This window comes from Oncorhynchus keta, chromosome 17 (assembly GCF_023373465.1).
Source record: "Oncorhynchus keta strain PuntledgeMale-10-30-2019 chromosome 17, Oket_V2, whole genome shotgun sequence".
Lineage (NCBI taxonomy): Eukaryota > Metazoa > Chordata > Actinopteri > Salmoniformes > Salmonidae > Oncorhynchus > Oncorhynchus keta.
In genome coordinates, this window is record NC_068437.1 from 36,399,142 (window position 1) to 36,511,680 (window position 112,539).

General features: G+C 42.8%; 1 protein-coding gene across 1 annotated transcript; it reads right to left on the reverse strand.

The window, feature by feature from the left end:
• Nucleotides 1-26,782: 26,782 nt before the first annotated feature.
• Nucleotides 26,783-94,185, reverse strand: LOC118395782 (guanine nucleotide-binding protein G(i) subunit alpha-1). Its single transcript, XM_035789706.2, has 9 exons — nucleotides 93,718-94,185; nucleotides 61,237-61,279; nucleotides 59,281-59,422; nucleotides 55,776-55,933; nucleotides 41,437-41,565; nucleotides 41,079-41,208; nucleotides 32,568-32,721; nucleotides 32,122-32,313; nucleotides 26,783-27,827 (listed from the first exon to the last, which is right to left on the reverse strand). Exons 1-8 carry the CDS (start codon nucleotides 93,833-93,835, stop codon nucleotides 32,123-32,125), a joined length of 1,065 nt encoding a protein of 354 aa, XP_035645599.1. The 5' UTR covers nucleotides 93,836-94,185; the 3' UTR covers nucleotides 26,783-27,827; nucleotide 32,122.
• Nucleotides 94,186-112,539: the final 18,354 nt, after the last annotated feature.

A 112,539-nucleotide genomic window follows, 5' to 3' on the forward strand; every position in this document is an offset into this window, starting at 1 on the left:
CTGGGCAACACGTAGTTTCAACTCCCTTCAAAGATTTTCTATGGGGTTGAGATCTGGAGATTGGCTAGGCCACTTTAGGACCTTGAAATGCTTCTTACGAAGTCACTCCTTCATTGCCCGGGCAGTGTGTTTGGGATCATTGTCATGCTGAAAGACCCAGCCACGTTTCATCTTCAATGCCCTTGCTGATGGAAGGAGGTTTTCACTCAAAATCTCACGATACATGGCCCCATTCATTCTTTCCTCTACACGGATCAGTCGTCCTAGTCCCTTTGCAGAAAAACAGCCCCAATGCATGATGTTTCCACCCCTATGCTTCACAGTAGGTATGGTGTTCTTTGTCCTCCAAACACGACGAGTTGAGTTTATACCAAAAAGTTCTATTTTGGTTTCATCTGACCATATGACATTCTCCCAATCATCTTCTGGATCATCCAAATGCTCTCTAGCAAACTTCAGACGGGCTTGGACATGTACTGGCTTAAGCAGGGGGGCACGTCTGGCACTTGAGTCCCTGGCAGCGTAGTGTGTTACTGATGGTGGGCTTTGTTACTTTGGTCCCAGCTCTCTGCAGGTCATTCACTAGGTCCCTCCGTGTGGTTCTGGGATTTTTGCTCACCGTTCTTGTGATCATTTTGACCCCACGGGGTGAGATCTTGCGTGGAGCCCCAGATCGAGGAAGATTATCAGTGGTCTTGTATGTCTTCCATTTCCTAATAATTGCTCCCACAGTTGATTTCTTCAAACCAAGCTGCTTACCTATTGCAGATTCAGTCTTCCCAGCCTGGTGCAGGTCTACAATTTTGTTTCTGGTGTCCTTTGACAGCTCTTTGGTCTTGGCCATAGTGGAGTTTGGAGTGTGACTGTTTGAGGTTGTGGACAGGTGTCTTTCAAATCAAATCAAATCAAATTGTATTTGTCACATACACATGGTTAGCAGATGTTAATGCGAGTGTAGCGAAATGCTTGTGCTTCTAGTTCCGACAATGCAGTAATAACCAACAAGTAATCTAACTATCAATTCCAAAACTACTGTCTTATACACAGTGTAAGGGGATAAAGAATATGTACATAAGGATATATGAATGAGTGATGGTACAGAGCAGCATAGGCAAGATACAGTAGATGGTATCGAGTACAGTATATACATATGAGATGAGTATGTAAACAAAGTGGCATAGTTAAAGTGGCTAGTGATACATGTATTACATAAGGATGCAGTCGATGATATAGAGTACAGTATATACGTATGCATATGAGATGAATAATGTAGGGTAAGTAACATTATATAAGGTAGCATTGTTTAAAGTGGCTAGTGATATATTTACATCATTTCCCATCAATTCCCATTATTAAAGTGGCTGGAGTTGAGTCAGTGTCAGTGTCAGTGTGTTGGCAGCAGCCACTCAATGTTAGTGGTGGCTGTTTAACAGTCTAATGGCCTTGAGATAGAAGCTGTTTTTCAGTCTCTCGGTCCCAGCTTTGATGCACCTGTACTGACCTCGCCTTCTGGATGATAGCGGGGTGAACAGGCAGTGGCTCGGGTGGTTGATGTCCTTGATGATCTTTATGGTCTTCCTGTAACATCGGGTGGTGTAGGTGTCCTGGAGGGCAGGTAGTTTGCCCCCGGTGATGCGTTGTGCAGACCTCACTACCCTTTGGAGAGCCTTACGGCTGAGGGCGGAGCAGTTGCCGTACCAGGCGGTGATACAGCCCGCCAGGATGCTCTCGATTGTGCATCTGTAGAAGTTTGTGAGTGCTTTTGGTGACAAGCCGAATTTCTTCAGCCTCCTGAGGTTGAAGAGGCGCTGCTGAGCCTTCTTCACGATGCCGTCTGTGTGAGTGGACCAATTCAGTTTGTCTGTGATGTGTATGCCGAGGAACTTAAAACTTGCTACCCTCTCCACTACTGTTCCATTGATGTGGATAGGGGGTGTTCCCTCTGCTGTTTCCTGAAGTCCACAATCATCTCCTTCTTTTATACTGATAACAAGTTCAAACAGGTGCCATTAATACAGGTAACGAGTGGAGGACAGAGGAGCCTCTTAAAGAAGAAGTTACAGGTCTGTGAGAGCCAGAAATCTTGCTTGTTTGTAGGTGACCAAATACTTATTTTCCACCATAATTTCCAAATAAATTCATTAAAAATCCTACAATGTGATTTTCTGGAATTTCTTTCTTCTAATTTTGTCTGTCATAGTTGGTGTACCTAGGATGAAAATTACAGGCCTCTCATCTTTTTAAGTGGGAGAACTTGCACAATTGGTGGCTGACTAAATACTTTTTTGCCGCACTGTACAGGAGGTAACGGAACAGAGTCAATGTGCGGGGCACTGGTTAGTCGAGCTAATTGAAGTAATATATACATATGGGTAGAGTTACTAAAGTGACTTAGGCATAGATCATAACAGAGAGTAGCAGCAGCATAAAAGAGGGGGGCAATACTAATTGTCTGGGTAGCCATTTGATTAAATGTTCAGTAGTCTTATGGCATGGAGGTAGAAGCTGTTTAGAAGCCTCTTGGACCTAGACTTGGCGCTCCGGTACCGATTGCCGTGCGGTAGCAGAGAGAACGTTCTATGTCTAGGGTGGCTGGAGTCTTTGACAATCTTTAGGGCCTTCCTCTGACACCGCCTGGTATAGAGGTCCTGGATGGCAGAAAGCTTGGCCCCAGTGATGTACTGGGCCTTACGCACTACCCTCTGTAGTGCCTTGGAGGCAGAGCAGTTGCCATACCAGGCAGTGATGCAACCAGTCAGTCATGCTCTCGATGGTGCAGCTGTAGAACCTTTTGAGGATCTGAGGACCCATGCCGAATATTTTCAGTGTCCTGAGGGGGAATAGGTTTTGTCGTGCTCTCTTCACGACTGTCTTGGTGTGCTTGGACCATATTCGTTTGTTGTTGATGTGGACACCAAGGAACGTCAAGCTCTCAACCTGCTCCACTACAGCCCCGTCGATGAGAATGGGGGCATGCTCGGTCCTCCTTTTCCTGTAGTCCACAATCATCTCCTTTGTCTTGATCACATTGAGGGAGAGGTTGTTGGCTTGGCAGCACACGGCCAGGTCTCTGACCTCCTCCCTATATGCTGTCTCGTCGTTGTTGTGTCATCTGCAAAATGAATGATGGTGTTGGAGTCATGCCTGGCCATGCAGGCAGTCATGAGTGAACAGGGAGTACAGGAAAGGACTGAGCACTACCTTTACCACCTGGGGGTGGCCCATCAGGAAGTACAAGATCAAGTTGTAGAGGGGGGTGTTTAGTCCCAGGGTCCTTGGCTTAGTGATGAGCTTTGAGGGCAATATGGTGCTGAACACTAAGCTCTAGTCAATGAATAGCATTCTCACATAGGTGTTCCTTTTGTCCAGGTGGGAAAGGGCAGTGTGTAGTGCAATAGAGATTGCATTATCTGTGGATCTGTTGGGGCAGTATGCAAATTGGAGAGGCTCTAGGGTTTCTGGGATAATGGTGTTGATGTGAGCCATGACCATCCTTTCAAAGCACTTCATGTCTATAGATGTGAGTGCTACGGGTCGGTGTCATTTAGGCAGGTTACCTTAGTGTTCTTGGGCACAGGGACTATGGTGGTCTGCTTGAAACATGTTGGTATTACAGACTTAGACAGGGAGAGGTTGAAAATGTCAGTGAAGACACTTGCCAGTTGGTCAGCACATGCTCGGGGTACACTTCCTGGTAATCCATCTGGCCCTGAGGCCTTGTGAATGTTGAACTGTTTAAAGGTCTTACTCACATCGGCTGCGGAGAGCGTGATCACACAGTCATCCGGAACAGCTGATGCTCTCATGCATGTTTCAGTGTTAATTGCCTCGAAGCGAGCATAGAAGTAAGTTAGCTCGTCTGGTAGGCTCGTGTAACTCGGCAGCTCCCGGTTGGGCTTCCTTTTGTAGTCTGTAATAGTTTGCAAGCCCTGCCATATCCGACGAGTGTTGGAGCCGGTGTAGTACGATTCAATTGTAGTCCTGTATTGATGCTTTGCCTGTTTGGTGGTTCGTCGGAGGGCGTAGCAGGATTTCTTATAAGCACCCGGGTTCGAGCCCCGCTCCTTGAAAGCAGCAGCTCTACCCTTTAGCTCAGTGCAGATGTTGCCTGTAAACCATGGCTTCTGGTTGAGGTATGTACAGTCACTGTGGGGATGACGTCATCAATGCATTTATTGATGAAGCCAGTGACTGATGTGGTGTACACCTCAGTGCCATCGGAAGAATCCCGGAACATATTCCAGTCTGTGCTAGCAAAACAGTCCTTTAGCTTAGCATCTGCTTCATCTGACCACTTTTTTATTGACCGAGTCACTGGTGCTTCCTGCTTTAAGTGTTGCTTGTAAGCAAGAATCAGGAGGATAGAATTATGGTCAGATTTGCCAAATAGAGGGCGAGGGAGAGCTTTGTACGTGTCTCTGTATGTGGAGTAAAGGTGGTCTAGAGTTTTTCCCCCTCTGTTTGCACGTTTAACATGCTGGTAGAAATTAGGTCAAACGGATGCAAGTTTCCCTGCATTAAAGTCACCTTTGGATGAGCATTTTCCTGTTTGCTTATGGCGGTATACAGAGAACAAGAGAAAGGTAGTGAAAATAGGTATTTAATCAACATTTAATCAACATTTATATTAATGAAGGCCCCATCCCATATGTGCTCGGGGCGGACTTGGTGATTTGGAGGCCCCAGGTAGAGACCCCCCCCAATGTCAAGATGTATTACCTTTTAATGTCAGTCTGATCCCCCCTCCCCCAGAGCTGTTCGGAACTGCCACGGAGGATATTGAAACGCAGACTGAAAAGACTTGAAATACCCTTCACTAGTAAAAGTCTTTGCATCGCCATATAGAAGACGAGGCAGTACAATGGACAAGAGGAGACAGACTATTATTCTTTTGAATTAATTTGATTTGTTTCATATGATTAATACTATTAATACATATGATATTTATTGGCTGGTCCTCTCTTAGGATCATCTTAAGTGCTGCTTGGTGTGTGTGCTTTGCTGCCTGAGTGGTGATCTTCATCAGGTCTGTGTCCTGCAACCAATCAAGATAGAGAGGGCAGAAGGTACTTGACAAGTAAGAAACAGAGATTATTCCCTCCACTTCTGATATTTACCCCTTATACATATCTTCCCTCATATTTTTTTTTATTGAAGTTACTTTACTCTAAAGTTGAGAGATACAGACAGAGATATACAGAGTGCGATACAGGTGGCAGGTAACCTAGCGGTTAAATGCGTTGGCCCAGTTGGCAAAAGGCTCCTGGTTTGAATCCCTGAACTTACTAGGTGAAAACAAATCTGACATTGTGCCCTTGAGCAAGGGACTTAACCCTAATTGTGCCTGTAAGTCACTCTGGATAAGAGCGTATGTAAATTACAGAGAGAGAGATAAATGCACTCCTGCAATCAAATACTGTAGAAAATGGACTAGATTGTCCATAAGAACACAAGAATCCTTACACTTTTTTTTTACAATAGTTATTTTCCTTTACTCCTAAAGTTTTGAGTTTTATGGGTCCTAAGAGTTGAGAAGAGGGCAGAGGAGAAGGAGGGAGACAACAATTCAAAGACAGGATGAGGTGGGATGAATGAGTACTCACCCTGGTCAGTGAACAGATGCAGCAAGTCAGTGGAGTAGCTGAACTCTAGGAAAGCAGTGTGAGGGTCACCTTCACAGGCTGAAAGGTCATGGAGAGGCCCTGGACAAACTCGGCCATCAGGCTCTCCTCCACCAGGGTCATGTTGGCAGTGACCTCATCAGGGAGGAACACAACCATACTGACATCCTCCTGCATCTGAAAAATCTGCAGAGAGAAGGAGGAAAGGAGAAAGAGGCAGGGAGAAAATGGAGAAGGAGAGAGATCAATTGCAAAGTCTTTTCAACTTTTTATACCAGACTGAAAACAAATTTAATGTGTACTTACTGTGGAACCCTGGTCTGGGTAATGGTCCTGGGCCATAATGGCAATGCTGGTGAGTTCTTAGCTATCTAGCTGGATGTCCTCCATCCCTCTACTTTGACTGAACCAAGTTATCCATATATAAAAATATATATATGCATCATCACTCACGTAATCATCACTCACGTTCTGTAGTAGGTCCACGTGCCGATCTCTTTGTGACTCAAGCAGAGAATGGGTGGGCCTGAAGCGGAGATATTTTATTTTACATTTTTATGCCCAGCTTATGAGGCCCATTGATGATGTGAGGCCTGAGGAAGTTGCCTCTTCTGCCTAATGGTAAGTCCACCACTGCACTTGTGTGTTTGAATTTGCATCTATGTTTGGTACCTATCCAAACCTTGTGCTGTGAAGAGAACTTTGATGTAATTTATTTGGATGTATGATATTTCATATATCTGTGGTAATTTGTGTTTTTCTACAATGAACCTCTATGGTACTCAGGCTACCCCCGCAGGTTATCACACTAGGTCTTTGAGGAAGTTGGTTGGTTTGATATGATTGGATATATTGGTTGGTTTCGGTCTCTGTGGTTGGTCAGCTCTGGTTTCAATAAGTCACACCTCCGGATGGTTATAATAAAGATGAATTTATACTGCAGAGACGTAGGGATGATTGTCCCAGCTCTGACACCTCTAAAAATGTTCCCCACATGGCCGACACAAATTTTATACCGGTGCGATGGTCACTGACTTGAATTCTAAAGAATTTAGAATTTAAATACTTGTTTCCCAGGTAGCCTAACAAGTAAAGCATCACAAAAGGGATGCATTTCAATCAAATTAAATTCAAGTTCAATTGAATTAAAATCACTTTTATTTGCTGAGGGAACTTCATTTATGGAATTACATTTAATTGGAATTCAATATTTTTACATTTCCCAGTTAACGGAATTAATGCACTTAGTATCAACATGGACTGCAGGATTTGTTTTAAATAATTTCAACTTGTATTTCTTGTATTTCCAGTATAGCTAGGCTGTCTGAACAGTGACATGATCAGACTGAAAGCCTGAAAGCCTGAAGCCTGAAAGCCAGACAAACTGAATTGGTCCACTCACACTGACAGCGTCGTGAAGAAGGCGCAGCAGCGCCTCTTCAACCTCAGGAGGCTGAAGAAATTCGGCTTGTCACCAAAAGCACTCACAAACTTCTACAGATGCACAATCGAGAGCATCCTGGCGGGCTGTATCACTGCCTGGTACGGCAACTGCTCCGCCCTCAACCGTAAGGCTTTCCAGAGGGTAGTGAGGTCTGCACAACGCATCACCGGGGGCAAACTACCTGCCCTCCAGGACACCTACACCACCCGATGTTACAGGAAGGCCATAAAGATCATCAAGGACATCAACCACCCGAACCACTGCCTGTTCACCCCGCTATCATCCAAAAGGCGAGGTCAGTACAGGTGCATCAAAGCTGGGACCGAGAGACTGAAAAACAGCTTCTATCTCAAGGCCATCAGACTGTTAAACAGCCACCACTAACATTGAGTGGCTGCTGCCAACACACTGTCATTGACACTGACCCAACTCCAGCCACTTTAATAATGGGAATTGATGGGAAATTATGTAAATATATCACTAGCCACTTTAAACAATGCTACCTTATATAATGTTACTTACCCTACATTATTCATCTCATATGCATATGTATATACTGTACTCTACATCATCGACTGCATCCTTATGTAATACATGTATCACTAGCCACTTTAACTATGGCACTTTGTTTACTTTGTCTACATACTCATCTCATATGTATATACTGTACTCGATACCATCTACTGTATGCTGCTCTGTACCATCACTCATTCATATATCCTTATGTACACATTCCTTATCCCCTTACACTGTGTATAAGACAGTAGTTTTGGAATTGTTAGTTAGATTACTTGTTAGTTATCACTGCATTGTCGGAACTAGAAGCACAAGCATTTCGCTACACTCGCATTAACATCTGCTAACCATGTGTATGTGACAAATAAAATTTGATTTGAGCCTGAGGAAATTTAATTCAAATTGGAATTTGTGGAATTGTTTGGTATAATATTGAATTCGGAATTTACCTAACGTTGCAATTTAAAGGAATTTAATTATCTCTGACCTGGAACTCACTCTCAAACGTGTGATCTGTGTCATTGCACACAGGAAGTTGATAGGAGGCTATAAAATAGACCCACATTAATTTTATACAGTCAACTACAGACCCAGCAAAATGGAGTGCACTTCATATGGTGCTCTACTCTGTGAGTACCATATAGTTTAAGATTTCTGGTATATCCTTTGCATATGTATGTACACTATTTTGTTGAGTGCTGAGTATCCTGGTACACTCTAGACTAGCTAAATGTGGTTAGTATATTTCTATACAATAATTTGAGTTTACAGTATATCCATTAATTATGCTTAATTTTCACCCCTCATCTTCTCCAAATTTCCTTTATGCTTCTTATCCACATGTATTATTGCCTCCATCTTTTTCCTTTCAGATAAAATCTATTAGAAACTCTTTACAGTAAGGATACATTAATCAACATGTGTTCATGAAGTAGTTAACATGAATCAATGAATCAATTTACAAAGCATTAATCAATGTTTACTGCACTATTAACAGACACTCTCACAAACTACCCGTGTTAATTTAAAGTGTCACCTTTTTCTTCTCACTTTACTAATGGCTTATTGATATATGCATTCATTAATGGTATTTCAGAATTAAATCATTAACTTTTTGGACCCTATAGTAAAGTTGGACACATTCATGCTATATAAAGCTCTTATCTAAAACAAAGGGGCAGTGCAGTCAAAAATGTGGTTTCCTTTTGTTTTATTTTCTAAACAATAGAATGACATGTTTGGAGTTGAACTATGTTACCTCCAAATAAATGAAGTCAATAGTTCATTATTAAACAGAAAATACATACCAACCCCAATCAGAGTAAACACACATATTTAGTAAGAATATAGGCCTAATGGAATATAACAAAATACAAATAATATTTTCCCCACACTTGTGTCACGGGAACGTGTGGAAACGCTGTCATATAAAAAAAGTTAGATTTTGAAACAGACCGCAAGCCTATGCTTTATTTTTTTTACCCCCGTTATCTCCCAAATTGCGATCCAATTTTGATCTCGTCTCATCGCTGCAACTCCCTAACGGGATCGAGAGAGAGGCGAAGGTCGAGTCATGCATCCTCCGAAACACGACCTGTCTAACCTCGCTTCTTAGATCAAATCAAATTTATTTATATAGCCCTTCGTACATCAGCTGAAATCTCAAAGTGCTGTAGAGAAACCCAGCCTAAAACCCCAAACAGCAAGCAATGCAGGTGTTGATGCACGTTGGCTAGGAAAAACTCCCAAGAAAGGCCGAAACCTAGAGAGGAACCAGGCTATGAGAGGTGGCCAGTCCTCTTCTGGCTGTGCCGGGTGGAGATTATAACAGAACATGGCCAAGATGTTCAAATGTTCATAAATGACCAGCATGGTCAAATAATAGGTCTGGGACAGGTAGCACGTCCGGCGAACAGGTCAGGATTCCATAGCCGCAGGCAGAACAGTTGAAACTGGAGCAGCAGCACGGCCAGGTTGACTGGGGACAGCAAGGAGTCATCATGCCAGGTTGTCCTGAGGCATGGTCCTAGGGCTCAGGTCCTCCGAGAGAGAGAAAGAAAGAGAATTAGAGAGCATACTTAAAATTCACACAGGACACCGGAAAAGACAGGAGAAGTACTCCAGATATAACAAACTGACCCTAGCCCCCCGACACATAAACTACTGCAGCATAAATACTGGAGGCTGAGACAGGAGACACTGTGGCCCCATCCGAGGACACCCCCGGACAGGGCCAAACAGGAAGGATATAACCCCACCCACTTTGCCAAAGCACAGCCCCCACACCACGAGAGGGTTATCTTCAACCATCAAACTTACCATCCTGAGACAAGGTCGAGTATAGCCCACAAAGATCTCTGCCACGGCACAACCCAAGAGGGGGGGGCCAACCCAGACAGGAAGATCACATCAGTGACTCAACCCACTAAAGTAACGCACCCCTCCTAGGGACGGCATGGAAGAGCACCAGTAAGCCAGTGACTCAGCCCCTGTAATAGGGTTAGAGACAGAGAATCCCAGTGGAAAGAGGGGAACCGGCCAGGCAGACAGCAAGGGCGGTTCTTTGCTCCAGAGCTTTTCCGTTCACCTTCTCACTCCTGGGCCAGACTACACTCAATCATATGACCCACTGAAGAGATGAGTCTTCAGTAAAGACGTAAAGGTTGAGACCGAGTTTGCGGCTCTCACATGGGTAGGCAGACCATTCCATAAAAATGGAGCTCTATAGGAGAAAGCCCTGCCTCCAGCTGTTTGCTTAGAAATTCTGGGGACAATTAGGAGGCCTGCGTCTTGTGACCGTAGTGTATGTGTAGGCACGTACGGCAGAACCAAATCAGAGAGCTAGGTAGGAGCAAGCCCATGTAATGCTTTGTAGATTAGCAGTAAAACCTTGAAATCAGCCCGTGCCTTGACAAGAAGCCAGTGTAGGGAGGATAGCACTGGAGTAATATGATCAAATGTTTTAGTTCTAGTCAGGATACTAGCAGCCATATTTAGCACTAACTGAAGTTCATTTAGTGGTTTATCCGGGTAGCCGGAAGTAGAGCATTGCAGTAGTCTAACATAGAAGTAACAAAAGCATGGATACATTTTTCTGCATCATTTTTGGACAGAAAGTTTCTGATTTTTGCAACGTTACGTAGATGGAAAAAAGCTGTCCTTGAAAGAGTCTTGATAGGTTTGTCAAAAGAGAGATCAGGGTCCAGAGTAACACCGAGGTCCTTCACAGTTTTATTTGAGACGACTGTACAACCAAGATTAATTGATTCAGATTCAACAGAAGATCTTTGTTTCTTGGGACCTAGAACTAGCATCTCTGTTTTGTCCGAGTTTAAAAGCAGAACATTTGCCGCCGTCCACTTCCTTATGTCTGAAACACAGGCTTCTAGGGAGGGCAATGTTGGGGCTTCACAATGTCTCATCGAAATGTACAGCTGTGTGTTGTCCGCACAGCAGTGACTGTTAACACCGTTTACGAATGACATCACCAAGAGGTAAAATATATAGTGAAAACAATAGTGGTCCTAAAATGGAGCCTTGAGGAACATCGAAATTTACAGTTGATTTGTCAGAGGACAAACCATACACAGAGAAAAACTGATAACTTTCCGACAGATAAGATCTAAAACAGGCCAGCACTTGTCTGTGTAGACCAATTTGGGTTTCCAATCTCTCCAAAAGAATGTGGTGATCAATGGTATAAAAAGCAGCACTAAGGTCAAGGAGCACGAGGACAGATGCAGAGCCTCGGTCTGACGCCATTAAAAGGTCAATTTACCACCTTCACAAGTGCAGTCTCAGTGCTATGAAGGGGTCTAAAGCCAGACTGAAGCATTTCGTATGCATTGTTTGTCTTAAGGCAGTGAGCTGCTGCGCAACAGCGTTTCAAACATTGGAGAGGAATGGGAGACTTGATATAGACCGATAGATCTTTAAAATATTTTCTGCGTCACGTTTTGGCTTTTTCAAGAGAGGCTTAATCACTGCCAGTTTTAGTGAGTTTGGTACACGTCCGGTGGATAGAGAGCCGTTTATTATGTTCAAGATAGTAGGGACAAGCACAGGAAGCAGCTCTTTCAGTAGTTTAGTTGGAATAGGGTCCAGTACGCAACTTGAAGGTTTAGAGGCATGATTATTTCCATCATTGTGTCAAGAGATATAGTACTAAAATACTTCAGTGTCTCCCTTTATCCTAGGTCCTGGCAGAGTTGTGCAGACTCAGGACAACTGAGTTTGAGGAAAACGCAGATTTAAAGAAGAGTTAGAAATTTGCTTTCTAATGATCATGATATTTTCCTCAAAGAAGTTCATGAATTTATCACTGCTGAAGTGAATGCCATCCTCTCTTGGGGAATGCTGCTTTCTAGTTAGCTTTGCGACAGTATCAAAAATACATTTCGGATTGTTCTTATTTTCCTCAATTAAGTTGGATTTTTTTTATTTTTTAAATAAAATCTGATGATCGAGCAGCAGTGAGGGCTCTTCAATACTGCATGGTACGGTCTTTCCAAGCTAGTCAGAAATCATCCAGTTTGGTGCAACGCCATTGCCGTTATAATTTTCTTCAGAGCTCGGGTATTTTCTGTATACCAGGGAGCTAGTTTCTTATGACAAATGTTTTTTTGTTTTTAAGGGTGTTACGTTCCCCAGTTTATGTGTTGTAGTTTGTGTATTTGCATGTGTTTATTTCAGGAAATGGCTTCCTGAAATCCCTCAAGCAGCTGATTGGTCGACTCCATGGCTAATTGTAGAGCTGACCCCGCCCCCTCGTCAAGACACAACTGTCTCCAATTACCCATTCATTCTGAAGCTATATAAATGCCAGTGTTCTGTTCAGGAGGGAGAGATTTTGCTGGAGGTAGATTTGCTGGGAAGTCATTGCAGAGATTTTGCTAGAGATTTTGCTGAGAGTTGGTATGTTTTGTGAGCTTGTTGCGCAGATAGAGCTTATTTGATGTCCTTTGTTTCTTAATTTGTTTGAAATGGTTTAATATTCTGTTTCATTTGTTCCCAGGGGGGAAGGTGAAGGCACCTAGGGAGTGTTTAGGCAAGAGGCCCGCGGGCATACATATACCCGTAGCATATTCTCTGTCTAGGCACACTAGGTAAGACCTGGGCGGACCACCCCCTGTATTTTGGTTAGGGCACCAGGTGGTGCTAAATTAGGTAAGTAGTGGGTAGGCAGGTAAGATAGGAGAGGGGGGGGCTTTGAGATTTACTTTCTTTGCTTTGGTTCTGTCCAGCCCCTTTTCCCCATATTACAGTGTAAAGGAATAAAGTCCTTGTAAACGGTACCACATTCTGCCTGTTGTCATTCTTACTTGCATCTACAGTCCATACCTTTTTCTCTTCACGGAGAGTTTAGTTGTAGCAGGGTGTGGTGTTCCCTCTTCATAGAGGCGTGCGTAACAAAGGGTGCAACTGCATCTAGGGTATTACTCAAGGTTAAATTGAGTTCCTCAGTTAGGTGGTTAACTGATTTTTGTACTTCGATGTCCTTGGGTAGGTGGAGGGAGTCTGGAAGGACATCTAGGAATCTTTGGGTTGTCGATAATTTATAGCACAGCTTTTGATGAGCCTTGGTTGAAATCTGAGCAGATTATTTGTTGCGATTGCAAATGTAATAACATGGTGGTCCGATAGTCCAGGATTATGAGGAAAAACATTAAGATCCACAACCTTTATTCCATGGGACAAAACTAGGTCCAGAGTATGACCGTGGCAGTGAGTAGGTCCGGAGACTTTTTTTTTTTTTTTTTTTTTTGTAAATTGAAATTTGCTGTCAAATGTTAGCGTCACCTCCGCCTTTGCGGGATGGGCGGGGGATTTGGTCACTATTGTAACCAGGAGGTGAGGCCTCATTTAACACAGTAAATTCTTCAGGCTTAAGCCATGTTTCAGTCAGGCCAATCACATCAAGATTATGATCAGTTCATTGACTATCATTGCCTTGGAAGTGAGGGATCTAACAATAAGTAGCCCTATTTTGAGATGTGAGGTATCATGATCTCTTTCAATAATGACAGGAATTGAAGAGGTCTTTATTCCAGTGAGATTGCTAAAGCGAACACCGCCATGTTTAGTTTTACCCAACCTAGATTGAGGCACAGACCGTCTCAATGGGGATAGCTGAGCTGACGACACTGACTGTGCTAGTGGCAGACTCCCCTAAGCTGGCAGACTGGCAAACAGCCTGCTGCCTGGCCTGCACCCTCTCTCATTGTGGAGCTTGGGGATTTAGAGCCCTGTCTATGTTCGTAGATAAGATGAGAGCACCCCTCCAGGTACTCATCAGCAGGCCTGGTCCGGTTTGTGAGTGAATCCCAAAAGAGGGTCAATTAACAATTATCTACAAATTATATCTTTTGGGAGGGGCAGAAAGCAGTTTTCAACCAGCGATTGAGTTGTGAGACTGCTGTAGAACTCATCACTCCCCCTAACTGAGAGGGCGCCAATTACTTGATGCCTACACATCTGTCTAGCTGATTTACACGCTGAAGCCATGTTGCGCTTGGTGACCACTGACTGTTTCATCCTACGGAACCCAAGCGCTATCGTGCATACATTTTGCCCCCCCCCCCCACACCAAACGCGATCATGACACATAGGTTAAAAATATCAAAACAACCTCTGAACCAATGACATTAATTTGGGGACAGGTCGAAAAGCATTAAACATGTATGGCAATTTAGCTAGCTAGCTTGCTGTTGCTAGCTAATTTGTCCTGGGATATAAACATTGAGTTATTTTACCTGAAAAGCACAAGGTCCTCTACTCCGCCAATTAATCCACACATTAAACGACCAACTGAATATTTTCTAGTCATCTCTCTTCCTTCCACGCCTTTTCTTCTCTTGACTTTATGTTGCGGTTGGCAACTTTCATAAATTAGGGGCATTTACCGCCACTGACCTCATTCGTCTTTCAGTCACCCACGTGGTTATAACCAATGAGGAGATGGCACGTGGGTACCTGCTTCTATAAACCAATGAGGAGATGGGAGAGGCAGGACTTGCAGCAAGATCTGCGTCAGAAATGGAACTGATTCTATTTTAGCCCTTGGCAACGCAGACCCTCCTTGACTCAATAATTTAATAACATAGATTTCACTGCGTAGTCAGTCTGTAACATCGTTGGTGCCGCCGTGGATAACAATATCCCTATACTCGCCATTTTTAGCTTTAGCCAGCACCGTCTTCAGATGAGCCTTAACGTCTTTACCCCTGCCCCATGGTAAACAGTGTATGATCGCTGGATGATTTGTTTTAACTCTAATACTGCGGGTAATGGAGTCGCCAATGACTATGGTTGGTTTTCAATTTGTCAGAGCTAATGGTGGGATGCTTCGGTGTCTCAGACCTCGTAATGGGAGGATTAGAGACCAGAGAAGAATCGGCCTCTGACCGTTGCTTAATGGGGAGAACCGGTCGTAAATTTCTGTCGGCTGAATGAGCGACACCGGCTGAGAATTCCTACAGCATTTCCTTCCAAAAGCCATGAGAAAATTGTCTTGCTGCGGGGACTGTGCGAGGGGATTTATACTACTATCTGTACATATTGGTGGCACAGACGCTGTTTCATCCCTTCCTACACTTAAATTACCCTTGCCTAACGATTGCGTCTGAAGCTGGGTTTGCAGCAAAGCTATCATCGCTATAAGGTGATCGTTCTCCTGTATATTATGAGCACAGAAACTGCAATTAGAAGGCATAATGTTAATGCTACTACTTAGCTGCGGCTGGTGGAGGTCCTGACGAACCCCGTCCGGGGTGAAAAAGTTGAATGAAAAAAGTCAAGTGAGGGAAAAATATAAAACGGTAATTAAAAAGTAAAAAAACAAAGTTGGCAGGTAGCAAAGTAAGGTTAGCAACAAACCGCACTGCAGCACGTAAAGAAGTCTACAAGTTGTGACCGGAAACTATGTCAAGCCAATAAAGTTAAATAAAGGTTCAAGTAAAACAACAAAAACATCCCAAATTCATACAAGCAGTACACACACCTACGCTACTTATCACAGTCTGGTTTGACCCCTCTTTGAGGGAACTTGGTTGTGGTTTAATCTGATTGGATATATGGTTGGTTACTGTCTGTGGTTGGTCAAGTCTGGTTTGAAAAAGTCTAACCTTTAGATGGGTAAAGATGCAATGAAAGTCTTTATTGCTCTTCTTGTTTTCCTGTTCAATTTTGAGGTAGTAATGCTACGAGGCATGGTCTACGGACCATGGATCCTCTCTCTTCCCCTTCTTCCCTCTAGATACTTAGTTCATCGCCATCTGGACCAGATAAGGATAAACTTGCCGGGAGGTAAAGATTGGTGCAAACTACAGGTGACAACCTGGAGGCAGTTGATTTAACACATTCAGAAACCACCCTTCCCTTCCCTCTAACACTGACTGCATTCAAGGCACTCTGTGGCCATGTAATACCACTTCTCAATGTCCAGATTCCTCCACACGATCTTATACAGCCCACAATCTGAGAACAGGTGGCCTTGGCACTGGAGCATAACAGCTTCAATTGCCACATGTGTTGGGGCATCCACAAGAAAAACATGTTGCAAAGAAGGGGGCAGGTGAGGTTAGTGGCAGTTCTTGGTTGGTCTCAGAATGAACTCGATGTTTCCAGAACTGTCCCTCTGAAACAGGGCCCGGCTCACCAACTCCTGTTGCTCAGGCAGTAGGGATGTCTGCCACCTTCCAGGAAGAAGAATCTGCAAAAGACAGACCGACAGACAATGGGAATGTTACTCTCTTTGCTTCCCTCATCAGACCATGATATTGTGACCATAACCATGAACACCAAGGTTCCAAAGACACCCCCTAGGATTGTGGTCAAGATACATTTTAAAACATTTAACCATGAGCTATTTCTAAATTATTTGGCTGCTGTACCCTGGGATGCTGATTTATCTAGAGGATGAACTAAATCACACTACAGAATGTTTTATTGATTTGCCCACTGAGGTAATGGACCATCATGCCTCTATAAGAAAGAGTACAGTTGGTGCTCGTCTATCTCCATGGATTGATGATGAACTGGGTGAGGCTTTTTCTCAAAGAAATATGGCAAAAGTCTTAGCAGCCAAGTCAAAATTAGAAATTGATGAACAGAATTATAGAACATTACGTAATTATGCTGTTAAATTTAATCAAAAGAAAAAAAGTTATTTTACAACAATGCTTTTATTGATTGTAAAAAAAAATCTAAAAAGGTATGGAACACAGTTAAGGGCTTACTTGGTACATCTATCTCATCATGCCCATCTAGTGTGGAGGTTGATGGGAGAATAGTAACAAAACAAGTTGATATTGCCAATCATTTTGCAGATTTAATTTACAAAGAAAATTTATTTACTGAGCAACAATGTAAACATACATTCTTCCAAAAAAGCTATTTTGGAGGAGGTGTTAAACCTATTGAAGTCATTACCTGATAGTAAATCTACAGGTTAGGGTCTTATGGACAATTTTTTTGCTTCGCTGTGCTGCTCCCCAGATTGCAGTTTCACTGAGATACATATTTAGTTGGACACTGGAAAAGGGGATGTTTGCAAATGTATGGAAGAATGCAAAACTGTGTCCTATTCCGAAAGACAGCAAAGAACGCATTACTCCTGCCAATAGTCGATCAATTAGTTTTCACCCTACACTCAGTAAGATATTGGAGGGTATTGTGAGTAGACAAATATGGGAGTACATGGAACATAATTATTTGATTACAGCCAATCAGCATGCTTATTGCAAAAAACATTCCCACTTCAACTGCATTGGTTGACATGACGGACCAGTGGCTCAATGCTATGGATAATGGCAAGTTTGTGGGTGTACTATTTTTAGATTTCAGTCCAGTATTTGATTTAGTGGATCATGAAATAACTTTGAATTGGGTACAGTCATATCCAACTGAAAACAGTTCACCTATATCAATGGTTCATTTTCTACCCCTAGTGTTAAACTGTGGAATACCGCAGGGCAGCTGCCTTGGGCCACTCCTTCATTTAAGATATACCAATGACTTTCCCTATGCCTTAGCTGAAACTCAAGCTACTATATTTGCAGAAGATACTACAATTTATGCAGCAAGACAATCGGTTCAACAGCTACAGCAAGCTTTACAAGGAGATTTGGAGAATATCAGGGAGTGGGTTTACCAGAACAAACTTGTTTTAAACACCAAGAAAACCAAAGTTATGTTGATCTGTTCCACTAGGAAAAGGGGATACAATTAAGTATGGGAGGAGTACAAATTGAAGAAGTGGCAGAAACCAAACTATTGGGAGTGCAGCTAGACAACTGCTTATCATGGTTGTCTCAAATAACTAATCTATGTAAAAACAAATCTTAATAAGGCATGCATAATCAGAAGGATAGCTAAATATTTACCAGGAAAAATTCTTAAGCAAATAACACAAGCATTAATTGAGAGTCAGGTGAACTACTGTTCTGTGGTCTGTGGAGATGCATCATCAAGTGAAGTTAGGCTGCAGAATACACAGAACAAAGCAGCAAGGATTGTTTTAAGGTGGAGATATGGTTCTTCTGTTGCAGTCATGCTCAATGTTCTTGGTTGGTCATCAATCGACAAGATAATTGAAAAAAAATGCTTATTTTTTTCATAATATACATAATTTAAAAAGGCCAAGTTCTATTCACAACGGTATTCAGTTGGTAAGAGACAGACATTACGTAAATACTAAGAATAGATTGTCCACCATCTATGCGTTATCCAGACAGAAAAGAGAAATAGGCAAAATAACATTTTGATTTAGAGCAATAAAGAAATGGAATAAATTAACTGAGCAAACCAGAAACCTTTCAATATATAAATTTAACATTATTTTAAAACCATTTAAATATAATACATAGAAATGTTCTGGGACTATAGTAGATGAAGAATCAATATTTTTTAGATTGAGTATTTATTAGGTCATTATGTTAGTATATTATGTATGTTTGTAATAGTGTGTTTTTTGTGAAAATGTGTGTGTATTATAAATTGTATTTTAATGTTTAAGGACTCTTGAAAGATTATTCCAAATGGGGACTAAAAGAGATCCAAATAAAATCTAATCAAACATAACAATCTGTACCAAGGCATAAAGACGGGCCACTCACCTCTGCAACAGGCAGGTACAGGTGCTTGTTTAGGCTGCTGGGCAAGAGCAGCCATTGCTCCAGGGATTCCCTGGTTGTGTGGGCTCCTGTGGAATTCTGGGTCGGGTTGATGGACCTGGGAAAAAAGCACAAAAGTCAACGGGTGTGTTTGAGCAGTAAGGTTAACGAAGTCAACTGTAGACCAAAGTCGGCGAGTGAAGTCGGGGAAGGTGCATCTCCGACAGTCGAAAGTCCGACAATGTAGTGGTTTTCCAACAGCAAGGCTCAGATCAACAGGGCAGTGTCAACATACATGGACACCTGCTCGAAGAACATCTCATTCCAAAATCATGGGTATTAATATGGAGTTGGTCCCTGTTTGCAACTATAACAGCCTCCACTCTTCTGGGAAGGCTTTCCACTAGATGTTGGATCATTGCTGAGGGGACTTGCTTCCATTCAGTCACACATACTTTTGAATATATAGTGTAGCTGCTATTGTTTATAACGGGTTGTCTTTATAAATATCAAAATAAACTTTTCTATACCCCCATATCACACACTCTCAAACGGAAAGCATAAAGTGTGTACAATTAATAGTTTAATAGTTTAGAGAGAGGTCTCAAATATCACTTTAATTAGTATCCCCTGTAGCTAGCTTTAGAATCACTGCATAGTTGGTTCCTGTTTCAGTCACATCTTTGGACACTTTTGTGTGGGTCAACCAAAACACTAATGATTGGTTGACAAATAGTGCTTCCCACAATGCAGGTGATGGCTGTATGGTGCAGTTGGTGAGAAGAAAGATGATATATTATATTGACAAGATAGTCGAGTGACCGTTCTAACAATGGAAATACATGACCTCAAAAATGGAATACAGGTGGGAGGAAGTGAGATCAGGTGGGACTAGGGCTGTGGCGGTCACGATTGTCAAGCCAATAACTGCGGTCTCACGGTAATTGACCGTTAATGAACATAAACACATTTAGCATCTCCTGGCTTTCACACATAGTGAAGTATAATAAATACCTGTAATATAGCCTACACCTTCATAATAAATCCATTACGGTAAATATTTTAGACAGGTCTAAAGAAGTATGATATCAAGAAAATGTAGTCTATTTCAGCATGAAAAGAATAGCATACTCTGAGTTGTCTTTATGTTAGGTCCTGATGTGGCTATGTTAAATGGCTGTGGGCTACACTAGTTTATTTAGCAGACAAGATTAGCTTATAATTCCGTGGTATTATTTTATATTATGAAGAATACAATTGAACAAAGCTGAATAAAATATACATTTTTCCCCAAACGATTTAAGGGAGTGCGCACATGCAGCTATTCTGTGTTGAGCGGTTAACAATATGTACTCTTATATGCTTAATTTAGAGTTAATGTAACTTTAGTTGTTCTTCAACCGTTGGGCTATATGTTTTGATTTTTAATACATTTTAAGGCTGCATGATGAGACTCTAATGATGATTTGAAAAAAGTCGCTTGAAAGGCATGAGCTCTGCTTTGTTTTTTTTGCAAGCTATACACACTACAGTAGTCTCTCATTCACAATATGACAAGCACTTGATAATACCTTGAATTTCACGTTGGCATCCCCTTTGTGGTCGTAATGCACCCCAAAAAAATCCATGCCTTTTGTGGGCGGGGGATGCCTTAATCGACATCCACGTCTTTGGCGCCTGGGGAACAGTGCCTTGTTCAGGGGCAGACAGACAGATTTTTACCTTTGGATTTGATCCAGCAACCTTTTGTTTACTGGCCAAACGCTCTAACCAAATGTCCTCTGGTCTGATGAACCAAAAATATAACTGTTTGGCCATAATGACCATTGTTATGTTTGGAGGAAAAAGGGGGAGGCTTGCAAGCTGAAGAACACCATCCCAACCGTGAAGCACGGGGGTGGCAGCATCATGTTGTGGGGGTGCTTTGCTGCAGGAGGGACTGGTGCACTTCACAAAATAGATGGCATCATGAAGGAGGACAACTATGTGGATATATTGAAGCAACATCTCAAGACATCAGTCAGGAAGTTAAAGCTTGGTTGCAAATGGGTCATCCAAATGGACAATGGCCCCAAGCATACTTCCAAAGTTGTGGCATAATGGCTTAAGGTCAACAAAGTCGAGGTATTGGAGTGACCATCGCAAAGCCCTGACCTCAATCCTATAGTAGATTTGTGAGCAGAACTGAAAAAGCGTGTGCGAGCAAGGAGGCCTACAAACCTGACTCAGTTACACCAGCGCTGTCAGGAGGAATGGGCCAAAATTCACCCAACTTATTGCGGGAAGCTTGTGGAAGGCTACCCAAAATGTTTGACCCAAGTTAAACAATTTAAAGGCAGTACACTCAATTAGTATTTGGTAGCATGTGAACTTCTGACCCACTGGGAATGTGATGAAAGAAATAAAGCTGAAATAATTCATTCTCTGTACTATTATTCTGACATTTCACATTCTTAAAATAAAGTGGTGATCCTAACTGACCTAAGATGGACTTTTTACTAGGATTAAACCTTTGGCTAAGGTGTATGTAAACTTAGACTTCAACTGTATGTATTCCTCTTGTTCAGATGTCATAGGACAGTGTGATGGCGATTGCGTCGTTTGTGAACCTTTTTGGGGTGGTATGCAAACTGAAGTGGGTCAAGTGGCAAGTAAGGTGATCCTTGACTAGTGACTAGTCTCCTAAGCACTTCATGATGACAGAAGTGAGTGCTATGGGGCGAAAGTCATTTAGTTCAGTTATCTTTGCCTTCTTTGGTACAGGAACAATGGTGGCCATCTTGAAGCATGTGGGGACAGCAGACTGGGACTGGGAGGGATTAAATATGTCCGTAAACACGCCAGCCAGCTGGTCTGCGCAAGCTCTGAGGACACGGCTAGGGATGCCGTCTGGATCAGCAGCCTTGCGAGGGTTAACATGTTTAAATGTCTTACTCACATCTACCACAGTCCTTGGTAGCGGGCTGCTTTGGTGGCACTGTATTATCCTCAAAGCGGGTAAAGGTGTTCAGTATGCAGTACGCATGTGTGAAATGGCTAGCTAGTTAGCAGTGCGCTTGTAGTGTTTAATGAAGTTATTTAAAGGCCACGGCTTTTGTGGAGTGATAATCATTCATGGGAAGCAGTTGACGTGACATCAAACTGTAATATCTTATCTTTCACGGAATCGTGGCTGAATGACGACATGGATATTCAGCTAGCGGGATATACGCTGCACCGGCAAGATAGAACAGCACACTCCGGTAAGGGGGTATGTGCATATTTGTAATCTGCTGGTGCACAAAATCTAAGGAAGTCTCTAGATTTTGCTTGCCTGAAGTAGAGTATAGAGGGATAAATTGCAGGCCACATTACCTTGCCTAGAGAGTTTTCAGCTATTCTTTTTGTGGCAGATGCTGGCACGAAGACCACACTCAGTCAGCTGTATAAGTAAATAAGCAAACAGGAAACCACTCACCCAGAGGCGGCGCTCCTAGTGGCCGGAGACTTTAATGCAGAGAAACTCAAATCAGTTCTACCAAATTTCTATCAACATGTTAAATATGCAACCAGAGGGGAAAAAAATTCTAGATCACCTGTACTCCACACACAGAGACACATACAAATCTCTCCCTTGCCCTCCAATTGGTGAATCCGACCACAACTCTATCCTCCTGATTCCTGCTTACAAGCAAAAATTAAAGCAGGAAGCACCAGTGACTCGGTCAATAAAAAAGTGGTCAGATGAAGCGGATGCTAAACTACAGGACTGTTTTTCTATCACAGATTGGAACATGTTCCGGGATTCTTCCGATGGCACTGAAGTGTACACCACATCAGTCGCTGGCTTCATCAATAAATGCATTGACGACGTCGTCCCCACAGTGATTGTATGTACATACCCCAACCAGAAGCCATTAATTACAGGCAACATTCGCACTGAGCTAAAGGGTAGAGCTGCCGCTTTCAAGTTGCGGGACTCTAACCCGGAAGCTTACAAGAAATCCTGCTATGCCCTGCGACAAACCATCAAACAGGCAAAGCATCAATACAGGGCTAAGATTGAATCATACTACACCGGCTCCGACGCTCGTCTTATGTGGCGGGGCTTAAAACTATTACAGACTACAAAGGGAAGCACAGCCAGGAGCTGCCCAGTCACACGAGCCTACCAGACGAGCTAAATCACTTCTATGCTCGCTTCGAGGCAAGCAACACTGAGGCATGCATGAGAGAATCAGCTGTTCCCGGATGACTGTGTGATCACGCTCTCCATAACCGACGTGAGTAAGACCATTAAACAGGTCAACATTCACAAGGCTGCGGGGCCAGATGGATCACCAGGACGTGTGCTCCGGGCATGTGCTGACCAACTGGCAGGTGTCTTCACTGACATTTTAAACATTTCCCTGATTGAGTCTGTATTACCAACAGGTGCCATTAATGCAGGTAACGAGTGGAGGACAGAGAAGCCTCTTAAAGAAGAAGTTACAGGTCTGTGAGAGCCATAAATCTTGCTTGTTTGTAGGTGACCAAATACTTATTTTCCACCATAATTTGCAAATAAATTCATTAAAAATCCTACAATGTGATTTTCTGGATTTTTTTCTCTCATTTTGTCTGTCATAGTTGAAGTGTACCTATGATGTGGGAGAACTTGCACAATTGGTGGCTGACTAAATACTTTTTTGTCCCACTGTACATACTACCTCAATTGGCCCGACCAACCAGTGCTCCCATACATTGGCTAACCGGGCTATCAGCATTGTGTCCCACCACCCCCTCTTTATGCTACTGCTATTCTCTGTTCATCATATATGCATAGTCACTTTAACCATATCTACATATACATACTACCTCAATCAGCCTGACGAACCGGTGTCTGTATGTAGTCTCGCTACTGTATTTAGCCTGTCTTTGTTTTTATTTTACTTACAGATTGTTCACCCAATACCTTTTTTGCACTATTGGTTAGAGCGTTTAAGTAAGCATTTCACTGTAAAGTCTACACCTGTCGTATTCAGCACACGTGACAAACTTTGTGTTTATAGAGTCCCTGATTCAAGCCCGGGTTGGGGCAGAAGCAAGACTATTACACACTCATTAGCTGTAAAACAAGAAGCTCCCGCGGTCTGTTCAACGCTGGTCCGACCAATCTGATTCCACACTTCAAGACTGCTTCCATCACGTGGACTGGGATATGTTTCGTATTGCATCAGACAACAACATTGACCAATACGCTGATTCGGTGAGCGAGTTCATTAGAACGTGCGTTGAAGATGTCGTTCCCGTAGCAACAATTAAAACATTCCCCAAACCAGAAACCGTGGATTGATGGAAGCATTCGCGTGACCAGAACCACTGCTTTTAATCAGGGCAAGGTGACCGGAAACATGACCGAATACAAACAGTGTAACTATTCCCTCCGCAAGGCAATCAAACAAGCTAAGCATCAGTATAGAGACAAAGTAGAATCTCAATTCAATGGCTCAGACACAAGAGGTATGTGGCAGGGTCTACAGTCAATCACGGATTACAAAAAGAAAACCAGCCCAGTCACGGACCAGGATGTCTTGCTCCCAGGCAGACTAAATAACTTTTTTGCCCGCTTTGAGGACAATACAGTGCCACTGACACTGCCCGCAACTAAAACATGCGAACTCTCCTTCACTGCAGCCGACGTGAGGAAAACATTTAAACGTGACAACCCTCGCAAGGCTGCAGGCCCAGACGGCATCCCCAGCCGCGCCCTCAGAGCATGCGCAGACCAGCTGGCTGGTGTGTTTACAGACATATTCAATCAATCCCTATCCCAGTCTGTTGTTCCCACATGCTTCAAGAGGGCCACCATTGTTCCTGTTCCCAAGAAAGCTAAGGTAACTGAGCTAAACGACTACCGCCCGTAGCACTCACTTCCGTCATCATGAAGTGCTTTGAGAGATTAGTCAAGGACCATATCACCTCCACCCTATCTGACACCCTAGACCCACTCCAATTTGCTTACCGCCCAAATAGGTCCACAAACAATGCAATCTCAACCACACTGCACACTGCCCTAACCCATCTGGACAAGAGGAATAACTATGTGAGAATGCTGTTCATCGACTACAGCTCGGCATTTAACACCATAGTGCCCTCCAAGCTCGAGAACCTGGGTCTCGACCCCGCCCTGTGCAACTGGGTACTGGACTTCCTGACGGGCCGCCCCCAGGTGGTGAGGGTAGGCAACAACATTTCCACCACGCTGATCCTCAACACTGGGGCCCCACAAGGGTGCGTTCTGAGCCCTCTCCTGTACTCCCTGTTCACCCACGACTGCGTGGCCACGCACGCCTCCAACTCAATCATCAAGTTTGCGGACGACACAACAGTGGTAGGCTTGATTACCAACAACGACGAGACGGCCTACAGGGAGGAGGTGAGGGCCCTCGGAGTGTGGTGTCAGGAAAATAACCTCACACTCAACGTCAACAAAACTAAGGAGATGATTGTGGACTTCAGGAAACAGCAGAGGGAACACCCCCCTATCCACATTGATGGAACAGTAGTGGAGAGGGTAGTAAGTTTTATGTTCCTCGGCGTACACATCACAGACAAACTGAATTGGTCCACCCACACAGACAGCATCGTGAAGAAGGCGCAGCAGCGCCTCTTCAACCTCAGGAGGCTGAAGAAATTCAGCTTGTCACCAAAAGCACTCACAAACTTCTACAGATGCACAATTGAGAGCATCCTGTCGGGCTGTATCACCGCCTGGTACGGCAACTGCTCCGCCCACAACCGTAAGGCTCTCCAGAGGGTAGTGAGGTCTGCACAACGCATCACCGGGGGCAAACTACCTGCCCTCCAGGACACCTACACCACCCGATGTTACAGGAAGGCCATAAAGATCATCAAGGACAACAACCACCCGAGCCACTGCCTGTTCACCCCGCTATCATCCAGAAGGCGAGGTCAGTACAGGTGCATCAAAGCTGGGACCGAGAGACTGAAAAACAGCTTCTATCTCAAGGCCATCAGACTGTTAAACAGCCACCACTAACATTGAGTGGCTGCTGCCAACACACTGACTCAACTCCAGCCACTTTAATAATGGGAATTGATGGGAAATTATGTAAAATATATCACTAGCCTTTAAACAATGCTACCTAATATAATGTTTACATACCCTACATTATTCATCTCATATGTATACGCATATACTGTACTCTATCATCTACTGCATCTTTATGTAATACATGTATCACTAGCCCCTTTAACTATGCCACTTTGTTTACATACCCATCTCATATGTATATACTGCACTCAATACCATCTACTGTACCTTGCCTATGCCGCTCTGTACCATCACTCACTCATATCTCTATGTACACATTCTTTATCCCCTTACATTTGTGTCTATAAGGTTGTAGTTTTGGAATTGTTAGCTTGATTACTTGTTGGTTATTACTGCATTGTCGGAACTAGAAGCACAAGCATTTCACTCCACTCACATTAACATCTGCTAACCAGGTGTATGTGACAAATACAATTTGATTTGATTTAGAGGGTGCTGTGAGCCAACTATTCAACTACACAGACAGATTGAGGTGTGCTGAGCCTGCAATCGGCTGCATTTAGACAGACAGCCCAATTCTGATATGCTTCCTCTCACGAATTGGTCTTTTGACCAATCAGATCAGCTTTGAAAGTTATGTGATGTGAAAAGATCAGATTGGTCAAAAGACCAATATCAAAATTGGGCTGCCCGTCTAGACAGTCCATCATGACCTAGAATGAGTTGTGAATACACGTCATGAATACATGTTACTACTTAAACCTTTAATATGCATGTCTTATTGGTTCAAGTTACCACATGTATTGTCCATTGCAAATTAGATGAACCTCCAGTCAGTCCATTGTCATGGATACCTGGAGTGATGTCACAGGTAAGGGACAAGACAGTGTGAGTTTAACCTGTTTTGTCAGGTGAACAATGCTTGGGTGTATAAGCACGTGTAAAACCACATGTATGCATGAGTGTTTGTGCGTGTTGGCATGTAGTGTCAAGGGTGGCAGAAAAATACAAATATTACTCCAAAATCATCACAAGAAAGAAATTGAGGCCATCATTGTTGAAGGATGTCGTCGTTTCACCACAGCATTTATTTTATTAGCAAAATAATGGAAATTAGTCCACTATTAGTCCCCATCCAATGGAAACAGAAGGGTTGGGGGTTAGGGGGATATGTAACCTGAAACCATTATGAAACTTATCGTCAACATCATAACAGTGCAAATACACCCATTCACCTCCCTTTGTCCCCCTAGTCTGCTACAAGGCTGTAGTTGTCATCCTCTTTTCAAAGTTTCTCTTTAAAATAATGATTTGGTGTAGGAATGTTACCATCCGCAATGTCACACCAACCATGTGACGTCGCATTAAATATACATTTGCCTTTTTGGTACATGTTCCAGAAAACAAGACTGAAAGAGGATGACAAGTAAAAATAGTCCCTTTGTATTTATATCCACACATTCATGCATGCTACTCACTCAAGCATACAGTCATGCAGCAAAGGCACTCACACACAGTCATGCACAAAGACACACACACAGCTCTCAGTATGTAAGAGTGAGTTGGTCTATCGAGAGCAAGTTGGTCTTAATTGGTCTATTCCATCATTTCCATGGATACAATAATTCTGGGATGTCAGTCATGGAAACCATATTTGGAACCAAATAGAGATAATATTTGCGGAGGGTGGTGTAATTAATTATAACATCTAAATACATCTATTACAATTTAGCTAACAAAAACAAACACACTGCAACTAAGGCATGCAAAGGCACAAGTACCTACAAATAGAAAAAAAAGTGTCCATTCCTCTCCTAGAATAAGAAGAAACGAAATGCAAAGGCCCCCCATTAAAAAAATAAAACCTTGACCTCTTAAAACAAAAACATTTTAAAAACAGTGAAAAACTCCAGCCTTAGTGACAGTTGTACAAATATTTTACACAAACGTTTTCTACAAGGCATTTTAAACCCTTTCAGAGATCAACATAAGGTAAGAGGTTAAAAGAGACGTCCTTTACAAAGTGTCCATGATCCGCCCCCCTCCAGTCACAGACGTCCCCAAGAAAGTCACTGAGCGCACTCTGGCCACCACACTGCCTGTACAGAAAGAGGGTAAAACAAAATGTTTAGATAACACCTCTGATATGCTAGGTACCTTGTCATAATGCCGATACAATCCCTTCAGACATACACACCAGGTTTGGAGGGGGGTTTATTTGGGTATCTGGGCAATTGAGCATCTGTCCAGGCCTGACTCCAGAAAGTCTTAAGGTCCCGAACAGTTACTCCGATTCCCACGTAAAATAGCCTTTTGAGTGACAAAATATTTTCCCCAATAAAACCAGGAAGTCTGAAAAGATAGACTGAGTGGGCGGGGAGCTAAAAGGCTGAGTGGGTGGAGAGCTCACCTTCTCTGACAGTTCTTTGAAAACACCTATGGTGAGCAGTATTACAGTGAGATTATTTCAAGCAAATTTGCTGATACACAAAGCAACAAACATTACAATTGCATTCTTCATCCAATCCTGTCATACATCACATAAGGTTTAACACATGATTTGTTTATCCAACTGTTTAGTTATTCTAACAGCATCAATATAGACAAAATGTTGGCTATATCATTTTGCTAGGTAGCCCAAATGGAATTGTCAGCACTGTTTATCATGCTAGCTAGCTCATCTTGGACAATTTTAGTTGAAAATTTGCAGGGTGAAGTCAGGGTACATGACATATATACAGTATATTGACTGTCAGACAATATTAAGACACCGATTATTGGAGGACCAAAAAAGCCGATACCGATTCAAATCGGTCAATAAATTTAAAAACAAATTGTAATAATGACAATTACAACAATACTGAATTAACACTTATTTTAACTTAACATAATACATCAATAAAATCCATTTAGCCTCAAGTAAATAATGAAACATGTTCAATTTGGTTTAAATAATGCAAAAACAAAGGAGAAGAAAGTAAAAGTGCAATATGTGCTATGTAAGAAAGCTAACGTTTCAGTTCCTTGCTCAGAACATGAGAACATATGAAAGCTGGTGGTTCCTTTTAACACGAGTCTTCAATATTCCCAGGTAAGAAGATTTAAGTTGTAGTTATTATAGGAATTATAGGACTATTTCCCTCTATACCATTTGTATTTCATTAACCTTTGACTATTGGATGTTCTTATAGGCACGTTAGTATTGCCAGTGTAACAGTATAGCTTCCGTCCCCCTCCTCGCTCCTCCCTGAGCTCAAACCAGCAACACAACGACAGCCACCATCGAAGCAGCATTACCCATGCAGAGTAAGGGAAACAACCACCCCAAGGCTCAGAGCGAGTGACGTTTGAAATGCTATTAGCGCGCGCTAACTAGCTAGCCATTTCACTTCGGTTACACCAGCCTCATCTCGGGAGTTGATAGGCTTTAAGTCATAAACATCGCAATGCTTGACGCACAACGAAGAGCTGCTGGCAAAACGCACTAAAGTGCAGTTGAATGAATGTTTACGCGCCTGCTTCCGTCTACCACCGCTCAGTCAGATACTTGTATGCTCAGTCAGAATATATGCAACTCAGGGCACGCTAGATAATATCTAGTAATATCATCAACCATGTGTCGTTAACTAGTGATCGATTGATTGTTTTTTATAAGATAAATTTAATCCTAGCTAGCAACTTACCCTGGCTTAATGCATTCGCGTAACAGGCAGTCTCCATGTGGAGTGAAACGAGAGAGAGGCAGGTCATTATTTTGTTGGACTAGTTAACTGTAAGGTTACAAGATTGGATCCCCCGAGCTGACAAGGCGAAAATCTGTCGTTCTGCCCCTGAACAAGGCAGTTAACCCACCGTTCCTCGGCCGTCATTGAAAATAAGAATGTGTTCTTAACTGACTTGCCTAGTTAAATAAAAGGTATAAAACACACACACACACACACACACACACACACACACACACACACACACACACACACACACACACACACACACACACACACACACACACACACACACACACACACACACACACACACACACACACACACACACACACACACACACACACACACACACACACAGTTTTGAGAAACCCTTCCCCGCTTTTGTTCCATGCAGGCTGAAGACCTAGCTAGCCAGTAACTAGCAAACACCTGACACAGATGAAAGTGGAATCCTAAAAGTATTCATGGTGCAGCGGTCTAAGGCACTGCATCGCAGTGCTAGATGCATTACTACAGACCCGGGTTTGATCCCAGGCTGTGTCGCAGCCGGCCACGACCGGAAGACTCATGATTCGTTGCACAATCGGCTCAGTGTTGTCTGAATTAGGGGAGGGTTTGGCCAGCCAGGTTGTCCTTGTCCCATCGCACTCTAGCGATGGCGGGCGCAGTGCATGCAGACTTCGGTCGCCAGTGTACTGTGTATCCTCTGAGAAATTGGTGCGGCTAGCTTCCGGGTTAAGCGAGCGGGGTGTCAAGAAGCAGTGCGGCTTGGCAGGGTCGTGTTTTGGAGGACTTATGGCTTTCAACCTTTGCCTCTCCCTAGTCTGTACGGGATTTACAGCGATGGGACAAGACTATCTATTGGATAACACGAAATTGGGGAGAAAAAGGGGGTAAAAAGTACAACAATGTGTTGTTACAGCCTGAATTCTAAATGGAATACATTGTATTTTTTTCTCACCCATTACTGGAAATGTTCCAGTACATATGTGCCCATTAGACACTTTGTAGTAGTCAGCAGGATAAGTGCACTCTGTGTGTGTGTGTCTAGGTCATTAGATGACACCATTGGACATGCACCTGTCTGGGGAGTGGGCATGTCTATTTATTTTTGTACCATTGATATGGCATGTTTCTATGCCCTAATGTGAAACCAAACTACAATTTGTGCAAGGCAAAAAAATAATGGTGGCTAAATCATTAACATAAAGAAGAGTTATTATGTGTGAGACGTAAGGATGAAACCTGTATAGAGTGTGTGCCAAGGCTGGAAAGGGAGTTACTTCATGAACCAGCTCGGCTTGTAATACTTTATAAATTAATTAATAGAGGACTACTCAGACAAGAAAATAAATCTGTGGTTACTGCTTTATAAATGAATTGTAAATTGAGGTGGCTCTCTGCAAAATCCCCGGATGTTTTGGAATTACTGAACATAACGCGCCAATGTAAAGATTTTTGGATATAAATATGAACTTTACTGAACAAAACATACATGTATTGTGTAACATACATGAGTGTCATCTGATGAAGATCATCAACGGTTAGGGGCGGCAGCGTAGCCTAGTGGTTAGAGCGTTGGACTAGTAACCGGAAGGTTGCGAGTTCAAACCCCCGAGCTGACAAGGTACAAATCTGTCGTTCTGCCCCTGAACAGGCAGTTAACCCACTGTTCCCAGGCCGTCATTGAAAATAAGAATGTGTTAACTGACTTGCCTGGTTAAATAAAGGTAAAATAAAAATAAAGTGATTAATTTTCTCTCTATTTCTGCTTTTTGTGACTCCTCTCTTTGGCTGGAAAAATGACTGTTTTTCTGTGACTTGGCTCTGACCTAACAATCGTTTGGTTTGCTTTCGTCGTAAAGCCTTTTTGAAATCGGACACTGTGGCTGGATTTACAACAAGTGTATCTTTAAAATGGTGTAAAATACATGTATGTTTGAGGAATTTTAATTATGGGATTTCTGTTGTTTTGAATTTGGCGCCCTGTAGTTTGATGAGGTGGGACGCTACCATTCCATGTACCCTAGAGAGGTTAATACTTATGTTTTGTATTTCTCATTGCTTTGCAAGTCTTGTGCCATCACTCTCTTGGGAACCAGAAGGAGAAAGTGGAGAAACTAAAAGCAGCACAGCTGAAGTGAAGGAAGTCTCCAGCTTCAGCTGGAATGTCATTCTGTTGTGTGATGAGAGATAGAAATAAGATTGTTCTATGATCACACCATACCGAGGCCATAAGTCTCTGAGTTTTTAAACATCACGGAAAGAAGGTGAAAACCTGAATCAAGACGAGAGGTTCCCCATCCGGTGATCCCAGGGGACCAGGTCTACATCCGAGTGTTCCGGAGAAAAAATAAAAATAAATAAAAAATATATAATGAAAAACATATTGACTGTTCGGGACCTTTATTACAACTTTTCTGTTATTACTGCACGTAATGAATTGCCTTTTATGAACAGAGTATTTATAACATTACGTTATACACGCTAAGTTATCACGTCGCGAATGTTATAAATGCCTTACTGCTATTAAAAACTGGTTACCAAAGTAAGTAGAGCAGTAAAAATAAATATTTTGTCATACCCGTGGTATACGGTCTGATATATGGCTTTCAGCCAATCAGCATTCAGGGCCGAAACAACCAGTTAATAATTATGTTTTGCCTACCCTAGAAGAGGCCACAGTCCTTCAGGTTGTTCTTGATGATGACATCGGTGACTGCATCGAAGACAAACTGCACATTCTTGGTGTCGGTGGCACAGGTGAAGTGGGTGTAGATCTCCTTGGTGTCCTTCCTCTTGTTCAGGTCCTCAAACTGACACTGGATGTAGGCCGCCGCCTCCTCGTACGTGTTGGAACCTGGGAGAGACGGGGCAAGGAGAGAGGGATGTGCTGTCTGTTTTTCCTTAACCATTAGGAGTTCCTGAGATGTTAAACACTTTTCCAGGTGTTGCAAGATCTAATAATCTGCACAACGTGACTGCAATTAAGACAACTTGGAACGCGCTATGTGTTCGAGTCGATTGACCCGAGCAAGACTTCTGATTCACCAGAATTTGGAATTCAAGATGATTTGTAGATAGGGTAACAGATGGTGTGTGTGTGTCTCTTACCTGCGTACTCCGGGTAACAGATAGTGAGAGGACTCTTCTTGATCTTCTCCTCGAACAGATCCTTCTTGTTGAGGAAGAGGATAATGGAGGTGTCTGTGAACCACTTGTTGTTGCAGATGGAGTCAAACAGCTTCATGCTCTCATGCATCCGGTTCTGAGGGACAGAAGGACAACCACACAATGCTTTTAGTTACATGTTCAGTGATCCCAGATCTGTTTGAACCGACTTGCCGGGAAAATGACCATTGTATTGGCAAGACAGCACAAACAGATCTGGGACCAGGCAGGCTAGTCTAGGCTTGGATGGTGTACCGTATACAGTGGCTTGCGAAAGTATTCACCCCCCTTGGCATTTTTCCTGTTTTATTTCCTTACAACCTGGAATTAGAATTGATTTATTGGGGGGTCTATATTGTTTGATTTACACAACATGCCAACCACTTTGAAGATGCTAAATATTTTTGGGTGAAACCAGCAAGAAATAAGACAAAAAATAAACAGAAAACTTGAGCATGCATAACTATTCACCCCCCCACAGTCAATACTTTGTAGAGACACCTTTTGCAGCAATTACAGCTGCAAGTCTCTTGGGGTATGTCTTTATAAGCTTGGCACATCTAGCCACTGGGATTTTTGCCCATTCTTCAAGGCAAAACTTCTCCAGCTCCTTCAAGTTGGCTGGGTTCCACTAGTGTACAGCAATCTTTAAGTCATAGCACAGATTCTCAATTAGATTGAGGTCTGGGCTTTGACCAGGCCATTCCAAGACGTTTAAATGTTTCTCCTTAAACCACTCGAATGTTGCTTTAGCAGTATGTTTAGGGTCATTGTCCTGCTGGAAGGTGAACCTCCGTCCCAGTCTCAAATCTCTGAAAGATTGAAACAGGTTACCTCAAGAATTTCCCTGTATTTAGCGCAATCCATCATTCCTTCAATTCTGACCAGTTTCCCAGTCCCTACCGATGAAAAACATCCCCAACAACATGATGCTGCCAACATCATGCTTCACCGTGGGGATGGTGTTCTCGGGGTGATGAGAGGTGTTGGGTTTGAGCCAGACAGTGTTTTCCTTGATGGCCAAAAAGCTCAATTTGTCTCATCTGACCAGAGTACCTTCTTCCATATGTTTGGGGAGTCTCCAACATGCCTTTCGGAAAACACCAAACACAGCCACTCTTCCGTAAAGCCCAGCTCTGTGGAGTGTACGGTTTAAAGTGGTCTTCTGGACAGATACTCCAATTTCCACTGTGGAGCTTTGCAGCTCCTTCAGGGTTATCTTTGGCCTCTTTGTTGCCTCTCTGATTAATGCCCTCCTTCCCTGGTCTGTGAGTTTTGGTGGGCTGCCGTCTCTTGGCAGGTTTGTTGTGGTGCCACATTCTTTCCACTTTTTAATAATGGATTTAATGGTGCTCCGTGGGATGTTCAAAGTTTCTGATATTTTTTTATAACCCAACCCTGATCTGCACTTCTCCACAACTTTGTCCCTGACCTCTTTGGTGAGCTCCTTGGTCTTCATGGTGTCACTTGCTTGGTGGTGCCCCTTGCTTTGGTGTTGCTGACTCTGGGGCCTTTCAGAACAGGTGTAGATCATGTGACACTTAAATTAAGTCCATCTGTGTGCAATCTGACTAATTATGTGACTTCTGAATTGATTGCACCAGATTTCATTTAGGGGCTTCATAGCTAAGAGGGTGAATACATACCCACGCAACACTTTCCCGTTTGTATTTTTTATTTATTTTTTTAAACAAGTTATTTTTTAAATTTCACTTCACCAATTTGGACTATTTTGGGTATGTCCATCATATGAAATCCAAATAAAAAACTGCAACAAAATAGCTAAAATGCCAAGGGGATGAATACTTAAAAGCAATGTATACCATATACCTGGGTATTTTGATTATATATATTTTTCTTCTTCAAAACAATTTCATTGAAGTTTATTAATACATTTTTAGTTAGTTTAAGATAATACATGCAGTCAATTTGTGCAATAAATTAGGAGATTACTTTACAGTTATTTTATTTTTTATTTCACCTTTACTTAATTAACTAGACAAGTCAGTTAAGAACAAATTCTTATTTATAACGACAGCATACCGGGGGAACAGTTAGTTAACTGACTTGTCACAACTTGCAGACTTGTTTACGTGTTGCTGTGCGTTTTGTTGCCAACCTTACTTTGCTACCTGACAACTTTACGGTTTTTACTTTTTAATTACCGTTTATATTTTTTCCCCTCACTCAACTTTTTTTCAATCAACTTTTTCACTCCGGACGCTTTATCTGGACGTGGTTCGTCAGGACCTCCAACAGCTGAAGCTAAGAAGTAACATTAACATGATGCCTTCTAATTGCAGTCTGTACTCATAATATACAGGAGAACGATCGCCTTATGGTGAAGATAGCTGTGTTGCAAGCCCAGCTTCAGACGCAATCGTTAGGCAAGGGTAATTTCAGTGTAGGAAAGGATGAAACAGTATCTGTGCCACCAGTAAGTACAGATGGTAACGTTAGTATAAATCCCCTCACACGGTCCCCGCAGCCGGAAAACTTTCTCATGGTTTCTGGAGGGAAATGCTGTAGGAATGCTCAACCGGTGTAGCTCATTCAGCCTACAGAAACTTTCAACCGGTTTTCCCCATTAAGCAGCGAGTCGGAGCCTGAGTCCGAGCCTTCTCTTGTCTCTACTCCTCCCGTTACGGGGTCTGAGACGCCGAAGCTTCCCACCATTAGCTCTGACAAATTGAAAACCCTAGTCATTGCCTGTTAGCCAGCCTGCCAGCTTAGTGGAGTCTGCCACTAGCACAGTCAGTGTAGTCAGCTCAGCTATCCCCATTGAGACAGTGTCTGTGCCTCGACCTGGGTTGGGCAAAACTAAACAGGAGGTGTTCGCCTTAGCAATTTCACTAGGATAAAGATTTCAATTATTATTGTCATTTTTGAAAGAGATCGTAATACCTCTCAAAATAGGGCTACTTAATGTTAGATCCCTTACTTCAAAGGCAATTATAGTCGATGAACTAATCACGGATCATAATCTTGATGTGATTGGCCTGACAAACATGGCTTAAGCCTGATGAATTTACCGTGTTAAATGAGGCCTCACCTCCTGGTTACACTAGTGACCATATCCACCGTGCATCCCGCAAAGGCGGAGGTGTTGCTAACATTTATGATCGCAAATTTCAATTTACAAAAAAAAAGACGTTTTTGTCTTTTGAGCTTCTAGTCATGAAATCTATGCAGCCTACGCAATCACTTTTTATAGCTACTGTTTACAGGCCTCCTGGGCCATATACAGCGTTCCTCATTGAGTTCCCTGAATTCCTATCGAACCTTGTAGTCATAGCAGATAATATTCAAATTTTTGGTGACTTTAATATTCACATGGAAAAGTCCACAGACCCACTCCAAAAGGCTTTCGGAGCCAACATCGACTCAGTGGGTTTTGTCCAACATGTCTCTGGACCTACTCACTGTCACAGTCATACTCTGGACCTAGTTTTGTCCCATGGAATAAATGTTGTGGATTTTAATGTTTTTCCTCATAATCTTGGACTATCGGACCACCATTTTATTAGGTTTGCAATTGCAACAAATAATCTGCTCAGACCCCAACCAAGGAGCATCAAAAGTCGTGCTATAAATTCGCAGACAACACAAAGATTCCTTGATGCCCTTCCAGACTCCCTCTGCCTACCCAAGGACGTCAGAGGACAAAAATCTGAGGAAATCAATTTAACCTTGCGCAATACCCTAGATGCAGTTGCACCCCTAAAAATTAAAAACATTTCTAATAAAGAAACTAGCTCCCTGGTGTACAGCAAATACCCGAGCTCTGAAGCAAGCTTCCAGAATATTGGAAAGGAAATGGAGCCACACCAAACTGGAAATCTTCCGACTAGCTTGGAAAGACAGTACCGTGCAGTATCGAAGAGTCCTTACTGCTGCTCGATCATCCTATTTTTCCAACTTAATTGAGGAAAATAAGAACAATCCGAAATTCCTTTTTGATACTGTCTCAAAGCTAACTAAAAAGCAGCAATACCCAAGTGAGGATGGCTTTCACTTCAGCAGTAATAAATTAATGAACTTCTTTGAGGAAAAGATCATGATTATTAAAAAGCAAATTACGGACTCCTCTTTAAATCTGCGTATTCCTTCAAAGCTCAGTTGTCCTGAGTCTGCACAACTCTGCCAGGACCTAGGATCAAGAGAGACACAAGTGTTTTAGTACTATATCTCTTGACACAATGATGAAAATAATCATGGCCTCTAAACCTTCAAGCTCCATACTGGACCCTATTCCAACTAAACTACTGAAAGAGCTGCTTCCTGTGCTTGGCCCTCCTATGTTGAACATAATAAACGGCTCTTTATCCACCGGATGTGTACCAAACCCTGTATCATTGTTATTCTAACTTCCTTTCGGAAAAGCTTACCACGACTCCATTTTGTTGCTCCCAACCTACAGACAGAAACTAAAACAAGAAGCTCCCGTGCTCAGGTCTGTTCAACGCTGGTCCGACCAATCTGATTCCACACTTCAAGACTGCTTCGATCACGTGGATTGGGATATGTTCCGCGTTGAGTCCAACAACAACATTGACGAATACGCTGATTCGGTGAGCGAGTTCATTAGAAAGTGCATTGACGATGTCGTACCCATAGCAACGATTAAAACATTCCCAAACGAGAAACCGTGGATTGATGGCAGCATTCGCGTGAAACTGAAAGCGCAAACCACCTTTTAACCAGGGCAAAGTGACCGGAATACAAACAGTGTAGCTATTCCCTCCGCAAGGCAATCAAACAAGCTAAGCGTCAATATAGAGACAAAGAGTAAACTAAACGACTACCGCCCGTAGCACTCACTTCCGTCATCATGAAGTGCTTTGAGAGACTAGTCAAGGACCATATCACCTCCACCCTACATGACACCCTAGACCCACTCCAAATTGCTTACCGCCCAAATAGGTCCACAGACGACGCAATCGAAAGCACACTGCACACTGCCCTAACCCATCTGGACAAGAGGAATACCTATGTGAGAATGCTGTTCATCGACTACAGCTCAGCATTTAACACCATCGTACCCTCCAAACTCATCATCAAGCTCGAGACCCTGGGTCTCGACCCCGCCCTGTGCAACTGGGTACTGGACTTCCTGACGGGCCGCCCCCAGGTGGGGAGGGTAGGCAACAACATCTCCACCCCGCTGATCCTCAACACTGGGGCCCCACAAGGGTGAATTATGAGCCCTCTCCTGTACTCCCTGTTCACCCATGACTGCGTGGCCATGCACACCTCCAACTCAATCATCAAGTTTGATGGACGACACTACAGTGGTAGGCTTGATTAGCAACAACGAGACGGCCTACAGGGAGGAGGTGAGAGCCCTCGGAGTGTGGCGCCAGGAAAATAACCTCACACTCAACGTCAACAAAACAAAGGAGATGATTGTGGACTTCAGGAAACAGCAGAGGGAGCACCCCTCTATCCACATCGACAGGACAGTAGTGGAGAGGGTAGTACGTTTTAAGTTCCTCTGCGTACACATCACGGACAAACTTAATTGGTCCACCCACACAGACAGTGTTGTGAAGAAGGCGCAGCTGTGCCTCTTCAACCTCAGGAGGCTGAATAAATTTGGCTTGTCACCAAAAGCACTCACAAACTTCTACAGATGCACAATCGAGAGCATCCTGTCGGGCTGTATCACCGCCTGGTATGGCAACTGCTCCGTCCACAGCCGTAAGGCTCTCCAGAGGGAGAGCTCAAAGCCATCAGACTGTTAAACAGCCACCACTAACATTGAGTGGCTGCTGCCAATACACTGACTCAACTCCAGCCACTTTAATAATGGAATTGATAGAAAAATATATCACTAGCCACTTTAAACAATGCTACTTAATGTAATGTTTACATACCCTACATTACTCATCTCATATGTATATACTGTACTCGATACCATCTACTGCATCTTGCCTATACAGTTCTCTACCATCACTCATTCATATATCTTTATGTACATATTCTTTATCCCTTTACACTTGTGTGTATAAGATAGTAGTTTTGGAATTGTTAGGTTAGATTACTCGTTGGTTATTACTGCATCGTCGGTACGAGAAACACAAGCATTTCGCTACACTAGCATTAACATCTGCTAACCATGTGTATGTGACAAATAACATTTGATTTGAACTCACGGACAAGTTCTGGCCTGGTTTAGATCTTATCTGTCGAAAAGATATCAGTTTGTCTCTGAGTGGTTTGTCCTCTGACAAATCAACTGTAAATTTCGGTGTTCCTCAAGGTTCCGTTTTAGGACCACTATTGTTTTCACTATATATTTTACCTCTTGAGGATGTCATTCGAAACATAATGTTAACTTTCACTGCTATGCGGATGACACATAGCTGTACATTTCAATGAAACATGGTGAAGCCACAAAATTGCCCTCGCTAGAAGCCTGTGCTTCAGACATAAGGAAGTGGATGGCTGCAAACTTTCTACTTTTAAACAACTCGGACAAAACAGAGATTGTTCTAGGTCCCAAGAAACAAAGAGATCTTCTGTTGAATCTGACAATTAATCTTAATGGTTGTACAGTCGTCTCAAATAAAACTGAAGGACCTCAGCGTTACTCTGGGCCCTGATCTCTCTAAACATATCAAGACTCTTTCAAGGACAGCTTTTTTTACATCTACATTTAAAAAACAATCTGAAATTTCTGTCCAAAAATGCTGCAAAAAAATGAATCCATGCTTTTGTTACTTCTCGGTTACTGCAATGCTCTACTTTCCGGCTACCCGGATAGAGCACTAAATAAACTTCAGTTAGTGCTAAATACGGCTGCTAGAATCCTGACTAGAACCTAAACATTTGATCATATTACTCCAGTGCTAGCCTCCCTACACTGGCTTCCTGTCAAGGCAAAGGCTGATTTCAAGGTTTTACTGCTAACCTACAAAGCATTACATGGGCTTGCTCCTACCTATCTCTCTGATTTGGTCCCGCCGTACATACCTACACGTACGCTACGGTCACAAGACGCAGGCCTCCTAACTGTCCCTAGAATTTCTAAGCAAACAGCTGGAGGCAGGGTTCTCTCCTATAGAGCTCCATTTTTATGGAATGGTCTGCCTACCCATGTGAGAGCCGCAAACTCTGTCTAAACCTTTATGTCTTCACTGAAGACTCATCTCTTCAGTGGGTCATATGATTGAGTGTAGTCTGGCCCAGGAGTGTGAAGGTGAACGGAAAGGCTCTGGAGCAACGAACCGCCCTTGCTGTCTCTGCCTGGCCGGTTCCCCTCTTTCCACTGGGATTCTCTGCCTCCAACCCTATTACAGGGGCTGAGTCACTGGCTTACTGGTGCTCTTCCATGCCGTCCCTAGGAGGGGTGCGTCACTTGAGTGGGTTGAGTCACTGATGTGATCTTCCTGTCTGGGTTGGCCCCCCCCTTGGGTTGTGCCGTGGCGGAGATGTTTGTGGGCTATACTCGGCCTTGTCTCAGGATGGTAAGTTGGTGGTTGAATATATCCCTCGAGTGGTGTGGGGGCTGTGCTTTGGCAAAGTGGGTGGGGTTATATCCTTATTGTTTGGCCCTGTCCGGGGGTATCATCGGATGGGGCCACAGTGTCTCCTGACCCCTCCTGTCTCAGCCTCCAGTATTTATGCTGCAGTAGTTTGTGTGTCGGGGGGCTAGGGTCAGTTTGTTATATCTGTTATATCTGGAATATTTCTCCGGTCTTATCCAGTGTCCTGTGTGAATTTAAGTATGCTCTCTCCAATTCTCTCTTTCTTTCTCTCTCTAGGAGAGTCCTAGGACCATGCCTCAGGACTACCTGGCATGACTCCATGACTCCTTGCTATCCTCAGTCCACCTGGCCATGCTGCTGCTCCAGTTTCAACTGTTCTGCCTGCGGCTATGGAATCCTGACCTGTTCACCGGACGTGCTACCTGTCCCAGACCTATTATTTGACCATGCTGGTCATTTATGAACATTTGAACATCTTGGCCATGTTCTGTTATAATCTCCACCCGGCACAGCCAGAAGAGGGCTGGCCACCTCTCATAGCCTGGTTCCTCTCTAGATTTCTTCCAAGGTTTTGGCCTTTCCTAGCCAACGTGCTTCAACACCTGCATTGCTTGCTGTTTGGGGTTTTAGGCTGAGTTTCTGTACAGCACTTTGAGATATCCGCTAATGTACGAAGGGCTATATAAATACATTTGATTTGATTTGTTCAGGGGCAGAACGACACATTATTACCTTGGAAGCTCAGGGATTTGATCCAGCAACCTTTAGTTTACTTGCCCAATGCTCCTACCCGCCAGTAAGGGATGACAAATGTGCAAAGCATGAGAGAGTGTAGGAGGGGGATGAGGAAAGGAAGAAAATGAACAGGGATGACAGAGGGAGAGTGCACAATAACAATGACTGATGCGCAGGGGCTGAGAGAGAGAGATAGATAGAATGAGGGCGAGGGAGGGATGAATCTCACCATCTCCTCGTCCTCGGCCAGCACCAGGTCGTAGTCACTCAGCGCCACACAGAAGATGATGGCAGTGACTCCCTCAAAGCAGTGGATCCACTTCTTCCTCTCTGACCTCTGACCCCCCACATCAAACATCCTGGGGAGAAAATATAAATACAGACTTAGCATGAACGCGCAAACACACATGAAAACTCAAAGTATTTTCAAACATCACACTACTCATTAACACTACAGCCAGCAAACTTCAGACCTGAATTGAACACTCTTGACTATAGAGGGTGACACACACCCAGAGGGTGTTGTGAGTTGGCTTAGACTATTGAGATAGACCCTTAGAGTGGGTACACTAGAGACGGTGTCTCACTTGAAGTGGAGGTCTTTGAAGGTGAAGTGCGTCTCCACAATGCCGGTGGTCTTCACCCTGGTCCTCAGCACATCCTGCTGGGTGGGTACGTACGCTCCGTGGGCTATCCTATCCAGGTCATTCAGATAACTGAGAGAGAAAAGGCAGAAGGAGAGAGTGGGAGTAAGATGAGGGGGGGGGATAGGGAGGTCTGTCTGTTGTAGTTGTATGAAGGATGTTAGTGTACTCTGAAGCAGGAGTGTGTGCGCAAGGTTCTCCCCAAAGAATGTAAGAGGGGCACACCGACTCCTTGTGGACTTGGCTGCGCCACCATGTAAAAATCTACCATCTGAAAAAGATGTCCGAAAGTGCCCTGCATTTCTAATATACAGTACCAGTCAAAAGTTTGGACACACCTACTCATTCAAGGGTTTTCCTTTATTTTTACTATTTTCTACATTGTATAATAATAGTGAAGACATCAAAACTATGAAATAACATATGGAATCAAGTAGTACCCAAAGTGTTAACCAAAACAAAATATATTTTATATTTGAAATTCTTCATAGTAGCCACCCTTTGCCTTGGTGACAGCTTTGCACACTCTTGGCATTCTCTCAACCAGCTTCATGAGGAATGCTTTTCCAACAGTCTTGAATGAGTTCCAACACGCTGAGCACTTGTTGGCTGCTTTTCCTTCACTCTGCGGTCCAACTCATCCCAAACCATAGCACTTGGGTTGAGGTTGGGTGATTGTGGAGGCCAGGTCACCTGATGCAGCACACCATCACTCTTTTTCTTGGTCAAAAAGCCCATACACAGCCTCAAGGTGTGTTGTGGGTCATTGTCCTGCTGAAAAGCAAATGATAGTGTGACTAAGTGCAAACCAGATGGGATGGAGTATCGCTGCATAATACTGTGGTTAAGTGTGATTTCGACTCATCAGACCAAAGGACTTTAGTAGTGGTGTCTTTGCAGAAATTCGACCACGAAGGCCTGGTTCACACAGTCTCCTCTGAACAGTTGATGTTGACATGTGTCAGTTACTTAAACTCTGAAGCATTTATGTGGGCTGCAATCTGAGGTGCAGTTAACCTCTGGGGTCATTGTCAGTATTTTGACATCCGGATGATAAGCGTGCCCAAAGTAAACTGCCTGTTACTCAGGCTCAGAAGCTCAGATATGCATATAATTGGTAGATTTAGATAGAACTGTTTTGGCAGGCGAAACCCCGAGTATAAACCATCCCAAAAAAAATAAACATTTCAGTTTACCACTATTTTCAATGGCTAGTACTATAATTATCATCCCAAGTCCTCCCAAATTGCAGTTCCTATGGCTTCCACTAGATGTCAGTCTTTAGAAAGAGTTTCAGGCTGGTTTTTGGAAAAATTACCCAGAAATTGCAGATTTTTTTCGGTGGCTCCCATTTTGGCTGTAGTGTTTCCAAGCGCGTGGAGGAAAGCGCGTTCTTTCTTTTTTATCTCTGGTAATGAACATATTATTCTCAGTCTTAAACTTTATAGTTTATTTGCGTATTAGGATACCTAAGGTTTGATTATAAACGTGGTTTGAAAAAGTTTATTAGTAACATTTGGGATTAATTTTGTATGCATTTTGATGGAGGAAAACAGTGGATTATTGACTGAAGCACACCAGCTAAACTGAGTTTTTATGGATATAAAGGACATTATCGAATTACCATTTGTGATGTAACTGGGACCTTTTGGAGTGCCAACAGAAGAAGATCAAAAGGTAAGGCATTTTTTATATCGCTATTTCTGACTTTTGTGTCGCACCTGCCTGGTTGAAATATGATTTTCATGTGTTTGTATGCGGGGTGCTGTCCTCAGATAATCGCATGGTTTGCGTTTTCATTTAAATGCATTCCAGGAGACCACCTCATGAAGCTGGTTGAGAGAATGCCAAAAGTGTGCAAAGCTGTCATCAAGGCAAAAGGTGGCAACTGAAGAATCTCAAATATAAAATATATTTTGATTTGTTTAACACTTTCTTGGTTACTACATTATTCCATGTGTGTTATTTCATAGGTTTGATATCTTCACTATTATTCTACAATGTAGAAAATGTTGTTTTTTTTAAAATAAGAAAACCCTTGAATGAGCAGGTGTCCAAACTTGACTGGTTGTGTGTATGTATATAAAAATAAGACAAATATGAAAATACAATATATATAGTGCATTCGGAAAATATTCAGACCTCCTGACTTTTCCCCACATTGTTACGTAAAGAGCCTTATTCTAAAATTGATGAAATTGTTTCCCCTCAATCTACACACAATACCCCATAATGACAAAGCAAAAACAGATTTAGTAATTTTTGCAAAAAATACATGAAACAATATGGAAATATGACATTTACATAAGTATTCAGACCCTTTACTCAGTACTTTGTTGAAGCACCTTTGGCAGTGATTACAGTCTCAAATCTTCTTGGGTATGACGCTACAAGCTTGAAACAAATGTATTTGGGGAGTTTCTCCCATTCTTCTCTGCAGATCCTCTCAAGTTCTGTCAGGTTGGATGGGGAATATCGCTAAACAGCTATTTTCAGATCTCTCCAGAGATGTTCGATTGGGTTCAAGTCCAGGCTCTGGCGGGGCCACTCAAGGAAAATCATAGACTTGTCCTGAAGCCACTCCTGTGTGCTTAGGGTCGTTGTCCTCCTGGAACATGAACCTTCGCCCCAGTCTGAACTCCTGAGCGCCATGGAGCAGGTTATCATCAAGGATCTGTTTGTACTTTTCTCCATTCATCTTTCCCTCGATCCTAGGACTAGTCTCCCAGTCCCTGAATAACATCCCCACAGCACGATGCTGCCACCACCATGCTTCACCGTAGGGATGGTGCAAGGTTTCCTACAGACGTGACGCTTGGCATTTCAGGCCAAAGAGTTCAATATTGGTTTCATCCGACCAGAGAATCTTGTTTCTCATGGTCAGAATCCTTTAGATGCCTTTTGGCAAACTCCAACCGGGCTGTCATGTGCTTTTTATTGAGAAGTGGCTTCCGTGTGGCCACTCTACCATGAAGGCCTGATTGGTGGAGTGCTGCAGAGATGCTTGTCCTTCTGGAAGGTTCTCCATATAGGTACTCTAGAGCTCTGTCAGAGTGACCATCGGGTTCTTGGTTCTTGGTCACCCCCCCCGATTGCTCAGTTGGCCAGGTGGCCAGCACTAGGAAGAGTCTTGGTGGTACCAAAATTATTCCATTTAAGAATGATGGAGGCCACGTTGTTCTTGGGGACCTTCAATGTTGCAGAATTGTTTTGCTACCCTTCTCCAGATCTGTGCCTCGACACAATCCTGTCTATGAGCTCCATAGACAATTCCTTTGACCTCATGGCTTGGTTGTTGCTAAACTATGGGACCTTATATATTGGTGTGTTCCTTTCCAAATCATGTCCAATCAATTGAATTTACCATAGGTGGATTCCAATCAAGGTTGTAAAAACATCAAGGATGATCAATGGAAACAGGATGCACCGGAGCTCAATTTCAAATCTCATAGCAAAGGGTCTGAATGCGTATGTAAATAAGGCATCTTTCTTTGTAAATGTGCAAAAATGTCTACAAACCTGTTTTTGCTTTGTAATTATGGGGTATTGTGTGTAGATTTGAGAAACAAAAGTATTTAATCCATTTTAGAATAAGGCTGTAATGAAATGTGGAAAAAGTCAAGGGATCTGAATATTTTCCAAATGCACTGTATATAAACAAATGTATGTGGACACCCCTTCAAATTAGTGGATTTTGATATTTCAGTCACACCCATTGCTGACAAGTGTATAACAATTGAGCACACAGCCATGCAATCTCCATAGACAAACTTTGGCAGTAGAAGCGCTAATCCAAAATGTTAATCCAAAATGGTGTTTGATGGAGTCGAGGGCTCTGTGCAGGCCAGACAAGTTCTTCCACACCGATCGAGACAAAACATTCCTGTATGGACCTCGCTTTGTGCACATGGGCATTGTCATACTGAAACAGGAAAGGACCTTCCCCAAACTGTTGCCACAAAGTCGGAAGCACAGAATCGTCTAGAATGTCATTGTATGCTGTAGCGTTAAGATTCCCCTTCACTGGAACTAAGAGGCCTAGTCCGAACCATGAAAAACAGCCCCAGACCATTATGTACACTACCGTTCAAACATTTGTGGTCACTTTGAAATGTGTTTTTCTTTCAAAAACAAGGACATTATTTGTCCATTAAAATAACAAATTGATCAGAAATACAGTGTATACATAGTTAATGTTGTAAATGACTATTGTAGCTGGAAATGGCAGATTTTATATGGAATATCTACAGAGGCCTATTATCAGCAACCATCACTCCTGTGTTCCAATGGCACGTTGTGTTAGCTAACCCAAGTTCATAATAAAGAAAAAGGCTAATTGATCATTTGAAAACCCTTTTGCAATTATGTTAGCACAGCTGAAAGACACCTCAAGTCCTCAACTGGCAACTTCATTAAATAGTACCTGCAAAACACCAGTCTCAACGTCAACAGTGAAGAGGCGAACCTGGGATGCTGGTCGGCTTCAATAAGTGCATCGACGAAGTCATCTCAGTGACCGTACGTACATATCCCAACCAGATGCCATGGATGAAAGACAACATTCACACCGAGCTAAAGGCTAGAACTGCCGCTTTCAAGGAGCGGGACACTAATCTGGAAGCTAATAAGAAATCACACTATGCCCTCAGACAAACCATCAAACAGGCAAAGCGTCAATACAGGCTTAAGATTGAACAAAACTACACCAGCTCTGACGTTCATCGGATTTGGCAGTGCTTGCAAATTATTATGGACTACAAATGGAAACCCAGCCACGTGCAGCCCAGTGACGCAAGCCTACAAGACGAGCTAAATGCCTTTTATGCTTGCTCCTAGGCAAGCAACACTGAAGCACGCATGAGAGCAAAAGATCTAACGGACGACTGTGATCACGCACTCCGCAACCGATGGAAGCAAGACCTTTAAACTGGTCAACATTCACAAGGCTGCAGGGCCAGATGGATTACCAGGATGTGTACTCGGAGCATGCGCGGACCAACTGGCAAGTGCCTACACTGACATGTCCAACCTCTCCCTGACGGAGTCTAATACCAACATGTTTCAAGAAGACCACCATAGTCCCTGTGCCCAAGGAAGTAAAGGTAACCAGCCTAAATGACTACCACCCCGTAGCACTCATGTCGGTAGCCAGCCAAGGCTGGTCATGGCTCACATCAACACCATTATCCCAGAAACCCTAGGCCCACTTCAATTCGCATACCGCCCCAACAGATCCACAGCTAACACAATCTCAATCGTACTCCACACTGCCCTTTTCCACATGGACAAAAGGAACACTTACAGTTGAAGTTGGAAATTTACATTTACATTTAAGTCATTTAGCAGACGCTCTTATCCAGAGCGACTTACAAATAGGTGCATTCACCTTATGACATCCAGTGGAACAGTCACTTTACAATAGTGCATCTAAATCGTTTACATACACTTAGGTTGGAGTCATTAAAACTTGTTTTTCAACCACTCCACAAATTTCTTGTTAACAAACTATAGTTTTGGCAAGTCAATTAGGACATTTACTTTGTGCATGACACAAGTAATTTTTCCAACAATGGTTTACAGACAGATTATTTCACTGTATAACAATTCCAGTGGGTCAGATGTTTACACACACTAAGTTGACTAACTTTAAACAGCTTAGAAAATTCCAGAAAATGATGTCATGGTTTCAGAAGCTTCTGATTGGCTAATTGGCATCATTTGAATTAACTGGAGGTGGACCTGTGGATGTATTTCAAGGCCTACCTTCAAACTCAGTGCCTCTTTGCTTGACATCATGGAAAAATAAAAAGGAATCAGCCAAACAATTTTTTTTTGTGTAGACCTCCACTTGTCTGGTTCATTATTGGTTACAAGTCCAATGCTCTAACCACTAAGCTACCTGCCACGCCAATGAGGTCTACACCCGTTGTATTCAGCTAATTTTTGATTGGATTAGTTCTCTTTATTTCCCCACCTTTATTTAACCAGGTAGGCCAGTAGAGAACAAGTTCTCACTGCGACCTGGCCAAGATAAAGCAAAGCAGTGCAACAAAAACAACAGAGTTACACAAACAAACGTACAGTCAAAAACAAAATAGAAAAATCTATGTACAGTGTAAAAAATGTAAAAGATTAGGAGGTAAGGCAAAAAAATAGGCCATAGAGGTGAAATAATTACAATTTAGCATTAACACTGGAGTGTGCAGATGATGATGTGCAAGTAGAGATACTGGGGTGCAAAAGAGCAAAAATATAAAAATCAATATGGGGTTGAGGTAGTTGGGTGTGCTATTTACAGATTGGCTGTGTACAGGTACAGGGATCGGTAAGCTGCTCTGACAGCTGATGCTTAAAGTTAGAGGGAGATATAAGACTCCAGCTTCAGTGATTTTTGGAATTCGTTCCAGACATTGGCAGCAGAGAACTGGAAGGAAAGGCAGCCAAAATAGGTGTTGGCTTTGGGGATGACCAGTGAAATATATCTGCTGGAGCGCATGCTACGGGTGGGTGATGAAATGGTGACCAGTGAGCTGAGGTAAGGCGGGGCGTTACCTAGCAAAGACTTCTAGATGACCTGGAGCCCGTGGGGTAGGCAACGACTATGTAGCGAGGGCCAGCCGACCAGAGCATACACGTCGCAGTGGTGGGTAGTACAGTGGGGCAAAAAAGTATTTAGTCAGCCACCAATTGTGCAAGTTCATCCACTTAAAAAGATGAGGCCTGTAATTTTCATCATAGGTACACTTCAACTATGACAGACAAAATGAGAGAAAAAAATCCAGAAAAATCACATTGGATTTTTAATGAATTTATTTGCAAATTATGGTGGAAAATAAGTATTTGCTCAATAACAAAAATGTCTTTGTTATATACCCTTTGTTGGCAATGATGGAGGTCAAACGTTTTCTGTAAGTCTTCACACACTGTTGCTGGTATTTTGGCCAATTCCTCCATGCAGATCTCCTCTAGAGCAGTGATGTTTTGGGGCTGTTGCTGGGCAACACAGACTTTCAACTCCCTCCAAAGATGATCTATGGGGTTGAGATCTGGAGACTGGCTAGGCCACTCCAGGACCTTGAAATGCTTCTTACGAATCAAATCAAATCAAATCAAATTTATTTATATAGCCCTTCGTACATCAGCTGATATCTCAAAGTGCTGTACAGAAACCCAGCCTAAAACCCCAAACAGCAAACAATGCAGGTGTAAAAGCACGGTGGCTAGGAAAAACTCCTAGAAAGGCCAAAACCTAGGAAGAAACCTAGAGAGGAACCGGGCTATGTGGGGTGGCCAGTCCTCTTCTGGCTGTGCCGGGTAGAGATTATAACAGAACATGACCAAGATGTTCAAATGTTCATAAATGACCAGCATGGTCGAATAATAATAAGGCAGAACAGTTGAAACTGGAGCAGCAGCAGTCAGGTGGAATGGGGACAGCAAGGAGCCATCATGTCAGGTAGTCCTGGGGCACTGTCCTAGGGCTCAGGTCCTCCGAGAGAGAGAGAAAGAAAGAGAGAATTAGAGGAGCATATGTGGGGTGGCCAGTCCTCTTTTGGCTGTGCCGGGTGGAGATTATAACAGAACGTGGCCAAGATGTTCAAATGTTCATAAATGACTAGCATGGTTGAATAATAGTAAGGCAGAACAGTTGAAACTGGAGCAGGAGCATGGCCAGGTGGACTGGGGACAGCAAGGAGTCCTCATGTCTGGTAGTCCTGGGGCATGGTCCTAGGGCTCAGGTCCTCCGAGAGAGAGAAAGAAAGAGAGAAGGAGAGAATTAGAGAACGCACACTTAGATTCACACAGGACACCGAATAGGACAGGAGAAGTACTCCAGATATAACAAACTGACCCTAGCCCCCCGACACAAACTACTGCAGCATAAATACTGGAGGCTGAGACAGGAGGGGTCAGGAGACACTGTGGCCCCATCCGAGGACACCCCCGGACAGGGCCAAACAGGAAGGATATAACCCCACCCACTTTGCCAAAGCACAGCCCCCACACATATCTTCAACCACCAACTTACCATCCTGAGACAAGGCCGAGTATAGCCCACACGAAGCCACTCCTTCATTGCCCGGGCGGTGTGTTTGGGATCATTGTCATGCTGAAAGACACAGCCACGTTTCATCTTCAATGCCCTTGCTGATGGAAGGAGGTTTTCACTCAAAATCTCACGATACATGGCCCCATTCATTCTTTCCTTTACACGGATCAGTCGTCCTGGTCCCTTTGCAGAAAAACAGCCCCAAAGCATGATGTTTCCACCCCCATGCGTCACAGTAGGTATGGTGTTCTTTGGATGCAACTCAGCGTTCTTTGCCTTCCAAACACGACAAGTTGAGTTTTTACCAAAAACATATATTTTGGTTTCATCTGACCATATGACATTCTACCAATCTTCTTCTGGATCATCCAAATGCTCTGTAGCAAACTTCAGACGGGCCTGGACATGTACTGGCTTAAGCAGGGGGACACGTCTGGCACTGCAGGATTTGAGTCCCTGGCGGCGTAGTGTGTTACTGATGGTAGGCTTTGTTACTTTGGTCCCAGCTCTCTGCAGGTCATTCACTAGGTCCCCCCTTGTGGTTCTGGGATTTTTGCTCACCGTTCTTGTGATCATTTTGACCCCACGGGGTGAGATCTTGCATGGAGCCCCAGATCGAGGGAGATTATCAGTGGTCTTGTATGTCTTCCATTTCCTAATAATTGCTCCCACAGTTGATTTCTTCAAACCAAGCTGCTTACCTATTGCAGATTCAGTCTTCCCAGCCTGGTGCAGGTCTACAATTTTGTTTCTGGTGTCCTTTGACAGCTCTTTGGTCTTGGCCATAGTGGAGTTTGGAGTGTGACTGTTTGAAGTTGTGGACAGGTGTCTTTTATACTGATAACAAGTTCAAACAGGTGCCATTAATACAGGTAACGAGTGGAGGACAGAGGGGCCTCTTAAAGAAGAAGTTACAGGTCTGTGAGAGCCAGAAATCTTGCTTGTTTGTAGGTGACCAAATACTTATTTTCCACCATAATTTGCAAATAAATGCATTAAAAATCCTACAATGTGATATTCTGGATTTTCCCCCCTCATTTTGTCTGTCATAGTTGAAGTGTACCTATGATGACAATTACAGGCCTCTCATCTTTTTAAGTGGGAGAACTTGCACAATTGGTGGCTGACTAAATACTTTTTTGCCCCACTGTATATTTGGCTTTGGTGACAAAACGGATGGCACTGTGATAGACTACATCCATTTTGCTGAGTAGAGTGTTGGAGTCTATTTTGTAAATGATGTTGCCAAAGTCAAGGATTGATAGGATAGTCAGTTTTACGAGGGTGTGTTTGGCAGCATGAGTGAAGGAAGCTTTGTTGTGAAATCGGAAGCCAATTCTAAATTTAATTAAGGATTGGAGATGCTTAATTTGAGTTTGGAAGGAGTGTTTACAGTCTAACCAAACACCTAGCTATTCGTAGTTGTCTACATATTCTAAGTCAGAACCGTCCAGAGTAGTGATGCTAGAGCATGCATTTAGTTTTACTAGCATTTAAAAGCAGTTGGAGGCCACGGAAGGAGTGTTGTATGGCATTGAAGCTTGTTTGGAGGTTTGTTATCACAGTGTCCAAGGAAGGGCCAGATGTATACAGAACGGTGTCGTATGAAGTTTCATATGAAGTGTGTGTGTGTGTGTGTGTGTGTGTGACTGCCTTGCTCAGTTAGCAAGCTAGCCAGCTAACAAGCTTGTGCACATTATTCAACCTAACATATTTTTTTTATTTTATTCAAGCACAAAACTCTTTAGCTGGATGTAAAATATGTAAAGACTTGCTACAGAAGCTTTTAAGGTAAAACAAATCAATTGTTTACAATTAAAAAAAAAAAAAGATATTTGATATTCAAATTAGTAGTTAGTCTTGTCCCATCGTTGTAACTCCCGTACCGACTGGGGAGAGCCATGAGTCCTCCGAAACACATCCCCTGCCAAGCCAAACTGCTTCTTGACACTGCTTGCGTAACCCAGAAGCCAGCAGGACCATGCATGCACCCAGCCGGCCACAGGAGTCGCTAGAGCGCAATGGGACTAGGCCATCCCGGCTGGCCAAAACCTCCCCTAACCCAGACAATGCTGGGCCAATTGTGCACCACCTCATGGATTTCCCGGTTGCGGCCGGCTTTAGAATAGCCCTTGATCGAACCAGTGGCTTAGACCGCTGCGCTAGTCGGGAGGCACCAAGTTACAACAATTCTGATGTCGGCTCCCCAATTGGCTGAAAGTCAAGTTGTCGTCCACTGCCGACTGCCGAGCATTGCGATTCTACAAGTAGAAACAGCAGGTTCGTTGTTACAAGGTCGGTATGCAGCAGTAAATATTTCGTTCTCGCAAGATAATTAATTGCCTCCTATCGGCAGTCAGATTTTCTGTCTCACACTTAAAGAATGGAACACAAAAATTATTTCCACATGTTTTTCTTAACAGAACCTGGTTCTTTGCCCGAATCACTTAATTGGCTATTTTTAAAAAAAAGATGTGTATACTGTGGAAAATATTTCAATAAAATAAATTAAATAATGTATTTGCACTTAATCACTGTTTGCTACTTTATTTGTTATCATTTAAGGCTTTAGGTTACAGGAAATGGCAGTTACAGGTGTACATTTACACTTTAGTTTCTCTTATCTTGCATTTGTCAAGTGCAAGTGTTGGTTTAGGAGAGGAGGGTTAGGAAGGGGATTATTTAAGATACTCTTTGAAGAGATAGGGTTTCAGGTGCTTTGGGATGGGAAGGGACTGCAGTCCTAGCTTCAGGGGGAAGCTGGTTCCACCATTGGCGTGCAAAGGACTGAGAAGAGCTTGGGCTGAGCGTGAGCTGCCCTCTCGTAGGGGTGGTAGGGCCAAGAGACCAAAGGTGGCAGAACAGAGTGCTCGGGTTGGGGTGTAAGATTTGAGCATAGCCTGAAGGTAGGGAGGGGCAGTTCCTCTTGCTGCCCATAGGCAAGCACCATGGTCTTGTTGTGGATGCGAGCTTCGACTGGAAGCCAATTGAGTGTGCGGAGGAGAGTGACATGGGAGAACTTGGGAAGGTTGAAAACCAGGCGGGCTGCAGTGTTCTGGATAAGTTGCAGGGGTTTGATGGCACAAGCGAGGAGCCAATCCAACAGCGAGATGCAGTAGTCCAGACAGGATGTTGTAGAGCAGGAACCTGCAGGAGCGAGTCATTGCTTTGATGTTTGCAGAGAACGACAGGGTGGTTGGTGTCTAAGGTTTTTCCCGGCAAAAAATATATTTTGTCGACAGAACGTTCCTTGTTCTTTTGACCAATCGATTTAAAATTTTAAAACTTGGATTTTTCCATATATAAAACACACCCTTTGTGTTTTAATAAAATAAACTATATGCATTGAGCTCATCTGATGCTTTACACACACTGATGAAATAAGTCTCAAATGACTCAAGGAGGGAGCCAGAGGCCAAGACAACCAGAAGAAAAAAAACTTAACCTGACCCTCTTCCTCTCGGCTTTCGTAGATTCTGCCGTTACGCTCCTGAAGTTGCCGGCAACAGGTTACACGAGGAGTCTGCAACATTTCATGTGGAATGCCAATTTATCTTACCATTTTTACCAATCTGAGTTCCAGTAATAGTTTTTATATGCACATTTTTCACTTGAATTTATAATATCATCTTCATATCTCAAAATCATTGTCAGGTGGTTAATCAATATATAAATGAAAATGATACAAACCTAAAAAGTAACTTCTATTGTCAACTATAATAGCCAAAAATGACAAGAAATAAAAACATTGCAGCCTGCGGATAGAATATATCCTAATAAAAATAAATATCCTATAAATCACATTGGCTCATCATGGCCTGTCCGCAACGAACTTGAAACATTGTATGAACTATTAACTTGGGCCCGAGTTTCCAGCACCAGTGAGCTCGGGACAGACACAGCTGTAGGCAACTTGCGCAAGGGATAAGTAATCAGGTAGGCCTATTTTACGATGTTTCCACTGGATCAGAGCATGACATTTTTCCCCTTTTACGCTGAGTGGTTATCGAAAGGGAGAGAGCTGGAAATATTTTTCAAATACATTGAGGAGCAATTGTCATTCTCAATGGATGTAAAAACAGACTTACTTTGCCTCATACAGCAAGTATGAGCAAAGTAAACACAGCTCATTAGCAGTGGTGCGTTAAGCCAATCAGAAATACTATCAGATCCCCAAATGGGCACATTTATATGCCTACATTTGTGAGCAGGCCATGCAACCTATAGGCCTACTTCTATACGCAATCCTTACTCAACATTGATAGGAGCGCTCCAAACGAAAGACAATGACTAAATTCACAAAAATCATAAATGGAATGAAATAAACCAAAACTTGTTTTCACAAGTGTTAGCATACGTTCTGCAAACAATGTGCCCACTACGACAATGAGATTGGTAAAAGACTGGAATAATAATATATTGAATGCATTAACAGAAATGATCGTAACAAAACAAACATTGTAGATTAGAAATTAAAAGAAATGAATGGTAAATATACTATTACTGATGTGTGTAATTAGGAAATTGATTGACAGACAATCAAACAATTCACACAAGGAAGTTACAAAAAAAAATGTATGTACACAAATTGATGGGAGAGAGCGAATTCTGGAGAGAGACATGCATTGTGCATTTTAGCCACACTTCCTTTCTTCTTGGACTGTGCCATCCCGTGGCCTCCGCAATGGATTAGTTAAGTGAGATGGGCTCGAATAAGACAGGTGTCTCGTGTGCCATAAAATATATAAATGTTCTGCTGGACAAAAATATAAATTCCAAAAAATATTTTGGCCAACAGCCTATCGACTAATTAGGGTCAGCGCAACCAGGGACACACCAAGGTTCTTCGCACTCTGGGAGGGCGGCACTGGAGTTGTCAACAATGATGGAGGTCTTTGGGTGGGCAGGCCTTCCCCGAGAGGAAGAGCAGCTCTGTCTTGTTGCAGTTGAGCTTGAGGTGGTGGGCCGACATCCAAGCTGAGATATCTGCCAGGCACGCAGAGATGTGTGTCGCCACCTGGGTGTCAGAAGGGGGGGGACAAAAGTAGTTGAGTGTCATCCGCATAGCAATGATAGGAGAGACCATGTGAGGATATGACTGAGCCGAGTGACCTCGTGTATAGAGCGAAGAAGAGAAGGCCTAGATTTGAGCCCTGGGGGACACCAGTAGTGAGAGTATGTGGTGCAGACACACATCCAGGAAATTAGCTTATCAAAGTGTCAATCTCATTGAGGAACTCTCCAAGGGCACCTGGGTGGGCAATAGATGGCAAAGTTGAGAGTGGAGAAGTGACATCATGGAATTCAAATGAGGATGGACAGGTGAGAGTGAGATGAGAAAATCTCCATTTAGGAGAAATTAGTATCCCTGTGCCACCACTGCGACGACCACATGCTCTTGGACTATGAGAGAAAACGTAGTTAAATGGAGAGCAGATGGAGTAGCAGTGTTCTCTGGGGTGATCCAGGTCTCTGTCAAGGCCAAAAAGTCAAGGGACAATGGCAGCATAGGCTGAGATGAACTCAGTGTTCTTCACTGCAGATCGGCAGTTCCAAACGCTACCAGAGATATGGAATTCCACTGGAGTTGTGCGTGCAGAGTACATTAAATTAGAAGGGTTGCAGCCAAGGCATGGGGAGCGTCTGTAAAGCCTACAAGGAGAGGAGTAAACAGGTATAGAAAAACAGTTCCCAAAGCTACAAAAGAGCTAAATTAGATAAAAAAAAATAACTAGGTAAGATACTGGTGTGGTGCCTTTCTCAAAGAACAGAACAGTCTTAGTTTTGGCGACAAGACCGCCACTCACGTGACCGCCACAACTGCTGCTGAGAAACCAGGGGAGACTGAAGTACTAATAGCAGAGGTGAAGAGGACACCTCCCTGTACTTATTGCTGATTGCCTAGAAGAGGAGAAACCACTCCCCCTCCTAAACAGTCACTGATAACCCAAACAAGTCACAAATTGCCCTGCCCCTTCATCCTGGTTGATGTGTCAATCATCTGCAAGTTATGAGCAGTAAGTAGTCCACACACCAAGTAGGCCTCTAGGAAGACAGGTAGCACATAACGTAGACGGACCTAGCGAGCAAAAAGATAAGTACCATCACTCATCAGGGGTCCTCTAGTTATAGAATGGTTCAAAAACGCGCTGCCCCCCACCTCGTAACTCATCTTCAAGACCTTGTTAAAGAACCTTGGGGCAGAACTCTGTTGTGTGTGTGTGCTACTCACTAGGCGGCGGAGTCGTTGAGCTGGTACTCTCGTGACCGGCTGAAGCAGGACTGGACCCCCCCGTCCTTCCAGAGGCGCTGGATGACTCCGGCCAGTTCGCCGGTCATGAAGCCCTCCTCTGCCGATCCCGCCAGCACAAACAGCTGACGAGCATCATCCTGGTGGGGGACAGGAGACACAACCAACGGTTAGGAGGCAAAAGCAGTAAGGTAGGGTTTATTCTGACATTCTCACTATTGTTTTAAACCTAATATGACTTGCAGAGCCTCTCCCACCCTAGCTGGGTGAAGTTTGGGCTATTCAACTATATTCTTAGAGGGGCTAGATTTTTAAATGGTTATTAACTGGGGGGCCCAGACATTTTCTACATGGGATTACACTTCCTAAAACCGGTATATAAAACAATGCACAAATTACAATCTTATAAAGCACTTTTAATTCAAATTAAATGTTGCTATAAGTGCTTTACAATTAGCCTAATTCTGTGCATCAAATTGTTTAAATAGTGGAACACATTTGTACTTATTACACACTGGACCTGTATCACATCACATGACTGTTTTACATAACTTAATCTAAGTTTTTATTTACACACAGGAAACCTTTAACGCATGACATTTCTCAGTTGACCAGCATCATATTGGCTCCCGAGTGGCGCAGTGGTTTAAGACACTGCATCTCAGTGCAAGAGAACTGCAGTACCTGGTTCAAATCCAGGCTGCATCACATCTGGCCGTGATTGGGAGTCCCATAGGGCATCGCACAATTGGCCCAGTGTTGTCCGGGTTTTGATGAGAAGAAGAAAAAAAAAAATCCAGAAAATCACATTGTAGGCTTTTTAATGAATTTGCAAATTATGGTAGAAAATACATATTCGGTCACCTACAAACAAGCTAGATTTCTGGCTCTCACAGACCTGGAACTTATTTAAGAGGCTCCTCTGTCCTCCACTCGTTACCTGTATTAATGGCACCTGTTTGAACTTGTTATCAGTATAAAAAGACACCTGTCCACAACCTCAAACAGTCACACTCCAAACTCCACTATGGCCAAGAGCAAAGAGCTGTCAAAGGACACCAGAAACAAAATTGTAGACCTGCACCAGGCTGGGAAGACTGAATCTGCAATAGGTAAGCAGCTTGGTTTGAAGAAATCAACTGTGGGAGCAATTATTAGGAAATGGAAGACATACAAAACCACTGATAATCTCCCTCGATCTGGGGCTCCACGCAAGATCTCACTCCGTGGGGTCAAAATGATCACAGGGACGGTGAGCAAAAAGTCCAGAACCACACAGGGGGACCTAGTGAATGACCTGCAGAGAGCTGGGACCAAGTTACAAAGCCTACCATCAGTAACACACTATGCCGCTAGGGACTCAAATCCTGCAGTGCCAGACGTGTCCCCCTGCTTAAGCCAGTACATGGCCAGGCTCGTCTGAAGTTTGCTAGAGAGCATTTGGATGATCCAGAAGAAGATTGGGAGAATGTCATTGAAACCAAAATATAACTTTTTGGTAAAAACACAACTTGTCGTGTTTGGAGGACAAAGAATGCTGAGTTGCATTCAAAGAACACCATACCTACTGTGACGCATGGGGTGGAAACATCATGCTTTGGGGCTGTATTTCTGCAAAGGTACCAGGACGACTGACCCGTGTAGAGGAAAGAATGAATGGGGCCATGTATCGTGAGATTTTGAGTGAAAACCTCCTTCCATCAGCAAGGGCATTGAAGATGAAACATGGCTGGGTCTTTCAGCATGACAATGATCCCAAACACACCGCCAGGGCAACAAAGGAGTGGCTTCGTAAGAAGCATTTCAAGGTCCTGGAGTGGCCTAGCCAGTCTCCAGATCTCAACCCCATAGATAATCTTTGGAGGGAGTTGAAAGTCTAGTCTGCTCTAGAGGAGATCTGCATGGAGGAATGGGCAAAAATACCAGCAACAGTGTGTGAAAACCTTGTGAAGAGTTACAGAAAACGTTTGACCTCTGTCATTGCCAACAAAGGGTATAACAAAGTATTGAGATAAACTTTTGTGATTGACCAAATACTTATTTTCCACCATAATTTGCAAAGAAATTCATTAAAAATCCAACAATGTGATTTTCTGGATTTTTTTTTCTCATTTTGTCTGTCATAGTTGAAGTGTACCTATGATGAAAATTACAGGCCTCTCTCATATTTTTAAGCGGGAGAACTTGCACAATAGGTGGCTGACTAAATACTTTTTTGCCCCACTGTACATATGAGATGAATAATGTAGGGTATGTAAACATATAAAAGTGACATTGTTTAAAGTGGCTAGTGATGCATTTGTTTTTACATGTATGGCAGCAGCCACTCAATGTTGGCCTTTTAACAGTCTGATGGCCTTGTATGAGATATTCCGTTTCTCGGCAATTTCTCACGTGGAATAGCCTTAATTTCTCAGAACAAGAATAGACTGTCGAGTTTCAGAAGAAACTTCTTTGTTTCTGGCCATTTTGAGCCTGTAATCAAATCCACAAATGCTGATGCTCCAGATACTCAACTAGTCTAAAGCTGGCCAGTTTTATTGCTTCTTTAAATCAGCACAACAGTTTTCAGCTGTGCTAACATAATTGCAAAAGAGCTTTCTAATGATCAATGAGCCTTTTAATATGATAAACTTGGATTAACTAACACAACGTGACTTTGGAACACAGGAGTGATGGTTGCTGATAATGGGCCTCTGTACGCCTATGTATATATTCCATTTAAAGAAAAAAAGAATCTGCCATTTCCAGCTACAATAGTCATTTCCAACATTAACAATGTCTACACTGGATTTCTGATCAATTTGACGTTATTTTAAAATGGGCATTTTTTTTGCTTTTCTTTCAAAAACAAGGACATTTCTAAGTGACCCCAAACGTTTGAATGGTAGTGTATGTGTCGCCACCCTAGGGTCACACACTACTCAAAGCAAATGTAGAACTTTTATTAAATCAAAAACATGTCAAACCGTCAAAAATACCATATGACATATGTTGGCCATCTCGCCCTAATCAACCCTACCCCTGCCTCTTACAGTCGAACCCTAGCCCCTGCCGTTTAACCCCATTGACTCACAACCTCCTTGACTCCCAGTCACAGATCTAGGATCAGCTTTCCCCTCACCAAATCTTAACTAGGGCCAGAACGATACCAGTATCGCGATACTTGTTTGTATCATGGCGAGGAAACAAAACACGAAGTGGATTAACTTCTTTAGGAAAACAGCCTGATGGTGGAAACCAACATCATTTGTTGTCATCCAGAGTCACATGTATTTATTTTCCATACTATAGCACATAATTTTATATACAGAGTTTGGAAGGACCAAAGATGGGTCTGCTTCATGTTTTCATTTTAGCCATGGGAAAAATAATTGCGACACTGGCATCATACTAGCCCTAATCCTAACCTGAACTATAAGGAGTTAAAAGCACGAAACTGCTCTTGGATCAGTGTCTAGTGCTCCCAGTGTCCTACTCCACTCACCGCTCTGGCTGCATCAGAGAAATCGATCTTGAGGCGCCCCATGGCTCTGATGATGGCGATTATGGACTGGATGGTGTTGCTGTACACCACCGCTTTGTACTGCTTACACTCTTCCTCTGAATAGCCCGCCTCATGGATGATCCTGGGAGAGAGATGGGGGGGGGGGTTGGCTCTGTACTCAAGCATTTTGGATTTGAAAATGCTACAATGACTATAAGGTTATTAATAAATCCTGTCAGGGAAGTCGAGAATTTAAGCAGCTTTTTGTTAAAAATCGCACAACATTTCAGCGCCCTGCTATTCATGCCAGGAATATAGTATATGCATATGATTAGTATGTGTGGATAGAAAACACTCAGACGTTTCTAAAACTGGTTAAATCACGGCTGTGACTATGACAGAACGTGCGTTTCATCGAAAAGTGCATGAAAATCTGATCACTGAAAATGGAAATAAATATCCATGTGCGACTTCAAGGAATTGTTCAAAGTGAACCGAATTAAATTAGGCCGAGGTTGCAGTGCCTACAGCTTCCACACGTTGTCTAGAGTCTTGTCATTTGATTCGCATTTGATTCTTGGTCTAACCGAATCAAGGGAACCGATTCCTTCCGGTCTCCGACCGGATGTTTTGGTCGAGCTCTCTCAAAGACATTTTTTCGAGACGACATCTATAGAATTGACATCGCCTCCTGATGAATTTTATCGCTTATTAACGTGTACTAATACCAAAGTTGCATTACAAAAGTATTTCGAAGTGTTTTGAGAAAGTTTATCGTCGACTATTTTAATTTTTAAAAATGACGTTACGTTAGAAAAAGCTATTTTTTTCCGTTTTTCACACAGTATTCTTAGATCAATATCTAGGCTATATATGGACCGATTTAATCGAAAAAATACCCTAAATTATGTTTATGGGACATCTAGGAGTGCCAAGAAAGAAGCTCGTCAAAGGTAATGAATGTTTTATATTTTAAATCTGTGTTTTGGTTTGCGCCGGGTAACGGAAAATCTGTCGTGTTAGGTGACGTTGCAGTATTTTGAGGGTGCATGGTATCAGATAATAGCTTCTCATGCTTTCGCCGAAAAGCATTTTACAAATCTGACTTGGTGGATAGATTCACAACGAGTGTAGCTTTAATTCAGTATATTGTATGTGCATTTTAATGAAAGTTTGAGTTTTATCAAAAACGATACGTGGCGCACTTGAAATTTCCGCTGATATATGTTCCCACCACGGGACCACTGCCCTAACAATTAAGGTGCAGACTGTCAGCTTTAACTTGAGGGTATTTTAATCCATATTTGGTGAGCTTTTTAGAAATTACAGCATGTTTTGTACATAGTCTCCCCATTTTTAGGAGACTAAAAGTATTGGGACAAATTCACTTGTGTAGTATTAAAGTAGTCAAAAGTTTAGTATTTGGTCCCATATTCATAGCATGCAATGATTACATCAAGCTTGAGTCTACGAACTTGCTCGAAGCATTTGCTGTTTGTTTTGGTTGTGTTTCAGATTATTTTGTGCCCAATTTAAATTAATAGTATATAGTGAGTCATTTTAGAATCACTTACATTGTTAATAAGAATTGATGTTTGTAAACACTTCTACATTAATGTGGACGCTACCACGATAACGGATAATCCTGAATCGTGAATAATGAGTAAGTTCCAGAAAAAGGAAAAAAAAAATCATACCCCCAAGACATGTTTACCTCTCACCATTAAAATAAACTTGGGAGGTTAGCATTTTTTGGGGGTGATATTTGTGCGTTTAACTTTCCTCACTCATTATTCAGGATTCATTCAGGATTATCTGTAATCATGGTAGATTGCACATTAATGTAGAAGTGTTTACAAATATATTATATTCTTATTTACAATAAAAGTACCTACAAAACAACAATTTATGATGTGTGAATGTCCCAATACTTTGTGTAGATAACGAAAAACTTACTTCATCTGTTTGACAATTGTACTCTTCCCTGACTCCCCAGCACCTGAGAGAGAGAGGGAAAGAGGCCAATTGGTGAGTGATAGGCAGACATTACACATTTAACACATTCATTCATCGCTGTTTTGACTTGAGAAATTGGGCTGATCATAACTTGTTGTAGGCCTAACTCACATTTTACACAATGCCCTACGAGAGTTACTTGTCCAGATAATGAGTAGCTAAAGCTATACAACGTTGAGAAACCAAGTGTCTGATCAGCTCTTATACAGGCATTAGTTTAAATTGGATTCATCAACTGGATCCTCCCACCAATGAGATTATAGCTCCAGCGTGGCAGACCTAAACTGATTTCACATGGGATTTACGGTATTTTGCCGTGAAAAATATGGCCAATGTTTATATGACCACCTTACAAACCGGCCCAGTTTTACCACATTCTTGCCTGCATACGCCTTTAATACCTCTTTTATATCTCCCATACGGATGCTGGTGATGAGTGGTAGTAGTGGTGTGCAGATGTGGGTGTGCATCCATTTGAATAAATCCAGTGAATATACACCATCAAAAATAAATACATTATTAATTTGTTTAGGCATGTCCTAAAACAAGACTAATAATGAAATAAATGGTTAATTAAAAAGAGACAAGACACACATACCCCGATCACAGTAAACACACATTTTATAGTATGAATATAACACAAATATTTGTGTCACAGGAACATGTGGAACCGGTGTCATAAAAGTGATATATTGAAACAGAGCTCAAAACCATGCTTTTTCGATCCACCTTTCCTCTCCTTCCTACCCTCACTCCACTTTGTAAGGGAGCAGGCTTAGGGTCTTACATTGAGAGTATCCTCATCATGACACTGTTAGAAAATAAAAGCAATCCTATTTTCAAAAGCATGCGAGTCTCATGTACAACTAGCCTTGCACATCTTGGGGAATATTCAGAGTTGGAAACTTGCCATGGGAATTAACAGGAAAATATGCAAATTAATATTAATACCATTTTAAATGTAGATGTTTTTTGCAATGGATATATTTACCATAACATATGGAGTCAAAAACCTTTTACATTATCATGATTAGAGAATTGCAAGTGATTAAATCCTTCCAATAGGAACAAAACAATTTAGTTACAAATTGAACTTTAATTAAACGAGTTGACTCTTCACATGGGATGATTTCACTCAACAACAAAAGGTAATATTGAATGATCCATCGCATCTCCCAAAAACATTTTCAACATACATCTGTAAAATGACAGTCTAGAAGCTAAAGCTTTGGTTGTACATGTCTTGTCCCTGGACCTCCTCAATGTCCATGTCTTGAACATTAGACTCTGAGGCCTCATCTTCACTGTCACTTTCCAACCTTGTTGAGGATGGCTCGTTATCAGGCTTAAAAAGCCTCACATTTGCCCAGATGGCCCCCAATTTTTCAACCCTTGTATTGGTCAGCCTGTTGCGTGCGTGCCTTGGTGTGTGTTCCCGAACTAAGACCATCTGCACTCTGAGATGACTGATGTTGGGATTTGGAGGATGATTGAGGCAACAGGGGAAAGAACCTCAGATCCACAAAGTCCCTTCCACCAGGTGGCTGATGAGATGTTGGCACAACTGCCATATTGCATCTCCATCCCAAAGCCCTTGCTTGGAAGTGTATTTCACCAGACTGCCAAGAGCCTTGCCCTCATCCAGGCCAAGTTGGCGAGACACGGTAGTGATGATACTATAGGCCTTGTTGATCTCTGCACCAGACAGGATGCTCTTGCCAGTATACTTGGGGTCCAACATGTATGCTGCAGCGTGTATGGGCTTCAGGCAGAAGTCTTCACACTTTTTGATGTATTCCAGAACTGCAGTTTCCTCTGCTTGGAGCAACAGCGAAGTGGGCAGGGTAGTACGGATTTCTTCTCTTACATCTGCAAGCAGTCTGAACATCAGACAGGATGGCATTGTCTCCCTCAATCCGTGCAATGGCTGCTGCTATAGGTTTCAGGCTGCTTACCACTCTCCCAAAATACATCATCCAGGAGGATCCTCTTGATGGGGGCTGTCCACAGCCGCAGACTGTGATCTGGCCAGTTCTTGGAGAGACTCTTTCCCCTCCAGGAGACTGTCAAACATGATGACAATGCCACCCCAAATGGCATTGCTGGGTAGCTTCAACGTGGTGCTCTTATTCTTCTCACCTTGCTTGGTGAGGTAGATTGCTGCTATAACTTGATGACCCTTCACATACCTAACCATATCCTTGGCTCTCTTATAGAGTGTATCCATTGTTTTCAGTGCCATGATGTCCTTGAGGAGCAAATTCAATGCATTAGCAGCACAGCCAATGGGTGTGATGTGAGGGTAGGACTCCTCTACTTTAGATCAAGCAGCCTTCATGTTCGTGGGCATTGTCTGTCAGCAGTGCAAATACCTTCTGTGGTCCAAGGTCATTGACGACTGCCTTCAGCTCATCTGCAATGTAAAGACCGGTGTGTCCGTTGCCACTTGTGTCTGTGCGCTTGTAGAATACTGGTTAAGGGGTGAAGATGTAGTTAATTATTCCTTGCCCACGAACATTCGACCACCCATCGAAGATGATTGCAAGTCTGCTTTATCTGATTTCCTTGACCTTCACTTGTAGTCTGTTGAACTCTGCATCCAGCAAATGAGTGGATAAAGCATGTCTGGTTGGAGGGGTGTATGCTGGGCAAAGAATATTCAGAAATCTCTTCCAATACACATTGCCTGTGAGCATCAGAGGTGAGCCAGTTGCATACACAGCTTGAGCAAGACATTCATCAGCATTTCTCTGACTACTTTCCTCCATTGAGTCAAACTCCTGATTCCGGGAAGACCATGAGCTGTTGCTATCGATGAGGTGTCCGATTACTTCTATTCGAGATGAAAATGATGAGAGGGACTTTCGTCAGAGGTTGCTTGTTGTGAGCGCTGAGGGAACTTGATGCACTTGGCCAGATGATTCTGCATCTTTCTTGGATGATTTGGCACAGTATTTGCAAATGTACACAGAAGCTAACTTTTTTTGATGAATTTAAGCAAAATTCCCAGCTTAACTTCCTATGGAAAATTGCCGGAAATTTCCTCCCAAGTTTCCAACCCAATGTACAACATCTGCGGGCTTTGGAGTTGCCTATAAAATGACCGAGCAAAATAATAGACCTACACTTGATTTGGGCTACATTATTGGATGCTAAATGTTTCTGATCAGTGACAGATGAGCAAACAAATAGATGAGCTATGCCACTACTACTTATTTGCCCAGTGAGAAACCAGTTAATGAAATAGCCTATACAAACAGCGATTCGGTGAAACAAAATCACATTGATTGAGACAAGTCAGAAGTCACAGCCTTTTGCTCGTGAGTAGGCCTAGGCTACTAAGCGACTGCGAGTCAAGAGCAAAATAATCCACTTGTTAAAACTACACTGAACATAAATATAAAAACAACAACTTAATATTTTACTGAGTTACAGTTCATAAGGGAAATCAGTCAATAAAAATAATTCAGCTCTAATCTATTTCACAAGACTGGGAATACAGATATGCATCGGTTGGTCACAGACACCTTAACTTTTATTTTTATAAATACCAAGAAAAATGGGGTGCGTGGATACATTTTTTTTTTTTAAAACAGTCTGGTGTGACACCATTTGCCTCATACAGCGCGGCACATCTCCTTCCCATAGAGTTGATCAGGCTGTTGATTGTGGCCTGTGGAATGCTGTCCCACTCCTATTCAATTTCTGTGTGAAGTTGCTGGATATTATAAAGGAACTGGATCACGCTGTATTACACATCAATCCAGAGCATCCCAAACCTGCTCAATGGGGTGACATGTCTGATGAGTACGCAGGCCAAAGAACTGGGACATTTTCAGCTTGTACAGTTTTTTGCGACAAGGTGCCATGCATTATCATGCATAAACATGTGATGGCGTCAGATGAATGGCACGAAAATTGGCAGTAGCTTATGACTGCCCATACCATAATCCCACCGCCACCATGGGTCACTCTGTTCAACGTTGACGTCAGAAAACCACTTTCCCACACGACACTATACATGCCGTATGGCCGGTACAGTTAAAACCAGGATTCAGCTGTGAAGAGCACACTTCTCCAGCGTGCCAGTGGCCATTGAAGGTGAGCATTTGCTCACTGAAAACGGTTACAACGCCGAACTACAGTCAGTTCAAGACCCTGTCGAGGATGACCAGCATATAGATTAGCTCCCTTGAGACGAATTCTGACAATTTGTGCAGAAATTCTTCAGTTGTGCAAACCCACAGTTTCATAAGCTGACTGGTGGCTGGTCTAAGACGATCCCGCAGGTGAAGAAGCTGGATGTGGATATCCTGGGTTGGACGTACTGCCAAATTCTCTAAAGCTACGTTGGAGGCGGCTTATGGTAGAGAAATTCAATCTGGCAACAGCTCTGGTGGACATTCCTACAGTCAGCATGCCAATTGTATGCTCCCTCAAAATGAGACATCTGTGGCATTGTGTTGTGTGACAAAACTGCACATTTTAAAGTGGCCTTTTATTCTCCCTAGCACAAGGTGCACCTGTGTAATAATCATGATGTTTCATCAGCCTATTGATATGCCACACTTGTCAGTTGGATGGATTATATTGGAAAATGAGCAATGCTCACTAACAGGTATGTAAACAAATTTATGCACACAATTTGAGAGAAATAAGCTTTTTGTGCATATGGAACATTTCTGGGATCTTTTATTTCAGCTCATGAAACATGGGACCAACACTTTACATGTTGCATATATTTTTGTTCAGTGTACATAACACGCTGGCAAAATGTTCTAATAAATTGAGACAACTAGATAAGATGATCATGAGCAGCACTCACCTCAATTTAGCTAACATTTCCCCAGCTTAATTGTAGCCTAACCAATATCCCAACGGAGATTCAGTGTACACAAAAAGCTGACATTTATTTATCGAGACGAGTCCCCACGCTTGTCTCAAAGCAGCCCGATAGCGCTGTCCCAATCAAAACGGTGCCGAAATTGTCATCTAGTTGACCACATGCAGGTAGGCTATTGCTTCAAATATATTACGATTGGATGACTTTGGGATTTTCAGTAAGAAAGAATTTGATACATGCCTTCAATTGCATTAGCGTACTTTATTCCAATATTTTCATAATTCAGTGATATTTAATCCCACAGTAATTCAGTTGTGGTTAAGAAAACAGTGCATGCTTAGTGGTGGGCTATGCGAAGAGATGGGAGAAGTGACATGCCTCTAAGTTTTTAGAACTGGAAGGAGGACGGTGCTGCCTAGCAACCATCAAGAGTTTAAAAGTGCAGTGCGTGCCAATGCCACCTTCAGCATTAGTTTCACACTAAGCTGTAGGCAGATGTTTACCGAAATGATTACTAGGTTGTTAGACGGGGAAAAAAATTCCGCTTTGATACCGACAATACCTTTCAGATTTAAGGTATGGTAAAGTCGGAGAAACAGCTCAGTATTAAAGGTTGGTGCAGTTCAGATATTACCTAGCAGGGATATTCTACTCTTACCCTACGAGGTCCGGAGCCTGCTGGTTCTGTTCTACCTGATAATTAATTGGTGTCTGAGGTCTAAAATCAGTCCCTGATTAGAAAGAAACAATACATTTTTAAAAAGTGGGACTGGCTTCGAGGTCTAGAGTTGCGTTTGAAGGACCTAAAACATCCTTTAACAGTTCTGATAAAAGCGAAATAAAGTAGTAAACCTTGAAGCGTGGCCTCTCATCCTCTAAAGCAGGGGTGTCAAACATACGGCCCGCGGGCCGGAACCGGCCCCCAAGGAGGTTCGATCAGGCCCGCAGGATCATTTGAAAGTGGAAAAAAATGCATAAAAGACATGGAATTAATATTTTTAATTCACTGCAATTCATGGATTATCCGCTAAGGGGTGCACTCTTTCCATCAGAGTAGAAGACAAGCCGCATCACTGAGACAGACTGAAAACAGCAGACGGTATCAATGCGCCATCTGCTGCTTGTTACGACGTTGTTAATACCTTGGTCTCTACCTCTCCGCTACACCCTCATTAGCCAAAATGTCGTTATCCAAATACAAGTCCAGACTAACAGACTAACACCTTTAAAATGCTGCCTTAGATACTGTTTGCATTGAAAGAATACAGCTCTGTGAAGATGAATCCTTACTGTGGTGATTTAAAAAATGTGCACTTTAATGTTAGTCAGCAGCTTCAAAACAAAAGTTGTGTGATGGAATTCTACTGTTCATACAACTCCATAAATTTTCAGTATGTATTGTATGTGTATGTATGTTTCATGTATGAAGTTTACAGATTTACAGGACAGGCGAACACTTTCTTCATTACACATTTAAAATCACTCTCCTTAGTTTGTAAGGTGTACGCAGGGATTACATTTAGATTTTATATGCGTATGTGTAAGTGGTTTAAAATTCCTTTCTTTAAAAGTCTCATTTAATCTTAAAGTGCATTACTATATTTTTCAGTACCAATTAAAGTTGTGCCTTTGTACAATCAGTGGGATCAGTTGCAATGCATATTTGTGAATGATAAAAGTAAATTGCACATTTGTCTAAGGAAATATGAGGTGTTTCATGAAATGTTTGTAAAAGGATAGTTCATTAAATTTCAATATTTTCCTAATGTTCTTGTGCTTCTTTACACCAAAACAAAGGAAAGACATGATATTTTGGTATAGCAGAGTATGGTATAATTTTAATGGTCCGGCCCACTTGACATCTCCCTAGGCCGTATGTGGCCCACGATGCGAAATGAGTTTGACACCCCTGCTCTAAAGCCTTGCTTGGTGTATTGAGCTCCTCACACATTTTAATTACCTCCGCTCTGCTGAGGGCTTGAGTTCCCTGGAGAGCACTGCTCTCCAATTCGCTGTCCCACATGACAACACACATCCCGTATAGGAAACACACATGGCTAATTTGTCACTGAAGTAACACACAGTTAACTGTCTCACTCAGAGGTAACACACACAAGCACACACCTCAGGAAACCTCACTGATTACATTGCTATTTAATCTAAAAGTCTGTCAGAGCTCAAACACAGCCCAAGACACACAGTTTGCTGGATGGACAAATAAGACTGCAGGCCTTGTAGCTCAATTTGTAGCTCAGTTGGTAGAGAATAGCCTTTTGCAACGCCAGGATAGTGAGTTTAATTTCCAGGACCACCCATATGTAAAAATGCATGCACCCATAACTAAGTCGTTTTGAATAAAAGAGTCTGCTAAATTGCACATCAACTCAGCAAAAAAAGAAACGTCCTCTCACTGTCAACTGCGTTTATTTTCAGCAAACTTAACATCCCTGAACAATAGGGGGGTCAAAATCAAAAGTCACAGTCAGTATCTGGTGTGGCCACCAGCTGCATTAAGTACTGCAGTGCAACTCCTCCTCATGGACTGCAACAGATTTGCCAGTTCTTGCTGTGAGAGGTTACCCCACTCTTCCACCAAGGCACCTGCAAGCTCCGGGACATTTCTCAGGGGGAGTGACCCTAGCCCTCACCCTCTGATCCAACAGGTCCCAGATGTGCTCAATGGGATTGAGATCCAGGCTCTTCACTGACCATGGCAGAACACTGACTTTCCTGTATTGCAGGAAATCACACGCACAAAACAAGCAGTATGGCTGGTGGCATTGTCATGCTGGAGGGTCATGTCAGGGTGAGCCTGTAGGAAAGGTACCACATAAAAGAGGAGGATGTCTTCCCTGTAACGCAGAGCATTGAGAATGGCAGCAATGACAACATGCTCAGTACGATGATGCTGTGACACACCGCCCCAGACCATGACGGACCCTACAACTCCAATCAATCCTGCTCCAGAGTACAGGCCTAGGTGTAATGCCCATTCCTTCGATGATAAATGCGAATCCGACCCCGAATCACCCCTGGAGAGACAAAATCAGTGAAGAGCACTTTTTGCCAGTCCTGTCTGGTCCAACGACGGTGGGTTTGTGCCCATAGGCGACATTGTTGCCGGTGATGTCTGGTAAGGACCTGTCTTACAACAGACCTACAAACCCTCGGTCCAACCTCTCTCAGCCTATTACGGACAGTCTGAGCATTGATGGAGGGATTGTGAGTTCCTGGTGTAACTTGGGCAGTTGTTGCCATCCTGTACCTGTCCCGCAGGTGTGATGTTCAGATGTACCGATCCTGTTGAGGTGTTGTTACACGTGGTCTGCCACTGCGAGGATGATCAGCTGTCCATCCTGTCTCCCTGCAGCCCTGTCTTAGGCGTCTCACAGTATGTACATTGTAATTTACTGCCCTGGCCACATCTGCAGTCCTCATGCCTTTTTTATGTGGTGTTTTTCAGAGTCAGTAGAAAGGCCTCTTTAGTGTCCTAAGTTTTCATAACTGTGACCTTAATTGCCTACCATCTAAGCTGTTAGTGTCTTAACGACCGTTCCATAGGTGCATGTTCATTAATTGTTTATGGTTCATTGAACAAGCATGGGAAACTGTGTTTAAACCCTTTACAATGAAGATCTATGAAGTTAATTGTATTTTTACGAATTACAGTTGAAAGACAGGGTCCTGAAAAAGGGACGTTTCTTTTTTTGCTGACTTTATTGTAGGTCAACACGAACACCACTGGCCCAGGGGACGGAAATGTTTCTATTTCAGATGCTCAGAAGGACATTTCTTCTAAGCACAATACACAATGAGACAACTCACAGCTCCAACACACAATCTGTGACGATCCACCCATTCAAAACGAGTTTCATCTAAGGATTCATGCCGACACCACCAGCGCAATCCCTGGCATAGGAAAATCAATGTGCTTATGAGTCAGTCTGATTGCACACACACAAAGGATATCCCATTTAAAGCATTGTAGTGGATCAACGTGTTAAAGGTTTAAGATTACAGACAACCAAATGTTCTGTTGAAGACACTTGTCCACATACCCCCTCCTGTGGAGTGCTCCTGAACTGCTTAGAGCCAGCCAGCCAAGCCCCCCCCCCCCCCACCCCACACACACACACACACACACACATGCCCCATGCAGGTGCTACTGTGGGGAAAAGAACCTGCCATAAAAATTCAAATTAGGCTCATCTAAAATGACGCGTAGTCTACACATCACCATCAGAGTATGTGAGAGGTCGGAAATCACACTCATCACTCATGGAGTGGAGCTCCACATTCTTTCCAACCGCTCGGCTAAACACTCCGCTCACAGGAAAGAGAAGAAAAAAAAAGAAAGAACTGCCACTCAAAATCACTCCATTCATAAAATGTCAATTTAACCAACACCCATCTATTTTTGTGACTACCTGGACCTACCATTTGGTTTTGAAGTATTGAAACCAAGCCATATGATTTGAAAGATAAAGTATTTTAATGTACATGAAAAGGTGAATGTAAGAAGCGCTCATCATTTCAAATAGGCTACATGTCGTATTAAAACGGCATATAAACACTAAATTAAGTCAGGAACCAGATAGGGAGCCTAAGAAGGAACAAAAATGAATTATTTTGGCTATATTACTCCAAGGCTATAGCCTACAAACAAATACTCTGAAGCACTTGCGAGTGCGACACTAGGCTGGTAGGGACATAAAGCACTCAGCATTTCATTGAACTCAATCATTATAGTCCATAAATTGCACATATATGCTATGACTTACTTAGAAGTAAATACAAATGAAACAAAAAATGCCTTAGCCTGCAGTGCCTTTGAATTTATTTTTAGAAACAGAGTTTGGCCAGAGTCTGTGGCTTCAGGCTCATGCAACAGTGCATGGAGAGCAGGCCAGCAAGTGGAGAACATCATCTCCACGCTTGGAGAACCACTGGGAATGCTCAACACCCTTCGGGCCACTCTTGCCAGGCTGGGCAGACAGGCCTACCTATTTAAAAAAAATATGCATAAAGGTTTAAAGGCAAAATAACCCCAACAAAACAGAAAGTTTCTTGAAAGTGGGAATATGCCAGGCCTATTGGGCCAAAATCAATTACAGCCTACTGTATAGCCTATATAATAGAAAAAAAAAGAAAACAAATCAGATTTTTTGTTTCTAAAATACTTTGCTACAATGACACACTTAGCGACCCACCTCGTTCCTTTCTTTTAGAATGTTCACGTAGTACACCATCATGCTTTCAGGGACAAGTGTCTTTCCAGATTCCACAAAGCCCCACCGGGCCTTCACAACTGGACTGCCGACGTTATCTACCCGAAGGAGTTATCAGGCTGGCTCCTCCGTCGCGACGTTACCTGAACGCCCATCTGCGGCCTGCTAACCGTTAGCAGCTGGTAAGACAGCTATCTGAATAGACAAATCGGACAATTGATTTATTTTTATTATTATTATTATTATTATTATTATTATTATTATGTTTTCTTCTTGGGCCTCTATAACTATATCTATTGTTTTTATTTTTGTTGTTGTGTGATTTGGATTAATCCCCTCTACCACACGGTACCCCACTAATCTACTGACGGAACGCAAGAGGTGGCTAATAACAGACCTCCATCCTATGCTAGCTTGCTACAGATGGCCTGGCTAGCTATCTAAATCGCCGTGACCCCCAACCAACCGCTCCACTCACTGGACCCTTTTGATCACTCGACTAAGCATTCCTCTCCTTAATGTCAATATGTCTTGTCCATTTCTGTTCTGGTTAGTGTTTATTGGCTTATTTCACTGTAGAGCCTCTAGTCCTGCTCACTATACCTTATCCAACATATTAGTTCCACCACCCACACATGCAATGACATCTCCTTGTTTCAATGATGTTTCTAGAGACAATATCTCTCTCTTCATCACTCAATACCTTGGTTTACCTCCACTGTATTCACATCCTACCATACCTTTGTCTGTACATTATACCTTGATGCTATTTTATCGCCCCCAGAAACCTCCTTTTACTCTCTGTTCCAGACGTTCTAGACAACCAATTCTTATTGCTTTTAGCCGCACCCTTATTCTACTCCTCCTATGTTCCTCTGGCGATGTAGAGGTGAATCCAGGCCATGCAGTGCCTAGCTCCAATCCTATTCCCCAGGCGCTCTCTTTTGACGACTTCTGAAACCGTAATAGCCTTGGTTTTATGCATGTTAACATTAGAAGCCTCCTCCCTAAGTTTGTTCTATTCACTGCTTTAGCACACTCTGCCAACCCGGATGTTCAAGCTGTGTCTGAATCCTGGCTTAGGAAGACCACCAAAAATTCGGAAATTTTAATTCCAAACGTCAACATTTTCAGACAAGATAGAACTGCCAAAGGGGGCGGTGTTGCAAAGATACTGCAAAGATAGTAGGACAGAACTCTGCAGGCTATCCAGGTCTGTACCCAAACAATTTAAACTTCTACTTTTAAAAATCCACCTCTCTAAAAACAAGTCTCTCACCGTTGCCGCCTGCTTTAGACCACCCTCTGCCCCCAGCTGTGCTCTGGACACCATATGTGAACTGATTGCCCCCCCATCTATCTTCAGAGCTCGTGCTGCTAGGCGACCTAAACTGGAACATGCTTAACACCCCAGCCATCCTACAATCTAAACTTGATGCCCTCAATCTCACACAAATTATCAATGAACCTACCAGGTACCTCCCCAAAGACTTAAACACAGGCACCATCATAGATATCATCCTAACCAACTTCCCCTCTAAATACACCTCTGCTGTCTTCAACCAAGATCTCAGCGATCACTGCCTGCATCCGTAATGGGTCAGCGGTCAAACGACCTCCACTCATCACTGTAAAACGCTCCCTGAAACACTTCAGCGAGGAGGCCTTTCTAATCGACCTGGCCGGGGTATCCTGGAAGGATATTGATCTCATCCCATCAGTAGAGGATGCCTGGATATTTTTTTAAATGCCTTCCTAACCATCTTAAATATACATGACCCATTCAAGAAATTTAGAACCAGGAACAGATATAGCCCTTGGTTCTCCCCAGACCTGACTGCCCTTAACCAACACAAAAACATCCTATGGCGTTCTGCATTAGCATCGAACAGCCCCCGTGATATGCAGCTGTTCAGGGAAGCTAGAAACCATTATACACAGGCAGTTAGAAAAGCCAAGGCTAGCTTTTTCAAGCAGAAATTTGCTTCCTGCAACACTAACTCAAAAAAGTTCTGGGACACTGTAAAGTCCATGGAGAATAATAACACCTCCTCCCAGCTGCCCACTGCACTGAAGATAGGAAACACTGTCACCACTGATAAATCCACCATAATTAAGAATTTCAATAAGCATTTTTCTACGGCTGGCCATGCTTTCCACCTGGCTACTCCTACCCCGGTCAACAGCACTGCACCCCCAACAGCAACTCGCCCAAGCCTTCCCCATTTCTCCTTCTCCCAAATCCGTTCAGCTGATGTTCTGAAAGAGCTGCAAAATCTGGACCCCTACAAATCAGCCGGGCTAGACAATCTGGACCCTTTCTTTCTAAAATTATCTGCCGAAATTGTTGCCACCCCTATTACTAGCCTGTTCAACCTCTCTTTCGTGTCGTCTGAGATTCCCAAAGATTGGAAAGCAGCTGCGGTCATCCCCCTCTTCAAAGGGGGGGACACTCTTGACCCAAACTGCTACAGACCTATATCTATCCTACCCTGCCTTTCCAAGGTCTTCGAAAGCCAAGTCAACAAACAGATTACCGACCATTTCGAATCTCACCATACCTTCTCTGCTATGCAATCTGGTTCAGAGCTGGTCATGGGTGCACCTCAGCCACGCTCAAGGTCCTAAACGATATCTTAACCGCCATCGATAAGAAACATTACTGTGCAGCCGTATTCGTTGATCTGGCCAAGGCTTTCGACTCTGTCAATCACCACATCCTCATCGGCAGACTCGACAGCCTTGGTTTCTTAAATGATTGCCTCGCCTGGTTCACCAACTACTTCTCTGATAGAGTTCAGTGTGTCAAATCAGAGGGTCTGCTGTCCGGACCTCTGGCAGTCTCTATGGGGGTGCCACAGGGTTCAATTCTTGGACCGACTCTCTTCTCTGTATACATCAATGAGGTCGCTCTTGCTGCTGGTCAGTCTCTGATCCACCTCTACGCAGACGACACCATTCTGTATACTTCTGGCCCTTCTTTGGACACTGTGTTAACAACCCTCCAGGCAAGCTTCAATGCCATACAACTCTCCTTCCGTGGCCTCCAATTGCTCTTAAATACAAGTAAAACTAAATGCATGCTCTTCAACCGATCGCTACCTGCACCTACCCGCCTACTACTCTGGACGGCTCTGACTTAGAATATGTGGACAACCACAAATACTTAGGTGTCTGGTTAGACTGTAAACTCTCCTTCCAGACCCATATCAAACATCTCCAATCCAAAGTTAAATCTAGAATTGGCTTCCTATTTCGCAACAAAGCATCCTTCACTCATGCTGCCAAACATACCCTTGTAAAACTGACCATCCTACCAATCCTCGACTTTGGCGATGTCATTTACAAAATAGCCTCCAATACCCTACTCAACAAATTGGATGCAGTCTATCACAGTGCAATCCGTTCTGTCACCAAAGCCCCCATATACTACCCACCATTGCGACCTGTATGCTCTCGTTGGCTGGCCCTCGCTTCTTACTCGTCGCCAAACCCACTGGCTCCATGTCATCTACAAGACCCTGCTAGGTAAAGTCCCCCCTTATCTCAGCTCGCTGGTCACCATAGCATCTCCAACCTGGACACGCTCCAGCAGGTATATCTATCTAGTCACCCCCAAAACCAATTCTTTCTTTGGCCGCCTCTCCTTCCAGTTCTCTGCTGCCAATGACTGGAACGAACTACAAAAATCTCTGAAACTGGAAACACTTATCTCCCTCACTAGCTTTAAGCACCAACTGTCAGAGCAGCTCACAGATTACTGCACCTGTACATAGCCCACCTATAATTTAGCCCAAACAACTACCTCTTTCCCAACTGTATTTTAATTATTTATTTTGCTCCTTTGCACCCCATTATTCTTATTTCTACTTTGCACATTCATCCATTGCAAAACTACCATTCCCGTATTTTACTTGCTATATTGTATTTACTTTGCCACCATGGCCTTTTTTGCCTTTAACTCCCTTCTCACCTCATTTGCTCACATTGTATATAGACTTGTTTATACTGTATTATTGACTGTATGTTTGTTTTACTCCATGTGTAACTCTGTGTCGTTGTATCTGTCGAACTGCTTTGCTTTATCTTGGCCAGGTCGCAATTGTAAATGAGAACTTGTTCTCAACTTGCCTACCTGGTTAAATAAAGGTGAAATAAAATTTTTTTTTAATTCTATAGTTGGACACTACATCACTGCACTCGGTCCTCATCTTTGTAAGTCATCTTGATTTTTCACCTGTGTCTTGTATCAGTTTCTTTATAAAAACATTTAGTGAACTCCATGACAATAGCTAAAGCAAGAGGTTATAGCAGCAAAGAAGTAAACTACAAATGCATGCTGGCCCAGACATGCCCTGAGCTTGTGATGTGAGCGCTACTGGAGTGAAAATGGATAGGCCTCTTGGCCCAGGCAAATTGGGAATACTTTGCTCCAGCTCTGCTCACACTCTCTGATCCCCATACTGCTGCTGCAGTGAGCGTAATATGCAATGTTAAGGCCTCCTACTCTGACCATGATGTTTGATATTAGCTAACGCAGGGTGGTCCACTGTGGAAAAAAAATGGGGGAAAAAAACTCTGGCTATTACAGACAGGAAGTTGGTGGCACCTTAATTGGGGAGGACAGGTTTGTGTTAATGGCTGGAGTGGAATGGTATCAAATAAACAAATGGAATCCTTGTGTTTTGATGCCATTCCATTAGCTCCTTTCCAGCCATTATTATGAGCCGTCCTCCCCTCAGCAGCCTCCACTGATATGTACTCATGAGCTTATTTCAACTGTCGTACCCCATCAGGACTAAAAAACTTAAGCTTGTTTTACTGTTTGGAAACAAAGTAAATGTAAACAAACACTATAGTCTCAAAACATGGTTAAAACTACACATTTTTATATAATGGATGATCAGTCCTTGCATCCATAGCTCTAACAATTCAAAAGAGGTTACATTTCTCCAGCCCTATCCCTCTGCTTTTTACCAAGGTGGTGGTGATTAACTGCTAACCAAAAAAAAAAATCCCAACTCAGAGTAGGTTTTAGAATGATGTTTTAAGACACTGCTCAGACAAACTGAGCCAGGACTAAAAACAACTCAAAAAGGTATTTCAGCTAGTAATCACGACAGTTTGCGGTAACGCAAAGGAAAACTAGTGATGACGGCACTTATTGGTTATTCTTCCTCATTTGCAACAATGTCAAACTCGATGAGGCGTTGCCAGATGTGAACTCTATAGCACAATTTAGACCACCACAGTGAATGTGACTGTACATTGAATGTTGCAATGGTAAACCTTTTGATAAACAGTGCCTTCGGAAAGTATTCAGATCCCTGTACATTTTCCACATTTTGTTAAGTTACAGCCTTATTCCAAAGTGGATTCAATAAATTTCCATTGATCATGCTTGAGATGTTTCTACAACAACTTGATTGTTGTCCACCTGTGTTAAATTCAATTGATTGGACATGATTTGGAAAGGCACACCTGTGTATGCATGCATACATACATACATACATACATACATACATACATACATACATACATACATACATACATGCATGCATACATACATGCATGCATACATGCATACATACACACACACACGCATACATACATGCATACACACACAGGTGTGCCTTTCCAAATCATGTCCAATCAATTGAATTTAACACAGGTGGACAACAATCAAGTTGTTGTAGAAACATCTCATATATATATATATTAAAACCCAAAAAGTCAGAAGGATCGTGAGGCCTGGTTGTTAATGGCAGAATTTGGATAACACCCTAACTCTAAATCACTTTGGCACAGTAGGCATCAAATCACTTGTCAATAATGTTGCAGAAAATGTTTGAAGGGTCTATCATTTTCACCGAAAACAATCAAAGGTTAACATAGGCCCTAGGATGCTTTCAATTGCCCAAAGTATAGACATCTAAAAATAAAATACAAGTGATATTGCACTCCAAAGGGATAAGTTGAACTAACATGTAGGTTAATGAAATAATCAAAATAAGCCTAGTTGATACGTATTTTGCCATTTCATGTGAATTAGGCCTCATGCGAAATCATTGTCAAAATACTGTTGCATATAGGCCTAGATTATTTATGGATCAGTCATTACAAAAGACCCCCCCCCCCCAAAAAAAAACAATTCTACAACTACAAAGAAAGTCTGTCTATTGTGCAGGAACCACAGACTCACTGCCTACTTAATATGTCAACTAGATGGAACTCATAACTAAAAAGTAGATTCATTTACATTTACATTTAAGTCATTTAGCAGACGCTCTTATCCAGAGCGACGCTTTTATTTTTACTCATACGAGTAAAATGTTTATTCTCAGTACTTATGACCAATTTTCTATACTTGAGACACTTTGTGGATACAGCACCCGATACTGCAATTAAGCCCTGGCCTAGAACATGCAGAGAACCCAATAGCTGGGAAAAGCTGCTTTAATGCCAGAGACCCTACTGGCTAATTGGGGCAGCTTCACAGCAGTCAGGTAAGTTTGGTTCACCCAATCTTAGAGCTGAAGTGACTTCAGAAACTGTTCCACATTTTGTTGTGTTCCAAAATGAATTTAAAATGGATTACATTCAATATGTGTGTCACTGACTTACAATACCCCATAGTCAAAATTGAATTATGTTTTTAGAATTTGACAAATAAAAAAATCGAAAGCTGAAATGTCTTGTTAATAAGTATTAAATCCCTCTTATGGCAAGCCTTAAGTTCAGGAGTAAAAATGTGCTTAACAAGGCACTGAAGTAATACTGCAAAAAATGTAGCAAAGCAATTAACACTGTTTTCAGGAGAAAAAAAAAGTTGTTTGGGGCAAATCCAATAAATTACTGAGTACCATTCTCCATCATGTTATGGGTATGCTTGTAATCATTAAGGACTGGAGAGTATCTCAGGATAAAAAAATAGACATAATGGAGCTTGGCACAGGCAAAATCCTAGAGGAAAACCTGGTTTATTCTGATTTCCAGACTCCGGGGGATTAATTCCCCTTTCAGCAGAACCATAATGTAAAACCAGTGGTATAAAGTACTTACGTACAAATACTTTATAATCCTACTTAAGTAGTTTGTGGCATTTATATTTTTGCCAACTTTTACTTCACAACATTTCTAAAGAATATAATGTACTCCATACATTTTCCCTGACACCCAAAAGTACCATTTTCATGTCAAAATGTAACACGCTTATCAACATAACATCCATGGTCATCCCTACGCCTCTGATCTGGCGGACTCACCAAACACAAATGCTTCGTTTGTTGGTGTGTGCCCCTGGTTATCCGTCAATTTAAATAAAATAAAAACATGGAAAATGTGCCATCTGGTTTGCATAATAAAGAATTTTAAATGGTTTATACTTAAGTACATTTGAGCAATTCCATTTACTTTTGATTCTTAAGTATATTTAAAACCAAATACTTTTAGACTTTTACTCCAGTAGTATTTTGGGTGACTTTCACTTGACTCATTTTCTATTAAGGTATCTTTTACTTATGTATGACAATGGAGTACTTTTTCCCCAACACTGCCTAAAACAAGGCCAAATCTACACGGAAGTTGCTTACCAAGTAGACAGAGAATGTTCCTAAGTGGAAGAGTTACAGTTTTGACTTAAATCTACAGCAAGACTGTAGATATGATTGTCTAACCAATTTCACAGAGCTTGAATCATTTTGAAAAAAAAAAGAAAATGGGCAAATGTTGTACAATCCAGGTGTGGAAAGCTCTTGGAAACGTACCCAGAAAGACTCATCTGTAATCGCTGCCGATGGTGCTTCTACAAAGTATTGACTCGGGTGTGGGTACTTACAATATGTAAATGAGATTTCTGTATTTAATTTTCAATACATTTCCAAACATTTCTAAAAACATGCATTCAATTTGTCATTGTGTGTAGATGGGTGAGAAAATATCAATTTTGAATTCAGGCTGTAACAAAATGTGGAATAAGTCAAAGGGTATGAATACTTTCTTAAGGCACTGTAGGAGAGTTCAGTTCATCCCCAAGCCTTAGAGCCAGGTAAGTTTAATTAATAATGCCTAGGTCTTCCAGCAGCAGTCAGGTGAGTGGTTCATCATGCCCCAGTTGCGTTTGTTCAGCCCGCTGTTGACCTCACTGCTGGTAATGTGAACCAGCCTGTGCATGTTGCCAAGCAACCGCCAACCACCAACTGGAGAGACAGGACTACCAAATGGCTGAGGGAAGTGACTAACACAATATACTCAAAGATATAAATGAAGTTCATGGGTAAAAAATAAACTTACATATTTTTCTAATTGATACAGAATATTATAATCCCTGAAAGGCAATAATAGGAAATGATCAAAGTAATATGATTGTGTCTCTGGTTGTATTTATTATACTGAACAAAAATAAAACTCAATGTGAAGTGTCTCATGTTTTTATTTCACTAATTGGTAGTTAGTCTTGTCTCATCGCTGCAACTCCCCTACGGACTCGGGAGAGGCAAAGGTCGGGAGCCATGCGTCCTCCAAAACACAACCCTGCAAGCCGCACGGCTTCTTGACACACTGCTCGCTTAACCTGGAAGCCAGCCGCACCAATGTGTGGGAGGAAACACTGTACAACTGACGACCGACGTCAGCTTGCAGGCGCCACAAGACACTAGAGCACGAGTCCAGGAAATCCAGGCCAGCCAAACCCTCCCCTAACCCTGACGACGCTGGGCCGATTGTGCACCGACTCATGGGTCTCCCGGTCACGGCCGGCTGTGACACTGCCTGGGATTGAACCGGAGGCTGTAGTGACACCTCAGCACAGCCTTAGACCACTGCACCACTTAATGAGCTGAAATAAAAGATCCAATAAGCACAAAAAGCTTATTTCTCAAATTTTGTGCACAAATTGATTTACATCCATTAGTGAGCATTTTTCCAAGGCCAAGATAATACATCCCCCTGGCAGGTGTGGAATATCAAGACGCTGATTAAACAGCATGACCATTACACAGGTACACCTTGTACTGGGGACAAAAGGCCACAAAAGAAAATGTGCAGTTGTGTCACATAACAAGTCACGTGCAATTGGCATGCCGACAGCAGGAATGTCCACAAGAGCTGCTGACAGAGAATGGAATGTTAATTTCTCTTATATGTCTAACCGGCTTCACAAACGCAGACGACCGTGTAACCACGCCAGCCCAGGACATCCACATCCGGTTTCTTCACATGCGGGATGGTTTGAGACCAATCACTCAGACAGAAATACTCCCCAGTTTCATCAGCTATCTGTAATAAAGCCCTTTTGTGGGTAAAGACACACTAATTGGCTGGGCCCGGCTCCCCAGTGGGTGGGCCTAGGCCCGGCTCCCCAGTGGGTGGGCCTAGGCCCGACAATGGCTGTGCCCCTGCCCAGTCATGTGAAATCCACAGATTAGGACCTAATTTATTTATTTCAATTGACTGATATGAATTGTAAACCCAGTAAAATCATTGAAATTGTTGCGTTTATATTCTTGTTCAATATCTTTACTTTTCTTTGGTCTTTTGTGATATTTGTATATTGTTCGTGTGATGCAATAAAAATATTTTAGGCTAAATCACAAGTTTAGGGAATAAAGACTGGGGTAGACATTTCCTACAGAGGCTTTGGGTAACACTTTTTGCAACAGATGTGTGTAATGTAGCTCGTCATGGCCCTCAAAGGCAAGCATGCCAGGTACACTGGCCCCTTTCCAATTTGCCTAACACTGCAACAGATCCACGGAAGATGCCATTGCCATCGCTATTCACACGACCGTAGCACATCTGGACAAAAGGAACACCTGTGAGAATGCTGTTCATTGACTACAGTTCAGCATTCAACAGTAGTGATGCACCGATATGACATTTTTGGCCGATATTGATATCCAATATTTCCCTTGCCAAAGAAAACCCATACCCAATATTTAAAAAATGTGCGGCCTTTTAACAATTTAACTGTACTAGAATGCTCAACACACACATGGACACAAAGGTCTAAAGCAATGCGTGTCTCAGTGCAAGAGATGTCACTACAGTCCCTGGTTCGAATCCAGGCTGTATCACATCCGGCCGTGATTGAGAGTCCCATAGGGCAGTGCACAATTGGCCCAGCGTCGTCTGGCCAGTCATTTTAAATAAGAACTGGTTATTAACTGACTTGCCTAGTTAAATAAAAGGTTACACACAAACACTGACCAAAAAGTTATTTTGTTGGAATTTATATATGTCCCCAACTAGGGGGCACTATTTTTAATTTTGGAAAAATAACGTTCCCAAAGTAAACCGCCTATTTCTCAGGACCACATGCTAGAATATTCATATAATTGACAGCTTAGGATAGAAAACACTCAAGTTTCCAAAACTGTAAAAATATTGTCTGTGAGTATAACAGAACTGATATTGCAGGCGAAATCCTGAGAAAAATCCAATCAGGAAGTTACTTTTTTTGAAACCCCTGTCTTTCTATGCATCCCTATTGCCCATTGAAAGGGCTATGAACCATATTTTCTGTGGCTTCCCTAAGGTGTCTACAGACTTTAGACGTAGTTTCAGGCCTTTATTTTGAAGGATAAGCATAAACGACTACACTGCGTCAGTGGCAAGCTGAGGGCTCTCAGAGTGATTCTTGCGTAAAAGACAAGAGGTAGTCATTTTTCCTCTCGCTCCTACTGAAAAGCCAATTGTCCTGGTTGATATATTATCGAATAGATATTTGAAAAACACCTTGAGGATTGATTGTAAAAAAACGTGTGCCATGTTTCTGTCGATATTATGGACATAATTTGGATTTTTTTCTGCGATGTCGTGACCGCTATTTCCGATGGATTTCTCAACACAACGTGACCAACAAAAGGAGGTATTTTGGGTATAAAAATAATCTTTATGGAACAAAAGGAACATTTGCTGTCTAACTGGGAGTCTCGTCAGTGAACACATCCGAAGATCAAAGATAACCAGTTAATTTGATTGCTTTTCTGATTTGTGAAAAAGCTTCCTGCTGCTAGCTGGACATAATGCTATGCTAGGCTATCGATAAACTTACACAAACGCTTGTCTTGCTTTGGCTGTAAAGCATCATTTCAAAATCTGAGATGACAGGGTGATTAACAAAAGGCTAAGCTGTGTTTCACTATATTTCACTTGTGATTTAATGAATATGAATATTTTCTAGTAATATTTTTTGACCGTTGCGCTATGCTAATTAGTGTAGTTGATGACAATTCTCCCAGATCCGGGATGGGTAGTTCTAAACATAGTAAAAACCTATTTCTTTCACTTACTTGCTGTGCTGTTTTGTTGTTAATTTGTTTCATTCTCAACCAGGATTTCTATGGAACACCGTTTTGGTCTTTGAGTGTCATATTACACTATTTGACATGTCATATTACACTATTTGACATGTCATATTACACTATTTGACATGTTATAAGCTTGTTGACCAATCAGGACCTGAATATGACTGCACGTCACAATTTAACACGTTCGTACATTTTTTACATAGTCATTACACCATCACTCGTATTCCATATGTCACAACGATACATCGATACGTATGCTATAATGCTGGTAAAGTTGTATTGTGCACCTACAGTGCTGGTCATAAAAAAAAAGCTAGCTAGCTCATGGAAGCAAACAATGTTCCCCAAAAACATTGCAAAACGACAATCTAGGCGTCACCTAAAATAACCCTCATTTATAAAACAGTCCTTATTTGATTATGTGAAGCTAGCCACAATAAGGATTAGCCACAATAGCGGACTTTGCGGTTAGCCTTCAAAATAAAAGTATGGCATAATTCTACTATTTGTATTCATTTGCATCACTGTCAATGGCATACTTTTATTTTGAATGCAAACCGCAAATTCCACTATTCTGCCTAATCCTTATTGTGGTTAGCTTCACAACACATAACCCGGTCGAGCCTGACTAGCCAGATAAAGTTCGCTTTGGGCAACAGGGTTAACCTGTTAGTCCTCTAGGGGCATTATTTCATTTTTGGATAAAAAGACGTGCCCATTTTAAGCGCAATATTTTGTCACGAAAAGATGCTCGACTATGCTTGGAATGTATAGTTTTGGAAAGAAGACACTCTTACGTTTCCAGAACTGCAAAGATTTTCACTGTGAGTGCCTTATAACAAAATCTTCAGGCAAAACCAAGATGTTTGAGCGACCAGGAAATGAACAGGATTTCTGAAGGTACGTTTTCCATGATCGCCTTATATGGCTGTGAATGCGACAGGAATGAACGGACACTTTCTAGCGTTTCCCCAAGGTGTCTGCAGCATTGTGACGTATTTGTAGGCATATCATTGGAAGATTGACCATAGTGCAATTGTACAATTGCCATAGTACAAGTACAATTGCCAAGTGTTCCGCACGGTGTCTGCGTGGAAATTGGTGCGCAAAAGTCAGCTACCAGTATTTTTCCATCCGAATCAGAGAACAAAGAAGGCTTCTAGGACTGCCATTTCAATGAAGAGATATGACAAAACACCTTGAGGATTGATTCAAACAACGTTTTCCATGTTTCAGTCGATATTATGGAGTTAATTCGGAAAAAAGTTTGACGTGTAGGTGACTGAATTTTCGGTTAGTTTCGGTAGCCAAATGCATAGTAACAAAACGGAACGATGTGTCCTATATAATAATAATAATAATAAATAATAATATATGCCATTTAGCAGACGCTTTTATCCAAAGCGACTTACAGTCATGTGTGCATACATTCTACGTATGGGTGGTCCCGGGAATCGAACCCACTACCCTGGCGTTACAAGCGCCATGCTCTACCAACTGAGCTACACAAGAATCTTTCAGGAAAAACTGGACATCTGCTATGTAACTGAGAGTCTCCTCATTGAAACATCTGAAGTTCTTCAGAAGGTAAATTATTTTATTTGATCCCTTTGCTGGTTTTTGTGAATATGTTGCGTGCTAAAGGCTAACACTAAATGCTAAGCTAGCTATCACCACTCTTACACAAATTATTGATTTTCTCTGGTTCTAAAGCATATTTTGAAAATCTGAGACGACAGGATTGTTAAGAAAAGGATAAGCTTGAGCAGGCATATTTATTTCATTTCATTTGTGATTTTTAGAAATCGCTAACGTTGCGTTATGGTAATGAGCTTGAGGCTGTAGTAACGCGACCGCATGCGGGATGGGGCGGACTATGAGGTTAAGTAGCTGGCTAACTGTTTATTTTCACAAACTGAAGTTCAATTTCAAAAGGCGAACAACAAGTGGCCACCTAGCTAATGCTTACACACAAGGATTCCTAAATCATTGCTAAGAATAATGAAAATGACTGCAGTTTCTACTGGTCATTGTTTTCAGGATGGTTGTATTGGTGCTAGCTAGGTACCAAGCTAAAGCTAGCTACCCCAGAAGTTGCGGTCAAACAAATTGCGTTATTACCAACACGGTATTGTAAACATATCGTTCGTGGCTGGTGTTTGCAGACTTTTGTACAGCTTTGACAGTGCTACTGTATCTTTTTTGACATGCAAAGACCCAAACGGCATTCTATAGTATGTATGTCATGAAGCGAATAGAAGTGACGAAATTACTGAGCAACTCCGGTAGGTCAACATCTGAAAAATAGCGTGGTAGTGTGTACCGGTGCTCGACCAGTCGGCTAAAGCCAATATCACCCACGACAGAGAACTGCTGATTGTCAAAGGCAATGAATTCTATCATCTTGGCTTCAATGGATTTTGCATTCAAGTCGTCTCGCTGAATTTCTCTTGCTCTTTCTAAATGACTGCTCGACTTGTTGACTGCTCGATCCAAACAGCAGACATTGTGTGGGCTAGGTTAGGAATGCTGTGTTGCACAACATTTTACGTGGCGTTATTACGCCATGTACCTACGTTATATAGGTATGCACGGTAGCTTTGACATCAGTTTTTAACATCGGTGTTAAACTAGATAATCGGGCCGATACCGATGTTGCCATTTTCAGCCAATATCGACCAATTCCGATATGTTCACCGATATATTGTGCATCCCTATTCAACATTATTGTCCTCTCCAAGATCGACACCTAGATCAGAGCCCTGAGTCTGGACACCAGCCTCTGGCAACTGGATCCTCGACTTCTTGACGGGCAGACCGCAGGCTGTGAGGATTGGCAAAGCTGATTGTTGATTTCAGGAAGCAGAAGAGGTTACATTCACCGATCTACGTCAATGGGACTGTAGTAGAGACTCACAAGTTCCACATCACCGAGGACTTACCATGGACCAACACCACCACCACCACTCTTGTCAAGAAGACAACAGCGTCTGTACTTCCTAAGGTGGCTGAAGAAGTTTGGCATGCCGCCCCAGGTCCTCTCCAAATACTACAGCTGCACCATTGAGAGCGGGCCTGACCAGCCTGGTACGGGACTTGCTCCATCCACAACCGCAAGGCCCTCCAGTGGTTGGTGAAGATAGCCCGTGCTTCCACTCATCCAGAACATCTACTCAAAACAGTGCCTGAGGAAGGCACGCAGCATCATCAAGGAACCCCCACACCCCAGCAACGAGTTATTCTCTCCCTTTACATCGGAGCATGACGTCTGATACAAACAGGCTTAGAAACCGTTTCTGGATAAATATTTGACAGACAAGACACAGTGTGTGCTTTCTGATGGTGTCAAGTCCAGTTTCCTCTACTATGAAAGGTGTACTGCAGGGGTCAATTTAAAACCCGTTCTCTTCACAATTTTCAGAAATATTTGTCTATGTATTATATCCTGTAATATTCATCTGTATGCAGAACATAAGTTTATGTATGCCATTGGACCAAATGTTTGTTGACCAAGCTGTTAGAGCTGCAATCCGATTGTTACATACAGAAACCTTGTTGATTTAAAACTTGTACTTAATGCGGGCAAAACTAAATAGATGTTCTCTAATTCACGGAAGTATTTGTCAGATGGGCTACATATTCACTCATTGGACGGTTCTTTCATCGAGTGGGTTCCCGTCTCGAAATATCTGGGTGTTTGGATTGATAAAGATCTAATGTTTAAAAATATATATATATATATACACACACTGATGCTAGTTAAGAAGCTAAAATTTAAAGTGGACTTAAGAAATAAAATGTTGCCTCTCCATGAACAGCAGGAAGCAGATTGACTGCACAATGTTCCTGCCAGTTCTTGACTATGATGACACCATTTACCAGAATGCAGCAGCCACTACTCTTAAACCTTTGGATGCCGTCTACCATAGCGCACTTCGTTTTATTACAGGTGACAGTTGATACTCATCACTGCATCCTGTATCAGAGGGTATGCTGGACCTCACTAAAATCCCATAGATCACTTCATTACTCCCTTCTCGTTTACAAAGATCTGATCCACAAGCTTCCAACATAGCTCACAAAAATATGAGATACCAAACCCGTTCGAATGAGAGGTCCTGCTCGTCTCTACAGTTTGGTAGTTAACTAAAAGTTAACGCAGCACAGTTATGGAATACCTTATAAAACAAATTACAACCTGGATTCCCTGGTGCTGATAGGGCAGTTTAAAACGCTTGTTGAATAAGTTCACTGAAGAGTGCAACGGTTTCAATTGGTTTGTACAACTTGTTGTAATAACCTGATACAATGCATTTATAGCCATCTTGAAGTAATTTTTTGGTCCTTAGGGCACCATTATAAAATGAGACAGGTCTCAAAATTGAGTTCCGCTGAACATGTAAAAGTTACTAAAAAATATCTACAAGTGAACACTTGAACGACGACCTGCTCTGATTCTCCGCACCTTAGCACACGTCACAACTGCTGCTACCAGACTCCTATTAAACACTTGACCCCCAATTCACATGTAAATATTGTTCTATAAAATTGTGCCTTCTTGTACTATACATAAGCTAAAATGTTTATTATATTCTGCAATTTACTATGTTCGTATTCCTTTTTTTATTTTATTTACTACTCCTTATTGTTGCTGCATTGTCAATAAGGAACGTACAAGTAAGCATTCTTTTGATGATGTATACCATGCATATTCCGTACATGAACTCAGCAAAAATAGAAACGTCCTCACTGTCAACTGCATTTATTTTCAGCAAACTTAACATGTGTAAACATTTGTATGAACATATGATTTAACAACTGAGACAAACTGAACAAGTTCCACAGACATGTGACTAACAGAAATTGAATGTGTCCCTGAACAAAGGGGGGGGTTGTCAAAATCAAAAGTAACAGTATCTGGTGTGGCCACCAGCTGGATTAAGTACTGCAGTGCATCTCCTCCTCATGGACTGCACCAGATTTGCCAGTTCTTGCTGTGAGATGTTACCCCACTCTTCCACCAAGGCACCTGCAAGTTCCACATGTCTGGGGGCATAGCCCTCACCGTCCGATCCAACAGGTCCCAGATGTGCTCAGTGGAACTGAGTTCGGGCTCGTCACTGGCCATGGCAGAACACTGACATTCCAGTCTTGCAGGAAATCACGCACAGAACGAGCAGTATGGCTTGTGGGATTGTCATGCTGGAGGGTCATGTCAGGATGAGCCTGCAGGAAGGGTACCACATGAGGGAGGAGGACAGCGTTGAGATTGCCTGCAATGACAACAAGCTCAGTACGATGATGCTGTGACACACCGCTCCAGACCACGACGGACCCTCCACCTCGATCCCGCTCCAGAGTACAGGCCTCGGTGTAACGCTCATTCCTTCGATGATAAACGCAAATCTAACCATCACCCCTGGTGAGACAAAACCGCGACTCGTCAGTGAAGAGCACTTTTTGCCAGTCCTGTCTGGTCCAGCGACGGTGGATTTGTGCCCATAGGCGACATTGTGGCCGGTGATGTAAGGCAGGTCCTCACCAGACAACAGGCCTACAGACCTCAGCCTAGCCTCTCTCAGCCTATTGCGGACAGTCTGAGCACTGATTGAGTGATTGTGCATTCCTGGTGTAACTCGGGCAGTTGTTGCTATCCTGTACCTGTCCCGCAGGTGTGATGTTCGAAAGTACTGATCCTGTGCAGGTGTTACATGTGGTCTGCCACTGTGAGGACGATCAGCTGTCCATCCTGTCTCCTAGTAGCCCTGTCTTAGGCGTCTCACAGTACGGACATTGCAATTTATTGCCCTGGCCACATCTGCGGTCCTCATGCCTCCTTGCAGCAAGCCTAAGGTATGGTCACACAGATTTGTTCCGAGGCAGACTAATACAGGGCTAACTCCACTTATCCTGAATGAAGTGCCTGAGACACAAGTTGAGGACCAATGAAATCTGATACCCTCCCGGTCACAAAGATTGTGTTATCACCCCATTCATTTGAGAAAGACAACAGATTAAATGTTATTAATCAAATGTGTGAAAAAAATATTACTGTTAAAATACCTATCACATTACACATTTAGTATGGAAACAAATGCTGTCATTACTACGTTTTCACACGATTGCATTTAGAAATCTGAGAAAGCCAAACCAACAGTGGCAACCAAATATAGACATAATGGATGGCAGTTCCCATTCAAGTCAAGACTGGCAGCTATTGCTAGCGTACCCATGAGTCTAACAGTAAAAGTGCCAGTGTTACAGGTTCCACAACCCTTTTATGGATTACGTCTATGGCCACAACACAACAAGCTGTTCCACAGATAGGAGTGATAGGAGTGGGGGAAAAAGCACTTGTGCATTGATAAGCACACCAAAGACTGCATTAACGATAACCTGAGTCCATTTTTTTTAAAGACAGCACTTCTAAATGCCTATATCACACCATAGCCTGCTGAATTTGAAAGATACACTTTCTTTCAGTTACAAGCCCCAAGCAATATCCACCGTTGTAGTACAGATGAAGCCTGACCTGGAATGTGAGGCGAACTGAAGCTGGCTATTAGGGTTGCAAAGGGTCGGAAACTCTCAGGTGAATTTCCTGAATTTTTCCATGGGAAGTTTAACCCAGGAATTTTGCTTAAATTCATCCAAAAAAAGTTAGCTTATGACAGTGAACCTTTTTTTGTGGGGTACACAAGGCAATTCTAGGTCTTGTGGCATATTTTGGTTAAACTATCCCCAATTCAATGGAATTGCAACCCTCTGCACGCACAGTGCACTCTTACATCACATGCACAGCTGATTCTCAAGAGCTTGCACACTAATGAGATGCTATTGAGCACACACTACTAAACTCTGAGCCAAGGACTACATGCTTTCGGGTAAGTTTTGATTCCAATACTTGGTGGGATGAATATATTTTATATGACATACATTATTTTTTGTTAACTAGTAAATAGTAGCCTACAGCAAAGTGTAAATCATTTCTAACTTGTTCGTTTTTGCTACCATGTGGGCTTTTAGCTTGCTTGAGCCTGTTAACTGAGTGTTAATTGAACAGCTTCCATACATGTTTAATTTTAAAACATTTCTTACAAATGAGTTGTTTAATCTAACTGCTAAACAATTTATCTGTACATGGAATTGTATTTGGTTTTTTTTTACAGGAAAATGCCACAGGCACTATCTGATGTGGAGACATTTCACTGCAGCTATTGTAGAAGGAAAATCTGTGTACATTTGCAAATACTGTGCCAAATCATGCAACAAAGATGCAAAATCATCTGGCCAAGTACACCAAGTGCCCTCAGGGCTCACAACAAGCAACCTCTGACAAAAGTCCCTCTACTTCTATCAAGGTGAAAATGATGAATCAGACACCTTATCGATAGCAACAGCTCATGGTCCTCCCGGAATCAGAAGTTTGACTCAATGGCGGAACGTAGTCAGAGAAATGCTGATGAATGTCTTGCTCGAGCTGTGTATGCAACTGGCTCACCTCTGATGCTCACAAGCAATGTGTATTGGAAGAGATTTCTGAATATTCTTTGCCCAGCATACACCCCTCCAACAGACATGCTTTATCCACTCATTTGCTGGATGCAGAGTTCAACAGACTACAAGTGAAGGTCAAGGAAATCAGATAAAGCAGACTATTGCAATCATCTCTGATGGGTGGTCGAATGTTCGTGGGCAAGGAATAATTATCGACATCTCCACCCCTCAACCAGTATTCTACAAGCGCACAGACACGGGACAACAGACACACCGGTCTTTACATTGCAGATGAGCTGAAGGCAGTCATCAATGACCTTGGACCACAGAAGGTATTTGCACTGGTGACAGACAATGCTGCGAACATGAAGGCTGCTTGGTCTTAAGAGGAATCCTACCCTCACATCACACCCATTGGCTGTGCTGCTAATGCATTGAATCTGCTCCTCAGGGACATCATGGCACTGAAAACAATGGATACACTCTACAAGAGAGCCCGGGAAATGGTTAGGTATGTGAAGGGTCATCAAGTTATAGCAGCAATCTACCTCACCAAGCAAGGTGAGAAGAATAAGAGCACCACATTGAAGCTGCCCAGCAACACCATTTGGGGTGGCATTGTCATCATGTTTGACAGTCTCCTGGAGGGGAAAGAGTCTCTCCAAGAACTGGCCATATCACAGTCTGCCGATATGGACAGCCCAATCAAGAGGATCCTCCTGGATTATGTATTTTGGGAGAGTGGTAAGCAGCCTGAAACCTATAGCAGTAGCCATTGTACGGATTGAGGGAGACAATGCCATCCTGTCTGATGTTCAGACTCTGCTTGTAGATGTAAGAGAAGAAATCCGTACTACCCTGCCCACTTCACTGTTGCTCCAAGCAGAGGAAACTGCAGTTCTGGAATACATCAAAAAGTGTGAAGACTTCTGCCTGAAGCCCATACACGCTGCAGCATACATGTTGGACACCAACTATGCTGGCAAGAGCTTCCGGTCTGGAGCAGAGATCAACAAGGCCTATGGTGTCATCACTACCGTGTCTCGCCACCTTGGCCTGGATGAGGGCAAGGTTCTTGGCAGTCTGGTGAAATACACTTCCAAGCAAGGGCTTTGGGATGGAGATGCAATATGGCAGTTGTGCCAACATCTCACCAGCCACCTGGTGGAAGGGACTTTGTGGATCTGAGGTTCTTTCCCCTGTTGCCTCCATCATCCTCCAAATCCCACCAACAGCAGCCGCCTCAGAGCACAACTGGTCCTTGTTTGGGAACACACACACCAAAGCACGCAACAGGCTGACCAATACAATGGTTGAAAAATTGGGGGCCACCCGGGCAAATGTGAGGCTTTTTGAGCCTAACAACAAGCCATCCTCAACAAGGTTGAAAAGTGACAGTGAAGATGAGGCCTCAGAATCTGATGTTCAAGAAGTGGACATTGAGGAGGAAAACATGGAAGCCTGAGAGGAAGACAACCAAAGCTTTAGTTTCTATACTATCATTTTACAGATGTATGTCGAAAACATTTTTGGGAGATGCGATGGATCATTCAACATTCGAAAATAAATTGTTTATTTTTTATTTCTATTGGAAGGATTTAATCATTTGCAATTATGTCTAAAATATTTATGTTTCTGTCTCCATATGGTATGGTAAATATATGCAATGCAAAAAACATGTACATTTAAATTGTATTAATATTAATTTGCATATATTCCCACAGAATGTTTCCACCTCTGAATATTCCCCAAAATGTGCAACCCTACTGCCTATCTTTAAAATAAATAAAACATTTAATATTTTAATAGTACACGCAAAACATACATCTATTCAAGAAGCAAACTGAGAAACATAATAAATGATAAAGCCTGACCATCACACAAATAACGTGGGTACAGACAAACAGACACATTATTATGCTGTGGGAATCTTAGTTAGAACTATTATTACAGCAAAAAGGAGGGTGGAAGAAGCCATGTCCATTTTCAGCAAGAGTTTAATGATTCATACTTTTATCTACTACGATTTGTCATATGGCTCAATTCCAAGTTAGCTAGCTAGCTAACTATATGAATTCATTGCAGTTTTGTAGCCAGATTAGCTTGCCAGATACACTACATGGCCAAAAGTATGTGGCCACCTGCTCGTCTAACATCTCATTTCAAAACTTTGGGCTAACCCAGATTCGTCCGTCGGACTGCCGGATGGTGAAGCATGATTCATCACGCCAGAGAACACGTTTCCATTGCTCCAGAGTCCAATGGCGGCAAGCTGGCGGCAAGCTTTACACCACTCCAGTCGATGCTTGGCATTGCGTATGGTGATTTTAGGCTTGTGTGCACTGCTCGGCCATGGAAACCCATTTCATGAAGCTTCCAACGATCAGCTCTTGTGGTGACAATTTGGAACTCTAGTGAGTGTTGCAACCAAGGAAAGACGATTTTTACACGCTAAGTGCTTCAGCAGTTGGTGGTCCCATTCTGTGAGCTTGTGTGGCCTACCACTTTGCGGCAGAGCAGCTGCTGCTCCTAGACATTTCCACTTCACAATAACAGCACGTACAATTGACAGGGGCAGCTCTAGCAGGGCAGACATTTGAAAAACTGACTTGTTGGAAAGGTGGCATGCTATGACGGTGCCACATTGAAAGTCATTGAGCTCTTCAGTAAGACCATCCACCCCAATGTTTGTCTATGGAGAATGCATGGCTGTGTGCTCGATTTTATATATCTGTCAGCTACAGGTGTGGCTGAAATATCCAAATCCACTCATTTGAAGGGGTGTCCACATACTTTTGTATATATAGTGTAGCTATGAATCATTATTTTTCAAGCTATCTGAGTGCACACACAGCTGAACATTTGAGAGCCCTTTGTTCAATAAATCAGGGCCAATCAGAAAAACCTGGCTGTAGTAGCTCAAACGGCTTTGCTAAGGCAGTGCAAATCAAGACAGGATACTTTGGTTTACTAGCTAGGTAATGTAAACCACCTAGTTAATCTGATCATTGAGACTAACATTAACGTTAGTTAGCCGTGACACCTGAGTCACTGAGATACCTAGACAGATTTAGCTAGGCGTTTAAACTCAATTCCACCATTTACAATGGAGTTGAGCAGCAACAATAGTTGCAATAGTTCAGTACAATAGTATATGATAAAACAATTTTATGTGACGTCAGAGCTCTAGTCCGCTCACACTAATCCCCGCTCAACTCCATTGTACATCGTTGAGTTTAATCGGATAGGGATTAGCTAGCCAATAAGGCTAGGGATAGTTACCTAGCAAGCTTAGTTAGTTCATTGTCAGTAGGACTAACTCAACAGGACTAGCTAAATAGCTAACGTTAGCTAGAAATTTGAATGTGTTCATTTTTATTCCATTCATAAAAAGTTGCCAATATTGGCACTATCAAACTCTTGTACACCACCTGTATAAAACTAGTTAACATTAGCTGGGTATATAGTTAGCTAGTTAACCAAGGTTAGCGAACTAGCTAATTTTTCATTCAACCATTCGTTCAACACTCAGTCTTGGTCTCACCGAGCAGAAGCAGTTTAACCTCCCGTGCTGCTTTTTCCCCGTCGTCCCGTAAATTTCGGTCGATCATTTTACTGCGCTCCTGCGCCTGTTTATCATCCGTGCTCAGAGTACACCCCATCTTCAAGCCGATTCCCAAAACGTAACAGTGAAAAATACCAAATATACACAATGCAATAACATGCACAAGCTAAAACAAGGAGGGTGTCTCCCTCTGAGATTCAAACACGCCCTTGCCTCGCACCCAGTCTAGCCAAATAAATTGTTTCTCAGCCTCACTTCTAAAATTACTTTCCTTCAAAAAAGCTTTTCGTTGTGGTTTCTATTTATCTTCTATAACGATTTAAAAGTACTCAGATGATCATTTCACAATTTTAAAAAGAGCAACGGTTAAGCAGCATTTTTTTGCCTGTTTGAGCTGTTGATCAATGGACTGTTTCCCGTTGTTCACGTACCCGATGTCTGCGCATGCGTGATAGCGCGCAGCCCTTTGCTCAAAATTGTATTTTCTGTCGGCACAGTTGCAGCTGGCCCAAAGATTTGACTATATACCCTACCAACAGTGTAGATACAGTATCTGGATGAGGGTCCATTTCCCTGTTCAATTGCACTTTAATAGTCATTGATTTAACATCATCAATGTTCAATTATAATTTAGAAAATGCTAATAATTCACAATATAGTTGATAATGTGTTGATATGTGATTATATGCTTTATAATGTCAAATGCATGGGGTTGACTGTGTAGGGCCTATGGAGAGGATCCAGACAGGCTAGCCAGCGTAATCTAAAATGGATTATCGAGAGTTAACGGAGACTAATGGAGATTAGGTATTAAATGAACTAATGAATGCCTTCATTTGCATAACTGATGTTTGTTTGTTTGTTGGCTGCTGCGGGGCATTGTGCCCAGTCAAGATGCTCAGTCATTTAGATGGTGACACGTTGTAATGTTTTTATGGATCCCAAGACTCCCTGAAAAACAGTGTTAATACATCTGAATATTAATATATCTGAAGACGGTATCCTATGTTTCAAAGTCATATGTTGGGCCAAATTTCAAATCTACATTCAATGTGTGCGTTTGTGTTCATACGTAGTAGATGTTTTGCGTGCAAGTGTTTGTGGAGATTTTAATTCATATTTCATTTATGCTGTCATAGTAACTGACATAGTTTATGAGCAGGAGTGGATTTGCATTGAAAGCTACTGCCATAATAATAAGAGTTATACACAGCAGCCCTATATAATGTCAGACAGAAACGCTATTCAGGGCCATTGGTTGAAAGCAAAAATAAGCTTTCTTATTGAACATGTTCAGTTAGTAGCCTAACTTCCTGTTTCACTGTTTCTACACCTTGCCTACTGACATGACCCTGACATAAGGGACATAACCCTTGGGTAGTTCTTCACTCCAACCACATCCAGAGGGATTAGACATTCAAATGACTGTATCCTGACAGATGCCCAATGGGTCATAGAATACAGAGAGAGTGAACCTCAATCATAGAAGTAGAATGAGTAGAATGGACAAAGGACGTTCCAATCTAAGCAACTCTTTGTGGTGTGTGGACCACCACAGTCATAATGGGTCACGGCTGACTATTTGGAATGTTTGATTATCTCATCTTTGCTCAGAATACTGTGCCTCTTTTCAGTTCTTCACACATGCAGCTATGCTTCTACACCTGCATTGCTTGCTGTTTGGGGTTTTAGGCTGGGTTTCTGTACAGCACTTTGAGATATCAGCTGATGTACGAAGGGCTATATAAATAAATTTGATTTGATTCGATTTGATTATGGCATATTCCAGATCCATTAAATATTATGTAAATAGGTGGCTTCATTCTATTGTTTATATATCTATGGCTTCACCATAGATATAGTCACACAGGTGCAATGCTTAAATATATAAAAAAGGCAATGGGAGATATGGTCATAATCCTCCTCCTTGCTTTACATGGCATTTCCATTTCAGATGGGGCCTTACATGCAAACAAGTGGCAGAATTATTTCAATCCACTCACATGGAAAGATTTTCCTAAGCAACCACACAGGATTAGAGAGCACAGACAAAAACAAAGACTTGGTAGGGCTCAACACAAGGGGCTTACATTTCAGCACAAAGTCTTATTTCCTTTTTCTCTGTTGTCACACATTTCTGTGCCCTCATTAGATTTATAATCTGAAGGGACAATTCACTGCTTTTAGACCTCAAATTCATTATCTACAACACCATACCAGTGTCTACTTGCGTTTGAGTAAACAAACTTGTTATAAAGTATAAAGATGGTCTGTGATTTTTAGTGAGATTAACACCGTGAGTTAAATCTGTGAATAGGAGTTGTACCAGTTTCTTAGGGGGCGAAGACAGGACAAGAGACTTGTTTAGTTATACACAGGCTTGCCATGTGAACAACCCTATCACTAAGGTTCCAGTTAAGCTGTGCTTTCTTTTAGCAGTAAGTGATTGCACCCCCAGTATGTGTGTATGTGTGAGGTTAATGGAGAGTTTAAATTAGTGCCTTGCTAGCACTGTGGTACTTATTATGCTCCCAAGAGAACATGATCTCCACGTGGGACTGACTAGAGTGTGTGTGTGTGTGTGACGTCTGTGTAATGTGCACAGGGTCCCACAGGGTGGAAAGAAATGCACAGACAGCCCAAAATGTTTCTATTCAATTTCCTTTAGGGCTCCTTTAGGGGTTACATAGTCTTCCCACTGAGGGATGAGATTCCTCATTCTCGACCCTCCCTCACAATCTCTCTCCACCCTTTCTCGATGCTCTGTCTATATCAATTTCTTCTGTCTTTCTTTCTACTCTACCCCCTTTGCTCCCTCACTCCAGGACCAGTAACTCCTTGCTATACAGCAGAGGTGGATAAACCAGGTCCAGAGGATCCACAGTATGTGCAGTCGTGTTCCAATCCAGCTTTAGAACATCTGAATAAATGATTAATTGACCATGGTTAGTGTATTATTTAGATCAGTTGTGTTAGTAGTGCTGAGCAGGAACAAAAGTTGTCACAACCACAGCCCTCTAAAACCAGGGTTGGCCACAAAACATTTAACTGCAGCTTTAAACTATTTTGTTTAAACTATACCCATAATCCCATGTCATTATTCAAGTACACTAACAAGGTGCGTTGGGGTTACTATGAGAACAAATCACTGTCTGAGAGAGTAACTCAGATTTTTAGGAGGTTGAACTGCTAGTTGCACCATCACATGGTGTTGTGAAACAATGTCCCTTTGTGGTAGTAATATGATTGATTTGTGAGTTGCCCCTTGCACACCCTATAATTCTGTATTTCTTTGTGACTAATTTGTATACAGGTACTCCAGAAAAACCACATGCCTGATTGGCAGAAGAGTGGCAACCCTGATTAGAAGCACCTGCTGCTGTGTGGTTCTTTACAAATGCCTTTTTGAATTCAAAGAAAATTGTACCTACACACTGAAGAAGGCGGTAAAGCTGAAACGCTATCCCTGATCTTTTTGAGTGCAAAGCTATTACACCTCTTTGTTAATAAGATGAACAACAGCCTGGTGAGCATTTGGAACTGAGGATGTCACCCCTTTTCACTAATCTTGACCGTGTTTCTACTATAAATGGCCATGCTGGTCAAGAGTGTTAGTCTTGATATCAGGCTGGGTCTCTAAGTCTAAGTCTGGGTCTTGTCTTGATAAACAGGGTCTTGTAGGTCTCTCTGTGTCAAGAGGCTGTGTCTTGGTCGGGTCAAGTCAGGTCTGGTCTTGGTCAGGTCTTGGTCTGACTCCCATCTCTGCTGTCAGCTGGTGGTGTCCCGTCAGTACTAAAACACTTAAACAATTATCCACTAGATGGCAGTGAAGTCGCTAAAAGACAACTCTGATCTAGGCAGCAGGTCAAAACAAATCAAATTTTATTAGTCACATGCACCGAAATATAACAACTGTAGATCTTACTGTGAAATGCTTACTTACGAGCCCTAAACCAACAATGCAGTTCAAGAAATAGAGTTAAGAAAATACTTACTAATAAACTAAAGTAAAATGAAAATAAAAAGTAACACAATATAGTAACAATAACGAGGCTATATACAGGGGTCATCGGTACCGAGTAAATATGTCGGGGTACATGTTAGTTGAGGTAATTTGTATATGTAAGTAGGGGTAAAGTGACTATGCATAGATAATAAACAGCGAGTATCAGCAGTGTAAAAACAAAGTGGGGGGAGTCTTATGGCTTGGGAGTAGAAGCTGTTAAGGAGCCTCTTGGACCTAGACCTGGCTCTCCGGTACCGCTTGCCGTGCAATAGCAGAGAGAACAGTCTATGACTTGGGTGACTGGAGTCTTTGAACATTTTTTGGGCCTTCCTATGACACAACCTAATATTTTGGTCCTGGATGGCAGGAAGCTTGGAAACAGGGCCGCACACACTACCCTCTGTAGCTCCTTACAGTCGGATGCCAAGCAGTTACATTTACATTTACATTTAAGTCATTTAGCAGACGCTCTTATCCAGAGCGACTTACAAATTGGTGCATTCACCTTATGACATCCAGTGGAACAGCCACTTTACAATAGTGCATCTACATCTTTTAAGGGGGGTGAGAAGGATTACTTTATCCTATCCTAGGTATTCCTTAAAGAGGTGGGGTTTCAGGTGTCTCCGGAAGGTGGTGATTGACTCCGCTGTCCTGGCGTCGTGAGGGAGTTTGTTCCACCATTGGGGGGCCAGAGCAGCGAACAGTTTTGACTGGGCTGAGCGGGAACTGTACTTCCTCAGTGGTAGGGAGGCGAGCAGGCCAGAGGTGGATGAACGCAGTGCCCTTGTTTGGGTGTAGGGCCTGATCATACCAGTTACCATACCAGGCAGTGATGTAACTGGTCAGGATGCTCTCGATGGTGCAGCTGTATATCTTTTGGAGGATCTGAGGACCCATGCCAAATCTTTTCAGTCTCCTGAAGGGGAAAAGGTGTTGTCATGCCCTCTTCATGCTGTCCTGGTGTGGATGGACCATGGTAGTTTGTTGGTGATGTGGACACCAAGGAACTTGAAACTCTTGACCCGCTCTTCTTACAGCCCTGTCAATGTGAAATGTAGCCTGTATCACATGCATTCACTGATTTGTAAACTTATTCATCCAACCAATTATAACCTAAAAGAGTACACATCTCTCATCATTAGAATTTATTTTATTTTATTGGGTTGCTTTGTAAAACTGGTTGATTCCACCTATACTAACAGAAGGACTAAACCCCTCACCCCTTTCATCTCCCTGTCGGTGTCTATGTTACAAAGAAAGATGATGATCCATAACAGTATTGCTTCATAGCCATATATATAGTTTGGCTACCTATCCTGTATGTTTGCAACACATGTTCCAAGACAATTACATTATTGCGTATCGGTAACTTATGTTACCGCTCTGGTCGGGCACTGCATAACTGACAAGCATCAAACAGTACAGAAGCTAGTGGAAATACGAGGCCGGATTTATCTTTTCTTATGAAGAGGAAGTCTGAAGTTAAATGTGGCCGCACTGCAATCAGATGCTGTGGATAATTAGAGTGACCTCATTTCCTTTGGCACCTTGGGGCATTTCTCCATATAGAATCAAACAGGAGAGCACTACTTTGTTCACGGGTCTTTTCTTCCTCACACACAGATAAGTGGACCATCATTTTTCATGGGAAATGTGTAATAAAGGGGCATCCCATCATAGAATGAAACCCATAGCACCACTCTTGAACTTAGACAACAAAAAAACACTCTGGTGCGTGGGGGATGTGTGTGTGTGTATCACTAAGTCTTGGATTATAGTTCATGCCCCCTCGGCACTACTGCATCTCTTTTATACTGATCATGTGACATGTCCACTCTTTTACCTCTAAAAGCTCATTCATTAAAGCTTATGAATGTACACACAACACAGTAGTACACTCTTAGAAAAAAAGTGTTTCAAACAGGCTCTTTGGCCATCCCCACAGGAGCACCCAGGTGGGTTCCATTTGGGTTCCATGTAGAACCCTCTGTGAAAAGGATTCTACAGGGAACCCAAAAAAGTTCTACCCTTCAAGGTATAAAAACAATTCTGAAGCCTATGGCCCTCTTGTATATGTTTATTATGGAATGACACTGCTTCAGTGCCTATTGCCTATATGGCTAATAGAACTGATGCAGGAACAGATTTCGTCCAAAGTAAAAGGTATTTTTTGGAATTTATGTCACTCACATAACATATTTATCAAAGAGCAGCCTACAGAAAGGCACTGTCATGAACACACGAGTTTGCTTTGGGCAATAATGCAATGAAAATCCCAGGTAGAAACCCAACAGAAAATAAAAGGGAGAGAAACCCAAGGCCTGACATTTAGTTGATTGGTAGGCTTAGATCAATCCTCTGACTATTCTAACCAACCGTTTATCAAATCTAGGAATTCTACATAGCTCAAGACTATTAACCCACTGATGTTAAGCCTAGGTGTAAGAGATGGCAGCTATCACATGTCTTAAGGTCTCAGGCATAAAAGTGAATCAGAGAAACTACCTCTGTTACACAAACACTGTAACAGAAAGCAAAACATGATGCACCTTTGGACATTTATCATTCATTGAATGGCAATGTGCATTTGTTTTGTCACAATACAATACCCAGCACCCTGGGACACAGTCTACACATACACAAGAATGGAAGCAGACAGAGATGCTCCCCTTGAGCAGTTGATGGGCTACATTTCTTGTTCAAGGGCACATTGGCAGTATATAGCACCTGAGACAGTGATATCAGCAGCAACCCTCAGGTTGCACGCTTACATCCCAACAGATTTGTCAACCGTCCAGTCACTGTCCCTTTTAGACATACCATAAAGCTGCCCTTCTCAAATGATATGACAGTGATAAACAGGCATCAGATACAGTAGCTCTAAATATGGTTCTGGGTATCATATACCATTGTGCTGCCATCATTGAATACTGGTTAATGCTTCAGATGATCAATGCTCTGTGTCTAAAAGACCAATCACAAAGTGACAAAAGAATGGGCCAACGTTTAGCATTGTTTGTCACCACGGAGAGACGAGGTCTTTGAATATAATGCTTACTGTAATAAAAATGACTGATCACAGACAATAAACACAATGTAATCAGAGATACATTCAATTATATGGTAATAATGATGTGTGGAGCACAGGAGGTTGGTGGCATCTTAATTGGGGAGGACGGGCTCATAGTAATGGTTGGAGCGGAATTTCCACATGTTTGATGCCATTCCAGTCGCTCTATTCCAGCCATTATTAGGAGCCGTCCTCCCCTCAGCATCCTCCACCGGTGTGGAGTCTAATGGTGTAACGTAGACACAGGGAGTCACGAAGCAGGTGCAGTGAGTTTAATAACGAACATGGAGCGATACAAAACAATAGAAGAGCCTGAGATAGAAACAAACATTACTACCTGATGACTAATAAAATATTGCTATATAAAGGGTAAGTAATCAAGGGAGTAATGAAGTCCAGGGGTGACTGAAGATGAGACGCAGGTGTGCGTAATGATGGTTGCCAGGTGTGAGTAAAGATGGGTCGCCAAGACCGGTGGTTAGTAGACGGGTGATGTCAAGCGCCAGTAAGGGGGAGCGGGAGTGGATGTGACAAATGGGGTGGAAGCTGCAGACATGCTTGTGTTGTGGTCAGTAGGAGTCTCTGCAGAGACCCCAGCATGGAAACAATAAACCCCTTTTTTTACTTACTCATCTGTTATGTATGAATTGTATTGTGTGCATATTTGGGACATAACTACAAAGACCCATATCCAAAACTGAGGCACAATCTGATAGGATGTCAGATTACTATGTTACATTGTACAGAATAGTATGTAATATGCTACTATTAACCATGACTCGGGACGAGAATAACATGAGAATGATTGATATGTGAGCTCTTCCATTCTTGGCCTGAATTATATTTAAGTGCCTTATATGAGCCTGTTCGATTTTTGGTGTGTAATTGTTTGAGTGTAGAGGCCATTATTCCCTCTCGTAATTCCATCAGGGTAAGGTCACACTCAGACTGGGGCAGTTTACGTCAAACATGGTGAAGGTCAAGACGACCGAGTTTTAAAGGTTAACATCCTCCGGCTACAGAATAACTATGGAGATGAGCAGAGTCTCGTTCCCTCATTGTGCTGAGAGGGAAAACCAGACTGTTCTACATGGATCCATTTTGTGGAGCATTTTTCACATTCTCCATAACCATTTTTCTCTAAATACGTTTGTAAAGTCCCTCATATGATTGTTGGGATACAAGTAAGTGAGAAACAGCTAGGCCCATTAACATGGAATACATGGTTTATACAGCAAATAGGTGTGATAAGGGAGGTAAAGGCAAAAAAAAGGCCATAGTGGCAAAGTAAATACAATATTGCAAGTAAAACACTGGAATGGTAGATTGGCAGTGTGTAACGGCGTTCGTCTGTTGAAGGAGAAGCGGACCAAAATGCAGCGTGGTGGTTACTCATGTTCTTTAATGAAGAATCGACGATACATGAAATAACTATAATAAACAAAAACAACAAACGAAACGCGAAAACCTATTATAGCCTACCTGGTGAACAACTACACAGAGACAGGAACAATCACCCACGAAAACACTCACAGAATATGCCTGCCTAAATATGGTTCCCAATCAGAGACAACGAAAATCACCTGACTCTGATTGAGAACCGCCTCAGGCAGCCCTAGACTAATTAGACACCCCACAAAACCCCAAGACAAAAAACACACCACAATAACCCATGTCACACCCTGGCCTGACCAAATATATAAAGAAAACACAAAATACTAAGACCAAGGCGTGACAGAACCCCCCTAATGTGCGGACTCCCGGACGCACCTCAAAACCATAGGGAGGGTCCGGGTGGGCGTCTGTCCATGGTGGCGGCTCCGGCTCGGGACGTGGACCCCACTCCATAAATGTCATAGTCCCCCCCGCGTCCTGGGATAATCCACCCTCACCGCCGACCATGGCCTAATAGTCCTCACCAAGAACCCCCCTGGACTGAGGGGCAGCTCGTGACTGAGGGGCAGCTCGGGACTGAGGGGCAGCTCAGGACTGAGGGGCAGCTCGGGACTGAGGCAGCTCGGGACTGAGGGGCAGCCCGGGACTGAGGGGCAGCCCGGGACTAAGGGGAAGCCCGGGACTGAGGGGAAGCCCGGGACTGAGGGGAAGCCCAGTACTGAGAGGAAGCCCAGTACTGAGAGGAAGCCCAGTACTGAGATGAAGCTCAGGCAGGTAGTTGGCTCCGGCAGATCCTGGCTGGCTGGTGGATCTGGAAGAGTCTGGTTGACTGGCAGATCTGGAAGAGTCTGGTTGACGGGCAGATCTGGAAGAATCTGGTTGACTGGCAGATCTGGAAGATCATGGCTGACTGGCAGATCTAGCTGTTCTGGCTGCTCCATGCAGACTGACAGCTCTGGCTGCTCCATGCAGATTGGCAGCTCTGGCTGCTCCATGCAGACTGGCAGCTCTGGCTGCTCCATGCAGACTGACAGCTCTGGCTGCTCTATGCAGACTGACAGCTTTGTGCAGACTGGCAGCTCTGGCTGCTCCATGCAAACTGGCAGCTCTGGCTGCTCCATGCAAACTGACAGCTCTGGCTGCTCCATGCAGACTAACAGCTCTGGCTGCTCCATGCAGACTGACAGCTCTGGCTGCTCCATGCAGACTGACAGCTCTGGCTGCTCCATGCAGACTGACAGCTCAGGCTGCTCCATGTAGACTGACAGCTCTGGCTGCTCCATGCAGTCTGGCAGCTCTGGCTGCTCCATGCAGTCTGGCAGCTCAGGCTGCTCCGAACAGGCAGGAGGCTCCGGCAGCGCTGTAGAGGAGGAAGGCTCTGGAAGTGCTGAACAGGCGGGAGACTCCGACAGCGCAGGAGAGGAGGAAAACGCTGGCTGCGCTGAACAGGCGGGAGGCTCCGACAGCACTAGAGAGAAGGATGGCTCTGGCTGTGCTGAACAGGCGAGGCGCACTGAAGGCCTGGTGCGTGGTGCTGGAACTGGTGGTACTGGATCGAGGACACACCCAGGAAGCCTGGTGCGGGGAGCTGCCACCGGCGGACTGGTGTTTGGAGGTGGCTCTGGATAGACCGGACCATGCAGGCGCACTGGAGCTCTTGAGCACCGAGCCTGCCCAAGCTTACCTTGCTCGATGCCCACTCTAGCCCGGCCAATACGAAGAGCTGGTATGAACCGCACCGGGCTATGCACCCGCACTGGAAACACTGTGCGCTCCATAGCATAACACGGTGCCTGCCCGGTCTCTCTAGCCCCCCGGTAAGCACAGGGAGTTTGCGCAGGTCTCCTACCTGGCATAGCCATACTCCCTGTAAGCCCCCTGAGCCCCCCCCAATACATTTTTGGGGCTGCTTTTCGGGCTTCCTTGCCAACCGCGTTCCCTCGTATCGTCGGATCTTATCTCCGGCTGCCTCTGCTCTCCTAAGTGCCTCCACCTGTTCCCATGGGAGGCGATCTCTTCCGGCCAGTATCTCCTCCCAAGTGTAACAACCTTTGCCATCCAACACGTCTTCCCATGTCCATTCCTCCTTTCGCTGCTCCTGCTGTCGCTGCCTGTTACCACGGCGCTCGGTCCGGGTGTGGTGGGTGATTCTGTAATGGCGTCCGTCTGTTGAAGGAGAAGCGGAGCAAAATGCAGCGTGGTGGTTACTCATGTTCTTTAATGAAGAATCGACGATACATGAAATAACTATAATAAACAAAAACAACAAACGAAACGCGAAAACCTTTTACAGCCTATCTGGTGAACAACTACACAGAGACAGGAACAATCACCCACGAAAACACTCACAGAATATGCCTGCCTAAATATGGTTCCCAATCAGAGACAACGAAAATCACCTGACTCTGATTGAGAACCGCCTCAGGCAGCCCTAGACTAATTAGACACCCCACAAAACCCCAAGACAAAAAACACACCACAATAACCCATGTCACACCCTGGCCTGACCAAATATATAAAGAAAACACAAAATACTAAGACCAAGGCGTGACACAGTGGAAGAATGTGCAAAGTAGAAATAAAAATAATGGGGTGCAAAGGAGAAAAATAAATAAATAAATACAGTAGGGGAAGAGGTAGTTGTTTAGGCTAAATTATAGATTGGCTATGTACAGGTGCAGTAATCTGTGAGCTGCTCTGACAGCTGGTGCTTAAAGCTAGTGAGGGAGATAAGTGTTTCCAGTTTCAGAGATTTTTGTAGTTTGTTCCTGTCATTGGCAGCAGAGAACTGGAAGGAGAACCGGCCAAAGGAAGAATTGGTTTTGGGGGTGACCAGAGAGATATACCTGCTGGAGCGCGTGCTACAGGTGGGTGCTGCTATGGTGACCAGCGAGCTGAGATAAGGGGGGACTTTACCTAGCAGGGTTTTGTAGATGACCTGGAGCCAGTGGGTGTAACGTTTTTCTTCCGCTGAATGAGAGGAGGACCAAAATGCAGCATGGTTAGTGTTAAAGATCTTTAATAAAGACGATAACTGAGAACACTACAAAAATACAAAACAATAAATGGGAAAACCGAAACAGTCCTGTGTGGTGAACAAACACAGACACAGAAACAATCACCCACAAAAACACAGTGAAACCCAGGCTACCTAAGTATGATTCTCAATCAGAGACAACTAACGACACCTGCCTCTGATTGAGAACCATACTAGGCCGAACACAGAAAAACAACCTAGACACACAAAACATAGAATGCCCACCCAGCTCACGTCCTGACCAACACTAAAACAAGGAAAACACAAAAGAACTATGGTCAGAACATGACAGTGGGTTTGGTGCCGAGTATGAAGTGAGGGTCAGCCAACAAGAGCGTACAGGTCGCAGTGGTGGGTAGTATATGGGGCTTTGGTGACAAAACGCATGGCACTTTGATAGACTGCTTCCAATTTATTGAGTGGGGTATTGGAGGCTATTTTGTAAATGACATCGCCAAAGTCGAGGATCGGTAGGATGTTCAGTTTTACATGGGTATGTTTGGCAGCATGAGTGAAGGATGCTTTGTTGCGAAATAGGAAGCCAATTCTAGATTTAACTTTGGATTGGAGATGTTTGATGTGTCTGCAAGGAGAGTTTACAGTCTAACCAGACACCTAGGTATTTGTAGTTGTCCACATATTCTAAGTCAGAGCCGTCCAGAGTAGTGATGCTGGACGGGCGGGCAGGTGCAGGCAGCGATCGGTTGAAGAGCATGCATTTAGTTTTACTTGTATTTAAGAGCAGTTGGAGGCCACGGAAGGAGAGTTGTATGGCATTGAAGCTCGTCTGGAGGATTTTTAACACAGTGTCCAAAGAAAGGCCAGAAGTATACAGAATGGTGTCGTCTGCATAGAGGTGGATCAGAGACTGACCAACAGCAAGAGCGACATCATTGATGTATACAGAGAAGAGAGTCGGCCCAAGAATTGAACCCTGTGGCACCCCCATAGTGACTGCCAGATGCCTGGACAACAGGTCCTCCAATTTGACACACCGAACTCTATTAGAGAAGTAGTTGGTGAACCAGGCAAGGCAATCATTTGAGAAACCAAGACTATCGAGTCTGCCGATGAGGATGTGGTGATTGACAGAGTCAAAAGCCTTGGCCAGGTCAATGAATATGGCTGCACAGTATTGTTTCTTATCGATGGTGGTTAAGATATCGTTTAGGACCTTGAGGGTGGCTAAGGTGCACCCATGACCTGCTCTGAAACCAGATTGCATAGCGGAGAAGGTATGGTGGGATTCGAAATGGTCGGTAATCTGTTTGTTGACTTGGCTTTCGAAGACCTTAGAAAGGCAGGGTAGGATAGATATAGGTCTGTAGCAGTTTGGGTCAAGAGTGTCCCCCCCCCTTTGAAAAAGGGGATGACAGCAGCTGCTTTCCAATCTTTGGGAATCTCAGACGACACAAAAGAGAGGTTGCTAGTAATAGGGGTTGCAACAATTTCGGCAGATCATTTTAGAAAAAGAGGGTCCAGATTGTCTCGCCCGGCTGATTTGTAGGGGTCCAGATTTTGCAGCTCTTTTAGAACATCAGCTGACTGGATTTGGGAGAAGGAGAAATGGGGAAGGCTTGGGCGAGCTGCTGTGGGGAGTGCAGTGCTCTTGACCGAGGTAGGGGTAGCCAGGTGGTTATGTCGATATAGGACTCGTTTTACTGTGGATATAGATACTTTTGTACCTGTGTTCTCCAGCATCTTCACCAGGTCCTTCGCTGTTGTTCTGGGAATGATTTGCACGTTTCGCACCAAAGTAAGTTCATCTCTAGGAGACAGAATGCATCTCCTTCCTGAGCAGTATGACGGCTGCGTGGTCCCATGGTGTTTATACTTGCGTACTATTGTCTCTACAGATGAACGTGGTACCTTCTGATGTTTGTAAATTTCTCCAAAAGATTAACCAGACTTGTGGAGGTCTACAATTTCTTTTCTGAGTTCTTGGCGGATTTCTTTTGATTTTCCTATGATGTCAAGCAAAGAGGCACTGAATTTGAATGTAGGCCTTGAAATACATCCACAGGTACACCTCCAATTGACTCAAAGAATGTCAATTAGCCTATCAGAAGCTTCTAAAGCCATGCCATCATTTAAAAAAAAAATCCTAGCTGGTTAAAGGCACAGTCAACTTAGTGTATGTAATCTTCTGACACACTGGAATTGTGATACAGTGAATTATAAGTGAAATAATCTGTTTGTAAACAATTGTTGGAAAAATGACTTGTGTCATGCACAAAGTAGATGTCCTAACCGACTTGCCAAAACTATAGTTTGTTAACACGAAATTTGTGGAGTGGTTGAAAAATTAGATTTAATGACTCCAACCAAAGTGTGTGTAAACTTCCGACTTCAACTGTAGGTCGTCACCTCATACAAGTACTTGGGAGTGTGGGCAGATGGTACCCTGTCCTTCGCTCAGCACATATCAAAGCTGCAGGCTAAAGTTAAATCTTGACTTGGTATCATCTATGACCATCCTACCCATGCTAGATTACGGAGACATCATTTATAGATCGGCAGGTAAGGGTGATCTCGAGCGGCTAGATGTTCTTTAGCATTCAGCCATCTGATTTTCCACCAATGCTCCTTATAGGACACATCACTGCACTCTATTCTCCTCTGTAAACTGGTCATCTCTGTATAGCCGTCGCAAGACACACTGGTTGATGCTTATTTATTAAACCCTCTTTGGCCTCACTCCCCACTATCTGAGATTATTACTGCAGCCCTCATTTCCAACGTACAACACCCGTTCTGCCAGTCACATTCTGTTAAAGGTCCCCAAAGCACACACATCCCTGGGTTGCTCCTCTTTTCAGTTCGCTGCAGCTAGCGACTATAACGGGCTGCAACAAACACTCAAACTGGATAGTTTTATCTCAATCTCTTTATTCAAAGACTCAATCATGGACACTCTTACTGACAGTTGTGGCTGTTTTGCGTGATGTACTGTTGTCTCTTCCTTCTTGCCCTTTTTGCTGTTGTCTGTGCCCAATAATGTTTGTACCATGTTTTGTGCTGCCACCGTGTTGTTCTGCTACCATGTTGTTGTCATGTTGTGTTGCTACCATGCTGTTTTGTCATGTGTTGCTGCCTTGCTATGTTTTGTCTTAGGTCTCTTTTTATGTAGTGTTGTCTCTCTTGTCGTGATGTGTTTTGTCCTACATTCATATTTTATTATTCTTTTTTTTAAAATCCCAGCCCCCGTCCCTGCAGGAGGCCTTTTGCCTTTTGGTAGGCCATCATTGTAAATAGTATTTTTTTTCTTAACTGACTTGTTTAGTTAAATAAAGGTTCAATGAAATAAATCAAATAAAAATGACTCTGAAACAGGCTATAGGCTACATGTGCACCACCAAGTCAGAACAGTAGGCGAAATTAAGAGGGGAAAGGGGACTAAATTATTAGGGTGAGGCACATGGGCTACTAACAGCTTACTACACAACATACACTTAGTATTACTTTCTTAGCTACAATATACATATCTCCCTGACATATTACATAATTTATGCAGCAGCATACAATACATTTTTGGACTCACCTTTGTTGGGTTCTGAGAATATGAAATATACTTATTCATGTCCATACGGGAGAGAGGGTAATGTATAACGTTTACATTATATCATGAACCTAAAACCTTGTTATGGCGTGGCGGCAAATTTCCTTCGTGAGCAAACTTTGTCATCAAACTTTGTCATCAAAGTTTGGCATGCTCTGCATTTATGGTCCTTTCAAGACAATTGGGAACTCAGAAAAAAACAAGGTTGAATCATGATGACGTCAATGATCTTCAGTTCGTGGCTCTAGAAAGACTTTGCAATTCCGAGTTGGATGACCGTTCAAAATGTTTTTTCCAAGTTGTTGTTTTTTTCAGAGTTTCCAGTTGTCTTGAACTCACTGGTGTCAGATTTCCCAGTACCGAATTTCCAGTTGTTTTGAGCGAGTCAGAAGTCAAGCTGGATTGACAGCATGGCCAATGTTGAATGTTTATCATTTTAAGCTTGGAAAAGAGACCCTTGAACCCAGACTTGGGACCACACACCCACTCCACTGAATAGCAGGCTAGTGATAGCTTTGCAATGCTTGCAGTTAGCCACTGATACCTTCCAAACCACTCATTGTTGAATTTGCGATTTACAACTTGTTTTGTAATGTTTATGTCCAATGGCTGAAGAGCACAAATATGTTTTATCTATAATTTCTCTTCATTATTTATCTTCATATGACAAGGATTAAAAAGGATTTGACAGTAGACTGTCAACTTGATTCATGATGATGACGGCTAGGTTGCTAGCTAAGATTTTGAAAGTATGATGTTGACATGATCAGTCGAATCAAAGCTACTGTAGATATAATGTGATTTGACGTCATTTTATAGGTGGCTATGGCCTTGAGCCTTTTTGGATGGGCACTTCTAATGTAACTCTATGGCAGCACCCAAAGGACTTGAATCTTCAAACTCTACCCTTTGATTTAGCGGTGACGTAGTGTCCCCATGAGTAACAGAACACTGATCCAATCCAGTATGGGGTGGAGCGACATGGAGGACGTGGTCATTAAGGCTCTGATTGCTGCCCACCTGACCCTGAAGCAGAACTGCCTCACAGGCTTCCGCAGCCAGCTGGGGCCCAGATCCTGCTTTGAGATCCTGGGCTTTGACATCCTGCTGGATGCCAAGCTCAAGCCCTGGCTCCTGGAGGTGGGTGGTGTTATGCATGGATTCCACTTCTGACACCAATTGTGGGTTTGTTAGGGAAGACACAAGAGTCATGAGTACGGTTAAGCCATGCCATACGATCATCTGCCAGTCCTCATGAGGATAAATTGTGCTGGTGCTAAGGAGAATTACTGTGCACTATTTTCAAGATCAATCTCTATTTCTAATCAATTAATTGTCTCAGCTAAGAATTGAGCCAACCCTGCTTCTTCTAAACTTGTTCAAATCACTACTCTATGCTGCCCCTACACACTCTACCCCCTGCAGGTAAACCACTCCCCCAGCTTTGCCACAGACTCTCAGCTGGACTGGGAGGTGAAAGATGCCCTGCTGACCGACGCTCTGACCTTGATGAAACCTGGTGGCTATCGATCACAGGAGGATTCTGGAGGAGGACAAACGCATGACCAAGGAACGTCTCCTGCAGAAGCACCAGCCCTGCCCCAAGGCACGGTTAGTTCACCGCCTCATTCAACCAGTATGACTGAAGTGATGTTTTTGATTAACATTCTGAATCCTAATGTGTAAGTGTGTAAGTGTGTAAATGATTGAAAATCCAAGATTTGTGGAACAAGTTGAAGTTTTGGATCTCAGATTAGAATTCTGCATAATATAATTGATTTGATCTTTGGTATGTGTTTTCACCAAAAGGGGGCAGCCTTGTATCACGTATTCAACTGGGACCAAACCATTATACTGTCCTAACCAAAGACTGGTTGAACTGTATCATTAATCTCACAGGAGGAAACAGTTGCTCAACAGCCAGTAATCATGGACGGCTGAGCTGGAGACGCATGAGCAGGAGCACTGTGGTGGCTTCCTTAGAATCTACCCCAGAGACGACTCCAACAAGTATGACAAGTTCCTCCAGCAGTCTGGGCCACTCTGCCAGGAGACCTTGGGCTCCAAAGCCAGGGAGGAGTGTGCCAGGTAGGCCTCTGAGTAAAGGGACACACCAATGTAGAGAGAGGAATGAGACAATGTAGGCATTGTACTGGTATCCTTGTAGTGGACAAAGAAAATAAAGACATATATATTAGCATAGTGACTCTCTCCCGATTTTTTTATATTTTTTAATTTCACCTTTATTTAACCAGGTAGGCTAGTTGAGAACAAGTTCTCATTTACAACTGTGACCTGGCCAAGATAAAGTAAAGCAGTTCAACACATACAACAACAGAGTTACACATGAAATAAACAAACATACAGTCAATCATACAGTAGAAAAAGTCTACATACAGTGTGTGCAAATGAGGTAAGATAAGGGAGGTTAGACCAGAGGAAAGAGTGCCTCTTACTGGCTCTCCAACACCACTTCCAGCAGAATCTGGTCTTCCATCCAGGAACTGACCAGGACCAACCCTGCTTAGCTTCAGAAGCAAGCCAGCAGTGGTATGCAGGGTGGTATGCTGCTGGCTGGTATGCAGGGGCCTGGTTAGGCTGTACATTAGTCATGGAAGGACCTTATGGGGCTTTGTTAAGCAAGAACAACAGACTCACCCTACAAACGCACACACACCCCTTTGTGATAGTAGTATAACTACTTAGTTATGGTTCAACATCTATCAAACACAGGAGATTAAAAACATGTTGAATCAATTTTGTATTTTTCTTGTCTTGTCCTACCGGTTTGACTGACAGAGAGGAGTTCAACTCAGGTTCTCACAGGATGTGACCTGCCTCCAGAACGGTTAACTACTGTAAGTAAATCCTATCTTGCATCTTTCTAATACCTCAGGGGGACCGAAAGCACATTATTTACACTTAATGCATTACAGAACCAAATCCTGGGAGAGAGAGATGCCTCATCTCCTATCACAAATAGAAGAGTATATCTTTCTATGCTTATGGTACATATGCTGAAATATACAGGTAACTTAAAAAATAAAGGAGCCACCAACACAAAGTGTCTTAGATTCTACAAGTGTCTGGAACAATATTGGAGGGATGCGACACCATTTTTCTACAAGAAATTCCATCATATGGTGTTTTGTTGATGATGGTGGAAAACGCTGTCTCAGGCACCGTTCCAGAATCTCCCATAACTGAGATCTGGTGACTGAGACGGCCATGGCATATGGTTTACATCATTTTCATACTCATCAAACCATTCAAGTACAAGGACATTTGACATTTTAGCCCAAAACCTGGTTGCCTCTGCCAGGTGACTGACACTTGGCCGCAAGAGGCTCTTCCAGCAAGACAATAACCCCAAGCACAAATCAAAATCCACAACAACAACAAACAATTGGATCACAAAATCAGCATTTTGCAATAGACATCTCAGTCTCTGGATATCAACCCCATTGAAAACGTGTTTTGAATTTAAGAGAGCAGTCCATAATCGCAGATGAAAGATAACAAGGATCTGGAAAGATTCTTTATGGAAGAATGGATTTAAGATCCCTCCCAATGTGTTCTTCAATCTCATAAAAGATTTTAGAAAAGGCTCAGTGTCATTAACCTCTCAAGGGGAGGGTGCTGGAGTATTTAAAACAGGTGTACCAATAATTTTGACCACAATTTATTTGTTAAACAAAATCTCTTTCTCTGAGCAAATGTATTAGTACAGT

Excerpts from the sequence above, each read along its gene's own strand:
- LOC118395782 (XM_035789706.2), bottom strand. The coding sequence starts at position 93,835 with ATGGGGTGTACTCTGAGCACGGATGATAAACAGGCGCAGGAGCGCAGT. Across the intron at positions 55,934-59,280 it reads TCTCTGATGCAGCCAGAGCG|GATGATGCTCGTCAGCTGTT; the intron begins GTGAGTGGAGTA and ends GTCCCCCACCAG. Across the intron at positions 41,209-41,436 it reads TTCAAAGACCTCCACTTCAA|GATGTTTGATGTGGGGGGTC; the intron begins GTGAGACACCGT and ends TTTTCTCCCCAG.